Source organism: Electrophorus electricus, chromosome 4 (genome assembly GCF_013358815.1).
Source record: "Electrophorus electricus isolate fEleEle1 chromosome 4, fEleEle1.pri, whole genome shotgun sequence".
Lineage (NCBI taxonomy): Eukaryota > Metazoa > Chordata > Actinopteri > Gymnotiformes > Gymnotidae > Electrophorus > Electrophorus electricus.
The window spans coordinates 29,381,193-29,514,065 of NC_049538.1; the positions used below are offsets into that span (position 1 = coordinate 29,381,193).

Here is a 132,873-nt window from a genome sequence, read left to right on the forward strand (position 1 = left end):
ACTCTAGCTATGTTTTCAGTTTATTTTTAGGTCCAACGTGTTTATCTTATCTTACAAAACGTTAGCTAGCAAGGATAATTAGCTAGCTAGCACAGAAAGTCAAGGTAACGTAGAGATCGCTAGCTAGTTGCAGTACAAAGATGTAGAGCTAGCTAATCTTAGCTATCCTCAAGGCTGTCTAGATAATTCGTTTTATTTTGATCGTGGATTTAAGGCCTGTTTATTTTGTGCTTTAGCATAATTAGGATTCAGTATTGTTTTGTTACTGCACGGTAAATCACCGACGGCAAACACTTCCTGTTCTGTTTATTTTAAAAATAGTAATATAATAAGCTTCTAACACTTCAGTTAGTTTAAATGATGCATAATATTTATAATTACATTTATGTCATCAAAGGCATTGTTGGGCTCAGAATGTCTTACCTAAAAGGGTTTGCCAGCACTGAGGTCTGTCTGGCCTGCAGTCTGATGGAAAGGGCAAAGGGTGAAGTGATATGAGCTATTTCACCGGGTATGAGTATATACAAGACATAATACATTTTATTAATTTTATTACGTTGTGTTACATTGTGCTAGAAACATAGAAGTGCTTTGCTGTCATCACAAACCCTTTCCAAAGTGTATATTTAAAGAAACTCGACACAAATATTACAAAATGTGCAGATGACTTCGTTTTATCTGTGTAGCCACACCATAAAAAAGTAGGTCAATAATGAATTATTTATAATGACATATAGATTTTGTGATAAAAGCAGCAACAGTATGCATAAGCCCCTGTTCTGTGTTGCGCTGACATGTACCTAAGGCCCATGACACATTTACCAAATGTTACATTTGTAATCATTATTACAAACTGAGAAATGTGGTGCTTTGGGCCAGCAAATGGATTCAGTATGGTCTCCAGTAAAGTGAAAAGTATATTACATAGTTATTTAATCAAAATAAAAATGTATAAAGTGAAAAAAAAAAAAAATTGCTGTCAGAAGTGGGATTCGAACCCACGCCTCCAGAGGAGACTGCGACCTGAACGCAGCGCCTTAGACCGCTCGGCCATCCTGACGAGCTATTATAGCTTAGACCACTCGGCCATCCTGACAAACTAGGACAGTGGGCAGGTGCACTGCACACATCTGGTGGTGCTCTCCACACCAGGAGTAAGTGTGGGCTTCTTCGGTGTTCTAAAATGGCCACTCAAGAGTCTTCTCTGGTGTCGAGCAGCATATACCACCCGCTTCTTGTTACCCTCATGTAAATGGCCCAACAGTGAAATTATTCTGCTGGCCTGCTGGTTGGTGAGACAGAGGGATGTCTGCTTCCGGAGCTCCACCAGCCTGTCCCTGGCACATTTTGGTCAACAGCCTACAGAAATGATGAGAACAGATAACAAAACAAAACAAAAAATCATTACTGTAAACCTTTTGCTCAGTGCACCACTATTATCTACTGCTGATTTAATTCATTACATGAGCTTAAATACATGCTCAAAAAGTGCAGAGGATATGTATGCAAACATTTAAATATGCATGTTCAATCCTGTTTAAATTGGTCTTTAAGTGATTAAAACTGCTTAGTCCTCTGCCACGGGCTGTGGCCCAAGGTCCACTTGGGCAGGCTGAGTAGCAGATTGCTTAGCGACATAAGAAGTACAACAGAATTGATCATTATTGTAGTCAGAATATTAGGTTTGGAGTGAATGAAAAAACATTAGTTATTTTTTGAATGCCTGGACTTCCTTTCTGAGTGTGAAATCCACATGTACCCAACTGACCAAACAGTCTGGCCATGAACCTGCATCGGACGTTTTTCAATCTACAGTAATGGGTGCGCATTTAGTGTGAACCCTTTGATTACTGTTAACTGATGATTAGTGTTAATTTTCTGTCAGTGCAGTTATAAACATCTTATACAAAATAAACAATTATTTGCATGCTCAGTAATTCTTGTAATAATTGTAGTGCCTGTCAAGTTTACTATAGAACGTGATAGCCGCAAACATGCCCCTATGTGATACAAAATAATTAAAATATACAATTAAAATATGTATTGTATTATATACACACTCATATCTTTTGATACAGATTATGCCATTTCTTGTGCCTGTTACCTTCATCAGAAAAACAAATGAACTTGTTAAATAGCTACTGACTGTTTTCGTTATGTGATGTAACCAAATATATAGTTAGCTAACGTTACTTGTACAAATGGGTTATATATAACGTGTAAAGTAGCTGGCTACTTAGCTATCTTCCTATCATTATATCAGTATAACTACAAGTTCTTCATGCACCTAGCTATCAAACATAATTACATGCAACAACAATACTTAGGTCCATTTCTGAAACGTTAATAGACGAGTAAGCAACAGCTGCACAAAAAATGCCAGTACATCGTGTGTATGCAAGATTTACATCAAAATGGTCTGTAATATCAGATTTTATTCATTACAACAACACAAAAGCCTAATTTTAACTTCAACAAAGGCGTTACACCCAGTTATGAAATGGAGTGAATGTCACTAGCTACCAAACACATTTTTTTCCATGTTGCTAAAGAAAACTAGCTTCTTAAGTTAGCTAACTCTAGCTATGTTTTCAGTTTTTTTTTAGGTCCAACATGTTTAGCTTATCTTACAAAACCTTAGCTAGCTAGGTTAGGTATATTAGCTGGCAAGGATAATTAGCTAGCTAGCACAGAAAGTCAAGGTAACGCATGCATAAGCCCCTGTTCTGTGTTGCGCTGACATGTCTCCAAGGCCCATGACAGACTGGGAAATGTGGTGCTTTGGGCCAGCAAATGGATTCGGTATGGTCTACAGTAAAGTGAAAAGTATATTACATAGTTATTTAATCAAAATAAAAATGTATAAACTGAAAAAAAAAAACTGCTGTCAGAAGTGGGATTCGAACCCACGCCTCCAGAGGAGACTGCGACCTGAACGCAGCGCCTTAGACCGCTCGGCCATCCTGACTTGAAATCAGGTTTTAGCAGGTTACTTCTTAGGCTCGAATCCCGTGGAGGTAGATAATAATTTTTACTTTGGGGTAATGAATTGGTTTATATTGCTCTTCTATTAACGAAGTATTCTTTTATTGATTTTACGGAGAACAAAGACCGAGCCAATTAGGCAAGTCGGACCTTGTTTGTGCTGCTGCTACTTCGGTTGCTGGAGGCCTGTTATGGGAAAGGAAAGAGTTGTCAGAGCGCCCTCTGCTGTTTGCGTTCTAAACGTCTAATAAGTAATTGCAGGTGTTGCAACAACACGTCATGTCGCCACCATATCTAAAGGTTTAAATGTGTTTCAAGTGATTACGTGACAGCAAAAGACGATTACAATTTTTATTACCATTTCCCCAAAACGGATTACAAAGCCAGTCACACACATGATGTTTCTAACATCTCACGAAGCAGCGGCAGCACCAGTAAACTGGTAGTTCTGGTAGTTGTATTTTAAGCGTAATTTATATTATAAAAACAGTTATTGTATATACAGCTAATGTGAAATGTAGCAAAATGTTTGTTTCACGATAGTCTCCGCATTATGTTACAATCTACGCTATGGCGGAATGAATGGAATTTGTGAAAGTAGACCAGCAGATGGCCTAGGTTGCCACGCTCCCATTCGGAATCATTGGTATGAGTCAATTAATGGTAACCACATTAATTGACTTCTAAGCTTTGCAAAGCTCTTTAAAACAACTCCCTTGGAAAGTGTCATATATTAACATTTTCACTCATAGTCCCTATACAATTGGAGAACACTAACAATTTTTGGGGGCATTAGACCAAAATATTGTGTGATTTGAGGGTCAAAACTGACATTTCTCATTGAGAAAGTCACATGGGATTAAAGTACTTTTTTTTTTTAGCAAAGTCTTATGTATGGGTAATATTGTGTTACTCGGAGTCCGGGGGCATTCTGGCATGGTGTCGTGATGAAGGCAGCAGTAGATAAATAGGACTATTTAAGCCTGTTGTCGAGGCTGTTTTCATGACTAAAATTCCGCTTCTGGATGCCTATCTTTTCCTTGCATTTCCTGATGAGTGTGTTTTTATAGTTTGCCCAGACTATTATTTTAGCCAATATTTGATATCCAGTCATTGTAACTGTGTGTAGGCCTACTTCCCAGCCCCAGTAAAATCCGTTGCCCTCCACTGACATCAGGGGGGCTGCATCAGTACCATTATGGATTGTAAACTGTAGTTCAATAAACAAGCACAAGGACAATTGTCTGACAGAGAAGTATTATTTAGCGTCATGCACCAGGAACAGCTGGGTGGTTTCCAGCATCTTAGCCAAGCCACATTGTACATCGCCTGAATGGTTGGCTTAGTCAGCTGCTTAGAGACCATTTCGTTCTGTATTTGCCATAAGATGGTGCTCAGTGAAATTACATTTGGTAATTCCAGCAAGGCCTAGCCGGACATGTTACACACAGAGGAGGGTGTTCTGTGAAGTGTGTTGGAGCAAGTGCCTTTCTGTGGTGTGGGAGGAGATCTCATCTAGTTCCCAAAACCTGACTGTCCCAGCATTCCACGGCTCCATTTCACGCACAGACGCAAATCATGTTTTTCTCCCACCGCTGTCTGGGTGGAGTAGGGTGTTGGTCACTACCACTGACTGTCAACAGGCCCAGATCCCTCTGTGTCAGACCTGTCAAGCACCATTACATCAATGTAACAGCATGGTGATAATCCACTACCCTGCCACAGAATAAGGAGATTATATCTTCTTTGTTTCTCCAAAGCAGTTAGTACATGTATAAGACTTTATTTTTAGTAACAAGAACCTAGTGATCGGAGTGGTTGGCAGTGGATAAAAATTCCACTCACACAGCCCATGGGAATTTAAACGTAACGCAGACGCTAAATGTTTTAGGGTTTCGTTGTAGCTTCCTCCCACTGACATTTTGACCTTTGTCTTATGTCTTGGACGTTCACACTTTCACAAACGCACATCTCAGTCTGCTGAGGTTGGATCAGATGACAATGGTATGAATATGTACCTCAGTCCGCTGATGTTGCAACAGATGACAATGGTATGAATACACACCAAGCAAATTAAGAATGACTGACTACATTTCACAATTTACTGTCTCCCCCTAGTGCCCGAAAATGCTCAGCCAGAGCAATTTGGCACATTGGCTAAACTATATCCTACTTTATTATGACAGGCATCAGCTCAAAAGAAAGTATCACGTAAGATCTCCTCCAAAGCAGCTAACTGAAATTATATTGTGATATATTCACTAGAGGTTATTCAAGTAAATACAAGTAAACCTACATCAATCATAAATAAAAAATAATAATAATCAAAAAACAAAGTTGCACTTCCAAAGTCTTTTAACTTTTATCACTTATTTCTTGACGCAAGCTTGATTTCATGTTGAAGATCTTAAAAGTATATTGGTGGTTAAATACATTTTATTTCACTTCATTTTAAGAGAATTTATTGAACATTGCTCAAGTATCAATAGGTGAGAGAAGGTGAGTTTTCAGAAAGGACTGATGTACTGAAAATCTGCTCATTGTAATAAAAAAACAACACTGATCTGCATAGATGCTGTGGATTGGGGGTGGGGGGCTGGGCAGGGGATGTAGATGGGCGGACGGATGGCAAGTGTTGAATGGCTTTAATGTCATTGTGCCAGAAAAATCAGTAAACAGCCAATGTCCTTTAGTCCCATTGATGTGAATATAATGGACCTCAGATGTGCTTTTTTTTCAGGAAATGGCCTCTGTTTGAGGCTCTGAGGGAGGGAGGCAGGAATTACAGAAAACATCTGACACATGATTAGGTCCACTCTTCAGCCCTTTCTAGTCTTTTTACTTTCACAGGAAACTATCTGGCAGTTCACAAGGGCCGGGACGTAAATGCTCACACAGCGAAAACTGCACAGTGTGTGTTTGTGATGTCACGGGTCACAACTAGTGGGTGTGTGTGTGTGTGTGAGATGTCAGGGGCCACAACTAGGGGGTGTGTGGGTGTGTAAGCACATGTATGATAGAGGGGGAGGTGGGACAGAGTAAGGAGGGAGGGGGTTGGGCCCTGCCTTTCTATATAAAGAAGGGTCCTGATGAAGGGTAAGCTAGAAGACATTTTTCCAGCACTGTGTTACGTTGAGCCAAAGGAACATCACTGCAGAAAAGAAAAAAAAAATACTGTAGCAACGTCTGGAAATGGCCAATCATAATGGTAAGTCAGAGTAAACTTTTCTGGCATTGCATTGCACTACTGACGTCTTTGGTGAGTAATTACATATGTGACATGAAACACTAGCAGAATACAATAGAACCTGACAGTAAATAAATGTACACTATGAACTACACAGTGTTATTTAATACTACTAATAGTTTATGATTAAACTATATATTTTATTAATGCTATTAAGATACATATAAATCTATGTAGTCTACAGTAGAATAAATAATCACTTAGGGCTGGACAGTAGATGTTAGGTATTGGTTAATGGGGTGGGTAAATTGCTATTTTACATGTATTATTCAGTGCGTTTTGATGGCTGGTAAAATATGTTAAACATTGTTAAAGAACAAAACATTGTACAGAACGTTCTCTCATTATGATTGTTAGTCTAGGTTGATGGAATGAACCAGTGTGAATGAGGGAGTGTAATGGTAGATATTTATAGAGATGGGAAATGATAACCGTGACCAGACACGGAGGTGTGATAATGGATGGTTGTATTGAAAATATGTAATGATATAAGGAGTACAAATCTCACCCGAAATACTTCATGGTGGTACAAAATGAAAACTGAAAAGAGCAAACAGAAAAAAAAAACAAACAGACTGTACCAAAAGTGACTAACTGGCCTATTGAAAACCGAAACGAACCAAAAGACAGCCATTCTAAAATAATTCCCTGACTGACCACAAAATTAACAGCAAAAAAGTACAACCCACAATTACAAATAAAACAGCGAAAACCCCTACACAGTGTGATGTACAAAGACAGAAACGTACAATGGTACAAACTATAAATACACTATGTATGCTATACTCTATATCCAAAGCAGAGGTCCAGAGAAATGGCAATCCAAAATACGTAACCGAAATAAACTAGTAAAGTCAAAACTCAGAATAGCAGAAACAATCGCGCTGGTTCTTCTATAGCTGCTGGCTACGGGATGAACGATTCACATGGACCATGGCAGGTAAGCGGAGTCACGTGGTCGCAATAAGAGAGACGAAAAAAGAACACAATACACACACCTGAACACACAGGTAAGACAGACACACACATAAGGAACACAAACAGAATACAACACACGCACCTGAACACACACATAAGGAACACAAACAGAACACAACACACACACACACACGCACCAGAACACACACGTAAGGAACACAAACAGAACACAACACACACACCTGAACACACACATAAGGAACACAAACAGAGCACAACACATGCACCTGAACACACACATAAGGAACACAAACAGAACACAACACATGCATCTGAACACACACGTAAGACAGGCACACATAAGCAACACAAACAGAAAACACATGCACCTGAACACACATACAAATGAAGTGCAGTGTAACAGGTTTCAGAAAGATCTGTCCCCATCAGTGACTGAAGGTTTAGACAGCAAGGATTTCAGCCCCAGGAGAGTAGAGGAGAAGAAGCTAGACTGGATAGAGTGGAGCTAGGCATGGTAGGGCTTCACAGGAAACTAGGAGGACTAAATAAGTTGGAGTTAGGCAACGCAGGGCTTCACAGGATCTAGGAGGACTAAATAAGTTGGAGTTAGGCATGGTAGGGCTTCACAGGAAACTAGGAGGACTAAATAAGTTGGAGTTAGGCAACGCAGGGCTTCACAGGAAACTAGGAGGACTAAATAAGTTGGAGTTAGGCATGGTAGGGCTTCACAGGAAACTAGGAGGACTAAATAAGTTGGAGTTAGGCAACGCAGGGCTTCACAGGAAACTAGGAGGACTAAATAAGTTGGAGTTAGGCAACGCAGGGCTTCACAGGATACTAGGGGGACTAAATAGTGTTAGGAGCTAGGCCATGTGGGGCTTTATAGTTTTGGGGTTTTTTTTTGAATGAGATATAATTCCAGCTACCTTGTTTCAAGTTACTATGGATTTTGGGCTAGTAGGCACAACTTCAGTGTTACTAGAGATTATTTTGTCAATTATGTTATTACCCCTTTCAAAGCTCATAGGTCCCAAATCACGACGGTTATACTGCAATGTTATATGGTAGTGAAAATCCTCAGGCTGGTTTTTCTAGGTAGCTTAGGTCTTTAAGACTGTACGTTTGATGAATCATCATAAAACACTATGAAATGTGCAAAAAAAAAAAAAAAAAATTTCCTACAGCTCTGACCTCCTCCTCCTCCCCTGTCTGCTCCAGCGGTGCTTCGCGGTGTAGACCTGCAGTGCCGGGTGAATAATCGCGCCCACCGTACGAAGGAGATGGGCTCAGAGTGGCTCGTGGTGCGCCGAGGTCAGCCCTTCTCCCTGCTGCTGCAGTGTGCCGACACTCTCCTGCTGGCGGCCCACCACCAGCTCGCCCTCCTGATCCAGCTAGGTGAGTGTCCCGGGATGAAAACAAGATCGGCCAGTGCTGGAGTGCGGCAGAGAGGCGAGAGACCAATTCTGTAGTATGTTGCATTGCTGGAATATGGACAATGACCTGAATTATTGAGTCTACAGTGAGTGGTGATGAGTTGTTACAGTAAAAGTCTTCAGAAAAGGACAGCAACGAAGTATTTCAAGTATATGCACAGATGCTGCAGTGCCAGGACTTTTTCTGAATTTCACAACACATATATTTTATGAACAAACGAATATGTAGTTACGGGAAAACTGGTTCTGAAATGTAAGTTTATGCAAAAATGGCTATTTTTGCAATACAAAAAAAAGTCTCAGCATACAAGTATTTAGTTATAGTAATACATATTTCACTGAAATCACATGTATAGGTAGCCATACTGTGTGTGTGTGTGTGTGTGTGTGTGTGTGTGTGTGTGTGTGTATTGCAGGTAAGAAGGGTGAGATGGTAGTAAGGGTGTCGGATTCGAGAGAACAGCCTGGTAAATGGTGGTTCAACCAGCAGACCGCTCAGAGTGAGGTGTTGTTAAGCATCCATAGCCCTGCAGACGCTCCCGTGGGCGTCTACAGTGTGGCTGTGCTCCTGCTTTCCAAAGAGGGACACATGCTGGAGCAGACTGACCCCCAGTCTTTCTACCTGCTCTTCAACCCATGGTCTAAAGGTGCACTGACACATTTCCTCTGTAGTCCCACGAAACAATCTTTTTGAAGTACCGTAAAGCATAGTGAATCCATTTTAATTAGGCTAATAATCACATAAAATCTTTTTAGTGGTTCAATAGGTTGTTCTGAAATAAACAGTTTACCTGGATTGTATCTATATTGCTTGGATAGTATTGGCCCTGTCCTATATGTCTTTTTTAGGTCTGACCTTGTCTTTTTTGCATCTGTATGTGCCTTGTTGTCTGCAGCTGACTGTGTGTACCTAGCTGATGAGCAACTTCTGCAGGAGTATGTCCTCAATGAAAATGGGATCCTCTACCAGGGCTCCTGGGATCAGATCACCTCTCTGCCCTGGAACTTTGGACAGGTAACACGCGTCTCCATAAGATCGGATCTTTCATGAGTTACTATCCTAGCATGAGCGTGTAGTGCACCTCCCCTGCACACACACACACAAACAAAGGTTCACTTTAGGTAAGAAGTTATAATTATCATTGTGTGAGTCATTTACAAAACAAGGCTGTACGTTTGAATGAACCAGGGGTCAATGCTTCAACAGAGATGCTGTCATGGTCTGGGGAAGCTAACAGACAGGCAGGATATATGGGTGGTTTGCATGCTTGTGCAGAGAGTCAGCGGTTTAATGCTGGAGTGTGTGAATTGTGGCAGCTGTGTGCCAAGGGAGACACAGGGGACTGGTCAGCCCGGGTCTGTTCTCTCCCGGATGTCACAAATCTCTGCTCTAGATGTGTGAGAATGCCTGCCTCACACATAAAGACACATCACCCACTCAGATATGGAAAGATAGACCGAAAGCGAAAGCAGAAATACAGAATGAGAGACAAAGATTGAACAAGGAGAGGAATCCAAAAAAAAAGTCAGGGGAATTCTCTGAAGAGCCTGAGAAAGTGTCTGTCTGTCTACCTGACACCTGCAAAAATGTTATCTTACTTTTGGGCAGGAAACAGCCATCAAGGAAACAGATGCACTTCATCTTTTTCTACTTCTCTTTCCACAGTTTGAGAAAGGAGTGGTGGATATCTGTTTTGAGGTGCTGGATTACTCTCCGGCGGCCTTAAAACACCCAGAGATGGACATGAGAAAGAGAGCAGACCCTGTCTACGTCAGCAGGACAATTACTGCAATGGTAAAGAAATCTTCTGGCTGTTAAGGTTAGAGTTAGGGTTAGGGCTAGGGTTATGGTTTGGGCTAGGCTTAGAGTTAGGGTTAGGGCTAGGGGTTATGGTTTGGGCTAGGCTTAGAGCTAGGGTTAGGGCTATAGTTATGGTTTGGGCTAGGGTTAGAGTTAGGGTTATGTTTTGAGCTAGGGTTAGGGCTAGGGTTATGTTTTGGGCTAGGGTTATGGTTTGGGCTAGGGTTAGAGTTAGGGTTATGTTTTGAGCTAGGGTTAGGGCTAGGGTTATGTTTTGGGCTAGGGTTATGGCTAGGATTATGGCTAGGGTTAGGGTTAGGGTTAGGGTTAGGGCTAGGGTTAGGGTTAGGGATAGGGTTGTGGTTTGGGCTAGGGTTAGAGCTAGGGTTAGGGTTATGGCTAGGGTTATGTTCTGGGCTAGGGTTGGGGTTAGGGCTAGGGTTGTAGTTTGCCCAAACTTTGAGCTAAGGTTAGGGCTAGGGTTAGGGTTAGGGTTAGGGCAAGGGTTAATAGGATTTTTGTGTTAATAGGGTTTTGGTTTAGGGTTAGGGTTAAGCTTCCTATTCTGCTGTGGTAGTGGTGCTCACTAGAGACACTCTGCCACATAACAGTTCAGAAATAACAGATAATATCAATGTGGCTGAAGACACAGGACAAGTCTGAACATTTTGTGTAATATCTGGCAAAATCCTCCTCACATTCTGGCAGCTGTTAATAAAACAGGGGAGCTGTCCCTGGCTCTGTAATTGGGAATAAAAAGCAAATAATGTGGCTGACTACCATTCATCCAACCAGGCAGCAGAGTTTCCTTTTACCAACACTTGTATGCAGGGCAATTTACACGTTTATCATTAGATACAATTTGTACACTTGGAGAATTGAACCCTTGACCTTCCGGTTCTTAGCTTCTGCTACCAGATCTACATGGTAGGCTACTTCTTCTAGCACCTTTGTCCTGTCAGTCCATGGGCACTAATTTTTATCTGTCGAGCTTCAGAACATCTAGTCATCTAGTCATAGAGCAAACGGCTGATGTGGTTTATCGCCAGGTGAACGCAAACGACGACCGCGGAGTGGTGTTGGGGCGCTGGGATGGGGACTACGGCGACGGAGTGGCTCCCACCCGCTGGACCGGCAGCATCCCCATCCTCCGGCGCTGGAGCGAGGGTGGGACACAGCGGGTTCGCTATGGACAGTGCTGGGTGTTCTCGGCTGTGGCCTGCACCAGTGAGGAGTAGTCAGGCATCAGTATAACCACATAAACCCCTAACCCATGTACCGTTAGGGTTTTTATCAAATATAATGCCCCCGTCACATGATCACTCCACAGTTCTTCGCTGTTTGGGCATTCCCACGCGGTGTGTCACAAATTACTCCTCGGCTCACGACACCGAGGGCAATGTCTCTGTGGACTTCCTGTTCAACGAGCACCTGGAGAATGTGTCGGAGGGCAGGAAGGACATGATCTGGTGAGACTCGGGGTCGTACGGTCCTCTCAGTGGGTTCATTATGTCCTGCGATGCTTCTGGTCCTTTGAAACGTCTCCAGCCTTCGATGTCTCCAGCCTTCGATGTCATGAACTGGGAAGGTTATGTACTGGGTTTTTTTCAGGAACTACCACTGCTGGGTGGAGTCCTGGATGAGAAGGGAGGACCTACCAAAGGGTTATGATGGGTGGCAAGTCCTGGACCCAACCCCACAGGAAAGAAGTGACGGTAGGATCTGAAGGGACTCCACTAAAATGTTAACATTGCTAATAAAGTAACCTGATAGGGCTTGCAGAGAAGGTGGTTGCAGAGAAGATGCTCCTACTAACGGATCACCACCTCTTTTCTTTCACTGTTCCAACCAGGTGTCTACTGTTGTGGGCCGTGCCCCGTCCTTGCAGTGAGAGAGGGAGAGGTGGGGATGAAGTATGACACCACCTTTGTGTTCTCTGAGGTGAATGCAGATCTGATCTGCTGGATGGTCCGTCCAGATGGAGAAAGAACCCGTGTGTCCACGAACAGTGACACAGTGGGGAGAAACATCAGCACCAAGAGCGCATATGGAGACTACAGAGAGGACATAACTGCTAACTACAAGTACCCTGAAGGTGACACGTGACTGTTTACAGCCTGTTGTTCTTTCAACTCAACTCCGATTCACTCAAAACACGGTCAAACCTTTCATATCTATGTTTATTTTGTCAGCAGTCTGAGATGTCCTTGGGCATGTGGTTTTGCAAAGAACTTGATTTTTAAAGTCAGTTAATTAGATAAATATATTTAGAAACTCATATCATGTAACTCATGGATTGAATCAAGTCTGTCCGGCCGAGACAAATTCGGATGAACTCAGATGAACTTTGATAAACAGCTCTGCATGACAGATGATAGTTGTTCTCTGTAAGTGGCACATTCCTAACATCTGTGCTCTTTCCACAGGTTCCTTGATGGAGCGAGAGGTCTACAGAAAGGCAGGGAAACGCGTGTCCAGGCCAGACGGGGGGTCAGGTCAGCTGGTGCTCTCCATCAAGCACACCCAGGCTGTCCATGGCACGGACTTCGATGTGTTCGTGGAGGTGCACAATATTGGCAGGGAAGACACACTGGCTCAGCTCACGGTCATGTCCAGTGGTGTCACTTACAACAGCCTCCAACGGGGGGAGTGTCAGAGGAAGACTACCAAACTCACCCTGCCGGCACAGAAAGGCACGATCCAGCGCTGCTAACATCTCATGTAGTATTAAACTTCAGATAGAGGAAGAGGGATTTGCCAGATGTTTACCTAGGACAGGCTGGGTCAAAGTTCACTCTTACCCAGGACAGGCAGAATCAAGCTTCACTCTTACCCAGGACTGGTGGTGCCAAACTTCACTCTTAACTAGAACAGGAAGGGGCACATTTCACTCTTTTTCAAGACAGGTGTGGTTAAAGTTTATTCTTACCCAGGACAGGCTGGGTGACAGTGCACTCTTACCCAGGACAGGCAGGGTCAACATTCACTCTTACCCAGGACAGGCAGGGTCAACATTCACTCTTACCCAGGACAGGCAGGGTCAACATTCACTCTTACCCAGGACGGGTGGGGTCAGGCTTCATTTTTGGAGGGCCGCAGTTTGGTCCAGCGCACCTGATCAACTCATCATAGGTTTGCTTGAGCATGGAAATGACCAGACTGTAAACTCCCGGAGGGCTGGAGTGTGATATCTGTTAGAAACTGGTTCAAAGTGACCAGTACTTCAGGTTCGATCTCCTCTAAGTTACCCTCTGCCCTCCGTCCTCTGTAGCCGGATCAATCCTGGGAAGTCAAGAAACACTGACACCAGGGTAGCGAATCAAGAGAGTTCCACTTTATTGAGGAAAGCACAGAGTACATATGTGTCCTATATCTGCTATCTAAATGACGGGGATGACGGGGAAAAGTGAGGCATGTTCTAAGGGTCTACGTAGAAAGGAAAGAAGCAAGGTTAGTAAAGATTAGATGTTCTCTACATGAACGAGCCACAAGCTGTTTTTGTGCGAGTCATGAGCCACTCCTGTGTGTAGAGAGAGAGAGAGAGAGAGAGAGAGAGAGAGAGAGAGGGAGAGGGATGGAGGGGTAAAGGAGACAAGTAGAGGGAGCGGATGACCTCGGGCGACCAGCTCACGGTTAAGCCATCATGTCATAGCTGATAAGCAGAGATGTTGCGTTGGGTGCCTGAAGACAGAAAGGTTCCAGTGTCTAACAACTCCAGTGGCCTAGAAGAGTTATCAATGTCTTTGGCAAACTTATGTTAACACGGTTAAATCCATTCAGAGTGATTATATTAGGTCATATTATGGCAAATATGCAATTCTTTTGTTCATGGTCTTTTAGTAAATAGTTTTCCTTTACTCACTCACTGTCCTTTAGCTCATAAGGAAGTTATGCGGCTACGATACGAACATTACGGAGCGTGTGTGACAGAGCATAACCTGATCAGAGTCACAGCACTTCTCCAGGACAGTGGCCAGCACGTCGTCCTCAGAGAGGTCAACATTCCCTTAAAAATGCCCAGGCTCTTCGTAAAGGTATGTTCCAGCATCCTAAAAACTGATCAGCTGCATGCAAGGACTCATGCACTTAGTTCTGATCTCAGTGATTGAGCTTGTACGTCTTCACTCTTCCAGGTGATCGGAGAAGCTGTGGTATCACGCAGGCTGATGGCACTCATCTCCTTCACAAACCCTTTGCCTGTCACTCTCAAACGAGGCGTGTTCACAGTGGAGGGGGCGGGACTAACTGGAGCACAGGAAATGCAGTTACCGTATGTATCATATCCTTCAGCAGCTGGCCTGTATATTTTTTTCCACATTTTTTTTTAGTAATCATTTTACTAGATATTTAGCAGCGTATATGTTAACTCTATATAATGGGTCAATTGCCTGTTGAGAACATTTGCAGGGAGAGTCAGCAGCACTCAGGAAAGCGTATATGGAGTTGAGTCCTTCTCCTGTGCACCAGGAGGGATTCCTGACCAACTCTCATCACATCATGCTACTGACAAAGTCTTTATTCCTCCTTTAAATAAAATGTGGAGAACATGTGGTCCACATGCTAGTCCAACACACAAATCCTTACTCTCCTGGGCAGAACTAGAACCGTGCCAATAGTGGCAGACATTCTCGCTCTCTCTTTCTCTCTCTGTCTCTCTCACACTCACACTCACACACACACACACACACACACACACACACACACACACACACACACACACACACACACACACACACACACACACAGAGACAGACACACAGACAGACAGACAGCTATGTGTACAGACAGACAGCTACATCCAGAATGGTAAATTCTGACATGGCTTTGTCATTTATTGTGTAGTAGTAATGCACGTATCAAAGTAGGACTGTAATTTTAAGGAATGATAGACATTAAGTTGAAACATTAACTTGAAAATGATTTTTTGTTGAAAAAAAATATAAAAACACATTAAAAGATGTTAAGTGTTAATAAAACATTCATTTGCCTATGCAGTTACAGTATATTACAATGTACTGTACATTACAGTACAGCCTATCAAAACAATTATTACTAACTCTGACTTGTTTTTAAGCAGAGAGGAAATTATATAATTAACTTGCCTGTGTCTTTCTCTGGTTCTCATAAAATTCCTTTGAGCTAAAACATTTAAGTAATAGGAGGAGAAACCTATGTGTCTGAAATAATAAAATGTATTTCTGTTTAACTCTCAGCGGTGATATTGGACCTGGCCAGGAGGTTGCTGTAAAATTCTCCTTCAAACCCATTCGCGCTGGCATCAGGAAACTGGTCGTGGACTTTGACTCAGATATACTTAGAGATGTCAAGGGTGAAGCCATGATTATTGTTCGGAAGAAAAGCTCTGAAAACGCTTAAAATAATACACAATTTAATGGACGTTTGGAGTCAGAGTATTAAAGCCCATTGTAAATGAAAGCAGAAAAAATTGCAAATTGTTCAATGACATAACACCTGCTTTTGTCAGCTATTTGTGTACTCTAAAGGAAAAAATTATGCTTTACCCCTCACTAAATCATTTTTTTGTGAGTGTATGCGTGTGTACATAATCTGTTGCCACATGCCTTTTTTACACTCTGAAGGTTTTGTTAAACCAAATGAAATCAAAATTGATTTATATAGCGCTTTTTATAACAGATGTTGTCACAAAGCAGCTTTACAAATGTCTTCAAAAGTTTTAAATAAAACTATCACTCTTGAATAATGTTTGTGGTTTCAGAAGAAACAAAACTGGATTTCCTTTGTAGTGTTTTATTTCAAAATCTTTTTCTTTATGTAGTAAAGTTTTTATCCTCTGTTGAAAGTCTCAGCAACAAACAAATTAGAATCTTGAATTAAAAACTTCTTTAGTTGGCCAGGAAATGTCCGAGTATTAGGGTCTCTCACTTGCTGCAAGGTATATTATACTTTCCCGCCGCCTGCTGTTCAGTAATGATATATGGTATATGATAGATAGATATATATAAACTGATGATTAAAAAACATATTAAAATATTAGCTTTTGTGCGATGTATATTGTAAGCATAATTCTCTGCAGCATAACTGGAAGATTTGTCATTATTTTCTTTATTAAAATAAAGCACATTTTTGCTATCAATGATAGAAAACATAATGCAACGTGTCTACTAACCAGTACTGGTTTTGCTGTTACTTTTATGTTGCATCATCCAGTTCCTCCTTAGGAGTAAATTAACTTGAGCTTGCCCGCGATTGACAGCGTTCTGCACCAATAGGATCTGTGTAACTTTCCGCGTCATCGTCAGCCGACCAATAGCAATTCTTTATGACGCAAATCCAGCGCGTGTTTTCTTCGACTCTACCGGCGAGTGTGGCGATAGGAGCGTCGTTGGATTTATTTCGGTGAGGATTATTTTTATTTTGTTGTGTTTCGTATCACAGTTTATTCACTTTGTTTTATTATTATTTTTCCTGTGAGTACTTCGGCCCATCTGCGTGACGCATCAGACAGCGTAGTCATCTCTCGCGGCGCTTGGGTTAGCTTAGCTGTCTTATTTTAGCTAAATGACCGCCTGTCAGACAGATCTGAACCCTGTTATCAGACTTCTCTTCGCTAGTTAATCTGCACGACTCTGGCTTCTGCTTCTTTCCTGTGTGTGAAATAAGATGGTAAATGTGACCTCTGTGATCAGGGCCCCTCGTAAGCATAGCTAAGCTAACATAGGGTCACGCTTCTTTAAACACACACACACACACACACACACACACGAGAGTGTGTAGCGTTAACAGTGTCGGTAGTCTTCAGCCCTGTTGTGCTTTTTGGCCTGTCTGTTCCAACAGAAGACGGTAAGAGTTTTGCTAGATGTTGATGCATCAAATGAATGTACTAGCTAGCTAAATGAGACTTGGCCAGGGGTGTATGTACATAAATGAACCAAGGGTCCCTTTTTAACCCCTTTCTGCCTGCTCCCTTAGGTGTGGTGTGGCCGTACCATGGCTCTTCATCTTACGCTTTTCTGTGCCAAAGCATTTTTTTCTTGCTGGCAGGTGAACGCCGGTTTGTGCGGGACTTGCTCTGCAGGGCTGGCCCCTACTGCTTGGCCTCTAAAGGACTGCATTAACGCCCCCTCCATGAAGTAGCTGCTTGTTAATGTCAATGATCTTTGCTGGATTCACATGAGTCTTAATTTATGTAGTGTGCGTTTTCTCTAATAGCACGAGGATGTGGTGCCTATGTGGGGAATTTCTGGTCGATCTGTAGTGGAATTGGTGAATGCCCTGCAGTGAAATCTTTGCTGTAATTAATTGCTTTCGGTGTGAAATATTAATTTGTTACTGCATTCACATTTATTGCAACATCAATAGAATTTGGTTGTGTGCATGGTGGGTGCTGAGTAAACTACAGCTAAAGGTAAATATGTAAAGGGTGAAGGGAGAAAATTGATATTTAAAAAATATTCACTCTGATGGGGAAAAAAAAATCAAAGGCAAAGGAAAAATGCTTGCAGAGATGTGGTTGCATCAAAAAATTTAATTAAAGACGCAAGACAACAGCAGTGGTGTTGGTCGGGATTTTTTTTTAAAGACACTTGTGTAGGGCGTGAGCCTGTGGTGCTCAGTTTGCTGCCTGTGTAGGGCGCGAGCCTGTGGTGCTCAGTTTGCTGCCTCTTGCTGCCGTTGCCCTTGGTGCTCTGTGAGATCCACTACATCAAGCAGCCCCGGAGGCAGCAGTGCGGTCCTCTGCCTCCTCAGAGCATGGCTGTTTACCAGGGCCAACTGTCCCTGGAGGCCTGTTATTCTCTACTATTCTCCTCCCGTAGGGAGCTCAGTGGTTGCTGCCCAACTTGTAATCAGAAGGTTGCAAGTTCAAGCCCCACATACTGAGAACAACTGCCACCGTTGGGTCCCTGAGCAAGGCTCTTAACCCTCAGTTGCTCAAGTTGTATTCAGTTCATAATCGTAAGTTGCTTTGGATAAAAAGCGTCAGCTAAATGCCGTAAACGTAGTTTGCTGCTGTTTTGCAGGTGAAGCTGAGGGAAGTCTGCCTCTCTGTGCTGATCGGTTAAATGTTTAAAGCACACTTCTCTTTTACTGCTCTGGTTACTGGTTCTCTCTTTCATTAGCAGATTAACTCAAGTAAACTTGAGAAAATTAGTTTGTAATGTTACGACGAGCCTCTCTTGAATTATTGCTGCTGGCTTGTCTTTCAGCTCCAAGGACAGGGGAATCAGAGCGCCTCATCATTTTATTTGATGTTCCACTCAGGGAACCGCAGTGTGATCATCATAAAATTATTCCTAACGTCCATAGAATGAAACCATTATTAATCAAAAACAAAGTTTTTATTGGTTCTCTTTATTTTTATGTATCACTTTTATTCTTGTACTTTTTGTAAATTAGGAATGTCTTCTAAAGTGCATATTTTCAGTGACCCATTCACTTTTGCAAAGGAGACCTGGGTGGTTGTAACCCCAGCAGACTTGGTTAAATCGAATCGAGTCGATTTCAGTCATTATTGCGCAGCACCCCACGCCTCTGTAAGCTGTTGTGATGTCTGGCTGATACAGAATGGGCAAAGTTAGACCAAGCTAGCCTAGGTCGCGGTGGCTAAATGTTATGTACATGCCCTTACATAACCCCAAGGCCATTCCTCTGAGCCTACACACGAGTCACCTAAACGTGAGTTACAAGCAATGGTAATTGAGGACTATGTATCTAAAAACCACACCGTTCTCCATCTCTATCTGTATCTCTATTCACAGTGTTTGCTTTGCAATTAAAATGGCTTGTTGAGCTCCATGCCTTACTGGATTTTGGCCATGTTTGTCTTTCTTAAAAGGAGGTTGTGGTTTTGCTGGTAGTAACAGTTCATGATGTATTATCATTTTGTGTGTGTGTGTGTGTGTGAATTCTGCAGTCTTCTGTGAACAGCCCAATCAGCATGGACTCTTCACTGACCGCTGCTCAGATCCGGCAGAAGTTCATCAACTTCTTCCGCCGTCACGAGCACGAGTATGTGCACTCCTCTTCCACCATTCCCCTCGACGACCCCACCCTCCTCTTCGCCAATGCTGGGATGAACCAGGTGAGCACGTGACGATGGCCTAGTGCTCAAACTGCGATGAACACAGTAAGAAGAGAGTGATGTCCCATGCTGGGTATCTAGTAATCTCTAGTCTTTGAATACAAGTGCTTGGTGCTTTGCATCATGCATTGACTGGGGCCAAAAACGCAGCTGTGGCTGTACGACTCGGTCATCTCAGCCAGTCTTGTTTGTGTAGTTCAAGCCCATCTTCCTGAACACCATCGACCCGTCCCACCCCATGGCCAGACTGAAGCGCGCCGCCAACACGCAGAAGTGTATCCGCGCAGGTGGCAAGCACAACGACCTGGACGACGTGGGGAAAGACGTCTACCATCACACCTTCTTCGAGATGCTGGGCTCCTGGTCCTTTGGAGATTATTTTAAGGTAAGAGAGAGGGGGAGCTGTATGTACACTTCTACAAGAATAGTTTACCCACGTGCAGAATGACTCTAGGGTTCTTTATTTTTGCTATATTATTGATGAACTGAAATGTATATCAGGGTTAGACTTGAGGCTTCTCGTGTGTGTGTGTGTGTGTGTGTGTGTGTGTGTAGCAATTGGCCTGTACGATGGCTCTGGACCTGCTGACCCAGGAGTTTGGCATCCCTCTTGAGCGCTTATATTTCACCTACTTTGGCGGCCATGCTGATGCAGGCCTGGAGCCTGACCTGGAGTGCAAGCAGATCTGGCTGGACTTGGGGTGAGTAATCATCTTAGTCCCACACAGATCAGAGTTCACACACTACACTGAGGAGATGAAATCACTCGGTGTGTGTGTGTGTGTGTGTGTGTGTGTGTGTGTGTGCACATATTCACCATAAAGACCTGTTGGTACTGGCTAAAGGCCCTGCAGGCTTTCTTTGAAAGTGTTCCATCGTCATAGTGACCATGTGTTGTTGGTTTTTTTCTCCTGTGAACGTGAGGTCAGTCTCGTTCCTGTTTGCACATGTCTGCTGTGTTTCAGGGTGGATGAGAGTCGAATCCTCCCGGGTAACATGAAGGATAATTTCTGGGAGATGGGCGACACGGGGCCGTGCGGACCCTGCAGCGAGATCCACTACGACCGCATCGGGGGTCGCGACGCCTCCCACCTTGTCAACATGGACGACCCCAACGTGCTGGAGATCTGGAACCTGGTCTTCATCCAGTTTAACAGGTACGCAGAAACATGCCATGGGTTCAATGTGGGGGCGCGCTCGGGCGTGCAAACCCGGGGGCGTGCTCGGGAAGGCTCCGTTAAACTCTTGCGTCCGTCCTGCACAGGGAGTCCGAGACAGAGCTGAAGCCCCTTCCCAAGAAGAGCATCGACACTGGGATGGGCTTGGAGCGGCTCGTCTCCATCCTGCAGAACAAGATGTCCAACTACGACACGGACCTCTTTGTCCCTTACTTTGACGCCATTCAAAAGGTAAGAGGTGTGTGTGTGTGTGTGTGTGTGTGTGTGTGTGTGTGTGTGTGTGTGTGTGTGTGTGTGTGTGTGGCGGGAGGCACCCTGGTGTTGCACCTTATTTATTTTCTATTTGCTAATGTTTTTTCATTCTAACTTAATACCTACGTCTGGTTTTGGCTTCCAGGGCACAGGTGCCAGGCCCTACTCCGGGCTGGTCGGATCAGAAGATGCAGATGGCATCGACATGGCATACCGAGTCCTGGCTGACCACGCCCGCACCATCACCATCGCCCTGTCTGATGGCGGTAGACCTGACAACACAGGGAGGGGGTGAGATTATGGGTGGTGTTCATACTCCACCTGTTTGTGTTTGACTTATGGCAATATATTGTGTAGTTTGGGCGTGTGTATGTTGTAACTCTCCCGTGTGTGTGTGTAGTTACGTGTTGAGGAGGATCTTGCGCCGAGCTGTCCGGTATGCCCACGAGAAGCTTGGTGCTCAGAAGGGCTTCTTTGCTTCTCTGGTGGATGTAGTGGTGGCGTCACTGGTGAGACTCCATCTCCTCCCACCGCTGGCCCAAACGGCAACATCTTTAATTTGTATGCGACAAATTACTGAAGCTGCTTTTAATATTGTAATACCTTACATCGATGAGTATGACCATGTCCTATTATTTATCTGCCATTGTCCTGCTCGTCTTATTTCAGTAACCATGCGTGTAAGATTGTGGTCTGATTATTTGATGTCTGTACGTAGGGTGACGCGTTCCCAGAGCTGAAGAAGGATCCTGACATGGTAAAGGATATTATTAATGATGAGGAGACACAGTTCCTCAAGACCCTCAGCAGGGGGCGACGCATTCTGGACCGCAAGATCCAGAGCCTGGGAGACAGCAAGACCATTCCAGGTCCTCTCGCTCTCTTGTATATCACTTCATATATTAAATTACGCATGTTTCATTTATGTCCACTGTTCCTATCTGTAATAAGGTCACAGTAGTATACAGACAGACTTAAAAAATGTCTCTCTTTTAAAAAAAAATCTCTTACAATGATGTAAGCTTATACACAGCTTGGTACAAGTTTAGTCTTGTACTAAATGTAGGCCAAATCACATAAGGGGACTTGTATTTTGACGGTGTGTGGATCCCTCACAGGAGACACTGCCTGGCTGTTGTATGACACCTACGGCTTCCCCCTGGACCTGACTGCCCTCATCGCTGAGGAGAGGGGTATGGGAGTGGACCTGGGGGCGTTTGAGGAGGAGAAGAAAGCCGCGCAGGTGGGGGAGCCGGAGGGGTGGAGGAGGAAGATGGAGATGAGGACTCCAGGAGTGTATTTAGTTACAACGAAATACTCGTGTACATGGTAGCATATTCTCGCAGACCATATAATTTGCTGACAACACAGAAATAAACTAGCTTGAACAAATGGGGAGGGAAAGGGGGGGGATATCAGATAGACATTTTAAACGGGGGAAAAAATGGAATTTGAGCAAGAATCCCTAAGCTGCACAGCGAAGGAGTGTCTGGGGGCTGCTGAATGGGTCTGAGGGACTGCTCTGCTCTCTGGGCTCCTAGCTGAAGTCCCAGGGGAAAGGCTCCGGAGACGAGGACCACATCATGCTGGACATCTACGCCATCGAGGAGCTGAGGAACAAGGGAGTCCCAGCCACGGACGACAGCCCCAAGTACCGCTATGCCGCGGATGACGACGGCAGCTACGGTAACGCCCGCCCCGCCTGCTGACCCGATCAGCACGCGTGGTGTACGGGTGCGTTCTGACTGCGTGTGTGTGTCTACCGCAGTGTTCGAGCAGGCTGTCGGCACGGTGCTGGCCCTCAGGCGTGAGCGTGCGTTCGTGGAGGAGGTGACGATGGGGCAGGAGTGTGGCGTGCTGCTCGATCAGACTTCCTTCTACGCAGAGCAGGGAGGCCAGACCTTCGACGAGGGCTACATGCTCCGGGAGGACGACTCGGCAGACGACGTAAGGAAGTTCGGAAGACGCCCGAAATCTATAACGGGTGTGCCCTGTGGTACATACTAAAGTGTATATAGTATTAACATATAGTTCAAAGCAGGAGAGGGAGACAGTGGTTGTCCCTGTATCGTACGTATTACGGCTGTAAAATATTGGAAAAAAACTCACATTGCAGTATTTTGTTCTCTCTCTCTCTCTCTCTCTCATTCACGTGTGTGTGTGTGTGTGTGTGTGTGTGTGCGCACTTTTTTCTTTTTTCTTTTTTCTTTTTTTTTTAACGAAATGCAGAAATGTATTACTAATGCATGTTTCTTACCCTGAATGGGGGGGCTCATCTGTGAATGAAGGGTGATCACTAGAAAGGACAAAAGATTACAGGAAGCTACACTTCCTGCAAAAGCAGTTTTTCTAGGATGGGACCACTGGGAAAACTGCTGTTTCCAGACAGCGACTTTTCAGTTGGAAACCCTCATTAATAAAGTGGATGGTCAGACTTAATGTAGGAGACATCTCGCTCTGTTTAAACTTGTGCCTTGCGTTTCTCACATGACTCTGGGGTGGCAACTTCGGGAAAAATGTGTTCGATTTGTACGAGGCATAAGTTAAATGATATGTGATGGAAAATGAGAACCGTGCAAATTGTACTTTTGTGTGAAGCCGCAAAGTTGTAGCCTGACGTACTTGAATTAATTTACCTTAAGTGACATTGCATTACAATGTCATTACAAAAAAAAAAAAATCACACCTCCTAATGTGACTATTGCACATGCACACATCGCAGTGACGATACTGAAAAGATATCTTGCGGCGCTGGTGGACGGGCATGTATTTTTGATGGTACATTGACTGCGTCCCTCAGAGGATGGAGTTCACGGTGAAGAACACGCAGGTGCGTGGAGGCTACGTGCTGCATATTGGAACTGTCTACGGCACCCTGAAGGTTGGCAATCGACTCACGTTACACGTGGATGAGGTAAGAGGATCTATTCCACCTGACTCCATTTCTGCGTTTGTGTCTGTTACATAGTTTATATCTTTTCAAAAAGTTTGAGGTAAACAAACTTAATGGTGGTATCAGTGAATAAAATGAAGTCCTAAAAGCTTTTTTTTTTAAAGTTGTAATCAATTCATTTAGAGCTGCTCTGCAGGCCTGGAAGGTTACCCCTATGAAGGTTGTTTTCTATAGGCCGACCCTCTGCAGGGTGCTTTTCTATTGGCTGACCCTCTCTGCCTCTCCCCGGCTGCTCTAGGCGCGCCGGAGGCCCATTATGAGTAACCACACGTCCACCCACATCCTGAACTTTGCCCTGCGAAGCGTCCTGGGGGAGGCAGATCAGCGCGGCTCCCTGGTCGCTCCAGACCGCCTGCGTTTCGACTTCACTGCGAAAGGGGCCATGAGCACCCAGGAGGTGCATCGCACTGAGGAGATCGTCTGCGGCCTGATCGCCGACGCCAAGGTAGCGCTGTGTACACGATTTCCTTCTGTTTACATCAGGAGTGTTTGTCCTGTCCCATGATGGCAGAGTTCAGAGCTGTGTGTGTGTGTTTTTGTTATATAAATTTATTTTCTTGCTTCATTGCTCCAACACACCTACTAATTCTGGTAATGAACTGCAGAGGAATCATTAGAGCAGGGAAATTGCCAAACTCTGCTGGACACTGGCCCTCCAAGGGGATACATGAGGTGTTGGTAGATTTTAAGCAATTCGTTTACTCGTGCTCTCCCTCGCTCTCTCTCTCGCCCCCCCCCGCCGACCGGCTACCCAGCCGGTGTACGCGCTGGATGCCCCCCTAGCTGCTGCCAAGGCTATCCAGGGACTGCGTGCCGTGTTTGATGAGACGTACCCTGACCCTGTGAGGGTGGTGTCTATCGGCGTCCCCGTGGAGGAGCTGCTGTCCGACCCCAACAGTCCGGCGGGGTCCCTCACCTCCATCGAGTTCTGCGGCGGGACGTAAGTTCTGTCCAGCTTCCCGATCAGTTATGCAGCCTTTGGTTGAACGTTTTATAGAGAGCTTAATCCGAGCCGAACCAGCACCTTGTCGATCAAACCAACACCTCACCGAGAGCTCGGCCTCGCCCGGCCTGCCTTCATCTCAGGCACCTGAGAAACTCTGCTCACGCCGGGCCATTTGTGATCGTGTCGGAGGAGGCCATCGCTAAAGGAATCAGGCGTATCGTGGCCGTGACTGGAGCAGAGGCTCAGAAGGCAAGTGTGGCAGCTCATGCACGTTTGTAGACTTTCGTAAACATTCATAGCCTTTTTCCCGTTTCAACTGATGTTTCACATTGTTGTCAAAACTGGTGCCTTTCAGGATTCAGATTCATGTGATGGTTGAATGTGAATATTTACAGTTTAAAGTCTTTTGCAGTTCATTTAATTTTATAAACTACAGTAATGATCACCTACTTAGTCTCCTCTAAGGCCTTGGTGGTTTGTAAATGGTGTGTGGTTGTACAGCTGCCCGTATGCATTCCCAGGCCCACCGGAAGGCAGATCTCCTGCACCAAGCCTTGTCTGACGTGGGTGAGAAGGTGAAGGCCCAAACTGCCCCCAACAAAGACCTCCAGAAGGAGATAGCTGACCTGACCGAGGTGAGTCGCTGCCCTCGGAAGAGGGGTTGGGTTTTGTGTCACGTTGCCTCTTTAACGCACACGTCTGCCTGCCCTCGCAGACCCTGGGCACTGCGGTTGTCTCTCAGTGGCAGAAGGATGAAATGAGGGAGACTCTGAAAGGCCTGAAGAAGATCATGGATGACCTGGACCGCTCGAGCAAAGCTGATGTTCAGAAGAGGGTAAGAGCCAAACGCAAGGGCGGAATGCCGGCCGCAGACGGCCGAGTTCATGTGTAGGGGATGTTCACGCTTACGAGTTGGGCTCAGACCCCTGCCGATTGTGCCATGCTCTAGGTGCTGGATAAGACAAAAGAGCTCATTGACAGCAACCCCAACCAGCCTCTTATCGTCATGGAGATGGAGAGTGGAGCTACCGCTAAGGTATCAGTCCCATCCATATGCTCAGAGCTGCCATGTTGACCACACCAAACCTGAACCAAGTCTGGTGGTGGTGTTCAGTGATTGGCTCCCTGAACAACCAGCAGCATCCAAATACTATAAGCTGCAGTCAGGTGGTGTGAACATAGCTGTGTGATTGGGTAAAAGTGTGCTTGTCTTGGCCCCCCCAGGCCTTGAATGAGGCCCTGAAGCTGTTGAAGACTCATTCCCCTCAGAGTGCTGCCATGCTGTTCACTGTGGACAGCGACGCTGGAAAGATCATCTGCCTGTGTCAGGTACCCCAGGTAAAGTGAACCTCATCCCTGCGCCCCGAAGAAACGCGCTTCGTAAAGTCAGTTCATCGGCGCGTGCATCACGCTGTGGCCGTTTGCAATTGGGTGCTGTGAAAAGTGCAGTTTTGCTATCAGACCACTGACTAGAATTTTATATCAATCACATCCAACACGTTCTGCTGAGAGTATGAGAAGCCTGTGCAGTGTAAGATGTCAACTGTTTTTCTATTTATCCAAGTCGTTAAAAATGAGTCATAATTTTGCAGTTTTGCTTATTATTATTTATGTTTTATTAATGGATTTATATGGTGGTGGTGGTGGTTTCATCTCCGCCTCTGGCCTGTGCAGGAGGTTGCAAACCGGGGTCTGAAGGCCAGCGAGTGGGTCCAGGAAGTGTGCCCCCTGCTGGACGGGAAAGGAGGCGGTAAGGACATGTCTGCTCAGGCCACGGGCAGGAACACGCACTGCATACAGGACGCGCTGCAGGTTGCCAACCATTTCGCCCGCCTCAAACTAGGGGAGAACTAGGCGAGAGAGAGCGTCCACGTGCCTCTCGTCCTGCCGGAGCAATGCAGCGCCACCTGCCGAAACATGAAACCAGGCCAGTCCAGACGCCAAGTTGTACAGACGTCTCATTTGTCATCGATTAGGAATGCAAGTCATTTGGCTCCCTCTGTCTGTGTGCGAGGGAAGCACGGCTGAGGGAATTGTTGCCTAGTTTCATCCATAGCGTAGTCCAGTCAGACTTCTTCAGATTCAGAATTGATGCCAAATGTGTTTTTCCTAAATCTTTCTGATCATTGATCAATAATGTACTGAATTACAGCTGTACAGCACTACCATCTGTCTGATGACCTGCAATCCATCACTCATATCTTCTATAAATATAATTTGTCTGCTCCTGTGCCCTTACACAGTCCTTTTTAATTACAGTGAGGTTGTGTGATACTGCAAAGCCGCTCTGATGGTAGAGTTGAGGTTAACACGGCAGTTACTGCTTCAGCGTTGACCTACCACTTACTGTATTGCACGCCCTCTAGGGAAGGAAGTGGGGTCTAGCTAGTCCTCTGGAACCCTTATTTTCCTACATTTAAATGAGTAATGATACATGATAAATTAAACTTGTTGAGCCACTAACTCCTGCTTGTACTGTGTGATAATGCTTGTTTACTCATTATGACTGGGGACAGGTCTTGCTGTTGCAGATGAGTAAAGTTTACATACTGAAATAAAAAATTTTTAAAAAGCAATGTTGCTCGTCATTCATCGTTCCTAGTAGCAGCTGATGAGCGGTTCATTTCCGCCGGACCTGCGACACAACCGTACCACAACCAGAACACTCATGGCCTTTTCTCCATTGCATTTATTTCTTACAATAGCATAAGAGAAAAACAGTCTGTCATTACACATACAGATCAATGTTTGGGGGGGAGGAAGAGAAGGGGGGGGGAAGAAAAAAAAACATTTACTACACCACTGACCAGGAGCTCTGGTTAGAAGCACAGCAGAACACTGAGGATATGCACACCCGTCCCTGTTAGTGGCTTACAGGTTCGTCTGCATCCACCTACTGCCGGTCATTGAGTGAACGCATTCAGGACGTGGACGGTGGGGCTGGTTCAGTACATCTGAAACAGGTGCTCTGACCTCATCCACAACCCAGGCATGCCGACCCATAAAGGGGACAGCAGAGATGACTAGCTGCACTGCAACTCCGTGAAAAGTAACGCGGGAAGAAGGTATTCTCTTTTCTTTTGGATGTAGCCTAGTACAGATCTGTGGGCCTCAAGGGGAAGGCAAGATGTCAGCACAGGAAGCAGACTGACCTGTGTGGTTGGGATGTCATGTTTTGCTCCTGCATGCTGTAGGCAAGCTCTGATGCTTCTGTGGTATAAACAAAAGATGGAGAAGTGCTAGAGGAAACCCTCTGAACCTCACTTGAAGATTGCAGTTTTGAGTTTTTGGCATTTAAAAAAAAAAAAACAGCTCCAAGAATCTGATTGAAAATTGAGAAATGGATAAATAATACTTAAGGGACTCTTTGGTGGAAAAATGCATTGTTTTTACACTTCTATAATACTTCCAGGATTGGTCAGTAAACATTGTTAAATGAGATTTCATCTCACAATTTTCAGAGATGTGACAATGCATCGACCCCAAACCCCCTGGTTGTATAGGCAAGTTCCTCCAGGTTGTGAGGGCACAGCACTCAGCAGTGATGGATGAGAGTGAACAATCTTTACAAAAGGGAAGATGTGCTTAATGTGAAAGGATACATGAAAGAAATCCTCACAAAACTGCAAGAAGACGTGAGAAAAAGTAGGGGATCAAAAACAGTAAGAAAGCTAACGGTAGCACAGAAGAGATACCTGTGTGTGTGTGTGTGTGTGTGTGTGTGTGTGTGTGTGTGTGAGTGTGAGGTGTGTTGCACTGCAGCAAGGATGTGTCCACAGCAAGGACAAGGCACGCAAGCGTGTGTGTGTGTGTGTGTGTGTGTGTGTGTGTGTGTGTGTGCGCACATGATTTCCACACTACTGGAAACAGCTGATATGCCTACACTTCAGAAAGGGCTGACTGCACCTAAATACCAGACAATACCAGAGCAGGAGACACAAGCCCTCCTGGTGCACTATTCACATCCAGAACACTGCTCAACATACTCAGAAACACAGATGCCTAAAAAGCATCGTCTGGAGATGACGGCTAAGGAAATGACACAAAACAATGAGAACATTCAGGTAGATGAACTTCATTAAAAAAAAAAAAAAAAAAGTTTGCAATAAATGTTTTTCTATGAATTGTAGCCATAAATACTTAATGGCACTAAAACACTTTTTAATTTTAATTCTGACATGTCGTCACATGCAGCACAAAGTCTATAAGCTGGTTGCCACAGTAATGTCACAGGAAACGTGGCAGGAGACAGCATGTTGTTAAAGTCTCCCTGTGGTGTAGCAGATAGCAGGGCTTCTCAGGAATGCTACGTTTCCTCAAAAGTTCAGTGCTGCCGTTGTCTCAGAGCACAACGCATTTTTGCTTCTGCTCATAAATAAAGTAGTGCGCCCTTGTGGCCACTAGGTGGCAGCAGATAACGCTGCATTATCTGTGTCTTTAGCCGCGCTGGGTGTGTTGATACAGAACAAGTAATACTGCCTACACTTCATTATATAGATACACGGGTACGTACAGACGGTGTATGTGAGCATACTGGACTAACTAAGTGGTTTTAGTCTAACCGACTGGCAGCAAGTGTCAGTGCTTTTTCTTCACCCAGCTGGATAATAATACTTTGTGGTAAAAATTCATAATTAAAACAAATAGATTAACGATAAACGTTTGATCGAACAGCTGTAAAAGCACAGTGCTGCAGGGTAACACTGACCCATAAACATGATAAAAACTACAGATAAAAGGCTTAATATGACTAACTAAAAAAAGCTCCATCCTTCTGTAAAATCATGTAAACTTTTCACTCGCTCAGGTGCGCCCCCTTGTGACAGAAGGTCTCCATCTGCTGCAATGCAGCATAATTAATTGACAGTCAGACTGTGGTTGCTTGTCCCAGCAATTATCTAATGAACCACAGCAGACCCCAGCACTGGGACAGCTGTCTTATAATTGTTTAATCACACTCACCTCTAAGTCCATTGGTTGAGCGCACAAGAGACGCAGGCATGATTGACAACCATCAAGATTGTCAAACACGCTCCTGTGCTGTCTTTATGCAATACGTATAGTGAGTATGAACCGTCTTAACTGGCTCCTAACACCAAAACCGACTTGCTGGTCTGAGTGAACATTGTGGGGAGGTTGTGTCAATGTCCTTCCTTTGTTTAGCTCCCCTTTCTGAAAAGGAACTATTACAACTGACTACCCTCAAGACCATCAATGAAAAAAGTAGTGTCCCCTGTGTGCTGTCCAATCAGGACAAACCACGGGGCAAACGGTCCGGAATCATACTTAGCAGAAATAGTTCACGGTGCACGGAGTGGGCTTGTGTGGGTGTGTGACTCATCAGCTAGCCGACGCCCCCGGCTCACTTGGGTTCTTCACTTCCCGGGAAAGACCGTGATCTTTCCGGCCTTGGCCAGCCGGTCTATGATCTGGGCCTCATAGTCCGCGTCGTGGACACCGGTCTTGCGAAACTCCCCAGAATAGCGGTTTTGCTCCCAGTAGTGATGCCAGTTCCCACGGCTGTCCGCCCCGAAGCCGAACACGTTCACCTGGGCACACGATGAAAATCTCAGTTCTGCCCCGCACGAACAGACAGTCCCCACAAAGCCAACTGGAGGGTTGCGTTTACACTTGGAGGTGAATACGACCTTCAGTGTAAGTAATGCATGCGTGTTGGTGCGTGTTTGTGGGGTGTTGGTGCTCTACCTCGTCACACACGTGCAGGGCGAAAAACAGCACCAGCATGCCAGTGGAGGGATACCGGCCATGCTGCCGCGTCCAGCGGTCGTGGATGTACTTGAAGAACGCCGGGTTGAAGATCTGCACCTGTGACACAGCGGGAGAGCTATTCACAGGCAGCCGGACGTGACGGGCGGGATGCTGGAGAGCCTCCCGCTGCCTGAACAGACTGGTGAGTCTTAGACCAGGAAGGTGGAGATAACCAATACCCTCCATCCGGCTCTTCAGCCAATCAGCCCTGTGTGAACTGGATCGAGTGTGTGAGGTGCAGGCATAAACTGCACAGGCCAGCGGAGGGGTTCTCTGTTCGGTGCTAGAATCAGGGCACGTTGCCGTTAATGCCACGTGACAGCTCCGGATCTCAGCGCTCCCCCACGAGCGCTGGGCCGAAGCTTGGGAAGTCTTGGCTGAGAGCCCTTGGTCTGGCTTGAACCCCACACAGCCAGAAAGCTAATTCCACTCCAACTACGAGGCGATAACCCCTGCGTGTTATGTTACGTCATGTATGTTTTCGTACACAACACTGTACGTGTTGCCTCCGACATCCATGTCTGTGTTTACAGTGAGTGAAACGTTGTGATAGTGTTCACATGAGTCTGATCTCAGTGTGGGGGGTAATCTGACATCCATTAATATGGTCTGATGTGTGTGGACTACCTTGTCCTTGTCCACACGCAGGAACTGCTTCACGGGAGCGTAGGTGCTGAGAGAAAAAGAGAAAGACAGAGAGCGGAGAAGAACAAAATGAACGTTAGCATCTATTTTAATAAAGAGCTGTGAATGAGTGTAGACAGAACAGGAGGATCTGACCTGAACTGCACTCTGTGAGAGTTACTGTGTGTGTGTGTGTGTGTGTGTGTGTGTGTGTGTGTGTGTGTGTGTGCGCGTGTGTACACATGCACACGCATGTGTGTGTCCACACAGAAAATGAAGCGTGAGACTGCAGCCTGTGATGAACTTGTGAACAGAACACGTGGGTGTTTCACAGCGGTTGCTCAGTAACTGCATGTGACAGGCCTTTTGTCTGAATGTTTGTGTGTGTATATTTGGACCCATTTTTGCTGGAGTGGGCAACTAAGAGGGAGAAAGCCTGGCAGAAGGATGGTGTCCGTTTCTGAGCCTGAACAGAGAATGCATCAAGCCGCAGCTGGGTTTGTGTGTGTGTGTGTGTGTGTGTGTGTGTGTGTGTGTGTGTGTGTGTGTGTGTGAGAGAGAGAGAGAGACTCTCACAAGCGAATCTGGCCATTGGACAGGGCACTGGTGATCCAGAGAAGATCCAGAGTCTTGAAGGGCACCAGCACAAAGCTGACGTTGGCAGCAAGGTTCTTGGCACTTTCAGGATACATGAAATGGTGGGTGGTATGACTGCCCACATCCTCTTCATATCCCACAGTGGGGGCCAGATTTATCCTAGAACACACACACACACACACAGCTAAACTAACTACCCATACAGTACAGACACTGAAAAGCATAAATTATGTATTTCATTTGACCCAAAATTCCTTAAAGTAGGACCAGGGTAAACACACACAGCCATGGCCCAAGTTATTTCCCTCAGTCGCATGAGGCAACAGTGCAGACAACACATGGGAAACGTGTGATGGCACATGCGTATCGTGCTGTTATAGTTCAGTAAGACACAGATAGAACGATAGCGCTTTCAGTAGAGGAGTGGACAGACACACGGTGACCAGACAGATGAAGAGAGAAGGAGAATAAGGGAGGAGGACAGAAAGAAACAGAACCACAGAGACAAGTAGAGAAGAGGAATGGAGAGCGAGGGAGAGAGACACCAGCGGGTGACAGACAGAGAAAGTGAGAGCATCTGACAGCTCGGTCTCTGTGGGGAGATTCAATTTCTCCTCGTTCTGTCTGTCTCTCTGTCTCTCCCGTCAGCTCACCTTGTACTTCTCAATTCCGAGCTGCATTTGCTGCGATTCGCTCCCTCGCCCTCCTCTCGGCTGAACGTGACCCACCCCACCCACCGCTCAGTCTCCCTGTGCCTGATCCTGTCCGTGCCTGAAAGCAGGGTTACATGAAGTAAGCACGCGTGGCCGCCTGGCTTTGGGAACACTGGAATCTTGGCGCTTTTGTTCCGTTGTCTGTTCCAGCCCCAGTGCCAATGGATTTGGGAAGGCCAAAACGCTTTTCCGCAGGTTGGGATGCACTGGCGATAATCTATATGTTCTTCTCTGTTTATCCTCCTAAGAGACCCTGAGATCTCTGGGGAGCCCAGGGTCAGGGATCTCGGCCCGTGATCCTTCCTCCACCTCCGTGGGGAATGTCAGGAAACATTTTCCTTTTGTCAAATTGTACAGCAGCAGACTTGCAGGTTAAAGCCATATGTGTAGCCTTCTTTAGTACCGAGGACCAAAAAACTCAGTGATCTCAGTGACTCAGTGAAAAAAAAAAAAAAAAAAACCCCACAAACCTCTCTTCCGCCTAATTCCTTTGGATGCTACCAGACCCGAGCACCCGCTGACAGAAGCTGCCGCAACACAGGGGTTCGGTGTCTCCTTTATAACGGATTTATTTCACAGATACGTGAAGAGCTCTGTGCCACTACGGGAAGGGTTCAGAACGGAGGGCTGACGCACCGAATGAGTCACTACAGACTTGCCGTTTACGGGGCCTGTACCAGTCGTGGGGGAAAGAGCCGGCTGAAAGCTGCCGTCTGGTTCCCACCGTAGGCTGGTGTCCGCCTGAGCTCTGAACCATCAAACAAGACGATGGCCGAGCGGTCGCGTTCCTCTGCTCTCTGCGTCATCCGGCGTTGACCACCGTGCTTAGAAGAATCGTTCATAAGCAGGTTTCAAAGTGAAAGGGAAACACTTCCTCGAGCAGCACTGTGAACGGATTCTGTGGCAGTAACTTTATAAACGAGCTGCCAAAATTTGCTTTGGAATGCAAATCAGGATGAAACCAGAAAGCCACAACAAACCTGGCTGAGCCAAACTCCTGACACACCCGCATGAGGCATTCAAACAAACCCAGCGCTCATAAGATTAAGATCCAATTTGTCATTTCTCAGTACGAGTGCAACAACATGCCGTCTTCACATATCCCAGATTCCTATTGGATGCAGGGGTCAGAAGTCAGAATGCAGGGTCAGCCATCAGAGCCGAGAAGGTTGAGGACCTGGCTTGGTGGCCCAACTGTGGGCGCATGGCAGAGCTGAGATTGGAACCCACGACCTGCGGGTCAGCCCAATGTTCTACCCACTAGACTACCACTGACCCCAAAGTGCTCTTAAGGTGCTCAAATAAGACTACACAGCAGTTTCACTTCCCCACTTAAGGAAAGTGATCAGGGACACAGAGAGAGAGAGAGAGAGAGAGAGAGAGAGAGAGAGAGAGAGAGAGAGAGAGAGAGAGAGAGAGAGAGAGAGAGAGAGAGAGAGAGAGAGAGAGAGAGAGAGAGAGAGAGAGAGAGAGAGAGAGAGAGAGAGAAACGTGCAAAACCTGCAGACTTATCGGCGAGCTTGAAGCAGAATCAATAAGGACTTTACCAAAATAGCACCTCGACCTTTATATCCGTCTGGCTGTTTTTTCCCTTTGCTTGCAATCTCGTGCCTCCTCTCCCTTCCGCTCTGCGTCTGTGCCTCCTCTACACCTCTCCTCGGGCCATGTTTGTGCCTGGCGGGGTCTTTTCCTACTTGAATGAGCACCCACTCTGGGCTACGTTGCTCCCTTCTGAAGGCTGAATTTCTCATGAAATGTCAACCCGCTGCCTTTGGCACTGGTCAGCAGAGCTTAACTCTCACTCAGGCGGGAAGGAGCAAAGGCCTCCGAGTAGGATCCGTTCGACCGTTTTCTACAGATCACACCAACCCATTCAAGCAATCGTCAGCCCAGACTTTCTAAACTTGTTCACCGAGTCTCTCTCTCCCCCCACCCTGTCTCTGTCTGTCTCCCTCACCTCATGATGTAGTCGTGGCTGTCGATCACCGGCCCGTAGCCGGCCCCCCGGAGGTTACCCGAGTTGCCCACCACAGCGCAGCGCAGGCAGCGTGCAGGGTCCCAAGAGCCGTAGGGGGACCGGCCCGGGATCACCTGGAAGAGCCGGAGCAGCACTTGCTGGATACTGTGGGGCTTAAACTGAGGCTGCAGCATCTGCAAAAAAAGAGCAGGGAAAAGAGAGATTACCAGTGGCCGCTTTGAAACTACTGGCTGGTGTAAAATGGGCCCAGTAGTTCTCGTCAGCCTGTGTCTTTGTTCTGCGCTGAAGCAGGGCCTTGTTCACTCCCACCATTAAATGTCTGTGCGCCCAAGGTGTGGCCGTTACTCGGAGAGCCAATCTGCTTCAAACATTATTTACTTTCACCTGAGCCTGACCTGAGAGACTCCGGTACCAGGCAGAAAGTGAACTTCCGTCCTGAACTTGGAGATGAAGGACATAGGAGACGATGGTTCAAACAGCTACTGAAACGTGACTCACACACCCTGCATCCTTACCAAACAAACAAGGGGAAAAAAAGCTTTTTAAGTGGAAACTCTCCTCTCCCTTCCCATCTGGTAGAGCCTCCAGCTAAAAGCAGACAGGCACTTCTCTGGGCTCCTCATTCTGGGGCCTCTGTTCAGCTGGTGCACTCATTTTCATTTTTAGACATTCCTCATGCTCTCTGTGATAAAACACCTCCTTTAGCGCTGCCTCCTGAACGCAGCGCCTAAACACAGTCCCTTGCTGAGGGAAGCAATAGCCTAAACTAACAGGATGTCTTTTCTGTTCAAAGGGAACAACTCTTCACACACCACGTAGAGGTGCTGTACTAATTACAACCGCCACGCTTTTATTTTGTTCAGGTCAAGTTTCCAACATTTGGTAATGTAAATTTAATCTACAACCATAAATTCTGTGGTAAAAAAGATGCTACAAATTTGGCATAACGGGTAACTATGAGCCCTCAAATAACTAGGTTGCGTTACACAGTAGTGGATATTCTGAAGGGTAGATTTTATGACCTCAGGGCAGCTTGTGGTGTGCTCTTACTGTGTGTGTGTTTCACGTGCTGTTTCACCTCCTCCCAGCTAGACACTCCTCTCAGTGTCTTGTGTGCCTCCAGCAGGTGCAAGAGATCTGTGTGTGTGTGTGTGTGTGTGTGTGTGTATCCCTGCTGTCAGAGTGTTTTGATAACTGGGTTGTCTATTGCTTGCCACATTTGGCTTTGTCTGCTGGTGCACAAATATCTTTGTATATACTTGCATATACTACGTAGTCTTTGTGTAGGACTTGGGGAGCAGGGAGACGATTTATTTTACACCCCCTTTTCTGTTTATGTTTCATGCTAGGGAACTTGCTTTTTCTTTCCTTTCATTTTTGCTTTGTAAGGTTCTCTCATTTAGGAGTGGGGAGTTTTGGTCGCTGTGCTGCTCTCGTCAGCCCCTGAAGCTCCGTCCCTCTACAACAAGTCGACGAGAAATAATGTTTCAACTCACTGAAACTGACACGGTCTCTTTCTTATTGCTGTGAGGGGCTGAACCTAGACTGGATCCTAACAAGTAGGAGAACGAGGAGTGTGTGTGTACCCGGTTGACTTACCACCCACCAGTAGTAGACGTCTGCAGACAGCTGGATGTTGTCCCGCGTCCAGACAGGCGAGATGTCAGGGTCGTAGTTCTCATCGAACCAGTCGGAGACGCCCGGGTCTCCTACGCAGTGGACACAGGCGCACGTTCTCTGCTGCCCTGCTTCTGCGGACACCAGTTTGTGGGAGCCAGCGTAGCTGGGCACGAGCTTGACCCTGCGCGACTCCTCCCACCCAGGCGGGTCCAGGTACGGCAGGCCGGGTCCGCCTCTCAGCGAGAGCGAGAAGAGCAGCGAGGTGAGGAAGAGGAGGCCCAGTGAACCCAGCAGCACCCACACCCGCAGCGGACAGCGCACGCCCCCCCCGGGCCCTGTCCGAGAAGGCCGCTCACCTGCCGCCGTGGCCCCCGGCGGAACCCAGGGCCTCTGCTCACCTGGCCTCTGCACTCGGGCCCAGGTGGCCCAGCCGAAGCTCGGGCCCCAGTTCCAGCGAGTCTCTCGTGGCTGGGGAGGGGATGCCACGCGACCCCCCCACTGCCATGCGCCAGGCCCTGCCACCGTGCCCAGCCTGGCTGACACGCACCCGAGCAGCTCGAGGGACCGAGGCGTGGCTCTCTCTGGGTCCGCAGGTCACGCCAAACGGGGCGGATTTCCGCTGCGGACCAGCCTCTTTCTCCCCGGGAACTTCAGCGGGGTGGCACGCACAACATCCCCGTCCCGGTCGCCTCAGAACCGCCTGGCTCGCATCCTCTCCGGGCTCAGCTCAAAACACACGCTCCTGTTCGGCACGTCACAAGATTTAGTCAGTCAGCATACTTGACTGTATGTGTGTGTGTGTGTGTGTGCTGTCTGATTCACCCTGCGATGACGGCTCTAGGAAATACCCCTCAGCAGTTCTGGCAGTTCAGTGCCAGACGAGCTGTCATCTAGATCTGCTTCGTGCGGAATTCGCTCCGAGCGGGCACACACACGCGCGCTTCTTAGCCGAGTAATCCCACCTGCTCCGGGTCTCTGTAAAACCCAGCGGTCTTGGGAGGAGAAGCAAGGAGATTTCCTGCAGACTCAGACTGATGAATCATTCTTAGGTTTCCTCTCTCTCCCTCTCCCTCTCTCTCCCTCCCTCTCTCTCCCTCTCTCTCCCTCCCTCTCTCTCCCTCTCTCTCCCTCTCTCTCCCTCTCTCTCCCTCTCTCTCCCTCTATTTCACCCACCTCCCCCTTCTCTTCACCATTACTGTACACATGTCCGCCCGACACACGTGGCGATCGCGATCCGAGTAGGAGCTGTGCGTAGTTACTGCAGGATGGCGTGTGTGTTGGCAGTCCAGGAGTGCAAGTCTCGGTGCTGGTGCTGTAGGCATTAACCCCCTCTCTGCTTGCGACAGGTCCACACTCTGGTGGTCTGATAGGAGGCGGGGCTTTGGGGGCATTCCAGGTGAAGGAGGCAGCACCTGTCAAAACGTCAGTCTTCCTCACAGAGCGCTTTGTGCCTAGAATCCACAAAAAAAAGGAACTTAATAAAAAGAAAAAAAAAAAAAGAAAAAGAGAACTGACAAAAAGCAAATCAAAAACACAAAGACCTATAGATTAGAGAGCACAAAAGGGAATTATAGAGGCTCTTGACAAGATCTGGCAATCCCATGAAGGAATGACTTGCAACAAGCAAGGGCCAATCAATTATGGGATATAAAAAAAGACAGAACAAAAAAAAAATCTCATCATTTCATCTTGCGCCTTTTTTTAAACCTTGCGTACAACTGCAGTAAAACACTTAAGTGTATGTGTGTTCCCCTGCCTATCTCCTACAAGTTTCGAAGTAACATATGGTTTGTATTATTATGTATTGGTATTCCAATATGGACCCGGAATCCAATCCCTTTCACAAGCCCCTGTAGCTGGTTAAATGAAATCAGGTAACTGGTTGGCTACTGTGTCATCATACCTGCCAAATGTGTAACACTCCTCACTGTCCTACTGATCTGTAATCCGTCATTCTGTTCCGTTAACAATCCCTGATCTGTAATCCGTCATTCTGTTCCGTTAACAATCCCTGATCTGTAATCCGTCATTCTGTTCCGTTAACAATCCCTGATCTGTAATCCGTCATTATGTTCCGTTAACAATCCCTGATCTGTAATCCGTTATTCTGTTCTCTTAACATTCCCTGGCCACCACCACTCTCGGTCATGCTGTCTGGCTGCCATGCCCACTAACCTTGCTACCTGATCAGACCTTACAGACGTGCAGGTGCTACTTTTTACAGCCGCTCTTCAGACAATCACGGTGGGTGAGACTTAGATGACTGGAAACGTCAAATCAAGTCAAATTTATATATACAGCACTTTTTACAACAGATGTCACAAAGCAGCTTTACAAAAGTCCGAGCCCCCAGCTAGCAAGCCAAGGGCGACAGTGGCAAGGAAAAACTCCGTAAAGCATGAGGAAGAAACCTTAAGAGGAACCAAGACTCAAAAAAAAGGGGGGGGGGGGGGGGGGAAATCCTACTCTGGCCGGCAACGGAAGCCACAATGCCACAATAGTAACAATAACTCAAAAATGTGACTTTAGAAGGTCCCTGCTGAATTAAACAGTCAAAGCACATGGCACACGCCTCACAGTGACATTTTCATCTAGTTCTGAAACATGGCCGTATTCATTCAACGTGCTAATAAACAGCGATGTGATGGCCATTTAACGCGTCTCCCATCACGAACCCTTAGAGAGGGAATTCATCAGAGAAATGGTCACCAGGCAATAAAGAAGGCGAATGGACCGAAGGGGCAGCGTTAAGGCTGCCAGCATCCTCTTCACACCTCCCCCGCCTCGCCGCGCCTTCTACCTCAAAGTCCACCATTCCACCTCCCGCCCCCAACCTGACCCCTGACCCCCGACCCCCGACCCCCTCCTCCCAGGCCCGTCTCCCTGCATCTCCTCCTCATCGCTCATCTCCATTCCCGCCCTTTCATTTCTTCCTCCCCCTCCTCGCTTCTTTAACTTTCCATTTTCGCACACTCCGCTGCTCCCTCGCTCTCTCCTGGGGGCTCTCTCGGGCAGGACTTGGGGAGGGCTTCTATCTTTGGGGCTCTCTGGTGACAGCAGGACTTTCTGATTTGGCTCTGTCTGCCGAAGCATACAGTGCTCCAGTACTAAAGGTGGGTGACCAGAAAAAGCTCTACTGGTTTGTACTGGTTTCCAATTCGACACACTGCTGCAATTTGTTCCTGCAGCCCTCCACCCCACCTCACCCCGCCCCCCTACGCTGCAAAGATGGGGGGGGGGGGTTTTCCATCAGAATACATCGAATGAGGAGGAATGACAAACAATACAACATTGACTTTGCTCTGCGTCAGGGCTTTTTTGTGTTTAACCTCATCTGTGGTGTTCCAAACCAACATGCCTGATAAATCTCCTAGCGTTTGTGTGTATATGTGTGTGTGTGTGTGTGTGAGTGAGAGAGAGAGAAAAAGTGTAAGAGTGATGATGTGATGGTACGAGAGTGGGGAAAGCTATATTAAGGTCATTTGAACCATCCTTTAAGGTGCAACCACAATACTGTATCCATACCTTCTCAAATAACACAACATGTACAATAACACCAGAGATGCATTTGTTGCCTGGATTGCATACAAAGAGGTCTCAGAGATCCATTTCACTACTGGAACTGCTACTGTACAACAGCAAGGGAAAAAATTAATTTTTTAATTACACCAGTGACTACCTTGGGTTACCATGGCTACCCTGAAGGACTGATTTATGTAGTTCAATAGAAAATAGTTCTGGACTGAGACTGTTACATTAGTGTTGCCGGGAAGCAGAGAGGGAGAAAAGGAGACACTGGATGTCTGAACAAGGAACCTTTTGGTTCTTGAAAAGGAAAGTGGATTGTGGGGAAATAAACAAAGATCCATTTCACGAATGACAGTGAACCATTCGTGCCCCGGTAGACGCTACGTTCAGCCTCCTACGTCTGTTCTATATGTGAAACGTCTACGTCAGATGGTGCAATATCACCACCACGAGCTGGAACCAGTGCTCCACATTAGCATGCCACATGCTCGCAAGAGCAACGCACAGGGTGGCTGTCGGCCCGGCCATCACCCGGACAGTCCGGGTTTTAGACTGCATGTCCGGTTTTGACTCCCGTTTGTCTGTTTAGATTTGGGTACATTTTTCAGGAATGTGGTGGGGTTAAACACGCAATACAGTCTCCATTGAATTGTCCATCACTCTCTACTTCACCCGCTGGCCGGTGACTTTAGGTCAGTCAAAAGTCGGCCGGCAAAGTCGAATACAAAGCGCAGGCGTAAGTTACATTAGTGCCGAGGCATTTGCCTTTGTTGAAAAGGTGGCAACTATAGCAACAGACCTCCAGTGAGTTTCTGAGGGAACAGCACCTAACGCAGCGTCGGAGTGTCGCGAACGTGCCTGTGCTCCTGCCCGCCCGCCTGCCGGCTGGCCCACGGTGAGCGGCGGGGAAAGGGCCAGACAAATAGGTGTCCGAGCCAGCTGGCAGAACGCCCAGCCGGTGCTTCCGTGCCGACTGCTGCAGTTCCGGATGCTGTAGTCGTTCCGGATGCTACTACTCCGCCGTGACGGCATGCACCACGGAGCCGCTGCCGCTCCTATAATGCCCTCTTTTGTCCCCATTTAGAAGCATTAATTCCAGACTTCCTTTCCTCCAGGATACCCGCATGCCAGGCTTGGGGATATTATTTGCCCCCCGGTGAAAACTGCTACTGCTCACCCCTGAGGTGCAGATCCATAATCAGAGAAGGCAGAGTGTGGGGCCTGGGGCAAGGCGGCAGCGCGTGGGGCTGGGTTCACGACGTCATCCGAAAGTACACGTGATGTCACGTGCGTAATCCATACAGATGCTGCTTGATATCTCAGCCTCGGTGAGGGTGTGGAACACGTTCGCCGCGTGTGTAGCACTACATGCTTGGGGTTGACCCCGCCCCTGCAGGAAACGAGTGGAAGCTGAGTGGGATTCTCACGCACCTACGCTGCTCTGTTCATATTCCAGCCTCTTTGTCTAAAATCGATCACCATATTCTTGATTCCTTGTGCATTTACGTGTGCCACTAGTCTCTCCGCTTCCAAAGCCATCGGCGAATAAGGCAGTCGCATAGATTGGCACACGGTGCACAGCGAGCTCAAACAACAGGAGACTGGATTGATTTGGCCCCAGTCAACAAATATAACGACAGCACCGAATACCGGAACGCGGCTGTTACTGGATGAGTCAGGCCTGGCTCTGATCACAGCTTTCCCACAGCTGTCTCAACCTCGAACACCTCTAACAACACACACACACACACACACACACACACACACACACACACACACACACACACTTCTAACTATTCGTATTCCCCATATTACTTTAAAAGCACAACTGCAGCAAAAAAAAAAATTTCCCCATGTAGAGAAATGCAGATGCATAATACGCACAAGCACACTCACACACACAAAAAACACGCACGCGCGCACACTCAAACAAAGAAGCGCACGCACACATGCATGCACATACACGCGCGTGCACACACAAAGATTTAAAGAACATGCACTTACTGCCACTCTCCCTCCTTTTTGTGGATCTGACCCACGTACCTGTGCAAAAGGGTGAATTAGAACGTGGGTTGTACTCATTGCCTTTGCAATCAAAAAATAACAGCTAGCTGCCATGGAGACACAACAGGGAGAGTAGCATGACAGACCAGTCACAGAAGCTACTGCTGGGATGCTCTGTCACACGTGGTTCAGATAGGCTTGCTTTTCTGAGCTTTTAGTGGCAACATGTAGGATTCTGAGCACTGAAAAACTATCATTACAATACATTTACAAGGAAGCCTAAATATAGATGTAGGTTTCAAGCCTGTTTCTGACAATGTCATGAATTTTGTCCTTTCAGAAACAAAATCACTGGAACCAAGTGTGAAATGTGCAACACCTACATTTTAAAAATGGGTAAAAAAGGGACTTTTCAAAAACAGATTTTTAAATGCTTTTTTTAATTGAACAATTACAATCATAGTGATCTTTTTTAATAACATGTTTAAAAATAATCTGCTCAATGTCTTAAATTGGTACCCATTTTCAGTTGGAATATGGGAAGTCAAAGGTAATGCGTTCCATTGTGGATTGGGAGGAAGCAGGTCTGTAATGCCTTTCCATTGGTAGGCACACAACCACAAAATGCACATTCTCTCACTGCACAGTGGATTATTCTGATCATAAAACAGTCATTTTCAACGGACAGGCCCGAAGGCCTAATCTAATTTTGTGTCTAATGGATTAAGGTCTTTAAATCTGGATGCATTATGGCCCTTTTGAGATGTCTCAGGAGGTCGATATCTCCAGCTCTCCCCTTAGAGCGCAAATCTGCTTTTTTTATATAGGAATAATGTATGGCAAATATAAACGCTGCATTTCTTTTCTTTTTTTTTTTAGGATTTTCCTCCTGGGATTTTTTTCCCAGGTTTCCTCCTCTTAGTGAGGGAATGAGGGAAAGAGAGGAGGGGGGGAGCATAAACATGTGGCGTCTTTGTTCGGAGCTGTGTGGAGAGGGACAGGATTGTCTTTTGCAAACAAACGGAACATGGATTACCTTCTCGCTACCGAGAAATTACAGCCCACAGTGGGGTTTACAAATTTAAATGAGCACAAAATATACAGAAGCAGGGGGAGAGAGTTTTTTTAAAAGGCAGAACTCATGGGAAGGACTTAGAAAGGAAATGCAGGCAGTTGTACCGTAAACGTGGTCGGCAGGCACAGCAGGAAAGTAGGGAGGTTCGGAATATGTGTAGAATTTACACACACCGCTGTGTGTTAGGAACACTTACCCTGCGGATGTACGGAACTCTACTGCGATTAATAAACTACCAGCTATGTACCAACTGGATCCCCGCTAATGGGACAGAGGTGGCTGACAGAGTGCACACGCAAAAAGCAATACGCTGAATTTATTGTCCTCCATGCAAAATAAAGTGAAACAGAAATATTCCCGGTGTGACCTTATGCTGCAAGCTTATGATCCAGTGTCTAACACACAGCAGTCAAAGGCATCAAGTTTAGGTTTTTAACCCTAAACAAATGTTGCCTCGTTCGGGGTCTTGCTTGCAAAACACGGGCAAGTAAATATTTTTGTAAAAAGTAAAGAAATATGCTAATGTATTATGTATTTTACTGCATGAAAATGTGGACATTCCTATAAAATGTGACTGTGATATGACTATTTAAATAAGCATTCCTGATAACTATATTGGTATATGAATTATCACAATATTCCAACTGATATTTAAAATGACAATTAAGGAATTTCTCATAAACCGATAACATATTTTTGCCAATTTTCCAAATTACCTTTTAAAGATCACTAAACCCCACACATCTTTCTAGGGTCCAGTCTGAAAGTTATAAAATATGTTTAAAAGATCGGGGGGGGGAATTCATTCTTAATTTTAAAATTAAAAAGTTGCATCTAAAATAGAGGTAGAAAAACATACTTTTTAGACATACTTTACAAAAACAACATGTAGAAACAAGCTATAAAATTGTTTAAACCTGTTGCACTGCTCACAACAAGAAATGTTTTATATGATATTTAAGACAGAAGCTTTCATCATTGCTTGCAGTTCCTTATCGAGTCCGTATTGAGGCCAAAGGGCTGAAGGAGTGAACAGACTCCTGTAGGTAACGGCATTCCCATAATCCTTTGCACTCTGACTCACACGCTCCTAAGGCCATTGTGGACCCTTCGCATTTTTTTCCCCCAGACCAGGCTAATGCTGTTCAATAAGGGCTTGAGTAAGCGGAAAGAGGCAGACCTCAGAATCAGTCACATCCCAGCAAAGCGCCGTGTGTGGCTTCGGGGAAGTGTGTGAGATATCCACGGATACATGTCAGAAAAGCCAGGCGCACTTCTCCCACTCCACAGAGTCCAGCGGCTCCGGCATGAACACTGCCTTCGGTGCTGCTGAACACCTACATAACCTCAACACCTGCTGAATAAATACCCTCATACATCACGGACCGGACAGGTTGGTTTTATAAGGCTCCACACAAGGCATTGAAAAGCAAATGTAAAATATTCATGATTTCACACCTTCCACAGCGCTTGTATAATGGAATACTTAAATAATGGGACAGTATCACAAATCATCATTTTTGGTTCTGTACTCCACTAAAATGGATTTGAAATGAAACAATGACCATTATGGTATGACACTTTTTTTGGGGGGGGGTGAACCATATTTGAATTATAGCCCTTCTTAAACAGAGCTGTTTAAGTTCTTGCTCAGCTGATTCCTGGCCAGCAGTTTTTGCAACATTGTGCAAAAGCCAAATAAAAAGATCTTCGGTTATTTCTACATGTGGCATTTGCCAGTTGTGCTCTGCTCCTGTTATCTGTCAACATGAAGACTGGTCGTCTGGTATGGGTTCTTCAGTGGCGGGTGCAGTGATTTACAGAGCAGGGAGGCTGACTGCTGATATATAATGCTGATCTCATGCTATCGTTGGATTTTTCTGCACTGTATAATATACAAATAATTTAATTCCAACAATAGCAGAGACAAAATTGCTGGAAATTGTTATTGTCTGCATTATCTCTGCTTAAGTAGAGCTGCACTTTAAGTCTGGTGCACAGTGCGCTTATTTATCTAAATAAATGTCCACAGGTAATTGAAAGAACAAAAATTTGTAAAAGCACCACCACCACCCAGCCAGCCAATTACCAGGCATTTAATCGGTTCGATTATTCAATCACTAACCACAAAGACCCAAAAAGTGGCAATAGGTCATGAGGAGGCTAAGAACCAAGCAGAGCCCGGTCAGAGCAGAACAAAAAACTGTAAACACACCCACATCAATTACTTAGTACGCTGAACTTCAGGCAAAGCCCAGAACACAACAACAGAGAAGAACACTGAAGAATAAAATTCATCCTGGATGTAGACACAGATGGATCTTCGCACAGAGTCTATTGCATACAGACCAATCACAGACAGACCATCATAAAGACCATAATATGCCTGCATAACCCTGAAAAGGTTTTCTATAAAATGCAAACCGCAGCGCAGTCTCAAGAGCAGAAAGCCCAGTAAAGCGTTGGGCACAAGCCGTATGGACAGACGAGATGGCGGTTAACCTGCGATGGCCTTGGAAAAGTGTGGAGAACTGCTCGTAATCCAAAAACATTTCACTTCCCCCGTGAATCACAGCGACATGGACACGTACGGCTGCCAGTGGATCTGGTCCACTGATCTTTACCCAGCATGCATCAGATCAGTCCAAAGGCAATGAGCCCCTGGACCAACAGGCAGGGAAAATGACTGAATTACAGGCACGGTGAAGAACCACTCAGAGAAGAATCACCCAGAGTCTGATCATGTCTACTGCAACACAGACCCAGGTCAGTCATCAGCTGCCAATGGTTTGAAACCAAATATTAAACTTGACAATTAATTTAATGAATATGCTAATTTGGCCAAATAATTGTAGGATATGGATATGCTGTATATGGATGTCCTGTTAAACCTTCAGATTAAATATAATCCATTAAAACATACTGGTGAGTACAGACTCTCATTCCTGAATAATGTAACTTCATACATTTTCAAAAAATGTATACAGAAACATATTTTAACATGTACTGCCATTCAACCCATTAATAACCCATGTTCTCATCTTGTTTGACCCACAAATACGATGCCTGCATGTGTACATGTGCTGCGTCTTATCTGATCTACGTCTTGGTTATTCGGAGAATGATGTAAATCAGATTTTTCAAGCATGTCTTCTTATTAGATATTTCCCATTGCCTGTGCCTCTCTTTTACCTGACCTTGGGTGCATGTTGCCAGAATTCATCGAGTCTCGCGTTCCCTTCCATTGCATCACCTAATTGGGCCTGAACGTGGAGCTGTGGCGTGGCACTTCTCCCTCCAGCTCCCTCTCTTCTGCAAGCTGCTCTCTGGTCTTTTGTTCAGCCTGAAAATTGGATTTTTCAGCCCCTCCTTCTCATTTACGGCGTTTGGCAGCTCTTACCCAGAGTGACTGGCGCGTTACATCAGTATGACGGTGCATGCACTCCCAGGGAATCGAGCTCATGACTTGTGTTGCTAGCGCCATGCTCTCTCTGCTCCATTGGTGAGCCCCCTATACTCTGACTCAGTATACTCCCATTAGATCAGTTCCTCGTTCCCTTTTCTCGAAGCAGGAATCCATTCAGACCCCCTCTGGACTGAGGCCAGGTGCCACAGCCCACCACAGTCCCCATCAATCCAGAAGAAAGCGGGGCATCAGGGTACCAGTGATCCATCGCCATATTCTCGCTGTGCCGACATGTTTAACACCCACGTCACCTCCATTCACACTCGGTGGTAAATACATCAGAGGGAGGCGAGTCTTTACAGTGTACATCTGGAAGACTGTGATAGAATTCTACTCTGCTTGAGTTCTCCTGTCTTAGCCTATTATTTCCCACGATAAACTACTGAGAGTAAATATATATGTATGTGTGTGTGTGTGTGAGAGAGAGGTTCATCCTGTGCCACTATGTCTGGGTGGAACCCAAGTCAAATTTCCGTTGTTAGAACAAACTTTTTACTGATACGATGAAATTCCATGAAATTACGCTTAAGACAGGCAGCTATAAATTTGATCTCAGAACCTGTTCAGGCCAGAATAGCAAAGAGAATGTGTCAAGACAAACACACGCACACCCATACTCAAAAATACACACATTTGCAATTAAAGCATAACTATTACAATCAAATAAATGCCTTGTAGTTAAAAATCGGTAAAATGCTTCTGAATACAAAAAAAAAAAAAAAAAAAAAAAAAAAAAAAAAAAGCTTCTAGACCTCTTAATCTGAGACAGTGAGCACTCATCAGTTTACACTGCTAAGTGAGCTATCTTGACTCCCTGCTAAAACTAAGTTCCCTGAAGAGTAACCTATTTATGAGCCCTCATATGCGGCATCTTAAAAGCACCCTGCTTTTGTACGGCGATTTAACCTAGTTAAGACTGCAGGACTTATTTTGCCACTGTCTACTCCCCAGGTGCCTTGTTAGCCTAGTTACAGCACGAGTTGATGAACTTCAGTCAAAGAGAACTGGAAAAGGCTCCGTCACAAAAAGTCAGCTCCTATTTTTACTCATTCTAGTAACATTTTTATAAAATGAAATTCCAGATACATATAACAGACCGAACTGACTAACATTCATTGTACTGATTTATTCATAGAGTGCGCATGCGCGCACACAATCACACACACACACACACACACACACACACACAGTTTTAGCACAGTGCCACATTGCATGCACTCTGAATAATTTCCTGGCAGTGATTTTTTTCTTATTATTGTACCTTTAGGAGATATGCCACTACATGCGAAAAGCCCTAAACAGAAGACTCCACTTCAACTTCAACCCCTCTAGTTCTGCAGGTCAGATCCAAAACACACTCATTTTGACCACCTGTCCACAGTGCATTTCGTTTACCTTAACGAACCTGCACCACTCAAAGACACGCAATTAAATCCGACACTTCACACTGCATCACTGAGAGTGGGTGTAGCTAATTAGATAAAGGCACATGTATGTCAAATAAAATCAATAGTGATTTATCAGCAGAGCACAGGCATGCTTTATGTGCAGTGTCAGTCAATGAAGTGTACTTTACATTGGGAAATGAGGCATGCCACAATAGTGACATTACGCTGGCTTTGAAGGACCAAGCCAAAACGTTGTGATTTAAATATGAAAGAACAGGCACTATTAAGTAAGTACAACTCATCTCAGTATTTCTAAACATCCTACTTTCAATTTTCTTTGTAAAGGTAAACTAAATACATTTATCTTCTAAAGACTACCCTTAATAGCTGTAGAGAATAACCTTAATTTCTACAGCACTTCTTAAACATGGTTTACAAAAGTGCTTTACAAAAGGATTCAATAGGAACAGAATGAAATCTAAAAAAACTGTAAATTATCACAGGATGCTCTTCTTTGTGGTCAAACCCGTGATGGCACGCACCTGTTCCGGGCTAATCGGTGCGTGCCTCACTGTTGGTCACTGTTTGTTAGCGTCTGAGTATAATGTTAATATCCATGTGTGTCTAGCCTGTGTTAACGTTATAGCCTTTATCGTTAGCGTTAAGTGTGTTGATGTTCACTGTTAATGTTGTGTGTGAGTGCCACCGTTGTCTTTTATGTTCCATGTTATTAAATGTTTCACAAAGTCGAGGGAGCCCGTGTGTCCTGTTCCGCACCCTGTGGCACTCGGGCGGCTGTTAAATAAATAAAATAGGAATAAAATGAAATCAAATAAACCAAAATAAAACAAAGCAAAATAACTGACAAATGAACAGGCATAAACTTATATAAAACTAGAGATGAAATATTAGGAGATATGGTGCAGAAGATTAATTACAGGCTCAACTGAACAGGTAGGTAGCCCCCTTCTCTTGAATGTGCCTAGACTGTCAAGAGCTCTCGGGTCATTAGGCAGGAATCCCACAGCCGAGGGCCATAGTAAGGAATGCATGCGTCACCTCACTGGCGGTGGGTTATGACTATTGTGTTACTGATGGTAGAGCTCAGGGCGCTTGCGGAAACATGCCTAATAAACAATTCACTGAGGTAAGCCGGGGGGGGGGGGGGGTGACCATGAAGGTATCTGAAGGTCATAAAGAGCATCTTTAATTCAGCTCTAAAAGACGCCAGCAAGAACCGCTGTCTGATTTTAGGTGACATGCGCTCTCTCATTCTTGTGCGTGTCCAAATTCTTGCTGCAATGTTTCGGACACCCTGCAAACTAGAGATGAAATTCTGAGTAAGGCCAGACGGAAGTGTGCTACAGTCCTCCACAACACATGACACAAAAAGGTTTATGTGGTTCTTCACTGTTGGCCTTCACCGTATTTCTGAGGTGGCAGAATGCAGTTTTACAAACATTACTTCCAGGGTTCTTACAGTTACGGTTGCCGTGGAAAGAAACACCCAGGTTTACAACAGTTTTCAGCCTTTACTGGCAGTCCCTCACGACTGTGCCAATATATGTGTATTATATTCTGACTGACCTTCAAGGGACAGTAGCCACATATATATAATCTGCATATGTTGGAAACATTGGAGTTATTCATTATCCTGGCTAAATGTCTGACAGGAGCATTTATAAATAGTGCTGGTCCCAGGATCAAACCTTGAGGGACTCCACGAGACAAAGTATGACACTTGGATGAGTGAGTTCCAAGCACAATGTAATGTTCATGGCCACTCATGTTGGTCTGGTACGAATTTAACCCACAGCTGGTAAGGTCAACCCAGTTTTGTAGGTAATGAAGTTTTAGTATCTGGTGAGCAACTGTATCAAAAGCACTGCTAAGGTCTAAAGGAACCTGTATAGAAAAGTTCTCTCATCAAGAAGACCAAGAAGTCCTGTTTGTTTCCCATAATGAAAACCTGACTGGAATAACACGTTTAAGGTAATTGAATTGAGATATTTGTATAATTGAATGAAAGTCACAATTTCAATGATTTTAAAATTGGTCCGTTTTGCTGACAATATGGAGATCAAGGTTTCTTTCTAACATACTGATTGGAACACATTAAATGAGTTCAGCGATTCATAAGTCAATTCATAAGAAACAATATCTACAGATTTTAAAGGTGAATGTGAAAGTCCCCAGCAAGTAAGAGATTGAAAGTTTGTTAAACTTCTGGACTGTAGTTCACCAAATTCTTCAAAAAACCCTGTTGTCTGGGAGGGTGATATATAACCAGTAACAGAACTCACTGTTTCATGGCAAAACATTTAAATAATAATAATAATAATAATAATAAATTAGACTTATACAGTACTTTCAATAACCTATAGATGCTTACAAAATGACAGAGAATCACAAAATAAATATAATGCCAGTAAAAACATAATACAGCATAGGTACATAGATAGGCAGAACTCAAAAGATTTGTGCTTCTGACCAGACAGGCAATATCCCCACCCTTATTATTAACTCTAGGATCTTAAAACAATCTGTGAATGGGAGGAACTAATTCAGCAAGGTCAAAGTTGCCATAACCATACCAGGTGTGTTACCAGAAAAAAACCTTAGCCATCATTTTCAATTAATTGTATAACTATATAGAAAAAAAAAACCTAACTAATTAATGAACTTATATCCAGAACAACAACTTGTAGTGCAGTAGGTGCTGTGTTTCCTGGGATTTAGAGAGACTGTTTAATTTAAGATTAACTAAATTAAGACAGTGGTTATTGCATACAACCGGGGTATTTTGTATTTTACACAACTTTTGAAAGGTTCAAGAAAGTGGATAAAATGCTTACACTACCTTTATCGTATCATAGACATGATCTCAAGTAATGCTTAGACTACCTTTAATGTATCAAACAAGATCTCAAGAAATAAATAAACACTAATAATTACTGCATGTACCCTCTTTTTAAATGATCGCACGTCTGTTGTATTTTGATATAAAGGTGCCATCCTCAGCACAGGGAAGCTTTGACACTACCTCTAGAGAAATGTGCTTTTCAGGATATTAATCTAGAAGATAAGGGTCAAATTATTAGATCTAAATCCATCTTCAAATTTTCTCATACAGAACCGCAGTGTGCAGAAGGTAAAACATCGTGGAAAACCAAAGGGCACAGATGGCAGAGTCAAGTAATGGAGATTAATTATTTTAAGTGCTTATGAGAATATCTACTCGAGCTTCTGCACAATGTCTGACTTTAAAGTGCAGGAATGGATTATGGAATCAAAATTAATTTGTTTGTGTGTGTACCAGAGTTACATTCCAGTCACTGTGTGCGTGCGTGCATGGGTGGTTGAGTAAGAGTGCAACTGCCAATGAAAATGAGTCATTGATGAAATGTGTGTGTGTATATATATATATATATATATATATAGAGAGAGAGAGAGAGAGAGAGAGAGAGAGATAAATAGATAGAGTGACAGGGGTAGACAGATAGACAGAGTGAGAGAGAGAGTGCGAGAGAGAGATAAATAGATAGACAGATTGAGAGAGTGAAAGATGGTCATGGAAACCCCCCCTCCCCTTCAATGCCAGGCAATTCCCTACTATCCTCTCGTCCACCACCTCCACCACCACCACCACCACCACTGTCTCTTAGCAACGCCGGCACATCCGCAGGAGTGTGGGTCCAGGGCGGAATGAGACCCCCAACATAAATTAAGGGGGGGGGGGGGCACAAAGGGGCAAGCAAAGATCCTTTATCCCCACATAAGCTACAGAGCTCAATACATGTGACACAACCATTAGCGAGCTATGGATAAGTCTCCAAACAAAACTGCTGTTTTCAAAATAATAATAATAATAATAATAAACACAAATGGCACAAGCCACGTCCGAGTTTCCATTTAAATCTGCGCTCATGTGGCACATAAGCACATTACTTTGTGATTTTTTCCTTTACCTTGCAAATCGTCTCCAGGATGCGCAACTCTCGTCCAGACGCAGAGCTAATCTAACCGGAGCGCCTCTCCACGTCTTCCGTGTCTCAGCCGCCGCGCTGCCGCATGTCTCCTGCTGTCCCTGTTTACAGAGGCCTCCTGTACAGCGTGAACTCCTCGTGTGCTGAAATTTGCTTCTGAGCCTTTCGGATAAAGATACTCTTCACCCTGCGCTCCCCAAACTCACTTGAGAAGCTGTTGGGATGTGTAGTTTTTAGCCCAAACCGCCGTCGCAATTTGCAAAACCGGAATACATCTGAACGCAATTGAGTGGCAGCTACGGCCTAAAATCCGTGTAATGTTTCATGTAAACAGGAATAAGGATTAAAACATTTCACACTTGGAGTCAACAATTGCATAAACATTATTTCGAAACGACAGTTCCCACAATGCCTGCTGCTCGACCGGTCCGTATTAAAGCGCACTAAGCGCTGTGATAGGACACTGATTTTTCTCACTACACATGTTTGAAAACCAACACCATGTACACGCATTCGTGTTTACACAGCAGTGTCGTGCCTGTGCATTTATTCACAAAAAAATTAATATGATCATAGCAGACTCCATGCGTTACCGCAGGAGAAAGAAAACCTATAAAATTGTAAAATATCTTCATGTCGCAACTCGACAACAAAACAATACACTTTCATAGTTCTACGCGATGGCCTTTAAACCAATGGTTGGTATACGATCAGTGCATTTAGGGTCTTATAGCCAGCAAAACAAGGCTGCATGAGCTCTTAGCTGCTCTCTGTCACCCCCCGCCTTATCCCAGTATAATCACAGAGAGAGAGAGAGAGAGAGAGAGAGAGAGAGAGAGAGAGAGAGAGAGAGAGAGAGAGAGAGAGAGAACTATAGATAGAGAGAGGTAGACCGGAGACCACGGAAATTATTCATATATATACAATGGCGCCATCGTGTGGACACAGTCCATTCCAACAGTTTCACTACTGTTTCTCTTGGTGAATTGAAATGTGTTTTATCGGCAGCTGTTCAACGTGTAAGACATAATGGAGTTAAAACAGGAACGTGTATTTCACATGAATATATTCTCTTCTTTTAAATTGTGAAAGTGTACCTCTGAAAAGTTTTTTTAAAAAGATGTTTATGTGCTGCATAATGTTATTCTTAAACTGTAATGTTCTTAAATTGAAAAAAATAAATTATTAAAATTAAAGTACATAATACAATCACATTGGTTTTAATTCTTCTTCGTCATGTTATTGTTATAATAATAATAATAATAATAATAACTAATAATCTTCTTCTTATGATAATAATAATAATTATTATTATTATTATTATTATCTTCTTTGTGAAGGTCACGGTGGTAGCTGGCTGAGAACAAAAGCAGCAGATTTCGTCTCATCCTGTGGGACTTCCAGGCCAATTGGGAGATACAATCCCTCCATTCCCAGGGTCTGGGTCTGCCTGCATGCTTCCTTCTAGTGGAATGTGCCTGGAACAGCTGGAGCCGTCCAGTGGGCATCCCGTAGCCAGTAACTGACTCCTCACGATCAGGAACAGTAGCAGCTCTACTCTGAGGCTTTCCTGGACTGCAGACTTCCACACTCTATTCATGAGTGAGAGTTCACCAACCCTGTGTGGACAAACCACATTTCCAATGCTTGGATTCACAATCTTATTCTTTCAGTCCTTGTCCATAGGTCTCATGACAGTAGGTGAGCATAGGGATGCATCACTAAGCTCCTAATTCACCACTACAAACTGACTTAGAGGCCCCGGCAAGATGTTGGCCTGCTCCAATTGCCAGCATCACCTTCCCATTTTCCATCACTCATGAACAAAGACCCAAGATACATAAACACCTCCGTAAAGGGCAAGTTTTCACCCCTCACCTGAAGAAGGCATTCCATTTCCTCTTTTCCAGGAGACTGCCATGACCTTGGACTAGGAGGTGCTGATTTTTATCCCAGCCACTTCGCATTCGGCTATAAAGCGCTCAAGTGTGTGTCAAAGGTTCACTGCAGAGGCTGCTAAGAAGACAGCATCACCATGCAGACAATAGAGATGTTGCCTCTTGCCCTGCACACCGGACACCACTCCAACCTCAGCTACGGCCTTGATCTCCTGTCCATAAACAACCACAAACAGGAGTGCAGACAAGAAGCCCAAACCCCCAAAGTGAACAACCCTGGCTTGACGCCACAGTGTAGGCACAGTGCTTACTGCCTTCAGCCAGAGACTGGACCGCACAAAGCAGCAATTCATATACTCCCTAATCCTGCATCACCACTTATGCAGAGGTATCCAATCACATGCCTGTTCCAAGTCCACACTACACATGTAGATCGCACTGGTGTACTCCCATGATCCCTCGGGCAGCTCTGCCAGGGAAAAGTGGGGATTTATTTCTTTGTGTATTTTGTTTAGTTTTTTCCCCTTATAATATAAAGTATCCTTAGGTTAGTGAAGGGCACTACATAAATTAAGCTTATATTATTATTAGAAGAGTTGGTCCAGTTTCACGACCTGGGTGGAAATTGCATTGCTTCTCTTATATCTTTTGTTCAACTATCAGGCAGAATGTCCTCTCCATTATCACAGCACAGACGTTTACTGAGACGCTGAAGAGTACGAGTCTCCTCTCCGTCCCTTTTATTGAACATAGGCACCACCACTTCCACTTCAGTTTGCCAGTTCAAGGGCACCGTACCTGTTTTCTATGCGACAGTGTTACCACTCAACCTGTCCAGTGCCTCATCCACACCTGCCACCTTGCAGCTTTTTAACCACCATGGTTCCTTCAACCACAAAAATGGAATTTGTTTTACAGTCGGTTTCAGCCTCTGCCACATGATAATAATTGACGTGTTCCTCATACTGTTCCTTCCGCCGCATAACAATATTACCACAAGAGGGCAGCATTTCCTCAGCATTTGCGCACGACTGCTTGGGCGATGTCAGTCCCAAGACTGAGTTTTCGCTTTAGCAATTGTGTAGCATAGATTTGAATCGAGATTTGAGCAATTAACTCTGGAGATCTCTGAGAAAGTTATACAGAAAAACTCCTTCCTCCAGGAAATGGTGTCCCTCATCACTGATGTCTACCACTGTGTTGTAGGATAGTCACTATGACAGGCACAGCTTTCTGACCACAGCGACTTACTGCTATGATTTGGCATTTGACCGTGGTCCATTCAATCTCAATGTCCACTGCCGGATCAGCACTTGGTAAAAGTCCTATTGGAAGTGGAAGATGAAATCGTCTCTCACAGATTTATCCACCACATGTTCCCAGACCATCTGGAAAATCCCTCTGGACTTACCAGGTCTAGCTGGGAAAAACACGTTGGAATGAATCCAGCTCACCACCAAGTGGTTCTCACTCAACAGCTCTGGTCCCAATCTTCATCAGCATGTCCAAAACAGATGGCCTCTTGACCTCTGAAATGATTATTATTCTAAACTATTATTATTATAAAACTATTCACTGACTTTTTGGCCCGAGGTGCTCTCATACACCCACACACTCCTTGTATTTTAACAAGGTGTATGTTATTGGCATTCCATGACTTGCAGATAAGTGTAATAACATTTCCATACAGTCCAGGGAAGCAGCTCCTCCCATTCACACCTCACCCTTCACCTTGCGTGTGGTGAATCCAGATGACGCCTGTGTGTGACTGGGTTATGTGAGTACCACTGTCACCAGACGTTCACCTGCAGACACTGCCCCCGGGTGTCCCCAATCCATACCGAGGACTGTGGTGGATATTAGCGTTCTTTAGCCTTGATCAAGAAACACACAAAGTCTTGGTGAAGTTTTAGCGCTCGCGGGCAGGGGTCATGTGTTTATTCAGCATAAACCAGCACCAAAGAAGAACCTTCAGACATGAAAATGTAAAGGTCCTAACATGGATGTTGTCACTCTTCATTGGTCACCAGAGACAAAGAAGACTTAATCAACTGGCCACAACAAGAGACATGCAAAACCTCCTTTACATTTCTGCCAAGTCACAAACAGGTGGGTTGGTGCTTCTTGCAGGGTCTTGCATTATACCTGTTCCAGGGCAGTGAAGGTCAGGCCTCTAGCATACCAGGGTGCACTCCCTTGCAAAGACTAGAAAAAGTGACGGTCTCAATTTACGGCATTTAGTTGACACTTTTTTTATCCAAAGCAACTTAAAATCATGGCTGAGTACAACCTTGAGCCATTGAGAGTTAAGCACTTGTTTTCATTACACAGCACATTTCACTTATTTATATAAGATTCATAAGAATATTTAGCATTAATAATGTTTTATCTTAACTATTTAATAATTGTAGTTTCTCTACGTTACTGTAAAAAGTAATAATAGAAGTATATTTACGGTCCTGATTTCCCGTCAGGCAAATAGCAGGCCAACTATATAGCGCGACAGGGCACTACAAGGACCCTTGTCGTTTTAGCGGCGTTGGAAGAAGTTTTTCATCGTGTCGAAATCTGCAACATCTTGATCGCTACATCGGTAAATTGCTTACCTGCAGTCCAAATCCACACAGACCACTATTATTGTTGCTAAATCTGTCTTCTTAAGGTACAAAATAAGACATTTTAGCCCGCACTCTGACCTTAGCAGCGTAGGCTACTTATGAATGAGCGACTGGTTGAACGGTTAGCTGGTGTGTGCGTGAATTGTGGAGTTTGGTGAGTTGTGGATATAAAAGCCGAACATATTTTAGAAATGTTTACCTAAATTAGACATTTTCCCGGTAGATAACTTGGAGAGATGCGCTAGCTAGCACGCTACCTTTGTGAGTGGCCCTGTCCGTCATGCTAGCTGGAAGTGGAACTCAGTGGCATTGTTGTTTACACACTATTAGGCCTCAGTGAAAGTAATTGTAGTTTTTTTTTGCTCTGGTATTGGACAACGGTTAGGTTAAAGAACATCTTTGTAGATAAATGTTGTCGAAACCTCGTTCCCATTCTTGCTAAGGGCGGTGTGGAACTAATGTGAGGACCCCCAAACGTGCAAAACCCTTAAGGTCCAAATTTTCTCAGTGGTCTCAGTTCACACCATTCTGGGGGTTCCAGGTGCTGCGGAAGCCTTCTCCATCCAAGCCTGAAGGTCCAGAGACATCAGCCATGTTTCTGTACAACCTGACCTTGCAGCGTGCGACCGGCATCACTCACGCCATCCATGGCAATTTCTCAGGTACCTTTCACTTTTAGCGGATGGATGCATGTGTCGTTCTTCTGTCCAATAAGGTTTAAGAATGTATCGTTTCATTTTTCCAACTACTTTAAATAAATAAGTCAAAGCCAAGAATCTCCAGAAGAGGATCGCAGCTCACGGCGACTGTTCTGTCTCTGTAGGTACCAAGCAGCAGGAAATTGTCGTTTCCCGGGGGAAGATTCTGGAACTGTTGCGTCCTGATGGCAACACCGGCAAAGTTCACACGCTCCTCACCATGGAGGTGTTCGGCATCATTCGCTCCCTCATGGCCTTCAGACTCACCGGTGGGACGAAAGGTGAGTGTTGAAGTTCAAATTGAGTGTTATTTGTAGGATGAGATTTGTTTACACATGGAACATAACTTATATTTGTCTGCATATCTGTGTATTTTGCTCTTTTTTTTAAAAATTATCAATGTTTTTGGAGGAGTGTTTGCGTTTCTGAAGGTATTAAAAAAAAACCTGTCCCACGTTGTGTGCGTGTTAATGCTTTAAGACCAGCAAACAATCTGCTCTTGATCTGTTCGTTTAATGCGTTAAAATGCTTGGAAAAAATGTATACGTTATGCAAATGCCATTTCTCATGTCTGAGATGCAAACGTGGCAAATGGTGAAGTGGAAGATGGAAGACAAAATGTTATAAATTGCGCTTCATTGCTTATTTTTCTTCTGGCCTCTCAAAATGGCATAAGCTGATTACAGCACACTGAGAGAGAGGCTGCGTGATGTTCATCTGTGTCTTCCTATTCCACCATCACCCACTGCCAGTAAATCCATAGCCACGTTATTCCATGATGTTCTCCCTATACACAACTGCAGTGTTTGTTGACGCGCTTGAGTTCTGTGCACTGTAATGTCGACTGTAAGAGTGTGTTGTCATTTTGGTGGGGTGCTCTTGTGTTTGTTTTTAACTGGAAGACTACGTGGTGGTTGGGAGTGACTCGGGTCGCATCGTCATCCTGGAATACCAGCCGTCCAAGAACATGTTTGAGAAGGTGCACCAGGAGACCTTCGGCAAGAGTGGCTGTCGTCGCATCGTTCCTGGCCAGTTCCTGGCTGTGGACCCCAAAGGCAGAGCCGTCATGATAGGTACAGCTCTGGGTCATTATAAGCTCTTATAAATGTATGGCTTCTTATAACCAGGCCCAGTGCTGGGGAAACTGCCCGACGTCCATACAGGCAGCTGCTGTCTTGGGCAGGTCTAGAACCAGCGATTTTTAAATGTCTTGAATGGACGCATAGAACCGATGGCTTAACGTCGGGGGTGTGTTGTGGTGTTTGCTGTGCACGTAGGTGCAATAGAGAAGCAGAAGTTGGTGTACATCCTAAACAGGGACGCTGCAGCACGCCTGACCATCTCCTCCCCTCTGGAGGCACACAAGGCCAACACCCTGGTCTACCACGTGGTGGGCGTGGACGTGGGCTTTGAGAACCCCATGTTTGCCTGCCTCGAAATGGACTATGAGGTGAGAATGGGAAGGTTTACATGCATTTGTACTCCTGTGCTCTGGAAAATATGAATGGAATTAATGTTAGTAATGTTTAACGTTCGTTAGCGTTTGCAGCTGTGTTTTTAAACGCTTCCTTCATGGTGTGTTTTGCCTGTTGAAGTAAATAAGTGATTGCATGTAGAAGTTGTTTTAGTGGAACGTGTAAGCGGTTCACCACTGAAATGATGAGTTTGCTCATGTCTCTTCTCTGACATCTTGCTGGAGAGAATGTAAACACCTCTGATCGCTTCATGGACATGTACGCTCTGCTTGAGCGGTGACCGTCTGGGCTGAGACCCCTCATTAGTGTTTCTCTCTCTCTCTCTCTCTCTCTCTCTCTCTCTCTCTCAGGAAGCTGATAACGATCCTACTGGTGAGGCGGCAGCCAACACGCAGCAGACCCTGACGTTCTATGAGCTGGACCTGGGACTCAACCATGTGGTGCGCAAGTACAGCGAGGCACTGGAGGAGCATGGCAACTTCCTCATCACAGGTATCGCCCCTCCCCCCCCAGGCCGCAATTTTAACTGCTGTGATGTGGGAATGATGAGTACTTTCATGTCTCTTCTCTGACTGACACTGGAGAGAATGTTGTGATATCTGACTTCTGCTCACCCATGCTTTTAAATAAATATTTAAAAAGGCAATCTGTTGGTGCTGATTACTCTAACGTGATTTACTGATGTTGGCGAATGATGCCGTCTGTTGTCCCCTTGTGAAACTCAGTGCCGGGAGGCTCTGATGGCCCTAGTGGAGTGCTGATTTGCTCAGAGAATTACATCACTTACAAGAACTTTGGAGACCAGCCTGACATCCGCTGTCCTATCCCACGCAGGAGGGTAAGTACGGAGGTGGTCGTGTGTCAGAGACAGGAATTTCAAGATTTGAGGAATTTTATCCCACAATACAAACTCGGGGCGTAACTCAAGGTGGCGGTTGAAGTGATGAGGTTGTCATGTCTCTTCTCTGACACTGTCCCTGGAGACAGTTAAGCCTTCTGATCTCAGGATGTCTGCGGGGATGGTTCACTTGTGATTTGTGAGGGGTTTCTTTCCTCACGCTGGCTGATTTTTTTTTTAGTGCAGACATGAGCATGGAGATGCAGGTGCCCACAGTGAAGTCATCAGCATTCATATCTGATCTGTTTGACTTGTGTTTGTGTGTCGGTCTCGTTTTCTCCTTGTGTGTCAGAATGACCTCGATGACCCTGAGAGGGGCATGATCTTCGTCTGCTCTGCCACACACAAGACCAAGTCAATGTTCTTCTTCCTGGCCCAGACAGAGCAAGGAGACATTTTCAAGGTTACCCTGGAAACAGATGAGGAGATGGTGAGAGCTGTAGCCTGGGTCTGACCTGCGACCCAGATTAAAAAAATAAATAAATAAAAATATCGTGTGTGTGTGTATACATCACAGTGAATTTTTGTAATAAATAGAAAATGACTCAATCTGGTGTGTGGGGTTTGGCGTGGAGCCTTTTTTCAAAACATTTGAGTGATTTTTAAATCCTGATTTCAGCTGTTGCTCATAAGTACGTAGTTACAAACTGGGATAACTGTCTTTATGGCTTAGGATATTGGTGATATGACCGGCATTTTAGCTGTCTAAAAACCTCCCTGTTGTCCCCTCCTAGGTCACGGAGATCAGAATGAAGTACTTTGACACGATTCCCGTGGCCACAGCCATGTGTGTTCTGAAGACCGGCTTCTTATTTGTGTCCTCGGAGTTCGGAAACCAGTAAGTTACAACATGCGTTCCCAAATGTCAAACAAAGGAACCCGACTCGGTTCTGAATTGTTCTTCTGCGTGACCGTTTCCTGTAAACATGTAATTCCAAAAGATCTTTTCATTCTGTTTGTTTTACTGTATTTATTTTTAATTGAAGCCCTCTTTAAAAAAAAAAAAAAAAAAAAAAAAACCTGTTGTGTGGTTTCTTGTGTATTGCACACCCACCTGTTCTGTGTGGTTAGACCTGTGTAGCTCAGTGCTTGACTTGTAATCAGAAGGTTGCTGGTTCAAGTCCCACCACTGCCATGTTGCCACTGTTAGGCCCCTGAGCAAGACCCTTAACCCTCAATTGCTCAAGTTTGTATTCAGTCATAATTGTAAGTCGCTTTGGATAAAAGCGTCAGCTAAATGCCTAAACCGCCCTGTTTGGCCTCACACAAGCGTGGCTAGCAGCAGCTACGTGTTTGTCCCTGAGCTCTGGTCCTGGCCTCTGTTTCAGTTACCTGTATCAGATCGCGCACCTGGGAGACGACGACGACGAGCCAGAGTTCTCGTCTGCCATGCCCCTGGAAGAAGGGGACACGTTTTTCTTCCAGCCGCGACCCCTCAAGAACCTGGTGCTGGTGGATGAGCAGGAGAATCTGTCCCCCATCATGTCCTGCCAGGTGAGGAGGGGGGGTTGTGTGCATGTGTGGTGTTCATGCGCTATGTGTGCGCATGCCTGGATAAACTGTACGCACAGTTTCTGAGTGTGACTACTCCACACTGCAGCGGGTGGGGTGGGGGGGATGCTCGTGCTTGGATTAATGACGAAAAATGAAACGGTTGCGAGTCCTTCTGGTTCTGCTGAGCCCCGTTTTGCCGGCAGGTGTCGTGAGGACACGCGTTCTCAGCGGTGGAGAGGAGCGTGCGAGTGGTCACATCCTGCAGTAACATGACTAATGTAATTGAGTAGTGTACTTTTTTTTTTTTTTAAGTAAGTGATTTAATCTTGTCTACCATAATGGTCTATAGAATTTCCCTAATAGAAACACTGACGCATCTAAAGATGAGATCAGATCAACTGCAGATAACATCACTACGGATTTGAGCACCAGTCAAAGGGAAACTTGAGGGTTTCTCCACAGGAAGCTGTAACGTATTGCACCTCTGAACATCTTGTAACAAATTATTTTATTTTGGTGGTGCGGCAAGTGTTTCCATAATGGCACTCGGGGACTCAGCCCAGCAGGTGGTAGAAACATCTGATGGTTACTGTGCAGGGTGTCATAGCATCCAGGATGTTACTGCACCAGCACAGCGAGAGTACTCAACATGGACAGCTGCAGTACCTTCCTTCATGTCCAAACTCAATGTGTGTTTGTATTATACACAGTTTAACATGGTAGAACTATTTTAAAGCCAGTTTCTTTGAAGTGTTCCCAGTCCCGGTCAGCCGTGTGTGTGTGGGGCCAGTGTTTGATTAGTGAGCTAGCTGACTGTGCCCAGTTCAGTGCCATATTGGCATACATCTGTACTCAAGGGGAGAATAGGGCCTGTTTTTGTTCAGAGTTCTAACACTGTGAATGTTTTTAAATTTCTGCACTCTCTCTTCTCGCATCTGTGCTGCAGATTGCTGATTTGGCCAACGAGGACACTCCTCAGCTATATGTGTCGTGCGGGAGAGGGCCCAGATCCACCCTGAGGGTTCTCAGACATGGACTGGAGGTGGGTGTATGGGGGTGTGTGTGCGCAAAGTTGAACAGTATGGTGCCTTTTTTTGGTATGCCAAACCACAGTTGTTTTCAGAGACTTGCTTACATGTTGAAGTGTCCGTTTCACAACGTGATGTATGTTTATATCTGTGTGTGTGTGTGTGTGTGTGTGTGCGTGCGCGCGCGCGCTCCTTCTAGGTCTCAGAGATGGCTGTGTCTGAGCTTCCTGGTAACCCCAATGCCGTGTGGACAGTTAAGAGACACGTAGAAGGTGATTGCACATGCTCCAGTCACGCACTGAAACAGCTGGTATACGTATATAAGGAGGCTTCCTGTAATCACCCACAGGTGCAACCTGTCTCTGCCCCCATGCATGATGCTTGCCCACCCCCCCACTGCTACAGGATGGTAGATAAAGACAAAAGCTATATTACATCCTAGACCAGGAGGGTATTCCAGAAAGCAGGTTTAGCAACTAACCCAAATGTTAAGTTTGTGGAAACGGTTTTTTCACTAATGTGCTGTCTCTGGTTCAGTGGGCAGCAGAGGTTTGGTGGTTAGCACGTTTGCCACAGTGCTGGGGTCTTGGCTTTGCGTCTGTCTGACTGGAGTTTTCATGTTTTTACCCTTCCCTGCATGGGCAGTCCAAAAACATGGCATTTGGGTCCATTGGATACGTGTGTGTGTCTGTGTGCCCAGTGATGGATGGTTCTCTGTACATGTGAGGGAGAGAGAGATGGATTGTGCTTTTTGCTGTCCCATGTTGGTATAAACACAGCAAAAGTCAGCGAGAGAGCTACAGAATTTTAAGTATTTTTAACTGGCTTGTCCAGTTTAATACCGAATCTTGGCATGACTCGCTTCTTACAGCCCTTGTAGACCCACATTCCTATAATTTCTCCTTCAATAGGGAATGTGTGTGGATGGAAGGCTTTAGAAATCATTAATGTACAAACGATGACACAACCATTTTCTTCCAATTCAAGGCCTTATTTCACAATCTGATGGCTTTTTCTACTATCAATAATGGTTATATAAAATAGTCCTCAGTATCTTAATAATAGTTCCCTCTATGGTGATACAATAGATCTGCACAAGCCATGTCACTTAATGGACGTTGTCTTGTAATCGCGTTCCCTCCCATTTTGGAGATGGATGTACCCCTGCCTGCTGACATCGCGTCCCGACTGGCTATGGTCTGGCGCGCTGCAGGACTGGAGCCAGGGTCGAGATAGATGTAGGCCATGCCAGTTTTAGTTGAGTTTGTTGGTTGAACCTACTTTCTGGGAAAAACCACCCAGAGGTATTCTAATCCCAGTCCTTCAAGGGATCATGAAATCCAGGACTGGTTTTGGATTCGAGTTTGAATGCCACATTCCTAGATCTGCCTCTGAACATAATTCCAGCATCAGTATGCTGAAAGAAGCTCCAATGTATTTACAAAAATTTTTTTCTTTGATGCGGAGACCTCATCAGAAAAGTGTGGGGGGTTTTTTTTGTTTTTTTTATTAATCTGCCTGGGATTATTTTACTGTTCTACTCTCAGTTAAATTGTGGGTAATTACACATTTCTGCGTATTGTCACTTTCCCCTTGAGGTGTGTGTGAGAGAGAAATTAACACAATAGTGAGGTAATGTGCAGGTCCAACATGCCAAATCAAAGGTGAGACACGTCATGCCAGTTTTCGTTGATTCCTTCACGGTGATCTTGACGTGCACGTGTATGAAATGTGACTTTCAGCTTTCTTTTCCAGAGAATAATAAACAATATATATATATATATGAGTGTAAACGTGCATTAGTAAAAAAAAAAAACCAAAAAACAAACCACATAATGTGGGGTTTTTATTTAGACCGTACCAATCAAATCAGAGAAGCGATCGCTGGCTAGAACATGCTAGTGTTTGTGTGGAGAAGAGTGCTTCTTGAATTGGCTGAACCGAGTCGCAGAGTCTGCTGGCGTGCTGTCGCTTGTAGAACTATGCAGGGAGGATACTGGCCGCTCTCTGCTGGCAGGCTGACGTGCTCTGGCTATTTGTCAAGTCTCTGTCAAGCACCATTCCTTGAAGTCATGTGATTTGCTGCTGTTTGTTTAGCAACCTGTGAGAGTACTGAATGAGCTCTGTGAGAGGGAGAGGGGTGGGTCAGAGAGAGACAGTAGTTTCACTTTAATTGCGTGCTTATTTGGCATGTCTGTAGTAGGACCAGGTTAAAACTTCGTCATTTACGAGGCTCTGCAGCCTTATCTGTTCTCCTTTGATTTTTAACCTCCTAGTGCTGGAATTAGCTGGGGTGGGGGTGGGGTGGGGTGGGGTTGAACAGCAGCCGCAGTGCCCATCCTTGCTTTGAACGTCTTGGCCAACTGTGGTTTCTCACTTCACAGATGAGTTTGACGCCTACATCATTGTGTCATTCGTCAACGCCACCCTGGTGCTGTCGATCGGGGAGACTGTGGAAGAGGTGACGGATTCTGGTTTCCTGGGTACCACTCCCACCCTGTCCTGCTCTCTGCTGGGCGAAGACGCGCTTGTGCAGGTCTGCGAAGCCTCGTGGCGTCTACTGTGTTCTTGGTTTAAGTGCCCTTCACGTCCTGTCCTTTTAGGTCCACATTTCCCATAAGGGGGGAGGGGGGGGTGTTTTGTTTTATGAGCTCTGTAGACTGGAGTTCACGCCTTTCCACCCCACCCCCCGTCCAGGTCTATCCGGACGGCATCCGTCACATCCGGGCGGATAAGCGTGTGAATGAGTGGAAGACCCCAGGAAAGAAGACCATTGTGCGCTGTGCTGTTAACCAGCGACAGGTGGTCATCGCCTTGACTGGGGGGGAGCTGGTCTACTTCGAGATGGATCCGGTATGTCTGCACCAGAGGAAGCTCTGCTGTACCTCGTCCATTTAAAACCACTCGGAAAAGCGTTGCTTAGCGGTCACCCGGCATCTCTGTGTCCACAGTCTGGTCAGCTGAACGAGTACACGGAAAGAAAAGAAATGTCCGCAGATGTGGTGTGCATGAGCCTCGCCAACGTCCCGCCCGGCGAGCAGCGTTCCCGCTTCCTGGCCGTGGGCTTGGCAGATAATACCGTGCGGATCATCTCGCTCGACCCCTCGGTACTGCTCCGCGCATGGGCTTCCAGCCTTCGGCACCGCAATCTTCCGCGTTGAAGTATGCGTGTTTTCTGAGTTTCTGTCTGTCTCTCTCTCGCCTGCTGGGCTGTAGGACTGCCTGCAGCCGCTGAGCATGCAGGCCTTGCCTGCGCAGCCCGAGTCCCTGTGCATCGTGGAGATGGGTGGTGTGGAGAAGCAGGAGGAGTTGGGAGAGAAGGGCACCATCGGCTTCCTGTACCTCAACATCGGCCTGCAGGTGACGCGCCCACGTTTCCTCTGATTGACTCTGTGCCTCCATGCGATCGCTTGCTGCGTGCATGAAACCGGCTCTGGTACGCCGCTAGAACGTCTCGCCCTGTCTGTGTGTGTCAGAACGGCGTGTTGCTGCGCACTGTGCTGGACCCGGTGACCGGAGACCTGTCGGACACCCGCACCCGCTACCTGGGCTCTCGCCCAGTCAAGCTGTTCCGTGTGAGGATGCAGGGTCAGGAGGCAGTAAGTGGGACGCCCCCCTCCCAAACACCCACCCCGCCCCTCCCCCAGGCGTGCCGCTGAGCGTGTCGTTCCGCCTTGTCCTTCACAGGTGCTGGCCATGTCGAGCCGCTCCTGGCTCAGTTACTCGTACCAGTCGCGTTTCCACCTGACGCCGCTCTCCTACGAGACGCTGGAGTACGCGTCCGGCTTTGCTTCCGAGCAGTGTCCTGAAGGCATCGTGGCCATCTCCACCAACACACTGAGGTAATGCTCAACACAATCGCACCGATACCGGCCATTTGGGAATGTTTAACTCCGGATGATGGGTTTTTTTGTGTTACTCTAAATGTAATTCTTTTTAATTCGCTTAATGCCTTTTTAAGGTTTTCAGTGTATTCTTTAGATTAGGTTAATTTATTCATAAGTTAATGATTTAAGGTGTCTGCTCTTTTGAATTGTTCCTCCAGTTTCTCAGTTTTCATTGTATTCTTTAAATTACATTTTTTTTTTTTCCTTTTAATTTTTGCAGATACCTTCCTGTGGTGTTGATCTCAGGATGTAATAAGATTGGTTACATCTGTATTTATTTTCTGTAAAAAGGTTTACAAATAGTTTTCATGTTTTAAGTAATTTAAATCTGACTTTCTTCTCGGTGCATTTTAGGGAAGTCGGTGTTCCAAGTTCTTGAGACTTTTATAAGTGTTTATAAACATTTGAACTCTGTGTGTTAGTCTGGTAGACTGTTGTGTGCACAGGGAACACTACACTTTCAGTTTGAAACCTTACCTATTTGGGAAAGCCTTCCAGCTGCACTGAACTGAGCACTCTGTTCTTGGACTGCCACAGCTCCTGCGCCTTTGGCTACGGATTCCTTCCGTGTTTGTCATAGTTGGATTTAAACTGCAATATTGGTGGAATCCTTCATAACTTAAAAGGCCAGTGTGGTGTAATTCTAAAAACAAGTTACGTTTTCCGAAGGTGATTAGATTGTGAACCGTGTTAAATATGGACATGTAGATTAGACAGTGGTGACAGATGACTCTTGAATGAACTCTGTTTCTGGACAGGATTCTGGCTCTGGAGAAGCTCGGTGCCGTCTTCAATCAGGTGGCCTTCCCGCTGCAGTACACGCCACGCAAATTTGTCATTCACCCCGAGACCAACAGTCTGGTTCTCATTGAGACGGACCACAATGCCTACACGGAGGCCACCAAAGCCCAGCGCAAGCAGCAGATGGCAGAGGTGGGTACTGCACCAACAGGGGGCGCCATTTCAGGTCTCCAGAGAGTAGGTGTGTCCCTGGTGGTGGCTGGTACCTTTTAACTCGCTCGGAGATGCTCAGCGGGTTGGATGTTGACCGGGTGAAGCAGAGTGCTTGGTGATGTGAGCATTAAAGAGTGTAAAGACTGTGTGTGTGCATGAGCACATTTGTTGAGTCTCAAGTTAATAACAGAACATGGTGTTTTTAGCCTGGGTCAGAGTCAAGCAAAGGTCATGAGACTCAGCAGTTTGGAATTTCCAGAATGTCACACTGTTGACTCTGGTCAGAATGTGTCTGGATTAATGCTTCTATAACTCTCTCTCTCTCTAGGAAATGGTGGAGGCAGCAGGTGAAGATGAGCGTGAACTGGCTGCAGAAATGGCTGCTGCCTTCTTGAATGAGAACCTTCCGGAGGCGATCTTTGGTGCCCCCAAAGCCGGGTCAGGACAGTGGGCATCACTGGTGCGCTTGGTCAGCCCCATCCAGGGCAGCACGCTGGATCTGGTCCAGCTGGAGCAGAACGAGGCCGCCTTCAGGTGGGTAGAGGCAGCCCGGGGCAGGGAAAGACTAGCGAAAGTCCTCCACCGGGTAAACGCTCATGAGTGACGGCCAGCGGCTTCTGTTCATAGTACCAGCCGGAAATAAATGCCTTAGGAAAATTATCAACTCGTGCCTAAACTCCGATGCCACCTCCACCGTGTGCTTTAATTCATCTCTGTCTTCCCCTTCACAGCGTGGCTGTGTGCCGTTTTGGAGGTGACGACTGGTACGTGCTGGTGGGCGTGGCCAGAGACATGATCCTCAACCCGCGCTCGGTGGCCGGAGGCTACATCTACACCTACCGCCTGGCAGGGGGTGGGGAGAAGCTGGAGTTTGTGCACAAGGTGACCAGAAGAGGGAATTGCTCTGCATGGGGAAACCGGGAACTCCGTAGCATGTGGGAGTTAATGATGAGCTTAGGAACAGAAATCCCCTCCGCTAGTTGCGATTCCCAACACATTGTTATGTAAGCGTTACAGGACTGAAGTTGAGAGGTTGGAGCATGTCAGCTGAGAGACCATTCTTTTGTTTGGCTCGTACCTAGTTTGTGTTGCTGTTTAAACCCCAGTCATTTTCCAGAGCTTCAGTTGTGCGTTTGAGCCCGTTTAGACCTGACATTAGCATCCTGTTTGGCGATTTGGCTTGCTTTTGGATTTCACTAGACTGCATGAAAAGCCGAGTGTAAACGCACCCAAGACACGTCGCGATCAAATCACTCAGACTGCATTCAGAGGTGGTCTGAGACCATTCCTGTCCACATTTAATACTAGCGCAAACGGAACGCGTAACCGGAATGCATCCTCTTTGTCCGTGTACAGTTACACAAGCGGGAAAGCATCTGCTGGCTGCTGCCACACTGCAAAACAAGGCTGTGTTTTTCCCGCGTGTGATGCACTGGTAATGGCCCATGAGGAGCCATGTTCACAGTAGGTTTCAGAAAATAAAATGGAAACGCCGCGTGTGTTTATGCATTTTATGCCGATGGGAAAATGTGACCAGCTCTCATCTGGTCACACTTTTAGTGAAACGTGCAAATGGAGTCTCACCAAAGTAAACCCAGATCTAGTCCGGTTCCGAAACGCGTGCTGATCCAGGGTGTGAACAGGCTGCCACACTTTGATTGCGCAGACCTTTTCCCCCCAAGATGGAACTAATGTTCTCGTGTGGCTTCCCGGCAGACCGCGGTGGAGGACGTACCCCTGGCCATCTCCCCCTTCCAGGGCAGGGTGCTGGTAGGCGTGGGCAAACTCTTGCGTGTCTACGACCTGGGCAAAAAGAAACTGCTGCGCAAGTGTGAAAACAAGGTGGGTGTGTGTGTGTGTGTGTGTGTGTGACATACAAATATCGGTTTGAGGCTGGTATGTGCTGGTGGGCGTGGCCAGAGACGCGCTCCGTCTGCGACGGCTTCGTCTACACCTGCCGCCTGGTAGGGGGCAGTACGAAGCTGATTTTTGTGCACAAGGCAACTGGAAGAGGGATTTCATTTGGGAACAGAAGCAGGGTTTGGGGTTGGGGGCTGTACAGCTGAGGACTAACTGCCACTGCACACGAAGTACCTACCAAGCGAACGTGACTCGATGTGTAGTAAGATTTTCCTTCCCCTAGCACAGGTTTCCATGAGGCACAACCTTTTTATTCAAACTGTTTTTGTAGACATTCTTTATAGATTATGATTTTTCTTTTCCCTTGTCTACAGAGAGAATCTCCTGAGTGAGTAGTGATGGATAGTTTTAGCCAGTTTTCATGGGTATGGGTGGCTGCTGGTCTCTATACGGGTTTGTAAAGTTGTTATTCGAGAACTGAGAGGAATCTGTCTGTTGTGGTTGAAGTGCTTTGGCTGTGTAACTGGTATGGCTCCTGGCTCTGGCAGAGAGCAGCTGAGCCTGCAGACCAAGGTCCATGATCTCATTGCTAATGGCCAAAGGACCAGGCCTGTGTGGTTTCACTTTTTGACATTTTTACTAACTAGTCAGTAGGGTTATTCCAAGTGGTTTATAAACGGGACCGGTTAGGGCTTTTATAGTAGATGTGTTCTGATGATGATGGTAGTGTGTTCCTGTTCACTCTCCAAGCACGTTCCTAACATGGTGACGGGCATCTACACCATCGGCCAGCGTGTGGTCGTGTCTGACATCCAGGAGAGTCTGTTCTGGGTGCGCTACAAGCGCAACGAGAACCAGCTCATCATTTTCGCAGATGACACACACCCACGCTGGGTCACTACCGCCTGTCTCCTTGACTACGACACCATGGCTACGGCCGACAAGTTTGGCAACATCAGCATTGTAAGTGTGATTTCCTGCGTGCGGTTTGTCTGTAGGACAGACGTCATGGGTTTAATTATCTATTCTGGGTGTGAAGGTCCTGTTTTTGTTTTTTGTTTTTTTTTAACTGTGTGTTGGTGAGCATGTATGTAACATGTGGTGTTTCCCAGGTGCGTCTACCACCGAATACCAGCGATGATGTGGATGAGGACCCCACTGGAAACAAAGCATTGTGGGACAGAGGCCTGCTGAACGGAGCTTCCCAGAAGGTACCTGCTGTTGCTTCGCGAGGGTGGCCTGGGACCTTGCATCCCTCCTCGGACACCAGGCTGCCTGTCCTCCGTGACCATCTGTTTCTACGGCAGTGTTTGTGTCTAGCTGGTGCTGCGCTCACTTTGACGCACACACCCAAACCCAAACCTGCCCTGTGGAGAGCCTGTGGTCAGGTCCTAAAGACCTCTGAACAAAGTTTCTGCCCACCACACATAATTACGATTGCCTCCAGGGCCTGGAAGTGCTTAGGTGGACATTGGGGGAAATTCCCAGCATGCCCCAATGACTTGTCGGGAATTTAGGGACATGCCAGCTGGGTGTGTAAGCGAGTAGGCGGAGGCATTTGTGGGCAGACTTTGGCTCGTTGTCAAGGAGCTTCATCCTCGTCTGCGCCTTGACCTGCTGCCAAAAGTCTGAGCGCACGTGGAGCGTAATGTCCGTGTCTGTCTCCTGTTCCCATGGAGTTGAAAGCTGTGTGAGAAATCCACGCCTCCGTGCACCTTAAAGCAAATTGGTGCCTGGTCCGCGTCCAGGTTTGAAGTGTGTGCAATCTGTGAAATGTACCGTAGTGTAGAGAAGGGGTTATTCATGCTGTATTTGAAACATGCTACTCAAATTGCAAGACACTCAAATACTTGTTGACTAAAGGTAGTGTCTCAGCTGCACGAACAGGTGAAAAGCCACCACACGTACTCCTTTTGTTGGGACAAGTTCATTAGGTGAAGTCTTTTCACCTAAAATAGATTCGTTCCCCTGTGTGTTTCAGGCTGAGGTGATCGTGAACTACCATGTAGGAGAGACGGTGCTGTCCCTACAGAAGACCACCCTTATCCCTGGAGGCTCCGAGTCCCTCGTCTACACCACTCTGTCGGGAGGGATCGGCATCCTGGTTCCCTTCACCTCCCATGAGGTACGGCACCCTGCAGGGACCTCGCCCGCCATCCCCGCTCTCTGAGCGCCTGGTGCAGGCGTTAAATAATCAGTTTCCTGGTGTCTTAATTCAGTGTACTTTCGTCACCTCCAACCACATCCGCCATGTTTCGCCGTGGTGCAACATCACTGTCAAACGTTCTGAGTAGCACCAATGCTGTTGAGCGTTGCAAATGAAGGGGGGGGGAATTGCAGATTGACATTTATAAGGGATTTTTGGTGACAGTTTGGCAGGGATTGTAACGATTTTACTCGTGCTGTGCATTTTTTGTCCTTTCTTTCTCTGGAGCTGTTTGGGGTTGATCCATTTTAACAGCACCGTTCTGAATCGCTGCTCCAGTGTCCGTTGTGTTCATGAGCCGCTGTGTGGTGCTGTGAGGGTTAAACCTGTCCTGTTGCTCTGCTCCCAGGACCACGACTTCTTCCAGCACCTGGAGATGCACATGCGTTCCGAGTTCCCTCCGCTCTGCGGCAGAGACCACCTCAGCTTTCGCTCCTATTACTTCCCTGTGAAAGTGAGTCCTTTTATTCACAACCCCACACACACCCCTGTGCCTTTCACAAGCCTCTTTGCTTTACCTGAAGCAAGTTAGGCTACAGTTATACCGCTTGTTTGCCATCACTAGTAAATTAATTGGGCAGTCTTTTGGTCCTTAACTGGCTATTCTCAAAGTCCCATTTTCTTCTGATATTCTGCCCGGTGTGTCTAAAATGTAACCAAACAATGGAAACCACCCCCCCCCCCCCCCAAGGGAATTCTATCTATTTATTCATTTATTTATCTGTTTTTGAAGATTTCTTTTAACATGTGGTATGATTTTTCTTAGGTCTGGATATGATCAAATTTATTCCCTTTAGGAAATAAGAATTCTAAAATTTGAATAGCCTGTTTTTTTATAGTTCTTGAGGGGAGAATAAAATAACAGGAAATGGGACAAGGGCTATTCAAAAGGTCTCACAAAAGATAAGAGAAATAAAGTGGCAGTAGTTTAGCCCCGATACTTGTTTTACCGAACGGACGTTTTTGTTGGCATTCGTAGTCTTACTTCGCTGACTTGTGTTTTGCAGAATGTGATTGATGGAGATCTGTGTGAGCAGTTTAACTCCATGGATCCCCATAAACAGAAGAGCGTTGCTGAAGAGTTGGACCGCACACCACCAGAGGTGTCTAAGAAATTGGAGGACATCCGCACACGCTATGCTTTTTAAAATTCCAATGTGTGTGCGTGCGTTACAGCCAAGCGGTTTTTTTAAACCCACTCTGGTCAGTGTGCGTCTTCTGTGGCCTCGCTTCCTGCCACAAATATGGGTCTTTGATGAGCACTACAGGAAGACTTTTCACCGAAGGGATCATCTGGAAAGTGTCACTGTGGTCAGTGACCCTGTTGCCCAGCCTTGGACTTTGTAGTAAAGCTGAACTTATTCTACATTCAACTCCTTGCTAAATGTAATACCCTTCAGTAGTACTGAAGGAACAAACAAAAATCTTTCATGGGACTTTAACTGATCTTTATAGCCTGAAAGAAGAGTGTATGAGTTTATACAAGGTGAACACATCTGGTAGTACTTGCTGTATCACATGGATGAAATGGACGCGTGTGTGTTGCATGTCATCATGTGACAATTTGCAGATGACTGGTGTATTTCCTTTTAAGGGTTAAAAAAGCTGTACTTGTTGTTCCAGAAGGTGTTTGAACTTGTAAAATATGTGGTTGGTTGACTAGACAGTGCCACAGTGCTCTAGGCCTAATTTCTGAAATGCTCACTTTGTAATGTGGGTAAAGTTTTAAATTGTTTTGTAAATAAACCTTTTTTAAAAATCTGGTGCTGTATAGATTATTGTTGTTTGGTTTCAGAACAAAAAAAAAAAAAAGCAATCATTAGGTGTTAAGTGACGGTCAGAAGTGATCTTGCATGCTGCAGCCAAGTGCACTGGAAGGACTGGTTTTCACTGTCCCCCTGCAGCTACCGTTAGTGGTGTGGACGCTGAGAAACGGGCTCTTGTGTGGGCCAGATGCCATCTACTGAACAGGAAACCCACTTTAAAGATAGGCCTGTGGTTGTCATCGGAGGTGGGTAGTAACTTCTGTAGTTACATTTATGTAGTTTCGTGTCTTCTACGTATGTGTTTTTAAATAGTAATGCTTATTTGCAAGTACAGTATAAATGTTTACTCAGATTAAGCTGACCCATGTTTACCATTTTCTTACTCTATTCTGTTTTGTTTTTGTTTTTATTTGGTTTGTTGCTAGCTCTGAAACTTGATCATTTTAACACACTAGATTTATTGAGGCTACTGGGTGCTCACATCGCTTTTCCCTGGGAAAAGCATGTGTACTTTTCTGTTTACTAGGACTGAACTACTTTTAAGTGTAGCTTTAGCTGTTTTACTCCCCAGTGTTCTTAATTCACGGTTTTCTACACTTCAACAAATGTATTGTTTTCATGAGTTTGACATTAATCATTTTCTTAACAAGGCCTTCACTTCAGGGTTATCTGCATATGCATTTTAATTCATCTGCCTGCATCTTTAATTCGACAGCTGCGCCTTTTATGCACTCCGGTAGATATCTGAAAAAAGTTTGTGAAGATAAATTTGGTCTCATGTGTGCCCATATTCGGGACTACAGGCTTGTGTCTGAGTGTGTAAATATTTAGAGAAGCAGTTATCAGTAGTTGGGAGGGGTAAGTGTATTGAGCACTGTTGGAAAAGAGACATTATTATCCAAAAACTATGGTCAAAATTCCCTCATGCGCCCAGATCATTTCAATCAGTTGATTTCAGTGTAATATCGAGAAAGTGATCAGGAGTCCTTTTGCTGCTAAGGCTGGTGTTGCGTGGTAAACTTGGAAATCTACATGCATATGCTTTTATACAAAATGGTAACCGCTGAGTTGTTTTATGGTCTGAAATAACTCAGGAAAGAATAAAATAATCATATAATTTAACATGTTAGAATTACAGCTATGTTCTCCAGTTAGTATAGTATTAATATCCCAGCATTTAACAACTACTAACAAAATCAAAATGACTTCAGTTATGAACAGGTTAATACTGAAATGCATGGAAATTCTGGAAAGACTAGTAGTGAATTTTCAACACATCAGAGTTATATCCATATCAGATCAATAAGAATAATCTAGTTATCATTTAAGTTTAGCACATTCACTGGTATTTCACTAGTACATGTTAACTAGAAAAACCTAATTTACTCACTGTAGATTATGTACACACAACATGGCATCCAATCATTTCAACTGTGCATCTGCACGATTAGTGGTTTGGTTTCTCTTACATAGTTCAGACTATACAATATTTTTGCCTTTCACAACTATGGTTTCTATGGTCAGATTTGGCGACCGTATGATCTTAATTTCTTGCCATGTCTTGCGTACTTGTTTGAGGCGATCAGCAATCATTGTTCACATCCTTGCATGAGTTGGTGGGTCACTGGAGAGGAGGGTCATGAAATTGTCAGTCATGGCTACAGACGAATTGTGTGTGATGGTGGTGGCTTTGTGTTTGGAAAAGAAGAGAACGAATGCAGACCCATTTCTCGATGTCACAAAGAACAGAATGTGCTGTCTATCCTTCGAGTGTTGGTGGGGGTTGGAACACTGAAACATTTCAGTGGATGAAACCTTCAAAAGGAAAAAGTTGAAGTACACTGACTTGGTGGCTGAGGTGAAATAATGTGGTTGGCAAGAGCTAAATAGGACAGTAGAATTGTGTGGTTTTGGGGGTGGGGGGTTTATAACAGTCTGCCACATCATAAGGGGCCGTGACCTAAGACTAGCTGTGAAGGAGCTATCAAAAGGGACTGTAATGGCTGATCAGTTGTTGCAGATAAGGAGAGCTCAGACTAGCTGGGGTAATGCACAGTAACGGTGGAGTGGTCAAGGTGGAGCCCGTGGCATGAAGCAGGCGTTAGTAGAGCGGGCGCTGGTCGCCCCTGGGAGGCCTGGATGGTCCTGTTGTGTTGGAGAACCCTTGGTGTGATGGGTAACATCCCTGAGGAAATTTCTGCTCTTAGTTGCTGGGAAGGCCATGGTGGATTTTTTGGGTTGTGTATGTTAGTGGCATAGTGCTTAAAGAGCTGTGACGTAGTTTAAAGTGATGGAGGGGGGTGGGGCTGGGATGCCAGACCTCACTGTGGAGCCTTCTGGAGGTGCAGTGGGCATAATTCAATGAAACCCCAACAAAGGGAGATGACTAGCTGATGACCCCTAAGAAGAGGTCATGATGTGGTTGCTGGTTTGAAGAGAATAAGCAGGCCTTTGTGTGAAGAACTAATGGACCTCTAATGATATTATACATCTTATCCTGTGTATATACACAATTACAAAGAGAACTTGAGGTAATGAGTAATATGTCCAGACATCGCATTATATAGGGCCTTTCTCAAACTCAAGGACATTTTACAAATATCACTTTTTCTTTTTTTACACACTCACACACCCAGTGAGAAGCAGCAGCCAATTTGTACACAGCATACTCTCGATCAGAAACCACAGGCCCCTGGGGGAATGCACCAGGTGAAAGGGTAGGAGGTTAAGACCACGGCACCAACCATCACAGGCAGTATACATACATATACACATACACACACACACACACACACACAAAATCTATATATATATAAAAAAAAATTCCACTCAACCTAACCTCCATGTTTTTGGACTGTGGGAGGAAACCAGAGACCCCAGAGGAAACCCACACAGAGAACATCGAAACTCCACTCATAATGCTTCATAATGTTAGATCTCTATGATGATGTGTGTTATGTATGAGCACAAAAATATGTCATCCGTCTTTCCTAATGTTGTCAGCATCATATTTGGCCGCGGCGGCGGTGGATTCGTCTTTGCTGATGGTGCTTCTCCTCGTTGTCTCAACTGGCCCCTCCTAGCGTCTCTGTCTCCATGGTTTCACCGTCACGGTCTTGTCATTGTTTGCTTTTCTCCGATCCCGTTCCAGTCCTCGTTTTGGTTTTCACTCTTGTTTGTAGCACCTATTGTAACGTTTGGAGTTAGCGCTATTTACGTTTTACTCCGACCCGGAGGAGCAGAGAGATTTGGGGCCGGTAGAGGGAAGCCTGTGAAGCACGTGGAGGAGACGCGAGGCAGACTCACTCAGTTTTACAGTAATCTTGCCGGTTTATTCGCCACGTGACATAGGCTCACTCTTGGAGTATTGTAGACGGTTCATACATGAACTGTAGAAACATCCAAAGCTCATAACGCCTTACTAAAGAAGTAAATAATGATAAATGAAGAGCTGGGTCCAGTAATGCCCGTCATGTACCGTGAAAACCAAAATCTCCTCTGCTTGGCCTACATGCACACGCGTTTTTCGTAAACGTAACTTAAAGGAACAGTACACAACTTACTGACCGTTACTGTGTCTTGTCAACACCACGTATTTAAAAGCCTGTGTTCGGCCCCGTTAGTTTGCCGGTCCTTGCCTCTGCGTTTGCTCTGCACAGCTGTTTGTTCCAGCCTGTGTTTTCGCGCTACCTGTAATTTTGTTTTTGGCCTGGTTTTGTGTGTGTGCCTTATTTCCTTCTTCTGTTATCGCGTGCTTTTTATCTGTTTTCCATGTATTCCAGAACTCTTCATACTGGTAATTTGACCCTGGAATGTGACTACAACCCTGAGTATGGATTTGCCCTTAATAAATCTCGCTCTTCGCTACACCTGTTAGGAGTGGCACTAACGTTCACTTGTTCACTTGTTCCCGGCCTGTGTTTAGTACTGGCTCCGGTTGAGGCTCTGTCATGTGACTCACACGTTTGGTTTGTGCCTTTTTGGAATTTGTCCAACACTGTTCTTTAGCATTAACGTTACCTGTAAAGACAGTGAGACTAGGAGAGCTCTAGGAAAATGTCCTCTGGAGAATGAAGATTATACAGTTGAGGCTCACTATGAATCACTCTGAACCTGATATGGAGAGCACCGAAAAGAATACGGTGAATTGGAGTGAAGTGCTGGCATGCAAGAAAAGTGACCCATAGCAAAGAATAAAATGTAGAACTGCCAGAACTCTGTACCGGTGAGGCCCAGTTCGAGCACTGGCTATGACAAATCAGCCTGAATTTGCGTAGTCTGACTCCAACATTAAAGGGGCAGCTTTTTGTACATATTTTTGTTCAAAGTTTCTATAGATATCATGATAATATTGTTACCGTGAATTATTTTGGCCATAATAATCATGCTGTGAAAATATGATATTGTTACAGCCCTATTCTGAATCAACAAAATTCCTGTATGCCTATAGTTTGTTTTTGCATGTTTTGTGGATATTCTGCACTTATTTGTGTAAATATTTGTAACACCTGAATTCATGAGGATAGCTGATTTTTCAGTCCATTTGACAACATTACATTTTGTAACTCGAATACAGGGCGCATTCACACTTGCTCAGAACACTTGAATAGACACCCGGGTTGGGCTAGTTTTGGTGGACAGGCTCATCATCGCTAGTCTGCTGTCACACAGAAGATTGCTTAATTGCATAAATCACTTTTCCTCGCGTAGGTTTACAGTGTTCGGCATTTTGCAATGCCTCGGTTAACATGTTTCCTGCTTTTATTTGTTTTTGTTTTTTAGGCGGAAAATCTTTCACAAGCGGGCGGAACATTTATACGGTCGTGTGATCCCTTAGTATGGTTTACGTTTGGTGCATACTGGATATATACTGCATACTACTACGGGGACCAGTGTGCAATATGCAGTGTGTAGTAGACTATTGCGAACATGGCCAGTCTGTTCAGAGTTGGACCATATCTACTGCCACATCAGGCACGGATTTTGCCAGTCGGATCCGTGCCTTAATCAAACGCCCGTATTTCGATCACGGATAAACAAACCAAAAAACACTTGTCTATCTGGCCCAAATGCGGTAAGAATCCGCAGACCTCCGGGGCTAACCCTACGTCATGCCTTTTAATGCAACTGTATTACATTATTTTTAACATAATAATCCGAAATACCCCTGCATACATTTTTTACATGTTTGCAAGATGAAAATGACAACTTAAACTGTAATAATAAATAAATAAAAATAAAAAAATAAAAAACGAAATAAAGACGTATGGCGCATAGCGGATGATCATTTGAAATGGTGAACGCACCCAGTAAAACAGCTTTCCAACAGAAACATCTAGGATAGCTAAAGTTTGGCGCCAGCTCACGATCAAGACCCTTGAATGAGTAAATCAGACGGACCATATTTGCATGCAGTTACATTAGACAGGTAACAGTAAGGTTTACCTACTTATATCACCACACCAGAATGAATATATATATATATATATATATATATATATATATATATATATATATATATATATATATATAAAAATCTTGGATGTAAGACCTTCCTATAGTGTTCTTCATTTTAATGGCATGGTATTTAAAGGTATGGCCTCGACTTTTTTTTTTTACCAAGTCGTTGGGCGCATTAGGTCCGACATGCATGTTTGTCCCCTACATTTAGCCTGTTTACTTCATTTGCGAGGTTTGGTGCTTTGGGCTGATGCCTAGAGCTAAGCGATTTTTGGTTGGTTTTCCAGAGTTCTGTTCCTATGGGACTTTCCCAGTTGACATCATATTGTTTCGGGTAGCGGATGGTGTTTTTATCGACCTTGAGGCCTTGGGGCCCTGCGGTCTGGCCAACAGACCCGCTGTGTCTTGGGTTGTTGGGGGGTGTTAAAGTGTGGAATCCCCAAAGTTATTTTGGGGGGCTTTTCCACAAAAGGGCTTGGTCGGGTAGTTGAGAATAAGAGTGTGAAGTATTACAATACTGATTGGACAGAAGACACGTGCTGCTATAAAAGCACCGGAACTTTTAATTGCACACGTGCCACTCCGCCATGCACGCGAGTTCTATTCCCCGTTAATTGACATGCGACACTACGCAGCTGGCCATCGGTAACACACACAAAGTAGCAAGCCAGTGTGCAGGAAAATGTTTGTGTTGCTTTACAACAGTCCCAACTGGACTTGTGCGTTCGAGCTTGAAAAATGATTAAATAAACAATCTGTTGCAGCGTATTGCCGTTAATTAATGATAATGGCGCTTATAGAACTGTGGTAAATTCCGTATGCAGAAAACAGTGGAGCGTGCGGCCTTGTGCCTACGACATCTGCAGCACTCCCTCTCGTGTGATCTTGCTTAATTGCTTCAATCAAAGGAAGCTACTGAGTTCTGTGACGGCGATATCCGATTCAGCCTACAGGTGCGGCACGCCCTAGTCACGAGGACGGCTAGTTGACGTTTAAAAGAGGCGTATGTGGTTGGTTTTAAATGTGAGCTTGGAGAGAACGTGAACGGGAGGGGGGGCGGACGCCAGCGCTAGCTCACTTCTACAAGTGTCGTGGGTTTAATTCAGCGCCTACCTGATGACCCGTGGTCTTATGCAAATGAAATTTTAAAGAAGCGTCGCCCACCTTTATATTCTTAGTAAAATGTCTAACGATCGGTAGCCTACATGAACGGAAGAAGTGATTGATGTGGGCACGCTCGTTTTATGGCCAGAGAAGGGTAATGAGTGTAGACCCATGCCATAGGGATAATCCGCGAGTGGAGACGTAGGACCTTCTTTGTCATCAACTCTCTTCAGCACGCACTCTCGCTCCCCCGGTCCTCCTACCTGCCTCGTTTGATCCTCTTTGCATGTTGCGAAATGTCTGTGCATTTATCTGCGTTGTTAAGCGTTTATCGCATGCTCTGTGCTGTTTGTCGTCTCGTTGCTGACCCCGACATCTGTTTTGCTTAGCCCTGTTTAGATTTGCTTGAATGATACTATACTTCGTTTTACCCACTTTATTAAAGTTGATACTGCAGGACCAGCGTCCGACTCCGTTTCTGTATCTCACGCTGACTATTTAAAATTAACTTGGCGCATGCCTTTCTGATGATTTGTTATAAGACTTCATCGTATTTTGAGAGAATACAGATGCGAATTACAGCAGACCTTTTGCTTTAATCCCGTAAATGTAAAAGAACAGCAGAAAGAAGCCCCTACAACACTCCACTGGACCGGCCGGAGAAGAGTTAAGCGCCAATTCGAAAATGAAAGTAACACGTCCCGCAAACTGAGAAGGCACCGATCTCAGACCTGCACGTTGTTGCAGTCTGTGGCGCAACAAGGGAGAGAGGTAGGTGGGTCTGCAAGTGCACGGCCACTTGAACAGGGTCGGCGTGGAAAGCAGCCTGTTGGGAGTTTCCAGATCGTTTCTGTATTGCTAAGCAGGGTACTATCAGAAAGTGTTGAAGGGGATTGAAGCATTGGGCGAGTCGCAGTCACTAGAAAATTGCGCGGTTACGTCCATGTGAGCAGCTACAGAAACTGAGATTAACAATCATACCGCTTATGTGGTTTCGTTCTAAGCAAAACCCGCTCACCGAAAAGGTTTGTGTGTTTTTTTTTTGTTTTTTTGTTTTTTTTTTTTTTTTTTTTCCTCTGTGCGATTTTGTTGGAATGCTGTTGCCCATTGCTGTAATAGCTGCGCATTTAGAAACTGCGCTAGTGGGTCATTGCTGCCAATTTCACAGACGAATGAGTCCGTATTCTCAGTCTAATCAGTGACTGAACTCTAGCGCTTTCATTAGATTTGCAGCGTCCTTAGATTTATATTGCTTTATATTTCATTTTGTTTTGCACACGTGCACTTCTGCGTAAAATGTGCAATGTTGCGACATACTGAACATGCTTGTTCTTGAACTGTTGTTTTATTTGAATGGTCGAAGCTGAAGACCAAAGTTACAGTAGCCCATATTGTATAATCCAATATTTAAATAACCTATTAACCTCTAGGCTTATTTACTTATGAATCATGAGTGATGCTGCGAATTATTCAAATAACTACTTTTAATCTAATGTAAAAAATATATGCAGTTACAGGAGAGTCTGAACCCAGCGGTGGGTCCTTTTAAGTGTTTTATATTTCTTTTGTGACAGTAATTCTTCTCGTTTTCAGTTGGTCCAGCCGGAGGATCTGGCTGAACAAGTGCATCTGAAAGACCACATAAAACCAGCCTTTGACTAGCAGATCAACTGTCAGTGACTGGTACGTTCTGGAGATAAGAAAACAACTGCGAAAACCATTCAAAGGAACTGATGAGCGTTCCAAGATAGGTTAACATGGTACTGGATCGGACTACTCAATCCGAGATGGGCCGCTGTGCTTTTCAGAGTATGGTTTAGGATCTACACAGATGTCTTATCTTACGGTGGCCTTACAAAGCAGAGCACTCTATTGAAAAGAATATCATTTTTCCTCTTCCATCAAATGAGGGAGAAAGGATGCAAGAGAAAAAGACATCTGCATTTATTTCGCACAGCAGACTTTGGTAGTGTAATAGCACTGAAGTGCTTTCAGAGCTCCATGTTTATAGCGTTCAAAGACAAATTGATTTCTGATCTAACAGCGCCCCCTTTTGGACAGTTTTTACTCTAAGCGTGAGTGAGTGTGTGAGTTACAAGCCAGGTCCTCGATGTGCTTCACATTTAAAAGCGCAGAAAAAAGTACATTGTTGCTTGATTTTCAGTCTACCTTTAAATCATGTGCCTCATACTAATTAATCCACAGTTTTTACAATTCTAAAATAGTCCTGCCATCATTCCTAATTCATGCAGCTGTGCCCCAATATGAGAGAATATGCATTAGTTGGAGCCCAAGGCTTTTATAATTCATTTTGTTGTACTTCTATGTTCACCTTAGCAATGTTCCTGGTGTTATTATTTTATTGAATAAGAAGACACATGCACATACAAAACCAAAAAAATCTGCCAAGTAGTATAATAGTAGGTGATGGTATGACGGTATGTGATAGTATTCTATGATGTGATGGTATTCTGTACTGCAGTATGTGGTATGCTATGGTTTGTGATGGTATACTATACTGTGATGGTATTGTATGTGCTGGTATGCCATGCTGATTAAATTCATTCCTACTGTTGCATCTCCTTCTCCAGGCTGAAAGTGCATGTGCTTGTGCCCTTTGTCCCGGAACAGTCAGTGTCTGCACTGGAATAGACTTCTCCAGAGACTAGGGCCTCAGCGGAAGTATGGTCTGGTCCAAGGTTTGGATGCTCAGGGGGCTTTTGGGTAAGTTGGAGTGGGGTACAGGTGTCACTGATCTGGTGACATAGTTGGTTTGTTCTTCAGATCTTAAACTATCTCTTCTGAGAGCATTTGTTTCATGTTACAAACCACAACTTATGGTCTGGATCTTGGGAATTCCATGTTCTATATGTAAGCTTGTCACTGAACAGGCATTATCCATCCGTGGATATTTGTAGGTCTTTTGGAATTTGCCTGTAACAGTGCTAGAAGCTGAGTAGTTAAGAGAAGCTTGGGAACTTCCTGTGGGACTTTAGAGAATGTTGTCAGATGTCATCCATCAGCAACTTATATTCATGATTGAGGACAGCTTATATTCATGATTGAGGGAGTGTTTACAGAGAAAGAATGATGCTCACAGGGTTTTACAACAGAGATGCTTGTGAGGCCGTGTAGTTCTTAGTCACTTTCATTTTACTCTTCTTCTGATGTTGCACTTTTTTTAATTTGAATTAAGTCTGTGCGAATGCCGCTGCTTCTAAAGAACTCAGAAATGTTTTTTGACCTCACCACTTCCTGTACTGGAGCGTGAGCGAGAGAGCTGGAGACAGAGAGATGCACAGAAGGTTGGAGAGGGCAGTGAAAGGGAGAGAGAGAGAGAGAGAGAGAGCGAGGTCAAGTGGAGAGAGAGAGAGAGCGCGAGGAGAGAAGTGTCTCCTGTAAATGCATCAGGCAAATTCCCTCCGGCCTCTGAAGTGTGTTGCATGGGCTCTGGGACTTTGCTGACTGCCCGTCTTTGTGCAACTGCCTGAATTGGCGCGGTACCACAGGACCGATTCCACACTGCAGTGAATGGCAGGGTGACTTTCAGCTGCAAAAACTCACATACTTGTTCTCGCACGCGCTTTGTCTTTATCCCTCTGTCTCTCTTACACAATCACTCATTGTCGAGTCTCTTTAACTCTGAAAGTCTCTCTGTTTATATAGATAATGGCTCTGAGATTAAAGCCTCAGTCTCCCTGAAAAAACTTTCTGTAATAGTGTGGTTTGACCACCTTATGCAATGCATGGCTGTATGTAAAGGACACCGTAGCAGCGTATATGAGGTTACGGCTTTGTGGCATTATGGCTTGTGTTTATTCGGGTTTGTTTTATTTTTGGCCTTGTTTTGTTTATGGCAGAGAGGAGAAAAGACATCTAGGCTTTGCTAGGGCTGTGGAAGAAATGGAATTTTTTTGGTCCTTTATGTTTGGGGCTCACAGCATGTGCTTACCAACAGTGTCGCCTTTGTGCTGTGTTAGAATTGAGATCATTGCTCCGCGTAAGATCAGCAGCGGTTTGCAGTTTTTGATATTTGGTGACAGGTCCTTCCTTTCATCTGTTATGACAACAGCAGTCCATGGCACTTTAAAAAGACTTGCATCGAAAGTAAATCTTCAAAAAGACATTACATGGAAAAGGCTTGATTTCAGGGTGAGGTAATAAACACTGATGTTTTGTTACCTCAATCTGATGTGTGACTGAAATTGCACTTAGATTTCACCCTTCTCTTATACGTAGTATTGTAATCATTTTATTTCACAGTGTTTATTGTAAAATCTGTTGCAGTTGCTGTAGGTCTGTTGTGGACATTGCCTGTCTGGGTGAGCTCTGTGCCGAACACACTCTGTGGACCTCTAGAAACTCTGAGACAACAGCTCAGCTCCACCTTCAGGAGACGATATCTGGTAAACAAAACCAAACTCAAAAGAGAACCCCGCGCCTTTAACGTTTTGGTGTTTCTTAAACATGAAGATAGAATGTGCAGCAAACTTTAAAATCCTATAAATGAAACTGAATTTAATGTTGTTTAATATCAGAATGGGCTGAAAGTGAATTTCTTTTTCTCTTTTCTTTACACATTTTTAGAAGCACAACTTTCCCATTAACTACACCATTCAAGTGCATTATGAGGAGGTCTTCAAGCTACACAACATCAGCAGACTGGTGAGCGACTACTCCCCCCCGCCGCCCCTAACCTCGGACCACTCGGACTTACTCCTGCGCCCGCGCAGACTTTGTCCTGCACCCAGTGTGGCCCTGCCATGTTTAATCTCACTTTGACTTTTTAAATACTCATTCACTCCTCCTTGCCTCATGTCATCCACTGCTATGTCATCACCATCCATGTCACCTTTCTTCTCTCGCTCCACTAGAGGAATGAAAACGAACCTGCGGAAGATAAAGATTTACAGGAGCTGTGGCTCATGGTGGCTAAGACGGGAATAAAACGCATTTTGTGGGTGCTGCCTGAGAGACACCCGACGAGACGCAGATACCTCGCAGACCTCGAGGGCCTGTTCAGGAACTTCGAGCAGAGTTATGTGGAGATGAATCCCCAGGAAGAGGTGGGGACAAAGACCGCCTATGTTTTTCCCTTAAGCAGTGGCCTGGATGTTGTGAATCAGTCTTTGTGCCTCCCACCACCATGCTTACACTACTGACTCATGTCAGGCTTCTCTAGGCTAAGTTTTTACTACTCAAATTTGTGGTTGATGTTCTTTGATTATATGGTGGCGATGGGAGAAATTCAATATTTTCACCTGCATGGTAACAATTTCATTGTCGTGGGGCTTGTTTCCTGTAGTAAAGACTTCAATCAAATTTTGCTTTTGGAATGAATACAGCATGAATCTTTATCCTGGTTTATAAGTAACCCTTGATGTTGATCTCATGTGTGTTTGTTTTATGAAACAGAGAGTACTCCCAGATAGCATTCAGGACATCTGGGATCGCTTGAATGACCCAGACTACCAGGGATGGAGATCTGTCAAACCTAAGTCCTTACTGGACAATTGCTATCGCACCTTGCTCTGCCTGTTCAAAGACTGCTTCGTAGAAGACAAGGACCCGTATGACTGTAAGTGAATGTTTCAGACCCTTTTCTCTTCGTGCTACAATATGGTCTATGTAGAGTGCCTTGCGTCGCGCCAGCCGGGTTTCACAATCCTTTGTGTAGCCTTTGTATAACAGTAAGAAAACTCTTGGTCATAATGTTCTGCAGGGCAAAATATTTATTTGTTAGAAGGCCGGCTAAACTGGTCTGACAGAAGCGGCAGAACGCCTTTGGCTTTGCCTCTTGTACTTGTATTACAAACAGAGTTGTTAATACTTCTTTACTCCATTATGAATAATTGTTAATACTAAGGTTATTAAACAGGATAGTCTTAGTGAAATAAGCAAAAACACGCCATCAGAAAATCAATTCCAATAAGATACCTGCTTTTGAGTATTATGTCAGTCTCTTTGCTGGTTTGTCTACCAATGCGCCCACTTATGCATGTATAAATAAATACAGAAATAAAATGGCTGTAGAGCGAATGATAAGAACCCTTATGGGAAGGGTACTTGCACAATGTTCTAAGTCCCTGCTGTTATGCTCCAACTGGTCGGCACTTGCAACACAGCAGTGTGAACCCACAGGTCTGCGATGTCTGAGTGGCTTTCCTGTGGCTGACCATCTCTGTGGTCAACTAACAGGAACACATGCTTGGGGTGGGTGGTGTTGAGTCAACACCATTTCCTCCATGCTGGGTCAGGAGGTTGTGTGTGTGTGTGCGCACGCATGTGCGCCCCTTCTGGGGTTTCATCCCAGTGGTGTGTGATTCAGGCTGTATGCACGCAGAGCTGCAAGGTGTCGGACATCAGCAACACCCTCAGGCTGCCCTGGTCCTTCAGTTAACACTTGTCCCAAAACAAAGACCGCAGACACACACTTGCTGCAGAGAGAGTTCTAACAATGTCATAGTTTTTGAATATTCTCTGGAACTTGTACTGTTAATCTATTGCAAACGAAGCTCTTATCAGGTTTTAGGAATCGATTGATTGTACAGAAAACTCAGCTGCACTGGTTGTCTGTTTTCCACCAGATTGCAACAGGCTCCACTGGAGAAGAGAAAAAATACAGACTCCTCAGCCAACTTGAGAGGAACTGCTTGTGTGCACATACGTGCGCGTGTGGTTTTGAGTGTTATCCGGAATGTCATGCATGTTAAGTGTTCTGCATATCACTGGGATGTGAGTTACTTAAATGAGGATTATACCTGAAAACACACGGGCTACAGACTCGCAGAAACGCTTCTCTCCCGCCACAACCCATCCACCCTTCATCACCAGCATCTTCTGTTCTCTAAGAACATTGGTTTTTTTACTTATCATGTAAACATCCATAGGTATGTGTCCAATCTGAAGGAAAGCAACTTTTTTGCGATAGTTTGTTCTATGTTTCTAATTACAATATTCATGACTATGGCTAACTATAACATTTTATTATATTTCTGGACTTACCCTGGCCAAAAGGAATGTAATGTTTATATTAATAGTGTTCTTTATGCTATGTGCCAAAACAGTATGTTATCGTGTGTGTGTGAGAGAGAGAGAGAGAGAGAGCGAGAGAGAGGTCGCTGTGCATGTAATGGAAGTGAATGGTAGAGAGTTGTGTATGTATAAATTGCATGCAGATGTTTTTGCTGACTGCTGGCTTAGTCAGCAAATTTCTTTTAACGCCTTTGCTGTGTGTGCTTTGATGTATGCTCAGTACGGACTTCGGTTTGTGGCAAAAATTATTCTCAACAGTAAAGTGTTTTTTATAGCGTGAGCAAGATATAAAATGTTTTTATACATTGTTTGAGTTATTTATTTTGAGTTCTACAGAATGTTCTAGCAACTATTGTGTCTGAAAGATAATGAATAAACGTCCCTCTGTCGCCCCCATGTGTTCGCATTAGTCGTAACACTTATTTTCCATTGCTGAAGCACATTTTAAGAAAAATCAGTCACCTTTCAAACAAATCAATGGTTTTCCTTAACAAATATACGACACACTCATGGTTGTGTTTCACATTCAAAACAATTAATGATTTCATAGAAAAATACAAATCTCAGCCTGATACTGTAAAACAATGAAAATATTAGGTGACAGATAATTACTGTCATAAATATCTTTAACACTCATGACCTGCCATCAAGTACACAGTTGCTAAGTCGGCAAACATTTCATCCAAATATAAAATCTGTCAAGACATGTTCTGCCTGCAAGGCAAGCAGGCCTAACTGTCAATTGGAATGCAGGTCTCCTTTAACAGCAAGGTGCAAACTAGTTTATATTGTTTATAAGTATTTAATTTGCATGAATACATTAAAAAAACTCTAAAACCTGGTTTGTAATCTTTCTTCGCATTCGTTTTTGCCCAAATGCGCTAAAGAATCTGGAAGGCGCAGATTCGTCACCCTTCGAAACCGTTCTGATACAGTTTGTCCTACGGGGTTTGCCGTAGCTCTCGTCCCTTGTTGTCGTTTTCTGCGCGTCTGGAGAGTCGTGGCGAGCTGGTGTTCGCAGTTTTACCAACAGAAGCGTACGAATGGCTTCTCACGGCGGTATTCAGATTCCCAGCCGCTTGCCCTTGCTGCTGACCCACGAAGGCGTGCTGTTGCCCGGCTCAACGACGCGAGTTAGCGTCCACTCGGCGAGGAACATGCAGGTGGTGAGGAGCAGGCTGCTGAAGGGCACCTCCCTGAAGAGCACCATCCTCGGCGTCATCCCCAACACCCGGGACCCCGAGCACGACACGCAGGAGCTGCCCGCTTTGCACAGGTACGAGACAGGCGAGATAGACCAGCCATCTGTAGCCAATGTAAGATTGCTAACGCTGGCTAACTGTTAGCAGGACAGTTTAGAAATGATCATTAATAAATCAAACAGCTCGGCTCATTAACACCTAACCTAACGTGTATTAATCTTCTTGTATAGGAGAGGATGACTTGTAAATTTTATCGCAAGAGGTTGTCTAGCTATCTGAAACTGGCCTTTTCATTATTGTTTAAATTAGAAAATGTCCAAACTACTGCATATTTGTTTAAGTGGGAACACTAACACTATTCTAGAACCGTCCCTGTTGCCTTTGAAGGACTTTAACCTTGAATTTCTGAACGGCACTGTCAAGTTAATAGATAACATTACTGTGCACATTAGTCTGAATTATGCAGATATTGTTATTGTGCACTTCATTCTGGATTATGCAGGTGTGACCTGCTTCACATTCTTGTTTGCTGCTTAAATCACGCTCGGTTCCTAAATACGATACAGATGTTCCCTGCCCTGAATCTTGTAGGAGCTGTGATTGTTCTCCAAAGCTGAAGGGTTTATTGTTTGTTTCTCTGACCACTACCCCTCTGTCCGAGAGTGAGGCCCCTAACCCCAGCCTGCTCCGCTAAATAAATAAATCAACTGACTTCAATTGGCTTCAACGGTGCGGAACATCAAACAAACACAGACTAATTCTGTCATTGATCGACAGTTGGCACTAGCGTATATAGTATATTTATTTTAGATCACTAGGGGGTGCTAGAGTGCTCACAGCGCCTTGTGTTGTCTTAGCATCGGCACGGCGGGCCTGGCGGTTCAGGTGGTGGGCAGTAACTGGCCCAAGCCGCACTACACGCTGCTGATCACAGGCCTGTGCCGCTTCCGCGTGACTCAGCTCCTGCGCGAGAGGCCCTTCGCCGTGGCCATAGTGGAGCAACTGGACAGGTTGGAGCAGTACACAGAGGGGCAGCCGCTGGACAGAGAGCTCAGGGAGCTGACCCAGAACTTCTACCAGGCTGCCTTGCAGGTGCACGCTCGCATACGCGCACACACACTCCTGAAAGCGGATTGACACTGCACTGTGAGGTCCAGGCTAATGCACTGGCCTCTGCTGGTTGTTGCTTGCGTATTGCCCTAAAGTCCTGCTTCTCCCTGTGTGTTTGTACACACTGATCAGCCAGAACATTAAAACCACCTACCTAATATTGAGGTTCAAGTCCCTCCTGTGCTGCCAAAACAGCTGTGACACGTCAAGGCACGGACTCCACAAGCCCTTTGAAAGGTTCCTGTGGTAGCTCAGTGGTTAAGGTACTTGTAATTGGAAGGTTGCTGGTTCAAGTTCCACCACTGCCAAGTTGCCACTGTTGGACCCCTGAGCAAGACCCTTAACCCTCAATTGCTCAAGTTGTACTCACTCATAATTGTAAGTCGCTTTGTATAAAAGTGTCGGCCGTAAATGTAAACCCAGCTGCAGATCCTGTGTGTTATGAGGTGCCTTGTATTTCCATCACTTCTCACAGGTTCTTGGATTGAGGTCTGGGGAGTTTAGAGACCAAGTTGAACTCTCTGTCATGTTCCTCAAAACATAGCTGAACAATTTTTGCAGTGTGGCAGGGCACGTTATCGTGCTGAAAGAAGCCACTGCCAATGCGAAACGCAGTTACCACGAAGGGGTGGATTTGGTCTGCAGCCATGTTTGAGTAGGTGTTGCGTGTCAAAGTAACGCCCACATCAATGCCAGGGCCCAGGGCTTCCCTGCAGAATGTTGCCCAGAGCATCACGCTGCCTCCCTGGGCTTGTCTTCTTCCCATAGTGCCTCCTGGTGTCATCCTTTCCCCAGGTACATGACGCATACACACACAGTCATGCTTGAGGCGAAAGAAAACCAGATTCATCAGACCAGGCTGCCTTCTTCTGTTGCTCCATGGTCCAGTTCTGATGTTCGTGTGCACAGCAGGTGATGGCCAAGGTAGACGACGTCTGTTCCTAGGCAGCCCCATACACAGCAGGCTGTGACGCATCGTGTGTTCTGTCACCTTAGTGGGACTGAACCAGATGGGCTCGCCTTCGTGGGCGTGCCCAGTTCTCCTTCCCTGGACCAATTTTGGTAGGGCATAACCACCGCATACTGGAAGACCTCACAAGACCTGCCGTTTTGGAGATGCTCTGAGCCAGTCGTCCAGCGGTCACAGTCTGGCGCTTGGCAAAGTCACTCAGATCACAACAGCTTCCAAAACTTCTAGATCTGACCGTTTACGGCCTACTGTGTTTCGTCCCACGGTAACAAGTGCCTTTGTAATGCGCGAATCCATGTTATTCATTTCTTCTTCTTTCAGTGGTTTTAATGTTGTGGCTGATCAGTGTATAAAATAAGATAAAAAATAAAAAATAGAGCCCGTTTCATTTTGAAACTAATTAATTTTGGCAAAGTCCTCCATGTCTGTGTATTTAGCACATTACTCATCAGTGCACTGCAGTCCTCATTCTTGTGTGCGTGTGTGTGTTCCTGCGCAGCTCGTCGGGATGCTGGACATGTCCGTACCCGTGGTCGCCAAGCTGAGGCAGCTGCTGGACAGCCTGCCCCGGGAGACTCTGCCAGATGTGCTTGCTGCCATGATCCGCACCTCCAACACAGAGAAACTCCAGGTGCGCCACCTAGTGGGCGCTGGGGGTCTGCACCATGGCTGTAAAATATGTGGTGTGCTAAGACTTCCATTAGATAACTTGAACATTTCATGAGTCATTAGGTGAGGTTGGAGATCCAGTGCTCTGTTTAAAGTGCAGTTAGGATAGTTTACTGGACCTGTGGTGCCGGTTACTGGACCTGTGGTGCTTGCTGTGCATCTTTCGCATGTTTGTGTTGGAGTGATTTGTTTGTACTGTCTTTTTGCAGAGCTCTCTCTCTGTGTGTGTGTGTGTGTGTGAGACGGTAGGTGCTGGACGCTGTTGACTTGCAGGAGCGCTTTAAGAAGACTCTCCCTATGCTCACCAGGCAGATTGAGGGGCTGAAACTGCTGCAGAAGACTCGCAAACCCAGACCTGATGATGACAAGAGGGTAGTCGTCCCCTCAGTCGTCCCCTCCTGCATACCCTCTGTAATTCGTCACCATGCTCACACACAGCCGTTCCCTCACCCATTTTGCGCAGGTGCTGGCCATACGCAAAGGTGGCGTGTTCCCCGGGCGGCAGTTCTCTCTCGAGGAAGACGGCGAGGATGAAGATGGTGATGACATGGCTGTGTTGGAGAGGAAGGTGAAGGAGGCAGCCATGCCTGAGCCAGCGTTGCATGTCTGTCTGAAAGAACTCAAACGGTGTGTGCACCAAATTGCATAAACTAGGAATAATAATTCTCCAGTCATCATGTTAATCTGCATCATGTGATCACCATCATATTGACTGAGTGTCTTGTCTGCGTTTTGCGTGTGACCCGCGTGCTTGTGTAGCCTGAAGAAGATGCCCCAGTCCATGCCGGAGTACGCCCTCACCCGCAACTACCTGGAGCTCATGGTGGAGCTGCCCTGGACTAAGAGCACCTCAGGTAATGGAGCTGATGCTCAGGGTTGGGCGTCCTGTACACACAGATCCCTGGTGTGCCTCGGCTTGGTGAGGCACACGCTAGGAAATGGCCGAGGGCGGATGAGGCCTGCCGCTGGGGCTTACCTAAAGGGCACACACACACGCACACACACGCGCACACACGCACGCGCACACACGCACGCGCACACACGCACGCACGCACGCACACACACGCGCACGCACGCACGCACACACATGCGCACACACGCACGCGCACACACACACGCACATGCACGCACACACACACACACACTGATACTTTCCTCCTCATTGATCATTCCAGATGGGTATCAGGCCTTAGGACAGGAATTCTCTACGGTGGGTCTTATGTGGATGCACTAGAGAGGAAGGGCTTACCTAAAACGGTTGTTTTATATCATGTTGTAGAGTTTATACACAGCTAGTGATAGACATGCAAAGAAACTGTAAAGCGGTGTTGTTCACTTGTTCCAAAGATATTCTGCACAGTCTGTGTTCAAAGCAGGGCCTACTGTGGAGCTGTTCTCATTATGTTATGAATGTGAGATGTGACTGTGGTGTGATGTGGCCAGAAGGGGGAGAACTTTCTCAGTAAAACACTTGAACATTTGAGATTTGAACTAGAGAAGAAAGGAGGATTGTTTTCCGTATATTTTACAGTATCTGCCATGGCCATAAGGGGGCCTCTGTTATTGCGTTCTGGACTGTGGACTGTCAGTAAAAGCATCTGGGGGCGTCTCGGCCAAGCGAGTTCGTATTTACACGGACAGCTTCAAGTTTATAGCTTTGATCATGTTGTTTGTCCTTCTCTCTCTCACCCCCCCACACACACACACACACACACACACACACACACACACACACACACACACACACACAGTCAGCATATACGTTGAAAGGCTATTGGGCTACTACCTAAAATGAAATAAGATAACAGATAGATTCCCTTGTGTACATCAGAGAGTTGGCACCAACTGTGAGTGCCAACTCTCTCTCACACTCACCCACACACACACACACACACTCACTGATACTTTCCTCCTCATTGATCATTCCAGATGGGTATCAGGCCTTAGGACAGGAATTCTCTACGGTGGGTCTTATGTGGATGCACTAGAGAGGCATGTGGTGTGTGAGGAATAAACCTTCCACAGTGTGTGTGTGTGTGTGTGAGGGATAAACCTTCCGCACTGTGGTGTGTGTTTGTGTAAGGGATAAGCCTTCCGCACTGTAGTGGGAGGGTGGGGTGTGTGTGTGTGTGTGTGTGCGCGTGTGTGTGTGTGAGGGATAAACCTTGCGCACTGTGGTGTGTGTGTGTGTGTGTGTGTGTGTGTGTGTCTTATTACACTGAAGTAATTATGATTTCCATTCTTCTGACAGAATGTCCAGATTGCTTTCAACTGCACTTGCACTCTTGTATGCTCATAAGTGTGCAGAAACCACTTCCTGGACCGTAATGGTGAGCTCACTGTGCCCCCTACAGACTGCCTGGACATCCGTGCTGCCCGTGTGCTGCTAGACAACGATCACTATGCCCTGGAGAAGCTGAAGAGGCGCGTGCTGGAGTACTTGGCAGTGCGGCAGCTGAGGAGCACCCTCAAGGGGCCCATCCTGTGCTTCGTGGGGCCACCTGGTGTGGGCAAGACCAGCGTGGGCCGCTCCATCGCCCGCACGCTGGGCAGGGAGTTCCACCGCATTGCCCTCGGAGGAGTGTGTGACCAGTCTGATGTCCGCGGCCACAGGTAGCAGAAATGCTGCTTTGTCCCACGTGTGCATTAATTTACACTAGTAATGTAGTATGTATTAGTGTTGTAGTATGTATTAGTATTGTAGTAGTGTAGTATTAGTAGTGTAGTATGTATCAGTATTGTAGTATTAGTATTGTAGTATGTATTAGTAGTGTAGTAGTATTAGTATTGTAGTAGTGTAGTATTAGTACTGTAGTATGTATCAGTATTGTAGTATTAGTATTGTAGTATGTATTAGTAGTGCAGTAGTATTAGTATTGTAGTAGTGTAGTATTGTAGTTGTATTAGTACTGCAGTTGCAGTAGGGTTGTTAGTAGTATTAGTGTTGTAGTAGTTAGTATTGTAGTAGTGTATTATTAGTACTGCAATAGGGTTAGTATTGTAGTATTAGTAGTGTAGTAGTGTTAGTGTTGTAGTAGTGTTAGCAGTGTAGTATTGTAGTAGTATTAGTGTTGTAGCAGTAATGTAGTAGTGGTAGTGTTGTAGTAGTGTAGTGGTATTTTCTAGGTAAAGAGATTTACAGCAGTTTGGTATAATGCCATGTGTAATATTTATCCTGACAATCCCAACATCCCGTTTGTCCTGAATTCTTCATTAACATAATAAGAATGAATGAATGGTTGCAGCCGCTTGTGTTTTGGCCTAGTTTATTCCCACCTAAAGCAAGCAAGCAATGCAGTGGGCAGGAAGTGTGACGTTGACTTTGGTGTGTGTGGCGTGTGACGCAGAGAGCTACAGTTCAGAAGAACGCCCGCGGCGTCAGACCCGCAGTGTCAGATACAGCCACGGCGAGTCTGACTCGAGCACCTGATCAACAGACCACGGGGGCATTTTCGCGTACACCCGAGTGTGGGGGTATGACAGATTCATTAGACACCGCTCTCAATAGCTGCTGTAGGACATATGGATGTGTTTGTAGTGAATAAGGAGATATTTTAGACTCCTGGGCTATAAAAAGCTGCCCCCCCCAAACACCCTCTGCCAAACTGGAACAGCAGCAGAAGACCAAAGATATCTCCATACTGCTATAAAGTTAAATTTAGTGTAGGTGTGGTAACCTCGGAAATCAAGTCACGGACGCACCATTTCTTACATCCTGTGTGCTTACAGTGCAGGGTTGTAAAGAAAATAATTGTATTATTAATGATTTGTGTCATTGTGTATTATTAATGACTGTATTAATAATTTTATGAGCCTACAGTCTTTGTCCTTTGGTTTGAACACTTTTTGTTTATGATTATTTTTCGGATTGTCGACGAACGACAATAACGTATTGAGGAAACCCATACATCTGGTGTAGAACTGTACAGACTGTGGACAACAGGCGGTTAAGTACATCTCTGAATAACCTGCCGCAACCCGAGAAACAGCACCTGGAGATGGTGCATGAGCTCATCTTTTGGTGTTGTCTCTGATCTCTCGTCTCTATGGAGACCAGAGCTGGATGACGTCGAGGCCCGCGGGCTGGGGCAAGTCCCTGTGAGTTTCCCTCCTGCTTTCGGCGGGAGAACACCGAGCACTTGCCTTTAAGACAACCACTAAACACCAAACTATGCTTTGTGTAGAGACTGTAACTGTTTTTGCGTGTGGGTTTGTAGCTGTTCTCCCGCTGGTCATAACAGGGTTAGGGGTTTGTGATTGACCCCTGAGCCGCCCCCTGGTCGGGTACGTAATCGGGTACAGTCTCTTCTCCGCTTTTCTCCAGATCGGTCTGCGTCTGAGCCAGCTGGGAGGGAGGAAATCCCGTTTAGTCTGACTCACGTTGCTCAGCTTGGCATTCTGCCCCCATGCCTGCTTAATTCTTGCTGAACTGGAGGGATGATCTTTATATATGCATCAATGAGTCTTGAGCCCTGCCAGCCCTTGTTACGATCATTTCGGCAACAGTGGCACTATGAGTCATCAGTCTGAGTGAGCTGAACTGTCCCCTGTCTCTGGTGCCCCCCGGCCCCTCTCTGTCCCCAGGCGAACCTACGTGGGAAGCATGCCCGGACGCATCATTAACGGCCTGAAGACCGTCGGCGTCAACAATCCCGTCTTCTTGTTGGACGAGGTGGACAAATTGGGAAAGAGCTTGCAGGGAGACCCTGCCGCCGCCCTGCTGGAGGTGAGGGGGAGCGCGAGCGCGAGTGTTGTGGGGCGCTGACACCCAGCTGCTGTAGTGCGGCTTTAGCATGGCTGGTTTACGTCCTGCATTGCACCTTTTACCAGTTTGGTTGTATGGTGCTGGTTTCTGGTGTGTGTGTGTGTGTGTGTGTGTGTGTGTGTGTGTGTGTGTGTGTGTGTGTGTGTGTGTGTGGTAACACAGTGACCTACAGCATCCTGAAGTGTTGATGTATTCCTGATCACACAGTAACTCACTTATAAACACTGTCAGGACCCAGACACACAGCAGGGAGCAGAGGTGGAGAGTCAGACAGTAGAAGTTTGAGCATCAGACAGCAGAACACACAAGTTTAATCAGACAGATGAGCTTTCAGATTCTGATTGTAGATGTTCCTGAAAGAAGAGATAAAACAGTTCCTCTTACAAGATGTAAAGCGCTCTCGCTCTCTCTTACTATTGACATGACTGTATGAAATACAGTATTTAAAACAAGTAAATTAAAACAAAAAATAAATTAAAACAAAACCAGTAACAACAATAAACAGCAGTTACAATATTTATGGCATTTAACAAGCCATTAATTTATTTCATATTCTCTCTCTCTCTCTCTCTCTCTCTCTCTCTCTCTCTCTCTCTCACATACACTGTTTGTGGTCATGACCAGGTTCTGGACCCAGAGCAGAACCACAGTTTCACTGACCACTATCTCAATGTGCCCTTTGACCTCTCACAAGTCCTCTTCATTGCCACAGCGAACACTACATCAACCATCCCCCCTGCCCTATTGGACAGAATGGAGGTTATCCAGGTGCCAGGTCAGAGTTCATGGGTGAAAGGTCATGGTTGTATAAAGGGGTTAGGGAAGGAGGGCATTGTTTATTTGGAACGATTGATCACTGATTTCCATGTCAATAGCAAACATTGTAGTTTATCCTTCATCTTAGCAGATGGCTTTGTGATTTTAGGAATGAATAATTTGTGTGTGTGTGTGTGTGTGTGTTTCAGGGTACACCCAGGAAGAGAAAGTGGAAATCGCTCATCGACACCTGATCCCCCATCAGCTGGAGCAGCACGGCCTCACACCTCAACAGCTCCAGATTCCCCAAGACACCACTCATGAGATCATTAGCAAGTAAACCCACACACGCGTATACACACACTCTCTCTCACAGTCATATATATATACATATATATACACACACACACACACTCACGCGTGCGCACGCATACACACACACGCGCATACATGCATACACACTCTCTCTCTCGCTCTCAGACTCTCAGATCATTAGCAAGTAAAAAACACACGCGTGTGGTCACACTCAGACAATTACGCACATGCACGCATGCGCGTGCATGCAGAGAGGACAGACAGGAGACGTTACTGTATCCAGGTGAATAAACGGAGTCATACATAAACAGGGTCGACTTAAAAGTTCTGAGACAAGACAGGCAGACAAGACATAAACACAGCGTAACCCATATTCCACCCACACGCTCAATCTGTCCTCTTACATGTTTAATTAGTGAGTGAACCTGGCTGGGACTTTGAGCCTGAAGAGTAAAGCTTCGAGCGCAGCGCCGTGCCGGGTGCCTGCAAGGAGAACAGGGCGACTGACTTTGGGGCAGCGGTGTTTGGACACCAACGGGGACCTCAGACTTAATTATCCGTTCTCTGAAAATACGGCACGAAACAAGCTATCGTTTAAAACAAGACAAATCATTATTTTTATATTGAGAATGGGGGGGGGGGGGGAACCATTCATTAGGTGGCCATTTATGGATGATTATTTGCCAAAAAGCAATCTATGTGATTGTGTGTGTGTGTGTGTGTGTAGGTACACGCGGGAGGCAGGAGTACGGTCTTTGGAGAGGAAGATTGGGGCTATCTGTCGGGCAGTGGCAGTGAAGGTGGCCGAAGGCCATAAGATGTCGAAAGCAGAGTCACCTGGGGAGACTGAGGCAGGTAGGGCTGGAACTACCCCGCTGGGCAGGTAGGGCTGGAACTACCCCGCTGGGCAGGTAGGGCTGGAACTACCCCGCTGGGCTGGTAGGGCTGGAACTACCCCTTCAACAAAACTCAGTGGAAGAACACACATTTAGTTTCTATTGCAAAGTGTGTTAGAGAGTTCGAGAGGTTTTTGAGGGTGTGTTTGTGTGTGTGTGTGTACCAAGGGTAGTTCCTCGGTGATTAGAGGCAATTCACAAACACTGATTTAAAGACCACAGACCTGGACAAAGTTCCACTGTCGCACCACATAAAAACCCTGCAGCTACACACACAGGTTCACACGCTGCAGTTTACACGACGGAATTACCGCATGCAGAAAGCTCCACACAGACTGAAACGCAGACATGAGTCACACCCCAACCCACGCAAACTCACAAAAACAGCATCACACACATGACTGTCATCAGTGTCTTTAGCAGCAGGCCAGAGGAGGGTGGAGCCAGTGCTGCAGCCCCTCCCCCTCCCCCTCCCCCTCCCATGGTCTTCAACTTGCAGCTGCCGTGTGGAAGACAGCTGATCTTACAGCAAGTTAACGCAGTCGGGGGGGCATATGCTAAAGCCCTGCTCCCCACCCCTCTATGGGCAGGCCATGGGGGCAGATGGACTGAGATCTCGGAGCTGCTCCCTTAGCTTGACTTCTGCCCACTGCGTGAGCCTGTCTGTTGCCAAGTAACCGATATATAATTAGTGGACAGAATAAAGCGGCGAGGGGTGTGTTTGTGTGCGTGTACGTGGAAGTGGAAGTGAGCAGAGACATGGGTCAGCGTTTCTGTTGGTTCTTCTAGACTGTAAAAGTCGATCATGACAGTGGCCAACGCACTAATGAGTTTTTATTACCAGGATAGGAGGACCTTCTCCTCATGGAGAAACTCCTGTGAGAAACGCACCTAAACGCCCTTTAAAAAGCTTTAGTCATATTGGATGTCCGGCTCCCCGACACACACTTGCTCTCTCACACTCCCCGACACACACTGCCTTCCTCCCATGCCCATTCTCTTTGTTCACACTGAATGCTTACTGTTGTGCCGAAGGCGAACACTTCTTTGCATGTCATTAACAGTCGAGTCACATGACCTGTGGGCAGCTATTGGCATGTGCATACTAATGAGGCTTGGCACAGCTTGAAACACCACGCACACGCACACAACGATTTACACACTGTCTGGAAGCAAACGCCGTCCTGGGGCTAGCGCTGTCATTATGGTGAATGACCAGGCCAGACTCCTGCTCTCAGTCCCTCCCTGTGCCGGGCTCCACCCCTTCCTCCTCTCCCCCATGTGCCACTCTAGCCCACTCTTACCCATTCAGAGGTTCACCTTAGAAGAGGTAGTGGATCTAAAGGTTGATAAACATATAAACACGTATAAAATCTCCCCTGTGAATTTGCACGCTTGCCTGACCACATCTGTTTCAGTCTTCCCCGTTCCGATGCGTTTATCTCTTAGTACTGAAGAGAGAGGAAAAACTTCAGCCAGGAAATGTTTCTTTCATGTCTCATGTCTGCCACCTCTCTCTCTTTTTCCCTTCTTTCCTCCCTTAATCCCTCCATCCCACCCTCCCTCAGCCGACTCGTCCATCCCTCCATCAGGTCAGGAGCAAGTGGGGAAGGGAGAAGATTCTGATGTAACCGCACCTCCGGAGATGCCCATCGTCATAGACCAGATTGCCCTCAAGGACATTTTGGGACCCCAGATCTTTGAGATGGAGGTGATCAGTGAAGCTATTTCACTCCACGCTACAAAGCGACGGCTTCGTTCCCCAGAGCAGCATCAGTGCTCTGCAGTCCTGCCTTCCAGATGTGGGGTGGAGGGTTTGACTGCTTGAAAGAGGATCCTGCTTGCACTATATAGGGGTGATGCCTATGTATTTTGCTAAGTAGATTTGATGTGTGTGTGTGTGTGTGTGTGTGTGTGTGTGTGTGTGTGTAGGTGTCCGGGCGTCTCACGCTCCCAGGCGTAGCTATAGGGCTGGCTTGGACTCCTCTGGGTGGTGAGATCATGTTTGTGGAGGCCAGCCGTATGGAGGGCGACGGCCAGCTAACACTAACCGGGCAGCTGGGTGACATCATGAAGGAGTCGGCTCACCTGGCCATCAGCTGGCTCCGGAGCAATGCCAAGACATATCACCTAACTAACAGTGAGAGAGAGACACACACACACACTTGCATCAGTGAGACCTATACATGCTCATTCAACATTTTAATGCGACCATCTACTCACATGCAGACATCTTTATCAGCTGTGTCACTTTATTAGGTCCCTAGAGGCATGGTGTGGGGGGGGGGGGTGAATTATACTTGCCTTGTGTGAGACCATCTGTTCTTCTCCATTCAGCTGACGGTGCTGTCTCATGTCACTGGTACTTTGCCTTTAGTAAGATCTGTTTCGCGCGGGTATAGTTGCAGGCGGCGCTGACCCCTTGGAGGGCAACGACATCCACTTGCACTTCCCAGCGGGCGCCGTCACCAAGGACGGGCCTTCTGCCGGCGTTACCATAGTAACGTGCCTCGCCTCCCTGTTCAGTGGCCGTCTGGTGCGTTCCGATGTGACTATGACTGGAGAAATCACCTTGAGGGGTCTCGTGCTGCCGGTTAGCAAACTTTGCCCCACTTACACACACCCCTACCTGTACGCTCAGCCTAAGAGAGGAGCCACTTGTGATGTACGTTACTAGGCTTTGTGCAGAACATTCAGTGAGCGTTCATTCAGCCAAGAGGTGTGAATTTCTGAGCAGCACCTGCTCTTTCCCTAGGTGGGGGGCATTAAAGATAAAGTCCTGGCTGCTCACCGGGCTGGTCTCAAACGAATCATCCTCCCCAAACGCAACGAGAAGGACCTGGAGGAGATCCCTGTCCATATACAGGCCGAGCTGGCGTTCATCACAGCCAGCACGCTGGATGAAGTCCTCAACGCGGCATTTGATGGTGGCTTCCCAGCTGTTGTGATCACTCACCCACAGATTACCAGCAAACTCTGAGACCACATGTGCGCGCGCACACCTAAAACTGAAATTTGAAGCAGTTGTTTAGATTTGAGGCATTTTGAGTCTCCTGCTTTCTGCACGTTTGGATCTTCAAACTTTAAGTTTAATGGCAAAACTGGTAAGTGACTGACTTGTTCCGAAAGGTACTAGAGGTCTCTTCTCTAGTTGACACCAGTTTGACATTTGTAATTCTAAATACTGATTAATCACAGTACTAAAAATATTTGTTATTGCAATCCTCTGATGGATTGAGAGAACACTGATAGCCATGTTCATCACTCTACAGGAATGCTGAAAACTTTAGTTGTGGTTAGTAATCACTGAAGTGCAGTTGAGTTCTAGTCTTTAATTAAATTTCCATGTAGATGCACCTTTGAGTTTGTCAGTGACATCTGCTTTTCACACAAGGCCACTGTCCAAGCTGCTTTTTCAAGGAAAACGGAACCGTGTCCCACCTTGTCATGGCTTTGTGCCAAGTTAAATAATTTGTCAAACACTGGGTGTGTGCTGATGAATCTGTCGACCCCAACACTGTTTGGGCACTAAGAAACGTCCGTGAGGGGTAGTTTTGTAGGTGACCGCGTTTGAAGAATGTGGGAGATGTCTTGAGATGCAGGGTGACCCCATATCCTGCATGCTGTACAATGCTCCAGGGATTTGTTAAAGTACATTTGCACTGGGAGGTGTAGTTTATGTTCACAAAGGAAGTTCTCCCTTCTAGTCATTGGAGAAACCAATTTGACTTTTGAGGCTACAGGCCTTTATGGCCTGAGCAATACCGCATAGTTTCTACAAATAGTACCTTCCAAAAGATGGAGGGGGCTGGTTCAGCACTGGGAGATCTGAATGAACAGTAAAATGAGTTATGAAAAAGATAGATTTATTTAATGGCAAAATAGAACAAAAACAAGAAGAAACATTAAAACGAAATAAAAAACAGGACCAGCAACGGTACAACGTATCCACAGAGATGTTTGGCTTTTGCTTCACCCACTCCTCACAAAGACAGACAAATGCAAACAAATAAAAACCTTACAAAAAAAAAACAAAAAAAAAACAGGGTCTTCTGAAGAACACCACTATATACAAAACACTGAAGCTTCGCCACACTGTTACAACTGCCTTTTCATTCATTTCTTATTTTCTTACAAGTCATTACAAAATAACAATCTCAGTAATAACGGTAGACACTGCCCTCGTTCCTAGTCTCTCCCCCTAAATCTGAAGAGCTCACCAGATCACTGTTCCCAGACAATGACAGATCATGCGTTTGTGTAACTGTGGCCTTGTGAGTGCTGTAATAAGGAGAACCATTTCTGTTCAATGTTTTTAAAATCAACTGACATTCACAGGTGCAAGATTGCTGTGGTTAGCACCTGGTTAGGAAAAAAGGAGAGGAAGCTCAGCCTTTAAGGGGAACGTGGCAGTGAGGACTTCAAATATGATGTGGTCACATCAAGTCAATGCAGAAACCCTCCCAGCACACCCTCCTACAAAAACCTTCAACTGAAATTGGGATGTGGGCCAGGTCACACACCGAGTGCCAGAATCTGGATGGTTACTGGGGTGGGGCAACAGAACTCCACAAAAAACCTAAACAAATTTTTATTTAAAAATTGAAACATAAAAGTTAGTGTTTAATAAAATAAAAAAAAAAAAACAAAAAAAACCAAAACAAAAAACACCCCACCCTTTGGGGTAGGGGGGAAATAAAGGGGTAGCTACACCTAGGGACAAGTCTCATTTTTAGCAAACCCCACCCCAGAATCTATGAAGCTTGACCCTGCTACTGCACGGCTCCTTCAAACAGCCTGCACCACATGGTCACCTGCACAGAGCGCACGTTACAGGACCCTTCCTCCATATCCTCTCAGGACTGTAGAATACATTAATCATGTAACTTAATAATTATAATAATATTGTAGCATAAAATTAAAAACCCAGGAATAAACGTCCAGTTGGGCGTGCCAAGCTCTGATAAATTCTACTGATCAGTTCTATCGATTACTTGGAACGTACAACAGCGAAAAGTTTCCTCGGTTAGGTAACCCCCCCCCCCCTTTCCAGGGTACAATTCAAGATGTCCCATGGTGATGTGAAATGTCTAAGTGTGTGTGTGTGTGTGTGTGTGTGTGTGTGTGGGGGGGGGGGGGGGGGGGGGGGGGGGGGGGGGGGGGGGGGAATGAGAATGAGAGATAGAGAGAGAGTCAGTCCCAACAGTCAGTCCCAACAGTCCTCAGCACATGGATATGGTGACATTGATACCCAGGTTTCCGTTCTCGGCGAACAGCTGGGCAATGGAGGTGTCGAACACGAGGCAGTCACTGTTCATGATGGCGGTAGCGATGCCTTCGTGGATGGACCGCGGCGTGGCCTCCCAGGTGAGCCGCCGCCGGTGTCCGTTCAGCTCCAGGCGGTAGGCGAAGTTCTCCGCCTGCTTCCTGGTGCCGATGAGCTGCACGATGGCGAAGAACTGCTGGTGCCCGTCGTACTTCTCCTGCTTCTCAAGAACCAGCATGAAGTGGAAGCCAAAGCAGGACTGCATCATAACCCAGTCCACGGCGCCGGGCAAGTTGATGTCCGTGGCCAGGAAGACGATGTCCTCGCCCTGCAGGGTGGTGATGGACTTGTGCTGGTGGAGGAGGTGGGGCATGACCGCATCCAGCGAGCCCTGCCACTTGCACGAGGCCCCAGGGCAGGGGCAGGAGTATGGCCGGAACTCGCACAGCTCCTCGTGCTCCGCCTTGTCCGTGTGAGGCAGGGTGACCTCACAGCCGGATGAGGCGTACTTACAGGGGAACAGCACAGAGTTGGCCACCTTCTCCATGGCCAGGTTGCGGATGGAGCCCAGGGGGCCCCGGCAGGTGGGGCAGCAGGTGAGCTTGGGCCGGCAGTTGCTGCACACCAGGTGGCCGCTCTGGCACTGCAGGATGGGCGGCAGCACATAGTCGAAGCAGACGGGGCACTCAAACAAGCTGGCCAGGTCGCTGTTGGAGGCCGTGGTGCCCGTCAGGGTGGGGACGCGCTGGGAAGGGGCACACTTGGAGGTTCCTGTGGGCAGCGCGGTGGCGGTCTGTCGACTCATTTCTGAAGATTGGACAGATGGAAGAGGGGAGCAAGAAAAAAAAAAAAAAGATTGGGTGGAGGGATGGACACAAAGAAGAAAATGGAGCAGATTGACAGACATGGATCATTTATTACATACTGAGAAGTGAAAAATTATACACAAAATGTGGAGTCACTACTGAACAAAAAGTGGTACAACAGACAGGGTGCACAAACACCTTTGAACTTCAGCGACAGCATCCACGGCAACTGGGACTAGTTATATAACGTCAACTCTGCCTTTGCGTGAAGTGATGGGTATATTAAATACAAGCCTTGGGTATCCCACCCCGGACTGATCCACTACCGTTTAGGCAACACAGAGCGGAGTATTGTATTCAGCGATGTAGGGTTGAAGCTGCACAAGAGAGACGCTTGTCTGTTTCCACTGAAAAGTTCCCAGATATCATGGTCTACTTGCACTGATAAAGTCAGACACAGGCCTCCGGGAAGAGCTCGGGGCAGCTATTTTTGGTTAGGACACAAGCTCCATACTCTTTAAAAAAAAAAAAAAAAAAGAAGCCAAACGTGGGTATGACAGACTCCCTTTTTTCTTGCTGTTCCTATGGCAATGGGCTGTGGTAGATTTGGGGTGAAGAAATGAGGCCACAGCTGGATTTTCCCTTATTGCAGGACACAGACAAGGTGTGACCAAGCCCTCACACGGGGCTGCCTTCTGTGAGCCATACCTGTGTCTGCAGTATACCCTGCCACACAGTAGGCAGACCCAACCCTGTTCTAGCCAGGTACCAGCCTGAGAGAGAAACACAGGAAGAACACTGCTACTCCAGAGCTCAGGAGGCTAGGCAGATTGTCTCCAAAGTCCTTCACAAGTTCAGAGAGAGACAAAAGGTATTCTGGTGGAGAGGGCAGGAGAAGGGGGCAGATGGGGGCAGATGTCTGTGCACATAGGCAGTTCAGAGGCTGCTTGTCAACACATCTGATGTGATAAAGCCCATTGTATTTTTAGTCCTCTTACAGAGCCCATCTCTGGGAACAGGCCACAGCCAAAAGTAGCACAGAGCCCAACAGGTCTGCAGCTAGCCCTAAATACAAGACCTGAAACTCGGGGAGAACGCAGGTGTACAGAACAGATGATCTGGTAAGCTGCTGTTACCGGGTGCACTGAGAGGTAGCTCTTCACCATCACTCTGTTTGGAGTGAATGTTCAGTTTTGTACAAGGCCTCTTCAAGACTAAAAAATTCTGGGTTCTGCCCATCAGAGGAGAGCTAATCTGTTGGGCACCATTTGGTTCTTCTTAGAATTCCATCATTAATTTAATTTATTTTACCAAGGTCACAAATCACAAAACATGCGTGTGTGGGCAAGTGCGGCGTTGCTGAAACAGAACAGCAGAGTGTGTGTCTGACTTCTGTTAAGTGGCAGTGGCATAGAGGTGCCAGCCTCCACTCGGAGCGTGCCAGCAGCCGCGGCGTGCTTCGGCTAACGAGCAGACAGCCATACTCCAGTAGACACCATGGAGGAGAACATGCTGACCCGTTTGGCGTAGGCTTAGGCGACAGATGGAGTGATACGTGCCTTTTAGTAAGAGGGACGACAGGCCTAATGAATTGGCTTTTGGAAGTGTGTGGGCTTGGCTCAGGGGGCGTGCAAGATTCAGTGTTAGTGGTGGAGAGAGACTAAAAGTCAGCCTGGTGAGAGGATGGTTTATGGATGCAGATTTTTTACATGGCACAGTTGGAGTGCAGAATACACAGCAACTGCCAAGTGTAAACCCCCCCCCCAAAATACAAAAAAACACACACACCACACAACAAAAACAACCCTGGACAAGAATCACCACTTCCAGGAGGGCACAACAAACATTCCTTGTTATTAGCAGTATCAAACGCGCACACCCACCCAAAAAACAAAACAAAACAAAACAAAAAGCGCACTCCGCCAAATAGAGGTTAGCACAGACCTCCTGTTGGGTATTCAATATTTAATCACTGAAATGAAATAAAAGCCTTAAACATGTGGAAGCAGTCTGGGCTGCAATCTGGCAGTCTTGGAAGTTCTGCTGCATCCATTATAACCACATCATTCAATTTCCGTCTGGACCGAGTCTACTTTACTTTCCAGACCCAATTTCAACATCAAATTACTCAAACTTCATAACAGCACTCATGTAGTCATGCTAAGCATAATCCTCTGGTCCTTACGTAATGGGGCTTTTCCACCTGCGCTTTTTGGAAGTGGGTGAAAAATTCCTTAGTTTTAATCAATTTGCAACCAGCCTTTCTAAATAAATACATTTAAAATATGTAGCATGGGTCATATTATATAATGAGCCATTAATGAACTAAATGATGGTCCAAGACAAAAACGCCACATCAACATTACAATTCTTCATCTTTGCAATTAGTAACTGCTGTACTTAACAGTGTAGATTATGGTACGCTTCCTAAACTGTAGGAATACTAACATCTGCAAATTTGTTCAACAATACTGGCTTAAAAATATAGGTCTAGACTAACAATTCTCAACCCAGTCTTTGGAACACACCAGACGATTCCCACATTTTTGCTGTAATCCAGCTTCAGCATGCCAGAGCCAAGACGGTAGACCTTCAGAAGGCATAATTAACGCAGCACTCTCCATCCCTTTTTATTCTTCTGTTACTTGTTGCCACTAGGTCATTTTAACAGAGGTTGGCCAAATTCTGATGTGGAGACACTGATCACTGCTATGCTCCAGATGAGGGCAGGATTATTCCATGGTTGGTCTCCAGTAGTAGGCATTTATCTAGTTTATACTACCACCACCACCATAAATAAATAAATAAACAAACATACAAATTCTTGTGTTTGGCACAGCGTAATAAAGAGACATTACAGTAAAAGGTCACCTTTTCTGGGAAGTGCAAGAGCACTGGCATTTGAAGGATTATTATTTTTTGGTTGAACTATTTTTAGACGTGTACAAGTGCTAACTAGGAAACGATTCTCTCTGCCGTTTGCAAACCAAAAGGCCCACCAAACCTATTGTTCCTGGATAGAGCAGTGGTGATCTGTTCTGAAAGCCTGGAGCTCAGCACACCAAACAGGAAATCCTGTAAACCCAAAGGAAGTTGGAGCACTAATGTGCGCACCTCCAACGGAACTACGGGCACAGAAAGTAACCAAGGCCTTGCTGTACTGAGCGCAGGCTCGGCTCATCCATGGACTTTACTTAGCCATTTAGTTTTATGTGCACAATACACAATATTCTAAGTGACATGATTGCATATGCAAAGATTCACATCTTCCTAACCATTAAATGTCATGTTTACAGTTACACACAGCTCTCCAAATAGTGTCCCATGCCTTACCATGTAGAAAAACTCGACAGATGTTCAACACAGTATTAAATGAGAAGAACTTCAATTAATAATTCTCCACCGATTTCAAAAGTAGAGACTCTTGCACAGGTGACTACAGTAAGATTGTCCACTCCCATGGCCAGCTAGAGGGATATTTCTGTGTTTTGTGGTTGTCAAAATCTAGTCTTAGGTGGCTGTTCCTACTCAGAGCAAACATTAAACACTAGGGTTGACAGCATCCTCTGAGGCAGTCAGCCTAAACAACTTGTGGGATGATTCAGCAATATTTACAATGCATCATGCCTTCATCGCCATGCTGAAAAAACTGCCATGGACTAGATTAATTAAAACGGCTACGAACACAGAAGATTTCCTTTCTACTGCAAGCTAAAAGATGAATGACCGCTCACAGAAAAATGCAAATCTTACCTAAAACAAGCATCATTACAATATAAACCTACATAGCTGGTGTCATGCTGGAAAAACACAGCTCTTCTGCACAGTACACAACCAAGTCATAAGAAGGGAGGGGCGAGGCAATAAACTGGAGGGGGACAGTGTGAAGCGTGTGTGCTGTGCAGGTGTGTGGCTCCAGTGAATGGGAACGTGAACGTGAACACAAGGGGCAACTCTGCTTCATCAGAGCAGACCTTGGCCTGAAGCAGACTTCATATACAGATCGATTGATATGTATTGTTTCATTCAATTAGGCGTATGGCTTGGATTTCCTTACACATGATATTTACATTATGAGTGCCATTTCTGTACAAAACGAAATTAAATCATCCTTTCAGGATACATGCAGACTTGTATTAAACAATTTTTGCATGGGAAAATTAACTGACTGCAGTTAGCATACTAGACACCAGTAACAAACACCACCACACCAGCAGAGAAAGTTCTGACAGTAATTCAGCAGCAATTAAAATGGACAGTAGGTTTTTTTTTGGGGGGGGGGGGGGGGGGGGGGGGAGGAGAGAAGCGTGCGGTAAAAAGGTCTGTGGCAGGTTAGAGCTGGTGAAGGCAGGTTGTAACAGCACACTGCCTCAGCACTCCCAGAGAGTGCTAACAGTGGGTCAGAGGGCACGGCGGCACGGTGAAACCGAGCTGTCCTACTCCTCCAGATGGTAACAGAGCAGATCAGAGCACCACACTCCTGCATTAGCTAATCCAAACGTCCATATCTCCCGACTTCCTCAGTCCACATGGTCCATATACCACCAGACTCCATTTTAACCCACAAAAGTTGAAAAGCCCATATTTAATCTAATTTAGGTAACCATTATAAAGAAATAAATAAATATTAACTGAAAAATACATCTAATGTGGGGGGGGGGGGGGAACCCTTCAAGGTGGCAGACATTATCAGAACTTAATTTGAATTTCAGAAGATCTCATCACAATAGCAAAACAAACTATAGAGACAAATTTACCTTCGTCCATATGATTCCCAAGTAAGGCTATCTTCTTCTCTTGAAATGTGTGGACCTCTGGAGGGAGGGAGAGAGGGAGAGAGAGAAATTAATAACGAAACAAGTCGACCTTGAGCGCCACTTTATCCCATGTCCTGAGTTTCAGTTAGGCAAGTTACCTTTTCTATTCAAAAAGACTGGCTTTACCTGAAAGATGAAACAGGATTTCAATTAACCTTGCGCATGACAGGTTCTAAGCACAAGGACAAGGCAAGTAAACAAATCATCCCCCCCAAAGGGTTAGGCTAAAACTAGGCTAGATTTTGTTCAACCAGTCCAGACTGGTTTGGTTTTTTTTTGTTTGTTGTTTTTCCACCTACCTCACTCCTTCCTGTAGCTAATCTGTATGCAAACTGCGCACACCCTGCCCTTATGGTACCTACATTAATGCAGAGGCCAATATTGGCCTGACCCCTCACTGTCTGCTCTGCATTTCAGCACTCCAGAGTAACTCCTGGCTTTAATATTGCAACAGATACAAATGCTGATGGATCAAATTTTACCTCATGATACATTCAGTGCTTTAAGAGCTCTGAAACAAAACTGGAACACTGCAGGCCCAGACCAGTCCAGCACATTAAAATGCCTCATAACCTGGCCAATTCTCCAGTGTGCGGTGGCTTTAGCGCTAAAAATTATAAAGCAAAATACTACAGCAAAACATTTTTCTGCAGTGCTTGGTTGTACTTGTGTGTTTATGATCATCACAGTGCACAAAACAAAATAACCCCAAAAACAAAAAGATGCACATTAATAAGATAAGGCAGGTTCTGGCCAACATGCATATAATCAGAATCAGGCACCAAAGGTAAACAGGGAACCAAGATAAGGCCTGAATGTGGTTTACAGAGAAGCATGTGAGGTACTCCACTTCAGTCAGTGAGTCAGCATTGCCTGGGGGAGACCAGCATGCCCCTGCTTGCCCTGACTGCACAGCCCTGCTAGATGGTTTACTACAAAGCACACTTGTGTTGCTGATACTACCTAAACAAACATTAAGAATCATACCACTGAGGGGGGAGAGAGAGAGAGAGAGATACACACAATGACTGTGTGTAAACCCAGGGTTTACAGGATGCCAGTTTCACTCTCCACTGAATCTCCCCTCCTTCTCTCCCAGAAGTGGGTCTAGGCGAGAGACATTGGAAACTTATGGAAAATAATGCAAGAGCACATGGAGTGTTTTCTCAAAACAGAAACCTTACTTGCGCTGTTCTCTAAAGTGCCTTTTAGGCTACTATCCTACACACGCACCACCATGGAATTTAACTAGAAGTCAGAGGTGGATCAACAGTACACACACACACACCTTGAGTGTGGGGGTTGCATGCAAGATACGTGAACTGACAACATTCCACACGGGATGTCTTGACGCAGGCGAGCCGATAGCCATCTGTGCGCACGCAGCGGGGTTGGGTTACCTTTAGTCTTGCTGGCCGTTCGGGCAGCTATGCATGTAAAGAGCTTCAGCACCCCCTTCCATGAGTACACGGGTTGCAGCCTAAACGTGGGCGACATGGGGAGCAAACCAACTCTTCATCGCAACTCTTCACAAACAAAACCGTCCACGGTACAGGGCCCCTTTGGTCCAGCTCAGGCTCCGCTGCTGTAACGCTGGGTTCGAGGACGTCTCTGCTTTGCTCTCAGAACCTCAGGACTCATGAAGATTGGACCTCGGTCTGTCACTGGCGCATTTGCGCTCACACAAAATATATCCAAGCGATTGTTCGCCAACAACTACGCAGGACAGGCGGTAAAGCCAAAATTAGTCCAGCCTAGCAGGAAAAGCGTAGCGAAGGGTGGAGAACTGAAAGATTAAAATGAAGGGGGCAGGGGAAAAAAAAAAAAAAAAAAGTCACTGTAATCCAGGAATGTTACAAAAGTATATCCAGTTCTCACTGCCTGGCAGGAAGCATGAACAGAGGGAGAGGGAGAAAAACAACCACAGCAAGGCGAGTCCACCCCCCCCCCCCCCCCCCAACCCTACCCCCTTGTCCAAGAGCAGATTCCAGTGGCAGTGTGAGGACCACTCCCAGGCCTCCCCAAGTATCCTGCAAGAACTCCAGTGGAAAAAAACAAAAGTAGAAGAAAGCACTCGCCGTGGATGAGAGGAACAATCTCAGCAGAGCGACAGAGAGACCGAGAGAGAGAACGAAGAATTCTGCCTGCTTGCACTTCTGCTACTGCTGCCTGTGGGCTGAGGAGTCGAATGTCAGAGTGGAGTCGGCATAATCCCTCAGTGTGTGTGTGTGTGTGTGCACGCGTGCATCTAAACGGGGAGGGAGGACCCTGCTCCAGAGGCTGGCTTGGGTCAGATTACACAGCGCCGCCCCTTCTTTCAGCTTCCTGCTCTGATCACGCAGCCTAGACAAAGACTTTGCAATCAAACCAGCACTACAGTGATCCCTGCAGGAGAACAGGCTGCTGTACGGTGTCCATTTACACCGGGCGACCTCTTTATTGGTCAAGCCAGTTTGGTTTTGCTTTACCTAAAAGCTGCTATACATTTTATAGTGGAACGAAAGTCCTAAGCTTGGCACAACTCTTGTTCTCTGAGGTCTGATTGTCCCCTGCCCTGTGTAGCATGTCAGTTTACTGATCGCCTCCATTATTGACCTGGTTTTGGTCAAGACAGGTGCCTGGTTGGATGCTCCAATTTGTATCTCCCAGGATTAAAATCAAACCATCTTAATAAAAGGGGAGATTGGAAATATAGCACAAATGGTGTCAACAAGACAAGTCTCCACCAGTCACTCAATGTACGTGTGCGTAGATCTGATTGTAAAAAACCTTGGTACAACACTGACATTATAAACTGGCAAGTCTGGTTAAGTTTTGTTTATTTGCATACTCAAGTAAAAATGTTAATTACACAACAAGAACTTTCCATTCCCTTAGTTACATTCACCTTCAAAAGGTTTTTATTTTGTCACCAACATGTGCTCAAACACAAAAATACTTAAATGAGCACGGATCCTGCATCTATGTTGAGTAACAAACTCTAGCAGTTATTGTAAGGTATTGTTTATTGCAGTGATTGTTATTGGTTTTGCACTTCCAGGCATCAGTACTGAGCCCTGTATTTCTACAGTATTCTAGTTCATTGGTATCTTGGACTCCAATAGACTGTACCGACTAGGGTGTGTTCTATGAGTAAATGACAAAGCAATTTTGTAAGCCACTCTGGATAAGAGCGTCTGCCAAATGCCATAAATGTAAATTTGCACATCATTTTCAAAAGCCAGACTATCCAGCTATGGTTTCTGTGAGCCACGTCACACGCGCGACCCTTCTTCCCCCTCATCACTAGGGCTGGGTATTGCCAGCCTTTATGATGTCCGCATTGTGATAATATGCATCACGACACAAGCGATTACAACTTAAGGTACATGTTACCTCAACAACAACATTGTTAAGACCAATAAGCAATGTGGAGAGTAAATTTAGGGAAAAAAAGAAAAAGAAAAAAGAAGGCAATATTCACCCAAGTGTCAGTTCTACATTTTGAAGGGTCTGACTACAGCTGCTTTTCAGGGTTGTTCCTAGATGAGTGCTGATTTTTTTCTAAAGCCACTCACGTTGAGGTTCCGCTTGCTAGTGCCCTCGAACTTGAACACAGAATAAAGAATATAAACGTTCACACATTAAAATACAGCCATGACTGTGATTCACATATCACCAAGAGTGTATTCACAAAGAGTGTATTTTGTACACAGCCACACTGATGCCTTCACAACACCCAAAGTATACGCTCAATCCATGTCTGGGGAAAGTACTCATTTCCACAACAGCCAAATGATCTTGAAAATAAGATGCATTTACTGATATTTTGACAGTTCTGCTTTCTCATTTTTACTTACCTAAGGTTTCCATCTTAAAGTGTACTTCCGGAATAGCTTGTGTGTCAAAAGCATCATGGACAGAATCCTTTTCCTTTTTGATCGACATGAATTAGCTGTTACTAAAACAGTCGGCTGCTGACCGCAGCAATATTAGCTTTCATTGGTTGATACTCACTGCCAGCTTAGGCTATATATGGGAGTTCATGCACCCCTACTCAAAATGCACTGACCCCCCCCCCCCCCCCCCCCCCCCCCCCCCCCCCCACACACACCCTTATATTAAGTATAGAAGTCTAATAGACTTCAGGAGGCCATGTTAATGACTGCAGTAGGAGTACAAAACGTCTGCAGTCGCTTCTACAAGGCGCCAGTTGTCTCATGTGACCTTTGAGCTCACTGCCACGGTCAAAAACATGCAAGTGATGGCACATGCCCACCCCTTCATCTGCTACAGTTCACCTGAAATCTACAGAATATCCTCATCAATAGACAATACACATCGGGCAATTTAGGTAGGGAAATGGGTCAGTATAAATGCTTTACTGCTTAAAAGAAAGAATCCTCTCACCCCTGGAAGACCAAATGAGACAACAACGACATTTCAGCCCCATCAATGACCTACTACAAACCTGACAACACACAGCACCCTCTTGAAAAGTCAGTTAGCATTTGATCACTCTTTCTGTGTCAAGTTTCACCCTTACAAAAGGTTAGGTGCAAAGGGCGTCTGGTTCACAGAAACTCACCTGGGCCATGCAAAGTGCCACAAAAGTAAACTTCCTTAAAACCACAACATTTATTATACATTACTTAGGGTAAGAGTTAAAAAAAAAAAAAAAAATATGCAAGTTTCTTTATGCGCGTGTATTCACTTATACAGCACATCACAGTTGATAAATATAGACCCTTTACACCTGTATGCTCGACCTCACGATGCATGGCGTGTGTGTGAGTTTTAGAATAGAACCAAGACTTTTGTGCAGTGGACAGCATATCATTTGGAAGCAAAGATCAGAGATATTTGAGCAGGGAAGTCAACTTTAAAAAGTGTTTTCCCCCCCCTCTTCTATTAACTACGAATGGAGGGGAAAACAAAAACAAAAACCCAAAAAACCTCCTCTTTATTCTACTCCGTACTGTTCCCTCATAGGCCTAGATCCATGAGGATAATGCTTAATGATGTTTCCACCAGTCCAATACTTCAATCTTACCAACTGCCCCCTTTTAAAGAAATTTGTGCTTGGATTGTAAAAAAGATACACACCTCAGCATTTCCAGATTATGCAACTCTGAAGTACCACATGGAGCCTAAAGATCTCTGTAGAAGCAGGATGCTAGAGCAGCAATTCAGTAAACTCCAGGATGCAAAACAGGTTCGTTGTAGAAAACATGCCTTGGTGACAGGGCAAACACTTTCACATAAAAGCCTGTGATCTGTGCCATTGTTTTTGAGCGACAAAAGAGATTGTGCCCAAGCAGTCAAAACAGATGGCCTTTTCACATTTACCCCTCTGGGAATGGACCTCCTTCAAATGAAGACCCAGCACTTTCACAGCCTCACACAAGATCACTGAAAAGGCTCAGCCTGCCACCAGGAGTTGTTACCATTACAAACTGTGCCTTCCAAAAAGTGTATTCCCACTAAACAAGAAAGCAAACAAAGTCGTCAGTATTTGTACTCAGGGCTTCAGGGTTCAATTTCTTCCACTCTTTCACAGAAATTTAGAACTGATCACATCACTGTAGATGAAGCAAAAGATAAGAGAATGCATGTTCCCTGAATCATTCAAGTGTTGTGGGGCAAAGATTAGTGCTGGACGATCTTAAATTTTATCGCAATCATGCTTGTCAATAATGAGGATAAGCCTCAACATTTTTACTTGATGTGGAGACATGAGAACGACCAGCCAGCCTGCAGTTTTTTTTTGCTTGCATGTCAAAGTACATACATATTTATTACTGCAAAGCATCCTTTGAGCTAGCAGTGCTGAAGAAAGCTCTGGAAACCAGGGGGAAAAATAAGAAAATAAAAACAACAACAAAAACCCAACAACAACAAATAAAACCCTAAAAACAAACAAACAAACAAAAACAAATAAATAAATAAATAATAAAAAAGCTCAAGTCGTTAGTTACACAGACGTTTAGATATCTGAAAAGTGAAAGCTCAGATTAAAGTCTGCAAAAATATCGTCAGACAGTGCACACCAAGACAGGAAAAAGCACCAACCTCTTCCATGAGATGAAAAAGTAGCATTGCAGTGACAACACCCAGAGTATGAAAGTGTGGCCCATGCTAGTCCATCCACAACAACAAACGAGAGTGTCGTCTTTGCAGCGTCATACAGAAAAGTGATCCAAAAGGGGCAAGGACACACCAAGAGCTCATGGAGCACAATGACTGGTTGACAGTGTTCACAGTTTGCACTTTCTACACAAATTTACACCTGTAAAACATTTGAGATGTTTGCTGCCCTACCAAAGGAATTTGAGATATTAAAATAAAACAAATCTCTGGCTACTAAGTTACAAGGCAAGATAACGTATTTGTTATTTCTTCAATGAAGTATGTGGAGTTATATTCCATTTTTGCAAATAAACTAGATTCTAAAGTTTGAACCTCCAATTTCCACAGGCTTCAGTCATTAGCAGGATCTACTTCATACTGGCAGCATTATCAGATTATATATCGTGATTAATAGGAACATCAATACGGGAACAAAACAGGAAGGCAAAGAAAAAAAATAATTAGCCCTATGAAACATAATCAGATTCTAGGTTCAGAATTGGTGAACCTAGTGTTATATTAGTGCAACAGTGCATTTACATGCACTTAATTATCATCTGATCATAATTCCTCAGTTATCTGATTATTCAAGTGGTCATGTAAACAGCACACTGATTTCTTCTATCTGGGCTAGAAATCTGATCTGGATTGCTGCTCAGTAATCTGATCTCTCAGTGAATGTATACCATTAGTCTGACTTAATCTTTTTGGTTCCCAGTCTGCATATGCATGCAAACTTAATTGGATAGGAGTACAGAACTGTCCAAGAACAGGCTGACAAGAATTAAATGCAATATCCAGCCACTGAAAAAACTTCTGTCTTTGCATCAATATAGAAAAAGCTATTAAAAAAGGGCAGCACGGTGCACTACTAATAATGATAAAAAAGGAAGATCCATGTTTGCAGGTAAAGTGGGTCCATGTTTATAAAAAGCCATGGCAAGATGTTTGAAAAGGCTTTTGTAGAGCTAACTAGCAGGTTATCACTATTAACCCATAGATAAGGAAAACCACAGACCAATTAAAACAAGGACAAAGTATCATTAATGCGCATCACCAAAGCCATTTCAGTATCAACAGCATCCCCAAAAGGAAATTTGTATTTTCATTCCAAGCACGAGCAAGTGAGTGAGTTACAGTGTCCAACTATGGGAGCTACAGAGGTTTAGTTAAACTAAATGTGTAAATAACACTTGTACAGCCTTTGCCTTTACTTATAAAGTAGTTTTCTAGACACTTGGGGACTGGGGTGTTTGACACCTAGATCAACTGTTTTCTGACAAAACAGAAATAGGATCTCCCCGCACTGAAGACACACGACAAAAATGAAGCACACACACGCTCACTACTATGCCGTTCATTACAGATTCCATCCCATCCCATCCATCACCTCCGCCTTCTCCTCATTTTTTTAAGATATCCTTTCCATGAAGAGACCATTAGTGCCCCATCTGGTAACTTGATATCTGCTGAGAGCAACGACGCTCAGTCTGCTAAGGTAACCTACAGCTGAAGCCATTAGCACGCCCATGCAGAGAGCTTGCGTGACCAAGCAGGGTGTGCATCTCGCACTCACTCACTCTCCCATTGTAAAAACAAGTTTCCACACCGAGTGTGTTGGCAAGCAGTGCCTGCGCTATAATTTGTGACCAAAGAGGAAAACACTCTTGCGTGCCTCAAGATCTGATCAATGTGTGACAAAATACACTTAGCGTTAAGGAAAAAAAAAGGTTGTACATGTATAAGATGGATGAGGTCAGAGTAAACCACTGTGGTTCTGGATCAGGGAATTAGAAGAAAGGGGGGGGGGGGGGGGGCATGCATTAGCTCTACAATCAAAGGCAATATTTTTTACCCCAGTCCAACATTCCCAGCAAACAGTCCACATTCCTGCCCCAAATTAGTCCTACATTAATGCCAATAGCCTCATACAGAATTTTCATGCAACTTTCATATCCTTAATGGAAGCACACAAACAGTTTGGGGTTCAAAACCTCTAGGGTTCCAGTTACTATGGGAACCACTGTTGCCTTCCACATCTTTCCTAGCTCTTCCCTCAGCCCTTGATATTTCTTGAGCTTTTCATACTCCTTGTGCCTGATGTTGCCATCTCTTGGGATTGCTAAATCCACTACATCCCTCTTCTGCAGTTTGTCCATCACTACTACATCCAGCTAGTCAGCCATTACCATTTTGTCAGTCTGTATCTGGAAGCCCCACAGTATCTTATCTTGATCATTCTCCACCACCTGGGGTGGGGGGCGGGGGAATAATCCCACTTTGACCTTAAACCTCTAGCCTGTACTCGGCACAGATGTTTGTGTATACCATGCTACCCAATTGGTTATGGGGTTTCATGTATACCCTGCCTGCTAGCATTTTGCATCTTGCTGTTATGCGCTGGACTGTCTCAGGGGCATCTTTGCACAGACTGCATCTGGGGTCCTGTCTGGTGTGGTAGAACCCAGTCTCTATTGATATTGTATTTAGACCTTGTTCCAGTGCGGCCAAGATTAGTGCCTCCATGCTGTCTGCCAATCCAGCTTTTTCCAGCCATTGGTAGGATATTTCCATATCAGATTTGGAAAGATTGTAAGATTACTTTTATTTACATCTTTTAAAATGTAAATTTCAAAATAAAAAGAGCCCAAAGCAAAACCTGAGCACCCTGCATTACAAACAAATCCTTTGACAAGTATCACAGCTTATAAATGCTTTTTGGAGCCAGCTAAGAATGCTTCAGTTATTGTTCAAGAAACTTTACCCATTTGATCTTGCAAAAGGCTTCTAGTTCTGAGATATTATTGGGCCTTCTTGCATTCACTTCTCTTTTAAGGTCAACCCCGAGTTTCTTGATTGTGTCATGAGACTGTGAGAGCCATGTTCAGCTTGTGCCTCTTGAGGTAGTCCATTATGGATTTTAATGTGTGTTTAGGATCATCATGATGTAGAAGCTATCCACTTTTTATCTTCAACTTTTTATTTGGCTTCTAGAATTCGCTGGTATTTAATCCATTCCTCTCTCTACCAGCGAAATGTTCCCATGCCCACTAGCTGCAAAAAGCCCAAAGCATATTCGTTCCATTTTCTCCAAACACACCAAGTCTTTTGCAGCCAAAAAAAAGTTCCATTTTAACCCGTTTCCAAGATGCATCAATCTTGTTTAGCTGTTCCTCTGCAAACTTAACACTGAATCTTGTGATGAGGATGCAAGAAAAGTTTTCCTTCTGATGACTTTCATAGACATCATTCATGCAGTTCTCTCCGAACATTACTTTGGTCTTCCAGACCTCCACTTGACCTAAACTGTAGCTGTTAATTACAATATGAATTGAGGAAACAGCTACCTGAAAACACTTTGCAATTTTCTAACAGCCTTCTCCTACTTTGTGGGCATTAGGCCTATTTTAGCTTTTACGAGTACTAGGCAGCTGCTTGGAGGAATCCATGACTGCGGATTGTCAGGATGAGGTTCAAGGAGCCAGAGTATTTATAAAGTTTTGACATTTGCATCACCTGACCTTTCCTAAGAATGACTAAACAAGCCCTAACAAGCTAATCAAGATATGATACGTTGGTAAAATGTTATTAGAGCACAATTTAAATCAAAAATGTTTGCATGGTGATCCTTTACTGTATTTTCTACAACTTGAGGTAAATAAAGGAATCTTGTATAAAATTGTTTAAAAGAATGTCCCCTTCATGCCTATTCACAGTGACAATTTGACTACACTCTTGGAACTTTAGAATCATATGGAATAAATGTTATGATTTATCCCATTCCAGCCAAACCACTCAAATTTCAAAAACAAAATTTAGAAGACTTAACCGTTGTATCCCAGTTGTCCATTCACTGATTTCAAACCTGTAAAATGCCCTTTGAAAAAGGACAAAGTTATCTTTTAACTTATGATCTTAAAATGTATTTGTGGAACAAATGTTTCCATATGGAATGATAAGTAGGGGGAAAAGATTCCCCACTTGGAACACTGCCTGAGGAGAGATTATGGTATGCTCAGCTTGCCAAATAAGAAACCTAGTCTAACTGAGGCAAGACATTTAAAAAACTAATTACTGTAGCAAATATTTTAGTGGGAATTCATTAGGTAATAAGTGACCGCACCAGAGCACAACTGATGATGGCAGACGTGTTCTCCGTTTAGCATGTCCGGCGGGCCCACTAGCTAGCCACCCACCCATTTTCTGAATCACTTGTAATGCTAATTATGTTCATATAGATAGAAACTATTTGTCTAGATTTTAACAAGCAACTTTTTTAGCCCTGTTCCAGCTTAATAGTTTCACTCAGACAATGGCAAAGTGGCAAGAGACTAGGGAGGAGCTAGACAGATAGATGCCAGCTAGCTCTACTTCTTGACCACCCAGTGTCTAATACAATGTTAAAGACTTAACTTCTTTGTGAGATTGTAATTCATGTTACTCAAAGATCATGTATAACATCAACAATAAAAATATAGCTAGTCAGTCATTTTACTAGAGCAACCCAAAATGTTTAAAAGGTATCTGGGCCAAAAAGTTATTTTTATAATAATTCAATACATAAAATATATACATTTGTATTTGTCTTCATTATTTATCATCCAAGCACACTTCCCAATGTCCTAGTAACACACAAACCCATGGAACAGGAAACATGAATGACACAAACACTCTAGTAAATATTGCAAAATCACTCATCTCCAAATTGATTGTAACTTTTGAATGACAGATGTTCATTCTGATTTTAGCCAACTAACAACTGTGAAGTTAATAACATTTTCTGTATCGAACAGAAATTCATTGAAAATGTCAATTTTTAAACTTGTCCAAACAAGGGTAAAACTGGATTGAAATGTATGATGTTTATAGCATTTTAAATAACGGATTCTGTTGGAGAAATGGTACATTTATAGTCTCTACATGGTGCAAAAAATTGCTAATTGTGGATGTTGTAACTGTGCCACTGCCAAAAGGGAACATTCTGCACAGACTGTTAAACATCTACCTTTTTCTAACAAACTTCATTTCACCTCCTAGAAATTCAGAAGCACTGATGAAGGAATTGTCTGAAATGCCTGGTTCCTCTGTAATAATTCATCATCAGTTTGATATTGAGATTTTAGCCAATAAATATAGCCAATACTTTTCATCTCTCCAATAAATTAAATCTTAGGTGTAATTAAGGCCTCGTTTGTACATTACTACAGTTATAAGAAAAAACAATGTTAATAAGGTGGTTAGTGTTCCTTTGGAAGGTGCAACATGTGTGTGTGAAATTCATCACATCACAGTGCACATATATACATAGTGTGTAATATATAATTACACACTATGTATATATGTGCACTGTGATGTGATATATATATAAAATAAATAAATAAATAAAATGCAAAGGCTTCATAGGATGACATTGCTGCTATTGTGAGAAGACCTTGTAGCTACAAAAAGTCATAGCATCATTTCAAAGGCAAATGCCATTTTTACTATAATGAGGTGCAAATATCCTGAGGAGAACCAGGTTCCTACCTTTGTAATGAGATGCATTATAGTGTGATTCTACTGATAGCCATATATGGCCATACTTTTGCACAGTGGTGAAAGATGATTGAAGAATGGTCAAGAACACAGGGGCCCTTCCACCTCCAAGACCAAACACACACCATACACAAACCCCCGCCCCCAAGCACACACACGCGCGCGCGCGCACACACACTCACCTTATTTGTTACACTTGAACAGATGGTCAACCAGCATTACAATCAGTGTAGTGATCATCTGTGTGGCATGCTGGTGACATAGGAAAAGCAAAAACAGTTGTGAGCACATACACGCTCACGCGCGCAAGAAAGTGAGCCAAAGAAGCAGCTAAAGGAAATAATGGCAGAGAGACAGCAAAGGAAATGGCAGTCTATATTCAAACCCCAGCAATTTTAAGAATAGTCAAATGACCTCATTACCCAGTAGTTGGGAAGTAACTGCTCTACAGCTCCCTTCACTCAAAGAAACCAGCTGTCATTTTGGCAAAGGGTCACCAAGTGTGCCTAGTTCTGCATATACAGCTGCCAGTGGAACTGGGAGAAAAAAAAGAAAGAAAAAAGCCAAGAGTCAGGTGGAGCCAGAGCACATGTAGTTACCCCTCACGCTCACTACAGAGTAGAGAGAGCTCATCAAGCCTACCAAATAATTCATTTTGCATGACCATCATATGCAAAGTTAGGCTGCCATCCCAGAACCGATATAACTCAAGCACTTGCTCTACAAGGACACCAGCTGCTACCCAAACAGATGAGGAGGCGGTCTGTTTGTGAAACATTTTTAGGACTATATATAGTTATTAATAACATTAAATAAAACAAAATAGACATTAAATGATTTTCAAAAAACGATCAAATTATTTTAAAAAATGTTGATGCAATTAACCATAAGAATTCAGATACTTCCAAAGTAATTGGACTTGGTGATATAAATCCAATTTACGCTTCAGCAAACATAATTAACCAACGCGAAATAGAGAGCATCGTTTTATATCTACAATACATGGTAATAAGTTGCGTTCAATCAATAATGTACGAAACGTGCATGTTTAAAAAAGGGTTTCGATTAAACCCAGGGAAAAAAAAAATCCTAGACGTTGTAGGGCATTACAATATCATACTGTGTGATGTTAAAGTCGCAGCAAAGCTGCAGACACTGTGCTGCTGGCTCCTAAGGCTACGTGACCCGCGCCATCTTGGCTCTGATTAGGTACTAGCCGGTAGTACACACTACAAATTAATATAGAGATGAGGGACGTGGGAACAAAAGAACATCGGCGAACGCAGACGCACAGCCAGAGTTTCTGGCGCAAATGGAGGATCCCACCAAATCGCAGCTGCGGTATAAAACACAACCTCAAAACGCTGGGGTCAGACCAAATAAAGGACTGCTGTACCAAATATGCCATTGTAAAGCCAATGATCGCCGTGTCATCTTATAAACAGATATCTGGTTACCCGGTGTGTTACAGCAAACAGAGACACGGGAGAGGCGTGAGACAGTTTTTGGTAACAACAAGTTACCAACATTAATTTTAAGCGAGCAAGCAATAGACAGCTATCTTTAGCTAACTAAGCTGTTAGTGGCCAGCCCAGTTTAAACCAAGTTAACCAAGCTACTTGTCAAGCTCCCAGTCCACCCACGGCACCGGCTAGACTAAACTAGTCCCCTACAGAGCTTTGCTTTCTTAGGGTCGTTAACCTAGCGATCTGAATTATTTAAAAGGCCCGTTTCTGTGTAACCCATGCCAACTATCCTCCCATGAACATAACTGCTGATGCCTGCTAGGTTATCCAGCGCTACAACTCTGCACTTGTGTTTGTGCATGCACGGTTAACCCCCTCACTAGCAGGCTAAGCTAGTGAACTAGTGTTACCCTGTGATGTTTCCGAAAGAGGAAAGCCACCTCTCTGTCCGGCTAGCTAGGCATCTCGCTCCCTGTACACATCGCTAGCTGTCCGTCAGCGACTTGAACGTGGCTAATTAGCGTTAGCTAGCGACCAGAGTCCCACTGTACACAAACAATATCCGCACTTAGCTAGCCAGTTATCTTGTTAACTGGCTGTAAATATCCTTACGGAGTGCCACGTCAAATATATACATCATGGAGACTACAATGCCAAAGGAGCCTGCCGTGTTACATCGACAGCCTCCTCGCAATCGAAGGCTAACCTAGCTAAACTAAGCCAAGCTAACCGTTGTTTAGCAGCTGGCTAACATGGCTAGTCCAAAACCGAGAACCGAAATAATCACAGCACATACACACTTACGTAACGCTTACCTCCAGATAAATATCCTTGCGTTTATTAAAAAAACCCCAAAAGTAATAATCCTCTCACGGTTTATCGTCGTTTCGATTTCCACATACAGTTGTAACGAAGACGCTGTCGCCGGCAAGCCTCGCTCTCGCGCGCAGGTCTGCTAAATACGTTTCTAAAAGTGTCCAAACGGGGGCGCTATAAGCCTGACTGTAAACGTTCACTAATGACTCCAGTGATAGGTACAGCATGTAGTTCACGACAAATGCACACTCATAAACACAATTACACTCAGTTCAGCAGAATTGTTGCAGTATATTTTTTTTCCAAGGCAAAATAAGACATATAAATCAGTGCACAGCAGTGCAGTGGACTGGATAAGCAGTCATGGCCCAGTCTGACAGTGTCCTCTGAACTTGTGCAGATAGCAGTCTATTATGTAGTGCAATTAACCTTTCCTTGTCCAGTTGCGTTTTCACACCCATCTATTTCTTAGGGTTTTTTTAATAAGTTACTGCCTGAGGACTCCTGATACTAGAGTGTCTAGAATGACCACTGAGATACCATTCCCTTAATGGCACATATAGTATTACTGAATATCATAAGAAAGGTACTTTACAGTGTCCACCAGGTAAAGGGATTTTATATCAAGGAATTGATGCATCGAGATGCATGCATTAATGTATTAAAGATGGCTTTCCAGGCTTCTTGTCCTGGTTCTCTGTGCTCTTTGCTCATTACAAAGGCATAAAAATATACATGAGCAGTAAGAATCAACAAGCCAAGATATTCAACAGAATATGTTGGACAGTATTACATATAGTTTTTATGACAGCACAAATGTTGAACTATGCCAAAAACAAAGAATGGAGATTTTTGGGCATTGTTCAGTGGTAGAACAAACATGTCTGTTAGACTGCTGTCGCACTGAGACACATGCAAATGGTGTGTGAACGCCCGGAGTCAGCTAAAACTGCATGGAGACTTTTGAAACACAAATGTTGTGTGCACATGCTGAGGTCTGAATTTCTTGACCGTGCCAGCGTCTGATGTCTGTTCAAATCTGACCCAAGGTGCAAAAGCAGAGCTAGAACTGTAAAACCACTATGAGTCAGTTCATTTCTCCAGGCCCTGCCATAAAGCATTACGCCCTCTTTTTAGGTAGATGCTCTTAGAGTGCAGTGCTTTGTATAATTCCGTTCCAGCGAGACAGTATGTGAGTGTATGCAAATACATGAGTGTCAAACACGAGTAGGTCGTCTTTCATGATAAATCGGCTCCACTTTCTTTCGTTTTTTAAATTTTTAAAAAAGCTTTCAAAGTTGCCAGCTCACCCAGAGAGGAAATGACATCATTGTTTGCTGCTCTGCAGCAGATGGAAGGAAGGGAGTTGCCCCTCCCTGAACCATGAGAGCTACCAGTGCACCACATGGACGAGTTAAAAGAGTGTGTTTAGTTAACACCCAGCAAGCTCACCTCTCACCTTTAATCGCATGCAGCACAGTCACAACTGATTCCCTTGACTTCTGTCTCCATTGTAGCAATTGTCTCATCAGCAAACTCATAAATACACTCATACCCCCATTGTTCGTGTGTTTATATGAGGGTGTGTGTTTGTTTACATTTACTCATGTCTGAATCAGTGCTTCGTGGTTTTTGCGAAAATGATAAAACAGTTTCTGTTCGCGCCCTAATTTTGGCCTAATGCAATTTTTCCCAGCAACACTATCTAATGCTCAAGTTCTTTTGATATGTATTATTGGGTAATTTAAGGCACATTCTCTTTTCTAAATAATTACTCTGCCACCTGACCTATAGTGACCCCAACTACTGTCTTCAGATAACAAAGCTATGCTTCTGACTAGACATACTGCTTTCTGTGTAGGCTCATTTTATTCTAGTTGCCTTCACTTGCTGAGAATTTGGGACCCACTCACAATGAAACGCATGGTTATCAGCACGTTCACAATTAAAGATGAGAGAGTTCTGTTGCTTCTTCACTGGTCATCCCAGCCAGAGGAAGAAGGCACAGGAGGGGTGGCAGAGGTCTGATTGGGGAGCACTCCGAGTGTTTGAGGAAACAGACGGTCTCAGCACAGGGTGTGTACTTGTGTGTGTGTGAGAGGGAGGGAGGGAGAGGAAGAGAGAAACAATAACAGGCAGAAAAAAGGAGAGGTCTGGAGCAGGGTAGCAGATGGGGACGAGGTGAAATTCCATGGGGATACTGTGAAGTTGCAGCACTTCTGGGAATTTTGACCTGATTTGGAATGTTGATGGTATCTGGGACTTCCTCCTGGGACAGAACAGAATTTTTTTGCCATGTTCAGAAGAGAAGGAGAACAAAAGGTGACGGAGTTGGGGTGGAGAATCGACGGCCTGATTGCCTTTCTCTCTCTCTCTCTCTCTCTCTCTCTCTCTCTCTCTCTCTCTCTCTCTCTCTCTCTCTCTCTCTCTCTCTCTCTCACCCAGTCCTTCTCACTAATGACTCAACTAAACATGTTTTTATATTTTGCCCTATCATCATGAGCTGGCCACATTAAAATACCAACACATGGTAAACATGTCAGCTTTGTGGATTTAAATATGCCAGGATGCAATGGCTGAACCAGCTGAAACACTTTACATCACTTAAGTGATGATTAAGGAATGATTAAATAGCATGTGAAAGTTGTAGCCCTGGGGTACTGCCTTTAAGGGATCACTCTACCAGTTATTAAGAGAAAAATGTAAAAATCCAATAACATCATGTTTTTGACAGGAGGTGTAAATATATTAACGTGACCATGTTTCTTGTTTCACTATGCTAGGGCTGTAGTGTCATAACAGTTTTTAAGGATGGGTTCTCACTCTCAGACCAAATGTAACCTGCTATGGTAGCATTTGAAAATGGAGAAAGGAGCTGCCAAAAAACAGTGAACTACTTTTTTGAGAAGCCCTGTGGACATCAGCCATCGTGTAGACATGGTGCCAGTATGTTCAACCTACAGCTGAGCAGTCTATTTGAACCACATACGCCAGGTAAGGACGCTGTGATGCCAATACGCACGCCAGGTAAGGACGCTGTGACGCTAACATGCAATTTTGGGTGTTTGAGATTAGACTATATGAAAACATTTGTGATAATTGTGTCTATTTAGATCTTCATGTATGTTGGAGGGAAGAAAGTATGGAAGGATTTCAGGTTGGAAAAAATAGGAACATAGAACAGGAGAAAAAAAAAAAACCCACGGTCATTACATACAGGTTGTGAGAGAGCTGTATTAACCACAAGATGGCAGTAAAATTGGCTATATGAATATGAATTTATAAATATTCACACACATTGGCCGCCATCAGGGGGCACCAACAACCAAGTTTAAGGTATGTGCAGCTGTTTAGTCCTTCACCTGTTGTGGGTGACCCTGTCAAGACCTTTTGTCGTGTGGTCAATTGGTATTCCTTGATGACTTTCTAACATAGTTTAACCCTGTCAGACCCAAAGCACCTCTTACAATGTGTTCACAGCACTTTAATTTAATTTGCTTAACTTTTATTTACTCTGGAACAGGGGTGCCCAGCTCTACTCCTAAAAGGCTGGCGTTCATCCCAGTGTGGTCATTTCCCTGCTCCATCACACCTAATAAAACCAGATAACAACTGATAAATTTAATCAAACAGTATTGGGTTCTGTTCCTCCAGTAATAGAACTGGTCAGGAGATCACTTTTAGACTAAGTCTTAGCGTTAACTACATACACACATGCATGCACACGTGCAAGTCCCATAAGACCAGTAAAATCAGCATCACGTACCCCAGTCTGGCGATATTCTGTAAGCTCGGAGGTTCCTGAATTACTAGCATTCATCCATATTTGCTGTTTTGTGAAAGGGGTTATAACAACACCAACACGAACTGGGACTTCATATTACACTTCACTACCATTCATTTGTTCATTCATCTGTCATGCAAGTTCTCGTAGGGAATGCACCAATACTACAGATGAGAATGTGGAAACTGTATGAGTTTGCACTATCTATTGTAGTACACATTGCATCATTTTTTTTTCAAAAATTTACCCTGGTTTTCTCCCAGTGTTAGTCATCTCCACCTTCAACCTACAAGCTAATTCTCCCACCATCACATGACACCACCCAGCCAGGAGGTTGAAGGCAAATACACATGTAGCACATCGTCATGATGGCCCAACGGGAGCACAGATAACTGGCCTGGTTGGCACCATGTTGGGGGTGGAGAGGAAGAGGAAGCCATTCAACCCACATAATGAACTTCTCACCAACACATCAGTGTTAACTGAACATTAATGTCCTGCTGGTAGAAAGGGACCAGTGATGAACTTGGTAGAGTGCGGCTAATGAACGTGCACACTAATAGATGGGCTAGTATGCAAAGACCCACCTAAAAAAAGGCACGCGTGGGTCAGGCACCCAGGGAGTGTAGGTACATTTCTACCTAAGCAGATGGCGCGTGTTTCATTACAGCACATGCTAAGTGGTTTAGCTACACGTCCTTACAGGAGGGAGGGGGAAAAATCCACACTCATATAGCCTGTATATGAAACACATAAATGTACTTTATTATTTATCAACACTGCTATCCTGAAATGAACCAGCAGTGTATTCAGCAGTAGAGCTGCGAGGATACCCACAGCTCACCTGGATCCACTGCTTGCCTTCCCACTTCAAACAAGTCCCACAAGTCCCCAGAATCATATACAAATTCACAAAGTAGAACCCACTCCTGCACATGACCAAGACAGCAACAAGATTGACAGGATGGGAACAAAGACATCGACAGGTTGTGCAATAGTCCTATTGTAGTGGCAATAAATGAAAAACTCCAATGGATTTTTTTTCCCTTCCCCTTTTCCAATAGACAATTGTACATTAGTAGCTCCCATTCTCAGATTTAAGTACAGACATAGCAGAGCCAATGGTTCCTGTACAGCCCTCTGGTGGTCAACATATTCACCGCAGTACAAACCTAGGTCAGTCACAGTTTCACATTACGGCTTGTGTCTCACAGTGGAGAGTTTGGAAAGGGGAGTGCCTGTGATGAAGTGATGATTCTGTGAACTTTAAAAAAAGACAAAAGGCATTCAGTATGTTCTGCTTCAAAGACTCTGACTCATCTGGGTGGGGGGTCTCCAGACAGGTTTGTATGGGCTGACCGCTCATGACATCTGAATCATTACAAAGATGGAGAAGGAAACCAAGTGAACAAATCCAGGATCCATACAGGGGCTCATAGGACAATTCGGTAGGGCTCACTGAGCTACAGACTACTCTCTTACTATCTACCTATAAACCCAAGAAAAAAACGCATCTTCCATTTGGCTCAATAGTTAAAACAGCAAAACAAACCAAAAACTGCAAACAGCAAATTTCTGTCCTTCAGCAGCCAGTACAGTAAAGCCAATTTAAATGCAGCTGTGTCTGGAACACCTTGTAACACAATGTTTTTTTTATTTTTACTTTTTAATAGATAAAATTATGAGAAGGCTATTTATATAATAAATATTTACAACAAATACATTGGCACTTCGATGGTACATTTTCCAACATTCAAACATTTTATGCAATGCAAATTCAATTAAACTGCAAGGCATATTGTGCTTATACGTTTGAGGGTGGGATCTTGAACGCAGAGTAGTAGAGAGAAGTGTCCTTAAAACAAACCTTTTGCAGCTCAATATTGGTTTATTGAAGAAAACAAAATAACGACACCATCTTCCACTGCTGATCTGTGATGCACCACCAGTGTTTTCATGTGTGCTCTCAGGAGAAAACTGTTCAGCCCAGTAAGAGGCCTGATAGTGCATTTAGGTCCCTCATGTAAGGGTTGTCATTAAGGATACAATCGATGCGCTGCTTTTGGTCAGGGAAGATGTCGTACAACTTCCTCTTCAACTCTGTAGTTTCCAACGGTGACCGTTGTGGAGGCGGAGATGGGGACGAGCGAGGTGGGTGCCAGTCAGGCGGGCCCGAATGTGGCCAATGGGAGGCCGGTCTGGAGGGGAGCGGCACCGACTGAATGGTCTGTGGATACACCGAGGATTTGACGCGCAAATCTGTTCTCTGAGAGCACATGACAGGACTCCGGCTGTGGGCAGACAGGGAGGAGGATGTCACACACTCCTCCAGAGCTTGCTGGCAAGTAACTTGAATGGACCCTAATTTTAACTGTAATCAAACACAAGTGGATTTTTAAAATTTGCTTCCTTTCTTTAAAAACCCAAAAAAAACAAAACAAAAAACAAACAAACAAACAAAAAACCAAAAAAAAAAAACCACTCACTGGCTATCTTTACGCAAGAATTGCTCCAGATGAGGTCCATGCTTTCCCAGAGGATCATCTGGGATCATAAAATGGTCCTCAACAAAGGTGAACTGCAGGAGTCTGAACAAATTCAGTCAAAGTTAACAACAACCAACAACTTCAACAACAGTCTATATAGCACTTTCAACTGATTACAAAATCTCAAAGTGCTTTACACAATAAACATTTCAAAAGTCTATAAGACGATGATAAAGTACATAACACATGACTACAAACATGTCTGCAAGACCAACCTCTCCTGTATGATCTTCTTCCAAGCCTCAGACTGGGTGACAAAGTCCCTCAGGTTGTCATTGGTGACAATCACGCCTCCTGTCTTCTCAGCCAGGTGAAGGAGAAACCTGTAGGGTGCAGGATGCAGCAAACACTGTATAAGTGCATTAAAGGGGCGGTTACGTGATGCTTCAGAATCTGAATCTGACTGAGTTATCAGCAAATCACATGCAGTTTAGTTGGACTCCTTCGAATAAATGGGTCAAGAAAGGTTAACAACCCAGATTGTTTAAGAAAGGTTTAGTCTTTAAAAGGTTTCTTGCATGTGGGGTCCTTTAACCATAATCCTTTACATTCAGCTGATGCTTTTATCCAAAGCGACTTACAATTGTGACTGTAATGCAATTTAAGGGCAACTTAGCGGTGATGGGGTTTGTACTGACAACCGTCTGATTACTAATCGAGTATCTTTGCCACTGGGCTACCACTGAACCTGCAGATGGAGCAGCCCATAAACTGGCTGCCTTTAATAACACTGGGATTGGAGCTTGCACCTGTCATCATGTGAGCTGATCCTTTGCCCGCACACTTCTCTAGACGGGGTGAAGGAGAGTAGCCTCAGGTCCACCAGCTGATTAAGAAAGTATGCTCTATGATGAAGGAGAAACATTTCTTTAAAACCTAGAAGTCAGGTTGCCCATCCTTAAGGAAGCTAATTAATAAGTGTTTGAATACAGTATGAACATGAATATGATACACAGTTGCTCCAGCTTAAAACTCCAGGACATACTAAAATGTCACATCTGAAGTGAAGGAACCTCCAAGGCCTTACCAGTGATGTTGGGGTCTCTCTTCTGCCTCCACTGGGGTACAAAGACGGTGATCTCTCGATGACCCCTTCGCCAGAAGGCCTCCACAGCGATGGCAAATCCCACGACAGGAGAAGATTCGATGGTGTCCCGTGTCTGGAGGGAAACAGTCAAAACTCTCTTAGTGAATGAGGTGGACACTGACTAATGTCCATGTACAGTCTCTGGCAGAGGCCCTTACCCACAACCACTTACAGTACAGGCAAAGTATGTACACGCTTATCTGTGTGTGTGTGTGCTTCATAGGAAATGAACCCACAAAGAGTTTGCGCTTTCCTTTAACTATTCGTACGCATCATGCATGCACCGTATGCGCATCAGCCATGCTTCAAGGCAGTGGCAACTCAGAGGTTAAGGTGCTTGACTTGTAATTGGAAGGTTGCTGGTTCAAGCACCACCACTGCCAAGTTGCCACTGTTGGGCCCCTGAGCAAGACCCTTAACCCTCAATTGCTCAAGCTGTACTCAGTCATGACTATAAGTCGTTTTGGATAAAAGCGTCAGCTAAATGTAAATTCATATGTGCATTTGGAGCCAAGGGTTTTTCCTCGATGGAATGAACCTCTTGTACATGCTGATAGATATTACACAGTATATGAAGTCCTGTAGTTGTTTTAGGTTCTAACGATATGTTTATGCTTTTCATAAACATCTCCAATTATTCAACTGATTCAAATCAGTGTCATTCAAATCGGTACCTTTTAACCATCACCCGCTCTTGGCTGAGATTAAAAGCTTTCTACTGTCTTTTTTTTTTTTTTAAATAAGATTGTCAATATATATTTTTACAATATACATTTTTAAATCCAGTATAAAAACGTATTTATTTGCCCAGGCAGAGATATCTGCTAGTTTTGTTGTCTGTTGCGTTTTATTATTGTTACTTTATTTATATTAGGGTCTTCCTAGGTTTGTAAGATCTGTTGATCTATTTTCTAATTTACTTTTACTGGAGTTCAAGTTCCTTGCTCAGCACTTTGGTTGACACCTCTTGTCTTTAAAGATGTTATAAAAATAAAAGGTGACAACTTGACATGTAGGTTACTGAGATTAAAAAATTAGAAAATTACTCCACGAATTATTTTAGAGTCAGAATTTCCTAATAAAAATGTACATAGTATTCAAACAAGGAGTCAACCGATTTGTATAGTTTGAGAGACATTGTGTGGTTTGATATTCTATAGGCAAATGAACAGAGACAGAAAGTCCCCCCTGGTAAATACTGGTCTCTGTGACCACATTTGGGATCAGACAGAACTGATCAAATCTCCAAGGCCATGATTTAAAACATTCTCCCCTAACACAGGAGTGTGTGGGCAAAAGCACATACCTGTGCTTTATCTAAGCACAAACACAGGGCCACAGTCCTCAGAGGGAACTTCCCTTTACAAGAGAAAGTGATTCTGAACAGGAAGTGTTACTAAGTCCACCGCAGCTGACGTCTGCAGTAAAATTACCTTGCCAATCTGGAAATACAAATAGCCAAATATGCAAAAAAAAATCCCCATTAATTTCTCCCTTATTTCTTTAAAAAACCCATGTACTTGAGCAAAGTTTCACCTGCTTCCCTGACCTGGTTATCTTAAAGTATCAAGAATTAAAAATAATTTAAAAAAAAGCTGTGACGAGGAACCATAATGGTGAAATTACCTCATTTTGAAACAAACAAGCGATATTACAAGGGAGCGTTTCAGCACAGACTTGCATATTACATCACAACAATGGAACCAGTCACTGCACAGCCAGTCACCAACAGACCATGCGCACTGGTTAAACTAACAGCATAACGATATAATAATAACCCCCCCCCCACATCCCTTTCCCCTGAGAGATAATGTCTAACATCACTACAGGTATCAAAAGCTGCTATAGGTATTCAGGAGCCTTGCTTTATGGCAACAAGTTATCATCTGCTGATCACATATGGGTCATGTATTTGAATCATTTATATAGAGGAAACGTGGTGGTGGTAGTGCAGGCTCTGAAAATGGACTCCAACTCCTCCTTCTTGAACACGGTGAACACGATTATTGCGGAGTATGTGTGTTCCAGACTGTGCAATCCCGGGAAGTGGATGCAAGCAATCTTCTGAAATGAAAAGCCTATTACAGCCTATTTATAGTTTTTAATTTTTCTTTTTCTGAAGAACAAAGGTATGTGGTGTGTAAATGGCGGCATAGCAAAATCAATCCAGAAAAAAAAAACACTGACACTTCATTTTTCTTTCCAGTGTCTCCTTTTTTTTTCAGAATGACTTTCTACAGCCACATCATTACTACTGTTTCACTGTAAATTTCACTGTTATTCAAACACGTTCCCATTGTAAGTCATCCTCCTACAGATAAACTATTAATCACACTTTGGTGTCCACCGTCACAGCACTGATTACCAGAAGGAAACCACCCAGAGCACTGCAAAGAAAGTCAGAAGCCAAGCGACCGAGGAACAGCAAAAGTAAAAGATGCCTCAACCCGCAAAGAGGAAGAATAAAGATGAGTGGGCTGAGCCCACACAACCTGAGCCAACCCAAAGCCCACACACACAGCTGGGTTTAAAAAACATGCATATTGACTTACTGGAATTGGCATGCTAACCTTTACAGTCATATATACTCAAACAGACACACGTGTGTGCGCAGACAAAACGAAATTGGATCTCTCTCTCACACACACACACACACACACACACACACACACACACACCCGCAGCCACAGTGTGAAAATAAGGTGCTGTCACTGTGTCTTGTAGGGCAGAGAAGGACTAAGCTGGTGACGTCAACGCTGTTCTACCCACTTACGCCATGGCCACGTTGCTGCCGTCTATGACGATGTGGCGGAGGTCTGGCTGACCGGGTACGTCCTGCAGAACCAGCTTATAGGGGGTCCGCAGGGACTGTTGGAACCGAGACACGCCTGTCAGAGGCAAGGCCTTGCAGTGTGCTGGTGGTTCTGTGCGGGGCAGGGGCACACGTCCCGAAACTGTCTGGTAGGAGCAGCCTGATCGCATTTCGGAAGCATGAGAGCTTTGTGATGCAGCCCGGAGCATGGTCACTGCCTCCACCCGGACGGGCCCCACTGTCTGCGAGCCTCCCCGTGACAGGTAGTCAGATCTTGAGTCTGACCTGAAGTCCAGTGGCCCCACCGTCCGGGACTTTCTGCCCATCTCTATCACGTCGTCGTTCTCGTCCACCACAGTGTTGAGCGTCTGGCTTTTCTGGTTCAGACCGTTACGGCTGGCTGCCCTGCTGTTCTCTCGGGACTTGTTCCCCATCAGGGCTCGGCCCTGCAACCGGTCTTTCTCCTTGAGCCGGGCGCAAGCGGAGGTGGAACTGGAGACGGTGTTGGCGGATGGCGAAAGGTCGTCACAGTCGGAGCTGGCAGATGAACGCTGGCCTCCTTGGGTGCTCCTCTGAGTCTCCTCAACGATACGCTCCAGCAGCAAGAAGGTGTCCTCCGTCTGGCCCGTCTCCCGCACCACCCGCTCCACTACCTCCTGTTGGTAGCCCATGGTTCTGAAGAAGTTTACCAGGCAACGCAGGTTGGTCTCGGGGCTTACCGCCTCGCCCTCGTCTGACACCTCACTGGAGTCCAGCACCACCACAGCCTTGCTGGGCGTCTTGGTGTAGGTGTGGCCGGCCTCACAGGGGTCCTCCCTCTCCTGGTCCTCATCCCGCCTCTCCAGAGAGTACTGCCTCTTGGTGTCACGCTGCTCACTCTCGGACGAACGACGCTTGTGCGAGGGCCGCCCATTCAGCACAACCGCCATGTCGGTCGCGGGCATGGGCCGCCCTACCTTGTCCTCAAAGGAGGCACCCAGGATGCGGTGGGAGAGCTCAGTGACGGGGGTGCTGGTCTGGGAGCGGTCCTGCTCCGCGTCTATAGTGGCCCCTGGTGGCGTGGGGCTCTGCGCCAGCCCCAGAAGCTCCTCCTTCAGAGCGCTGGGCAGGAGCAGCAACTCCATGGTGTACTTGTCGGCTCGCTCTTCTACAAATGTCTTAAATGTGCGCTTGACCATGGGCTCACGGTCAGCAGGCAGGCTGCGTTTCTCCTGGAAGAGGGC

At 45.1% G+C, this 132,873-nt stretch overlaps 8 protein-coding genes and 2 non-coding genes across 17 annotated transcripts in view; 5 read left to right on the forward strand and 5 right to left on the reverse strand.

Annotated features, from left to right (window-relative positions):
• Window positions 1–977: 977 nt before the first annotated feature.
• On the reverse strand, window positions 978–1,060 carry trnal-cag. Its single transcript has one exon. It is a non-coding gene; the product is annotated as a tRNA-Leu (tRNA).
• Window positions 1,061–2,885: 1,825 nt separating this feature from the next.
• On the reverse strand, window positions 2,886–2,968 carry trnal-cag. Its single transcript has one exon. It is a non-coding gene; the product is annotated as a tRNA-Leu (tRNA).
• Window positions 2,969–6,104: 3,136 nt separating this feature from the next.
• tgm2l (transglutaminase 2, like) lies at window positions 6,105–16,369 on the forward strand. The gene is made up of 13 exons (XM_027023486.2): window positions 6,105–6,193; window positions 8,390–8,566; window positions 9,021–9,251; window positions 9,501–9,619; window positions 10,271–10,399; window positions 11,455–11,632; window positions 11,736–11,874; window positions 12,017–12,120; window positions 12,258–12,500; window positions 12,832–13,098; window positions 14,282–14,439; window positions 14,539–14,675; window positions 15,619–16,369. The coding sequence occupies exons 1-13, from the start codon at window positions 6,178–6,180 to the stop codon at window positions 15,779–15,781; spliced, it is 2,061 nt and encodes a 686-aa protein (XP_026879287.2). The 5' UTR covers window positions 6,105–6,177; the 3' UTR covers window positions 15,782–16,369.
• A 334-nt stretch (window positions 16,370–16,703) lies between these two features.
• aars1 (alanyl-tRNA synthetase 1) lies at window positions 16,704–27,371 on the forward strand. Of its 2 annotated transcripts, XM_035525580.1 has the most exons (22): window positions 16,727–16,783; window positions 17,357–17,428; window positions 19,299–19,466; window positions 19,663–19,851; window positions 20,022–20,167; window positions 20,432–20,623; window positions 20,731–20,875; window positions 21,042–21,187; window positions 21,297–21,405; window positions 21,615–21,765; window positions 22,015–22,139; window positions 22,438–22,582; window positions 22,665–22,843; window positions 23,697–23,810; window positions 24,088–24,294; window positions 24,605–24,789; window positions 24,936–25,044; window positions 25,317–25,430; window positions 25,511–25,630; window positions 25,745–25,831; window positions 26,020–26,133; window positions 26,470–27,371. In XM_035525580.1, exons 2-22 carry the CDS (start codon window positions 17,375–17,377, stop codon window positions 26,647–26,649), a joined length of 2,979 nt encoding a protein of 992 aa, XP_035381473.1. In that variant the 5' UTR covers window positions 16,727–16,783; window positions 17,357–17,374; the 3' UTR covers window positions 26,650–27,371. The 2 variants fall into 2 exon arrangements, with proteins under 2 accessions (XP_035381474.1, XP_035381473.1); XM_035525581.1 differs by lacking the exon at window positions 17,357–17,428 and having other exon boundaries at window positions 16,704–16,783.
• Window positions 27,372–27,466: 95 nt separating this feature from the next.
• st3gal2 (ST3 beta-galactoside alpha-2,3-sialyltransferase 2) lies at window positions 27,467–36,690 on the reverse strand (the record flags this gene model as incomplete). Its single annotated transcript, XM_035525452.1, has 6 exons — window positions 27,467–30,344; window positions 30,502–30,621; window positions 31,192–31,237; window positions 31,765–31,944; window positions 34,456–34,649; window positions 36,076–36,690. Coding segments are annotated over 6 exons (1,329 nt in total), but the record flags the coding sequence as incomplete, so codon positions are not given.
• A 19,254-nt stretch (window positions 36,691–55,944) lies between these two features.
• On the forward strand, window positions 55,945–72,320 carry sf3b3 (splicing factor 3b, subunit 3). The gene is made up of 27 exons (XM_027023478.2): window positions 55,945–56,034; window positions 56,601–56,721; window positions 56,883–57,038; window positions 57,660–57,830; window positions 58,035–58,207; window positions 58,583–58,724; window positions 58,958–59,070; window positions 59,423–59,560; window positions 59,865–59,968; window positions 60,459–60,624; window positions 61,571–61,666; window positions 61,852–61,924; window positions 64,037–64,188; window positions 64,350–64,505; window positions 64,604–64,759; window positions 64,869–65,012; window positions 65,129–65,251; window positions 65,340–65,494; window positions 66,298–66,472; window positions 66,822–67,027; window positions 67,225–67,375; window positions 68,210–68,335; window positions 69,104–69,316; window positions 69,466–69,564; window positions 70,335–70,478; window positions 70,909–71,013; window positions 71,567–72,320. Exons 2-27 carry the CDS (start codon window positions 56,652–56,654, stop codon window positions 71,705–71,707), a joined length of 3,648 nt encoding a protein of 1,215 aa, XP_026879279.1. The 5' UTR covers window positions 55,945–56,034; window positions 56,601–56,651; the 3' UTR covers window positions 71,708–72,320.
• Window positions 72,321–79,432: 7,112 nt separating this feature from the next.
• il34 (interleukin 34) lies at window positions 79,433–86,320 on the forward strand. Of its 2 annotated transcripts, none has more exons than XM_027023485.2 (8): window positions 79,433–79,660; window positions 80,483–80,572; window positions 81,481–81,613; window positions 83,177–83,295; window positions 83,477–83,554; window positions 83,764–83,955; window positions 84,305–84,467; window positions 85,477–86,320. In XM_027023485.2, exons 3-8 carry the CDS (start codon window positions 81,574–81,576, stop codon window positions 85,530–85,532), a joined length of 648 nt encoding a protein of 215 aa, XP_026879286.1. In that variant the 5' UTR covers window positions 79,433–79,660; window positions 80,483–80,572; window positions 81,481–81,573; the 3' UTR covers window positions 85,533–86,320. The 2 variants fall into 2 exon arrangements, with proteins under 2 accessions (XP_026879286.1, XP_026879285.1); XM_027023484.2 differs by lacking the exon at window positions 79,433–79,660 and adding an exon at window positions 79,667–79,914.
• Window positions 86,321–86,798: 478 nt separating this feature from the next.
• Window positions 86,799–100,644, forward strand: lonp2 (lon peptidase 2, peroxisomal). The gene is made up of 15 exons (XM_027023482.2): window positions 86,799–87,200; window positions 87,984–88,218; window positions 89,706–89,837; window positions 90,125–90,247; window positions 90,339–90,502; window positions 90,635–90,729; window positions 92,230–92,488; window positions 94,460–94,601; window positions 95,265–95,415; window positions 95,606–95,732; window positions 96,439–96,566; window positions 98,176–98,318; window positions 98,540–98,747; window positions 99,010–99,200; window positions 99,363–100,644. The coding sequence occupies exons 1-15, from the start codon at window positions 86,968–86,970 to the stop codon at window positions 99,585–99,587; spliced, it is 2,556 nt and encodes an 851-aa protein (XP_026879283.2). The 5' UTR covers window positions 86,799–86,967; the 3' UTR covers window positions 99,588–100,644.
• Window positions 100,645–101,817: 1,173 nt separating this feature from the next.
• siah1 (siah E3 ubiquitin protein ligase 1) lies at window positions 101,818–121,554 on the reverse strand. Of its 6 annotated transcripts, XM_035525607.1 has the most exons (5): window positions 121,421–121,554; window positions 119,562–119,675; window positions 119,322–119,391; window positions 107,437–107,493; window positions 101,818–102,680 (listed from the first exon to the last, which is right to left on the reverse strand). In XM_035525607.1, the coding sequence occupies exons 4-5, from the start codon at window positions 107,444–107,446 to the stop codon at window positions 101,830–101,832; spliced, it is 861 nt and encodes a 286-aa protein (XP_035381500.1). In that variant the 5' UTR covers window positions 107,447–107,493; window positions 119,322–119,391; window positions 119,562–119,675; window positions 121,421–121,554; the 3' UTR covers window positions 101,818–101,829. The 6 variants fall into 6 exon arrangements, with proteins under 6 accessions (XP_035381500.1, XP_035381501.1, XP_035381499.1 ...); XM_035525608.1 differs by lacking the exon at window positions 119,562–119,675; XM_035525606.1 differs by lacking the exons at window positions 119,322–119,391; window positions 119,562–119,675.
• Window positions 121,555–125,943: 4,389 nt separating this feature from the next.
• The window catches only part of n4bp1 (nedd4 binding protein 1), an 11,543-nt gene continuing 4,613 nt past the window's right edge, over window positions 125,944–132,873 (reverse strand). The window contains 7 exon segments of the mRNA XM_035525624.1: window positions 125,944–127,496; window positions 127,692–127,793; window positions 127,967–128,074; window positions 128,501–128,618; window positions 128,779–128,872; window positions 128,874–128,911; window positions 131,604–132,873. The exon segment at window positions 131,604–132,873 is cut by the window's right edge and continues 216 nt beyond it. Coding sequence (XP_035381517.1) covers window positions 127,187–127,496; window positions 127,692–127,793; window positions 127,967–128,074; window positions 128,501–128,618; window positions 128,779–128,872; window positions 128,874–128,911; window positions 131,604–132,873 — 2,040 coding nt within the window. The 3' untranslated portion in view covers window positions 125,944–127,186.

Coding starts and splice junctions, on each gene's coding strand:
- il34 (XM_027023485.2), top strand. CDS start 81,574: ATGGTCTGGTCCAAGGTTTGGATGCTCAGGGGGCTTTTGG. Junction 81,614..83,176: donor GATGCTCAGGGGGCTTTTGG/GTAAGTTGGAGT, acceptor AATCTGTTGCAG/TTGCTGTAGGTCTGTTGTGG. Junction 84,468..85,476: donor AGACAAGGACCCGTATGACT/GTAAGTGAATGT, acceptor GTTTTCCACCAG/ATTGCAACAGGCTCCACTGG.
- sf3b3 (XM_027023478.2), top strand. CDS start 56,652: ATGTTTCTGTACAACCTGACCTTGCAGCGTGCGACCGGCATCACTCAC. Junction 65,495..66,297: donor ATCTCCACCAACACACTGAG/GTAATGCTCAAC, acceptor GTTTCTGGACAG/GATTCTGGCTCTGGAGAAGC. Junction 71,014..71,566: donor CCTATTACTTCCCTGTGAAA/GTGAGTCCTTTT, acceptor TGTGTTTTGCAG/AATGTGATTGATGGAGATCT.
- lonp2 (XM_027023482.2), top strand. CDS start 86,968: ATGGCTTCTCACGGCGGTATTCAGATTCCCAGCCGCTTGCCCTTGCTG. Junction 94,602..95,264: donor CTGCCGCCGCCCTGCTGGAG/GTGAGGGGGAGC, acceptor GGTCATGACCAG/GTTCTGGACCCAGAGCAGAA. Junction 95,416..95,605: donor GGAGGTTATCCAGGTGCCAG/GTCAGAGTTCAT, acceptor TGTGTGTTTCAG/GGTACACCCAGGAAGAGAAA.
- tgm2l (XM_027023486.2), top strand. Junction 11,875..12,016: donor GGCAGGAAGGACATGATCTG/GTGAGACTCGGG, acceptor GGTTTTTTTCAG/GAACTACCACTGCTGGGTGG. Junction 14,440..14,538: donor TGCCCAGGCTCTTCGTAAAG/GTATGTTCCAGC, acceptor TCACTCTTCCAG/GTGATCGGAGAAGCTGTGGT.
- aars1 (XM_035525580.1), top strand. CDS start 17,375: ATGGCTCTTCATCTTACGCTTTTCTGTGCCAAAGCATTTTTTTCTTGC. Junction 22,140..22,437: donor AGGAGAAGAAAGCCGCGCAG/GTGGGGGAGCCG, acceptor CTGGGCTCCTAG/CTGAAGTCCCAGGGGAAAGG. Junction 22,583..22,664: donor GGATGACGACGGCAGCTACG/GTAACGCCCGCC, acceptor TGTCTACCGCAG/TGTTCGAGCAGGCTGTCGGC.
- siah1 (XM_027023483.2), bottom strand. CDS start 108,993: ATGTCGCCCACGTTTAGGCTGCAACCCGTGTACTCATGGAAGGGGGTG. Junction 107,494..108,896: donor AACGGCCAGCAAGACTAAAG/GTAACCCAACCC, acceptor CCCTCCCTCCAG/AGGTCCACACATTTCAAGAG. Junction 102,681..107,436: donor TGGGAATCATATGGACGAAG/GTAAATTTGTCT, acceptor TCCAATCTTCAG/AAATGAGTCGACAGACCGCC.